The following is a 144,179-nucleotide window of genomic DNA, read 5'->3' as shown; positions in this document are numbered from 1 at the left end:
ATTCGAGGCGATTACAAAATTTACCGTAAATTAAAATAGTTAATTTATTAAAAACCCATTAAATATGCATATTATATGCATTTATGAACAAATATGCAATAACCCTCGAAATATGCAATATGAAACTTGATGTTTTAATTCGGTGTAATATGAACCGTGAACATTTTAAACCTCCATAGACGTGCATACACTTAGTATAAACATACAAACGCATATAAATCCGGGCTCTATTTATAAAGAATATAAATCGTATTGTCTTTGCATTTTAAATGAAAACTCTTTTATTTGCAATGTTAAATTCTTGAATATATTTCCTAAACAAGTTTATGCTCTATTAATGGTGATTACATCTATTTGAATTCTGATAAACGTTTAATATTATAATTATGATATTTTCAAGGTTGGAAAAAAATTTGCTGATGCGGTTGAGTAGTTCATATTTCCATAAATGTACCCACATAATGTACAACCAGCTGTACAGATTTATAGAGGGTCGTGTAACGTTTGCATTCCTTAAAATTTTATTAATAGTGTTCACACCCAACGGTTTCGTCTTGATTTTGAAAATATCGATGATATTTCAATTCCCTGTTCGGAAGTTTGAGAACACCGCAATGATGAAGAAAGGTGGATTTTTTATGGACTTAAAGAACCCTCGATCGTCAACTACAAAGGTCCCTTTTTCGCCAAACTCTAGATCCGCCAGCGCCGCGTGTTCTATTGGTATTCGCCATTCCCACATAATATGTGAACACGAGCACAGCATAATATACGCGCGGTGCGGTGCCTCGTGCACACGTTTGCGCCGAAATGACGATATTAAACGGTACCCTGAATGCCGCCGCTACCCTTGTATTACGCGTATTCCGCTGCTTGGGCGTGGAAAAAGAATAAACCGGCCGAGCGATGGGTGTCGTTCGATCAACAAATCATACAAATGTCACGACTACCAAGCGCGGGAAGTCCGCGAAAGGATTATACCCAATGCCAATAATTATAGGGGTTGTAATATTATTTATTGTATCGATGGACGCGGGCAACATGGTAGGTATCCCTAAAAAGACCGGCCGACTTCACGTGTAATTTTGTGTGCACGTACGTTCATTAGAGGACCATGTGAACCGGATATATTTCGACTGTACTATATATTTTAGCGTGCCTACACGTACTACCACCATGCGGAGGTATTTGAAGAACTGTATGCGTATTATATGTAAGCGATTCCCGATATATATATATATATATATGGATTGATATTAATATATGTGTATAATATACAATGACAATAAACTACCTTTTGTCGTCGTTTCCTTTAAATATATTGTGTATGTGTATTACACTCATTACCCTTATGTGTAGGCACGGTAATGATAGGTTATGGGCAAATATTCGGCGGTGGATGAACGAAATAATTTGTCCCCCCCAAAAATGACCAATTTAATGTCGCATAGATCATCAGGGATAACTGTACTACACTATATGGTACCTATACACACTCGTATTGGGGCTGTGTCCGATACATGTAACATAGGTACCTATTGCGTAATAGAAATTATACTCTGCGATTAGTGATTACCCGCGCACTGTTTATAGCATGGCAAACGAAATACTGTCGTGTGAAAATCGATGTGACAACAAATTAATAACAGTAGTGATAACTGTAATAATACCGTGCTGCGTGTATGCACGCACGTATTACGTCGTAGGACGGCCCTCTTAAAACTAATTTAAATTACAGGTTTCCGAAAAATGGTCTCGGGTCGATAGGTTCGTTTTATTTTTCGTACCTACTCTATCTTGTGTTTAATTTTTGGGGAATACTCGAAACCGCTGTTTTTTCGCTTGCGCGCTGTCGACATTTTACTTATGACAGCCGCATTTTTTACACGAAACAGTACAATGTTTATCGTGTAACATACATTATATTGTATCTACATACGATGTTATGTTTTCTTTTGTGATCATGATGATAAATTAATATAACTTTTTATATTAATAAGATTTGTTTAATTTAAAAGAACAAAAAACACATGCGTACTACCATACATCCAAGTGTGTAACAAGAGTGTGTACAACTACCTACACTATGCAACATTAAAAAATAAAATAACAAAATAATGATTACCAACATAACTATTACACCTTCCTCTTATAAGTTGTATTACTTATGAATAATATAATATAATAAAATAGGAATATTACAATAGTAAAACAGTAAAAAAAAAAAAAAAATATTAACAATATTAATATTATAATAATAACTGTACAAATAATAATTATTACATTTTAAAATCTTTGTATTTTTCAGGATTTTTTTTTATGGATTACCCCTGTAGTCCTCTGGTTCCATTTTGTCTTTCCCAAATTTTTCACAATTAATGTTCTCTATTTCTGGAATTTTATTTAGCAGTCCACTTTTCTCCAATATTCACTTCCTTTATCTAATTTTGCAACATATGACTTCCTATCCTCTATTTTAACTTTTATTACTCCGGGTTCCCAATCTCTGTTTAAAAAAACCTTGTCACCTACTTTTAACTCCTTCAATTCTTTTGAGCCTTTGTCATAATTAATTATCTACTGTTTTTGTCTCTCAACTAATTCATTTATAGTCACCATAAGGTTTTTTTCGATTTATTTTGTTGGATGCTAACTATTAACTCTCTTTCCCTGTGCCGTAAAAACCAGGAGTGCAAAGGGTGCATTGTTTACGGGCCCCAGGCCTCGAAATATTTATTATGGGGCCTCAAAAGGTCAAATATTCAAAAACGTTTGATGATTTGGGGGCTCGCACACAAGCATTAAGTGGTCTAGTTACTACACTGATCCTTCCCATTGGAATCTCTGATGGTGATTGAATATCTCTATCTATGGGTGTATTTCTCAATCCATTTAAGTCTTTCTTATCTTTCTCAGCTTTTTTTAATATGTTGTTTGAATGGACTTTTCTACCATACCATTAGATTTAACATTGATTAGACTAGATTTTATGTGTTTAATTCCCCATTCTTCGATACATTTTTAAATTCCTAAAAGTATATTGTATTCCTCTATCAGTTCTGACAATTTTAAGTATACCATGCCTAGAAAATACACTTGTTTAACATATTTATTGTATTACAAATTGTTATTTTTGGTAACATTATGTTTGGTTTGATTCTACTGTATTATTGCCTGCAGCTTGGTCTATTTTAAATAAAAACAAATTTTACACGAGTGTTGTACAATTTTTATTAATTATTTTAAATAATAAACAATAACTTACTTTTTACAATATATAACAATTATTTACTTATTTATTTATTTTTATTTTAATTATCTAATAGAAAAACATTAACTACTTACCGGCTGAATGAAATAATGCATAAAGAATTAATCTTTGTGCAATTTTGAGCAGACTTGAGAAGTAATTTTTTTTTTATTGAGTTCTTTTTCTGCGCTCCTTATCTTTTTTTCATTTTGTGTGAATTATTCATGATGGAAAAATAAACTGTAAAAATAGGTAAATTGTTGTGCGTCGTCGTGTAGAGAAAAAAATTAAATAAGTAGAGGCGCGTCCAGACGAAGCAGCTTTTGCCGCGCGGCAAATACGTGTCTACGCGGTGCGGAATTTATTTCCCGATTTGTATAAAATCAGTTAGCACCAAAATTTAAATACCTACTTAAAAAATAAATACTAATGCTGCGCGGCTTTGCCGAAAATGCGTCTACACACACGCGGCGTAGACGAGCGGCACAAGTCGCGCGGCTTTCCTTTGATGTAGACTGCCTACTAGGCCGATCGGAAATTATGCTGCGCGGTATCAAAAAAGACGCGGAAAATGTATTCATGTATACACACTCATGCCGCGCGGCAAAAGCTACTCCGTCTGGACGAACCTTAACAATGGATATTATGGAAAACAGCGCTTGTAATGATATAATAATTGTGGTATTCCAACGTTCTTAACTAATCGTGACAACTGATATTCTTATAATGTAAGTACATATTTATAACTTAGGAATATACGATTCAATTCTATAGTTAGAATTTAAAACTGACGCGTTAGATAAGAACAAGCGTAAATCGAACACTCGCTATTCAAGTGTATGAAAAAGTGGAAATACCACACAGGAAAATAATAATTATCAACATTCAATATTTTATTTTCATGTTTTCATAATATCTTATTATCTAATACTCTGATGTTAATTTATTAGTATTAATAAATCATCATACTAATAAATTAATACAATAACATCACGTACTTTAAGATTATAACAAGAAGTTTTATTTGTAATAATGATCATTAAATATTATTTGAAATGTTGAACAATTGATTACCAATTATACTTATATTGTTATTTAAAATTTTTTTTTAATTTTTAATTGTTGTCGCATTCCGGTCCATAAAGTTCCCCGTCATAACCGGCCCATCTGGAAAATTCCAGATTTCCAAATGGGCCACTCCACCTCTGTACTTTAAACAGATCTGACATTTTTATACTGTATCTTCTATATAAGAAGAACATTTCTATGTTATCACTATTCATACCTGGCTATTATAAATATTTTTAATCCTAAATTTGCATTTTTCTACTCCCATATGATTGTAGAGTATTTTGGCTAACATTTCATTCCTTAAAGTCTTTGGCACAATTATCCGATTCACTTCATAAAGTAAACCATCATATTTTGTAATAAGCTCCTTTAAAGTCCAAGTAATTTTTTACTTTATTTTTAAGCAACTCTCTTTTCTCAGGCCATCCATTGTTTACGTGGTCAATTTAATAAACACAATTCTTCCTCTAGCTCAGTTTCTTTTCTAAACTCCATCCATTTACTCTCAGTAATTGGTGTATTCTTGTTGATTTGTTCAATGGATATTTCAATATCTTTTTTTCCCCAACTATCAAATGCTTTATCCTCTTTTCCTTCTAACCTTAAGGTGTCTGCAATAAAAAGTTCTTTACCTAGTTCATTTGATTTCTTTCTGGTTTCTTTTGTGATCGTGGTGATGAATACATTTTAATAATATAAAAAGTTATCCAAATTTATCACCACGATCACAAAAGAAAATATAACACACGACTACATGTTACATAATACTAGTAATTAGTATTGATCGCCATACTTAACAAGCTTAAACATTAAAATAATAAAACGATCTATACCGCGTATAGTATGTAATAATATTTAATATTAGTCTACAAATAAAATATTTTAATAAATACACAAAGGGCACGATGTATCTAAACGTTTTTTGTAGAGCAAATGAAAACCGATCACACTTTTTAAACATGCAGTGCCTTTTGACTTTTATACATTTGATAAAATTATAATCTTTGTTACTGTGGCTATATTTTAGACTCGGAAGTTTATGGTTGACCTAAAACATTAAATAATAACTTAGAAAAAAGTACTAATTATTGGTCTAAAATTAAAATTAAATTCGTACATTTTTGGAACACATGTCTAAGCGTCTAAGATCTATCGAAAAAAAAGTTATCAACTTACGAGTTCTGTAACATTGTATTATGGAATATGAACAGTATATTTTAAACAAATTAAAAAACACCAGTTTGTAAATATATGTATTACACTAGATATTGATATCAAATGAATTTTCTGTTTCAATTTCCTATGCCTATTGTTGAAATGTTTTACCTACACTATTTTGCTAACTTCTATGTATAAGAAGTATATTCACACACTAAATTTTTTGTTTAAGTATAGTATAGTATAATTTTGTTTGTCTATCTGTAAGTATAAAAAAAAATTGATGGTTCTGACGGTTCGGAAGGTCTTAGGCCCTGTAGTCCTCCGGCTGCAGGGCTGATTCATGTCAAAATTTATATTTTTTATAACGATCTAATAGGGGGAACAGTGCGGAGAAGTGTGTAAAAAAATATAATGTATTTAAAGTATATTTTTTATACACAATATCTACATACGACCTATGATACGAGCGGACGAAAAACCCTAAGCGCTGTGGTGATCCACTCATTCACCGGATAATCGCCACCACCGTGTGTTGATTGTCTAAGGATGAGGGAGAAAGGGACGAAAAGATTTTGTTGTTACACATTGCACCTCGAGCAAAATAGTAGAGGGTACCTACTTATATACTTCTAATGCAATATACACCGCAATTACGCCACTGCATTTTTTGACGACGTAATTTTTATTAATAAATAGTAATAATAATAACGCGTTACACAATCGGTGTCGTAGAGTTGAAAAATAATAATCCAGAAGACCTGTTCGATCACGCACACTCTTATTTGTAAACCACGAATCAGGGTATTTTATCGGAGAGGAGATGCGAAGCGCCGCAGATGGCGCGTTGTTGCAGAATGATGATGCTCATTACCGAGTCGAGTACACGAGATAAACCCGTTGAAAAGGTCAGAGTGCTGCATATCATTATATTATTAGTGCATATACGAGTACGATGGACGTAATTTAAAACGGGATTTGAAAAGTCTGTAAAAAAAAAATAGAATTGAAAAAAAATATAATATCCGTGTGTGTTTAAAGTATTGTCACATGTAATCATTGAAGCATTCCATAAATCGCGGCTCATATCACGCGGACACTATGAAAGAATTTTCTGAAATGTTAGAAAACTGATAAAAGCACAGTTATCAGAATTGATATAAAAACAATTTTTTCGATGCGATTCTAATTCAAAAATAAATAATGACGAATAAAAAAGAACACTTGACTTCACGCAAAATTGCATTGTAGATCAAAAATGCATTAAATATTAGGTAAAGTATTGAAATAAAATACCTCACTATAAAATTATATATATCTTAGGACGGTCCTTATTTTATTTATTGAAAAATTTGATGCAAAATACCCAGTGGTGCAACTACATCTTATGGTGCCCTAGTAAAAAATACACTTACAGTTCCCTATTATAAATTATTTTCGTTATATATTTATATTTTAAAGTATAGATTAAAAATATTATACAAATTATATCAAAGGTAAGTAGGTTCTTTAATTCATAAAAAAAATAATTAATACGTGTTAGCAAAACTTAATTTTTCAGTTTTATTTTTTCGATGTCTAAAGTAACAATGTTTGATAGCCGATTTTGACTAATTGAATTTCTTAGGTAATTTTTAATAAGTTTCAGTTTGAAAATGATCTTTCCGCTGATGCAACTGTTATAGGTAATGTGAAATGAATTAGGGTTGCACTTAAAATATCACTGTACAATGTCTATATTTATTTCTTAAAATTTATAATGTTAATTGTTCAATTATTTTGACTTCAGATATATTAATTAATCCTCTTATTGACAGTAACTGCCGGTTTAAATCCAGGGCCACATTTAAGGGGGGTGAGCACTGGCTAGAACTGCCCCGGGAGCCAGTTTTTTGGGGGCGCCAAAATTTTGTAGTCGGACATTTACACAAATGTGAATTATTGAACTTTTAAAATTATTTTGAAATTATTATTTTTTTTGTTTTTAATAACAGTATCATAAATTAATGTTAATATATTTAATTTATTAATATATTTTACTAATGTATTTATAGCAATATAGCTACCAGCGATCTAGAATATTATTAATTTACTTAATATCAGTTCCCAAATTTGTTCTGATAATATCAATAAACATAAGTTATTTATTATAATACAGCGTATTATGTTATCGCATGCGGCGTGCGGTGGTGTGCCTACTACACAAAAATAGCATTGATTTTAAAGTATCTAAAAGTTTCATGAGGATCTATCTCCTAAATTTTCCTTAGATAGGCTCCTTAGAGGGGCACCAATTTTTTTTTTTGCGCTGGGGTTAATTATATCTATTCAGATCTTGATATTTTAATATTTTATGTATGGAATTTATGTTATATTAAAAAGTATACGGACAACACAAACCAAATGATTTCCCCTAAAATGTCAGGTACTCTCGTGCCCTGGTGTAAGTACCACCCAACACCCCCGCTAGTTGAGCCACTGAAAATACTCTTAGTGTCAGGGTTGGTAATATATATATATATAAAACGTTTTATACATTACACGTATAATATATATAAAATGACTAAACCGTTTAATACAGATTGTTTTTGAAATTTACTCTCAAAAACTAAGCATAATTCCTATTTCAGATATTAAGTAAGGTTTTTAATTTTTATACATAGTAAAAATATATTTTACTAGTTTTATATTATACATCTATTAAAATATTATAAGTGTTACAAATATCCCAAGTGCAATAAATTTACTTTGTTTACTGAATTAACTTGTGAGTGCTAAAATTATCGGCCCCAAGGCAAAGCCCCTCACAAACCCCTTACAACAATGGTTCCCAACCTTTTTCATCCTATGCCCCATGGTAAATTTTACAAAATATCATTCCCCCTCCCCCTAAAATTAGAGTTTAGGCGATTTTTTAGTCGTGCTAATCAAACTTTGTACCTGTCAATATTAGATTAAATGTAAAAAGGTCTATCCAATATTATTATAAAATATGATTGTTATCGATGCGGAATAATCTGAAAATATATAGTGATTTCATCTATCATGGGGCATAGGATAAAAAAGGTTGGGAACCACTGATGTAAGGGGTTTGTGGGGGGGGGGTTTTGCATTGAGGTGGATAATTTTAGCACTCACAAGTTTCATACTGAATGTGCGCCTATGCTAATAACCCCTTATTGTAATATAATGAAATTTTTTATTTTATTTACCCTCATAGTTAATAAAATAATTTATCTAACTTCATAAAATACCTAAAAGGTGGACTCATAGCCGTTCCAAGGGGGGGAGGAATGAGGCAAGTGCCCTAGGGCGTATAAAGTATTATGAATTTAAGGGACGTCATAAAAATGAATGATAATAAGAAAAACTAGGTGTTTTTTTTTTAGATAGGTAAGCATTCATTTTTCGTTTATATTAAAATATCACAATTGAGCATCTATCAAATAATACAATATACATATATTACTAAATATGAAATTATGTAAATAATGTGTTACATCTCTACGTGTATAAATATTACCGTAGGATAGAATATTATTGATATATTAATAATATAATATATTAAAAGCATTATATATTTAATAATTTAATATATACAAGGTGTGATCAACAAGACATGAGACTGTTCTTTTTGTCACGCTTGTAGCAACACAGCGAAACTGAAATTTTGAAATTTTGGTCGGTTAATCTCCCATCTTCAGTGCTCGACTTGGCAAAATTAAAGAAGGGGGACTCTATTTACTTTAAAAAAAAGAACGTCCCTAAACCTGACTGAGCGTTATGATTATAGCGTAATAATAGTAGGGGGACGCTATAATTTCTGAAAATTAGTTGGGGTACTCCGTCCCCCCTCAAGTCGAGTACTGCCCATATCTTCTCTATCGATACAAGCGCTCGTGAATTTCGTAAGATCATTAGTACTCCATTTGTGTTATGTTTTCGACAACGTTTTTGAGAGGCGTATCACGAATATGATATTAAACATAATATTGAACAGCGGTACGCGATTAAATTTTACGTTAAACTCGGCGATTCTGTAAACGCACAATAAATTGACGTAAATGTTCGGTGATGAAGCCCTGAGTCATGCTCGGGTGTTTAGATGGCATAAAAAATTTAACAATGGTCGTGAAAACGTTGGAGTCGAACCGCGAAGTGGGAGACCGATTGAACTTCGAACTGACAACAATGTTCAGCGCATGCGCACTCTCGTGCGTCAAGATCGGCGGCTAACTGTTCGAATGTTGGCTGATGAACTTAATTTGAAACGAGAAACCTTCAGAAAAATTTTTACTAATGATTTGTCCATGAAAAAGCTGTGTGCAAAGATGGTACCGAAGAACAAAACAATGCTCCATGCCATCGTGCTTTCAGTGTGTCGCAGTTTTTGACCTATAAAAACATCCCAATGTTGCCACAAGCAGAGCCTAACTTAGGAAATATGGACCCGGGGCAATATAATTTTAGGGGCCTTTAATATTTGTTTAATATAATTTAAAAATTACAGTCAACATTAAAATAACATTATTGCATTAGTGAACAAAAGTTTTATTCACAGATCAAAAATCAATTGTTAATACTTGTATAATATTTAAAAATAATTATTAAGTACCGGTAAAAATAAAAAATATTAATTATTTATTAATGTTTACTAAATTAAATATAAAAATTTAAGTCAATGGTTTCTTTCGAGATTTTAGTTCACTAAACTTCTGAATTAGATTTGAAAAATCCAATGTGTCAGTTATTTCCCTTTCAGCAGATAGACGAACGAGTGAGTTTAATTTTTCTTGGTTTTTTTTTCTTGAAGGGACGTTATTCTGGCGTTTTCAATAAGTTCTAATTTTGAATTTCTTCTTTCTGCTTCACAATTCGAAATTGGCAAAGTTAAATAAATTCGTAAAGAAATGTACATATTTGGAAAGACTTCTTTTAAATTATTTTCATGTACATATAAGTAAATATTTTGAGGAGTAATTATTGGTAAATTTAACTGCATTACATAATTTGAAAAGTGCACAATCTCTTGTTTTATATTAGTTGTATCAATATCATCTTTAAATGTGCTAATGAATATGTGGGCAGAAGTCTCTGATAATAATTCTGAACCAAATTTTGTAATAAACCCAAAAATATTACAAACATTATCATATGCGTTTCATCTTTTATCAAGTTCTGTAACAAAAAGATCAATAATAACGTAAAAAGTATCAATCTCTAACTTTCTTATACCACAATAGTTTGAATTTCCTTTTATTGTACCATCCGAGAATTTTTTTTTTCTCACACTTTTTTCAACACAGGGCAGAATATTTGTTGATAATACTCTTGCTTTATTCTCAGAATATATAAACTTCTCTCTTAATGAACTAACATAAGTTTTTAATCCTTTTAATAAATTTACGGCTATAAATAAATCTATTCCCGGTTTTTGAAGGTATTTACTAACACTGTTAAACTGCGATAAAATTTCACTCCACATAACTGCCATAAAAGCTGTTTTAAATTTTATCATTTTATTTTTCATTGGTTTAGCCTCATGACGATTTTCTTGTTTTTCATTACAATTTTCAAAAATATCTGTTAATGTACATATAATTTGGTCATAATTTAAGATAGTAGCTTTACAAGACTCCGTGTGACACTCCCACCTAGTATTACTTAATGTTTTCAAAACGATTATTTTATTTTTCTCTTCCGATTTTAGACCAGTCAAAAGCAAATTCCATCTATGTGTCGAGGCCGCAAAAAATGCATACAATTTTTGAACAACACCAAAAAAATTGATTGCTTCTAAACAACTTTTCACTGCATGTGACCCTACTAAATTTAGGGAATGAGCAAAACAAGGTGCAAATAAAGCAACACTACATTTTTTTTTTATTTGAGCCTGTAAACCCTCATATATACCAGTCATATTATTAGCATTGTATGATTGTCCTCTACAATATTGCAAATTAATATTATTATTTTTCAAAAAATGTATTACTTCTTCGACCATTGAAATACCAGTATGGCTTAATATATGAATGTATGTTAAGAATCGCTCAACAACTAACCCTTTATAACAGTATCTAACAACAACAGCAAATTGATCTCTATGTGCTCTATCTGGAGTAGAATCTAAAATTAGACCGAAGTATTTAGTTTCTTGTAACTGTTTAGTTATTTCTAATAAAACTTCATTTGCCATTAGGTCAATTATTTCGTTACAAATACGCATCGAAAAATAAGATACATTTCCTGATCCTTTATTAGCGCTTTCATTCATATGTTGTTTTAAAAAGGGATCAAATTCGGAAATAACTTCAAGAATTCCAAGAAAATTTCCATTACTCGGAGAACCCAACCGTGAGTCATTACCTTCAAATGCTAACCCATGAACAGCCAAAAATTTAACAACTGATACTACACGGTGCAACACTTTAACCCAATACTTTTTTTCATTCAACATTTTTTCGGCCATAGTTTTGTCTATACGATGTTTAGTGTTTACACGATCTAACCAAGTTAGCATTGATTTACGATGGTTTGCACTATTTTCATGTTCTTTAACATTTTCATAAGATTTTTTCCAATTGTTAAAACCAGGATTAAGAAAACTTGAATTATTTGATTTATTAAATAGTTTACAAACAAAACAGTAAACGTTGCCAGTTTGTTCAGAAAACATAAGCCATTTACGTGAGTGTATTTCACCATTAGGTAATTTTAATTCGAATAATGAGATATTTAATGAGCGATTATAATTTTTAAATTTTTTTTCGGAAGAATGAAATTTTTTTTGGATCCATATTCTGAAAAAATGCTGGTCCTTTTAAGTAGCATAATTCTATAAAAGTGTTGTTTATCACTAAAGGCCACATTCCCGGATCTTGATACATGTGAACAGTGGTAACAATGTCGACGCGTGTTTAACGCCTCTCATGTGAACATTAACTAAAAAACGCGCGTTTGGTTAACGCGCGCTTAACGCCTCTCATGTGAACTAGCCCTTACTGTTGTATTGACGTAGGAAGCGATATCTTTAAGTCATAGTATAAATTAAATTTCTAATTATATAAATTATTATTTCAATTTAAAGAATTTATGGTTGAATTACCTAGAACAATGATTGTATATTAGTTCTTCGTATAAAAAATCTTAAAAACCCTAAGCCATTTCAGGGGCGGATCCAGACCGAGATAACCGGAGGGGGGTGATTTTTAACGGACAAACATGATATAGGTATTTATATAGATAAAATTAAAAATATTAATTTTGATATAGGTTATTTATTTAAATAAAGTCTTTTTAAAAAAAAAAATTATATACAGTTGAACCCCGATTTACCGTATTTCGATTATCTGTGATCCCGATTAACCGTGCTCAGTCTTTCAAAATTATCGGCGCTCGAAATTGTTCGCTTGAAAATTTTAATTAGGTCGGACGAACATATTTTTATATTATGTACAGATTATTGAAAAACGTAAACGAACTTCTCAGCGATAAAAATATGTCACAGGTAGATATGAGTTATTTCAAATTAATAGTCTAATAGAAGTTCTTCAATAATTATATTTATGTAATCACGTTATAACTAATACATATGGGAAATGTTCAAGTCTGTTGAATTTGTTTCATATAATTTAGTTTGTTTTCAGCATTTGCTATAGCCCTTTCAAAAACAGTCAGAGAAAATAATATCGTACACACTTAATATGGATATAAAATTATAAAGTTTTTCATAATTCGTTTAATAAAAAGTCTCGATTAACCGTGTTTTTCATTTTACTATGTGTTTCTTCCCCACCATTGCCCCAGATAATGGAGGTTCTACTATAGTAGTATTAATAATAATTTTTTTAGTTATTCCAATATGTCTCATAACAATAGAGTTTATAAATTACAAATTTGTTGATTATAAAGGTACCGAACAATTTTTACGTTGGTCGTCATTAGTTATCACTAGGCTTAGAGACTTATAGCTCTAAAAAATACACAAATATGCTTCTAAAATCATCAAAATATGCATTTATATGTATTAAAAAAAAAATGATCACATAGTACACATAATAAAACGTGTCCATCGGATGTAAATGTATCTTTAAACTTCGAAACAAAACTATGTAGTCGGCTACTCGTAGACTGTTGTACTTTCGGCATTACACAATGTTACAAAATACGTACGACGTTTTATGTATGATTCGACGTTGCGTGGTTGTGGGACGCAAAAATAACGACGGATAATAATCGACTGAACTGAACACTAAATAAATAAACTATTATTCTACATCAACTATTATCTTTATCGACATCCGGTCGATATCCAGATATGATAGATACGGGTTTATAGTATTATTTACACCATTGATTATGGATATCTATAATCAATGTTTATACTTACACAAAAATTATAACGAGATCTGTGAGGTAGTTTGCAGATAGTATATTACTGGAAATATTAAGTACTAATTATTAAGTACATTTTTTTTTCGATCGTTTGAAACATGTATATATAGTTATATGTATCTATAGATTTTAATTTTAAATTCAAAAAAAATGTCAAAATATGCAAAATAAGCAAAACAATTTTAAAATATGCACTCTCCTGCAAAATCTATCAATATGCAAAAATATGCACATTCAAATTTTAGATCTGATATCATGGCATCGAGAAACGAATTTATTTCGCACTCTACTAAAATTAACAATAATTAAAAAAAGTATGCAAATGCTAGAAGTTCCTAAGCCTAGTTATCACATTTCGGAAACACCGACAAAAACAAAACTTGGTTACGAATATTTAACATCATGATAATAGTATATAACTATGATATCAGTATATCACCTAATAATAAATATAAGTGATAACATAGTACCAGCATAAGTTTGGTATAAAAAAAAAATAGTATAAGATTTTCCTATTTACCCTTGAAGTAATTACGTCAAAAACTAAAGTCTACTATGGTGAACGGGGGGGGGGGGGTGATCTCCCCATTCGCCCCTGAGCCATTTACATTTCTTTAAAATTATTTAAAATTATTCCATAAATAATTCCATTATTTAAAATGGAAGGGCCAAACCTAGCCTTATCTCTAGAATCCATTCTCGCTAGTTGGTGAAGTTATATTAACGCGGCAAATTATTATTACGAAAACTTAGGAATAATACATGGTATAATTATACAATGGCATCATGCTGGATAGAAACGATGTAGTTTGTACAAAGACTAAATTTAGACATTAGACGCAAAATTACAGCTATTGATTTGCATATACTACAGAGAGTTATGGACAGTATGAAAAAACGGATAGCCGATTGTATACAAAATGAAGGCAAGCCATTTCAGTAATATAATTTTTAAAAATTAAAATTTGTATTTATAACAACTAAATATAATCTGTGTGTTGAATAAAATAAAATTAATTTCATTACTTTTTTTCTAATACTTGACTAATAAACTTCAATTTGTCAGAACCCACTGCCCCACTCTATAAAAGGAAAACATCTCATCGTTCAATGCAATTCATAATATAAATTAAATAAATTGTTTAATAATGAATACATTATACTATTATAAAATAATATTTAAATTATTTTATTTATTAATATTTACTGGAAATGTTTCAGAGTTGAATAAAATATCTGTTTCCCAAATACTTATCACCATATAATATATAAAACTTGTAAAATTAAAAAAAAAAATCTAAAAATGAATTTCTAAAACTAAGTTAAAATAAAAAAAATTTTGTAAAGGAAATTTTAATTTGAATATTTTCCAATTTTAAGTTTTATTTATAGCGCTTATTGTAGTGTTCTTAATGTATAGTAAAACGCTAAAATTTTACTTTATTAGTGCTTTACTATGCATTAAGAACACTACGATAAGTAATATAACCATCTTAAAATCAATTGTATCAAGTATGGCTGTTTTGTGTATTGCCAATGAAGTCAAGTGAAATGTTGATTGAGAGAGCAAAATTATAAACAGCGCTTAAAAATAAAAGAATTTCTCTATGTATTAGTTTTATATAAATAAAAAAAAATGGGTAAGTGTAGGTTCACATACAGAGCAGTGGCGTCATTTGGGGGGGGGGGGGCAATTGCACCAACCTTGATTTTTGTGGGCCGGTCAAATTTTTGGTACGATAGGGGCACAGGGCCGCTGGAATGGTGGCTTCGCTCATAGTAGAGCTATATAAAAATATTTATAGAGCCTTACTCATAGTGGACCACTCGCCCTAAACGCATAATCGTAGAACGCTACATTTTTAAGCAATTTAGAAACATATTTAACACGTTCAATGCCGATACCTATTTGTGGTTGCGATACCGTGTCGCCGAAACGAATTTATGCTCGGTCGACTACGCGTCGACATGGGACATCGGCGCTCTGCTTTATTATTATTTTTATAAATATACGTGTATACCTAATAAAATTTTAGATGTAGAACCTATACAAATATTTTCTTATAATTTATAAACAATTTATTTAGTTAATAACATCTGATAATATTTATTAAACGATGTTATATATATAATTATTATACTATAGTAATGAAAGCCAATTCGTCTCTACATACCGGGAAAAATTGAATTTTATAAATAATATCTTTAATTAAATATGTCAAATAATATTTATTACATTACACGACGATGTGCAATATATGTATGTTAGTATTATACTAAGTATAGTAATAAAAGAAGCTCCGTTTCTACCTTCCGGGAAAAGTTGAAATAACAGATGTATTTATAGACCAAATATAAAATCAAATACATCATTAAATTAGTAATGTAATCACAAATTCTGAAAGCTTATTTAATCAAATTATTAATATAATCTCAGAAAATAATTTAAGTATAAACAAATGTGTTGCACAATGTTACGATGGTGCATCAGTTATGAGCGGAGCGTATACAGGTGTACAAGAACGAATATGCAGTAAAGTGTCACACGCAATATATGTGCACTGCTATGCGCACCGCCTTAATTTATGTTTAATTCAAACTTTGCAAAATATACCATTCGTTGTAAATTTTTTTAATACAGTGCAAGAAACGTATAAGTTTTTATTAAATGGACAAACAAGATATGAGTTATTCATTGAAATTCAAAAAGACCACAATTTACCCGTGTTACATTTAGAACGTTTAGTGGACACTAGGTGGGCTTATTGGTATAGTTCATTAAGGAAAATTAATTCAAGATATACAGAAATAATTTAAGTACTTAGTATACTTGGTGAAGAAGGTGATCAAACGGCTAAGGCAACTGGAATTTTAAATGAAATGTCTAAATTTTCTTTTATTATTATGGCGATTTCGATGGAATCCCTTCTTAAAGTTATACATTGTGCTTCTACAGAACTTCAAAATTCAAGTATTATTTTACCAGAAGCTATTGATCTGATAAAATGTACTAGACAAAGTTTAAATGAAATGCGGAGTGACACATTTTGGGTTGATACAATAAAAAATGCTAAATTAATTGCTACTAAAAATGGAATTCCTACAAATCACAGATCTAGCAGATCACTATGTTTCGATAAAAGGCTCAAAGACTATTTTACTGAATCATCAGTAGGGAATACTTCAAATAACACACTAAATAATTCAGTGAATGAATTAAAAGTATTATTTTATTCAGCAATTGATAGGCAAGTGTTCTGCAGTGTTATTACAGTTTAAATATTTTAAATGAGTTATGATTTGAAAATATGATTAAAATAATTGCTTACCAATGTAACTAAGGATTTATTTTGTTTTTTACTTGGCATTATTACATGTATAATATAAACAAAAGATTAATTTTCAATGCATAACTTAATTCTTCTATACAACGCTTATTATATTTTTTTATACAATATTTATTAGCATGGTTATTATGTAATTACTAATTAATTATTTATGTTATAGATTTATGAATGAACTTGACAAACGTTTTAATGACACTAACAACAATATTATTTTAACCTGTACTATATTTATTTCTTCGGATCCTGATTACTTTAACATCAAAAGTCCTTATCTTCAAGCTTTTTTGGATCACTATAATTACTTCAAAATTAATCCTATATTCCTAGAGTCTGAATTTCTTATTGCCAAAAACCTACTTTCTAAAAACAAAAATAATACCCGTGAAGATGGAGTTCATGATCTTTTTTCCATATCTAAAAAATTGTTGGAAATTCCAAACTCTTTTCCAGAGACCCTAAAAATTATTTCTATTTTAATGACACTACCTGTATCAACTGCTTCTAACGAACGCTTTTTTTCGTCATTAAATCGTATAAAAACATGCTTAAGACTAACAATGACTGATGAGCGCTTGAGCGATTTGCTAGTGATTGCTGTTGAAGGTGATGAGGCTTCAAAAGTTGATCTTCAGGAAGCTATTGATTTATTTGTAGACATGAAATCTCGTAGATATCCTTTAAAAGCTTAAGCTTATATTAATTATTGCTATTTTATTTAAATTTAATTATTATATCATATTAAGAACTAGTATATTATTTTAAGCTGTATTATTTATTTTTCTTCTTGCTTAGTAGATATAGTATTAAAAAAAAGTTAGTTAGTTAAAAAAAATATTTGTTTTATTATTCTTTTTTTCGAGCTTTGCAATATACATATTATTTTAACTAAATAATCAAAGGGCCGGTAAAAATTTTGCTCCACCCTAAGAAAAACTGAAATGACGCCCCTGATACAGAGCATAATTCCATTTGCAACAGTATCAAGGTTTGTATAAAAACTAGGTTAGGCTTAGACTATAATTCCCCTTGGGGAGAAGCCCCATCCCCCCGAAAAGTGACACGCAGTGACACTCGAGTTTCTGAGTGGAGCCGGTAGGCGTAACGAGCGAAGTACTAAAATTTTTAAAATTAAAGTTTCGATTTTTCGAAAAAAAAAAATACAAACAATTTTCATTACGATAAGAGATCAAAACTAGATACAAAATATCGTTCTCTTTTATATTAATATTTTAATAATTAGGTATTGACAAAAATTATAGGTATATCATTATTTTATTATTTTTAATTTATTATATAAATTTTTGTTTTGGTTAAAAAGGGAATCGGCCTATTTTAAATTTGGTCGAAAAGTCAATCGACCTATTTTAAATTTGGTCGAAAAGGGAAAGGTACGTTTTTGGTTGAAAACGGCCATGCCCTATACGACTACCGGCCTACAGGGAACTTTCCCGGTATCCCGGTGGGCCAATCCGCCGCTGAGTGTAGGCCATTCTCAATAACAAATATCCAGTCATTATTTTTTTATAATTAATGAGAACAAATGTCCATCTGATCCTTTTAAAATGATTTTTCAGACATTATATTATTTTTGTGTTAATTATTTGAAATTCAGAGCAAATACAAATTATACATTATTTACACTAGACAAATATAAACAATAAATATATATGTATTTAAATGCTACTAAAATATTATAAATTTTATTAGTACAGATACAAACATTTTTTTAGTCTTTGACATTATCACATAATCACAGCAGTAATTAAATACAACATTTGGTGTATTGAAGCAGATTATTAATACAATTTAAATTACTAATTTAATTTCGTGAAGTATCAGACTATTAGCAAAATAATAAACACATACAACAGACATATACTTTTATCTTAGCTAATAAGACAGTTACATCAAAAATTAAATTAAAATTAAACAATAATAAATAAAGCTTAAAAAGTAAAAGTCTCTCATCTTTATCAAATAAGACCAATCCAAAGATCTAATATGATCATTTAGTAGTACGTCACAAACACTGTTCTACATGAATACCTTAAAGTTCCCACCATCAATTGCTGCCACTTTCTACTAGACCTCATTCAAAAATACAAAGTCATACCAAACCAACTCATATCATAATTTTATATAAAACCACTTCTAGGAACCCAACAAGATGACAATCAGAAATGATTAAGAGATCTCAACATCTTGTAAATTTTTAATTATTTAAAATTACTGTTTAGGTAACTTTAATATGAGCTTTTTTTCCCCCAGTCCCATCACAATCAACTTTCCCCCCAATTTACTCATTGTACACATATATAGATTGTAAAAATTCAATAAAAGTTATTTAAAGAAATTAAAAAATAAAAAATAAATATTGTAGTATATTATATGTATTGGAATTAGTAATAAGATTTTTTCATTTTTAACTAGGTTTGTTTAATTGTGTTGTATTAAATATCACATTAAACATACAAGTGACTTTTAAAATAAAATTTACTATTGTAATTGTTAGTTATTATTTCAGATTTATTACTGATCTGAATTATAATAAGACATAAAATATGTTTTTTATTGGTTCTAATGTATTTTTTCACAATTATCCAAGTTGAATATGCAACAGTATTGTTATTAAAATATTAGTATAGTATTTATAACTATTCTTATAATGTACATTAAATCTTAGATTAAAAGTTTATAAACAAATTTGATTAAACTATTTATTAAACTAAAGGCAGTGTTAATAATGTTGAATAAGAAAATTATATTTTAAATACTTAAAAGAGTAGTTTTTCTACTAGTTCAATATCAACTATTTATTAAGTTTTATTTGCTCACAAGAACTTTAAATTTGATTTTTTAAAAAAAATCACATTTTATTTATAATTAGTGATTTGAATAAATCAACAAGTCAAGTTGCAATAAAATTTTAAATATTTAATTTTAGTGCAATTTAAGAGTATTTGGTAGTGAAAATTAAAATATATAGAATTTTGTTTAATATTTAAAATTAAAATTCATATTAAATAATGTTAATACATAATTTAAGAAAAATATCAAGTCAACAAATACTCTATTAAAAATAACTATATTATTTTGTAATAGTAACAGTAAATTGAATTGATTTTTAATATATTTTTTTCTTGTAATGTAAAAAGTATAAATAAAAAAGTATAAAATTAAGAATAAATAACATTAAAAGTACAACATTAGTGATGGAAATTTTTTTTATCTATGAATGTCTTAAAATTAAAGTAGTTCGCTGCTACTTTAAAATACTCACAATTTTTGTCAATGTTAAATTTAGTAAAGGAAATTAAATTTGAACTGATAGACTATAAAAAAAAAAAAAAATATTGAAAAAGATGCTTAGAACTGTTTGGACATAAACTGAGGTTGGGAAACACATTCGGCACTTACAGATTTCTTGTTCACAACCATAGTCAAAGGAAGGTTAACTCTTAAACTGGGGTACTGGAATTTCTGAAAATAGTTTTAAAAATATTGAAATATATTTTATTACACAAATTAGATTTAGTTATAACGAAAACATACCTGGTTTTTGTATGTTGCATCAATATGAGTCATATAAGGTTCAGGAATAGCCACAGAGTCGCCAATGATTGGTCCTCTGCCTTGAGCTAGATTATAAACTGAGACGACTATACACGACAGTTCTTTATCCACCAGACAAAATGTACTAGTGTATGTCATTTAAAATATTTTATTTAATTCACTGACACATCAATAATATTAATAATATTATTTAGTACTTACTAAGGGACAGGTTCTTGACTATAAACAACACATACTACCCGGCCACAAACTACTTTATTAGCATTTAAACCAATTTCGAGTTTTGATAATGGAATGTGTTCTAACATTACTTGACCTCTTATTGTTTTTATTTTGGTGCTGTATATTCCCAAGCAACTTGTATTTAAAGACTGATCATGAAAAAAAAAATTTAAATTTACTATGAAACTTAATTCACTAAATAATTTTTTAATAAAATAATGTTGAAATAGAAAATACATCTATTGTTTTTTTATTTAAATAATTGAAAAATCAGAAGCTTTTATTCAGTATAATAATTACTGATTTATAGTAGTAGTATATTGAGTTATTATTTAGATTTAATACTGAAAACATTCAAAAATTTTTTTTTTAGTGAAATTTAATTTAGATATCTTTAAATGTATTACATGAATAATAACTAAGAATAGATAGGTATACTTAGTTACTCGCTCATAGGAGTTGTATTATAATTAAAATAAGCATATCATAAATCATAAAATTTAAAATTTCAATGAAGGTTATAATCAGTATTTTAACACAATATAAATTAAATAATACTGTGATTTCATTATACTATTAAATTTAATAAATTCATAATTTATATAAATAATAACAAGTAAAAAAATTGTCCACAAAAAGTCAATTAATATGACATTTTTAAATAGATATATTATACATATAATGTATCATATTAAATTACATCAGTCATTTGTTGTAATCGTCTACTTTTCAATTGACCTTTTCGCTGATATAAAGTTTGTGTTGATGTTATATATTTAATGAGATCTTCCAAAGTTTCTCTGGCTTCAGTCCATTTTGGATCTAATATTGTGGCTTTTTCAAAGCTCAACAATGCATCCGTATACATTTCTCCGTATTTTAAAGCCTAAATAAAGTTATAGATTAAACAATAATTATAGTATTTTTTACAAGAATAACTTACAATTCCTCTATTAAAATGGAGATCAGCATTTTGAGCAGCAACAGAATCATTGAGCTATATAAACATAATAAAATAATAATAAAAATATTTTAACGAAATAATTGACCAAGTATTTTTTCAACTAACAGCTTTCTCAAATGCATTAATAGACTGTCTTAGAAGTTTGTCATCTTGTTTTCTAAAAAATAAGGATAAATAAGCATTGCCTAAAATTGCCCATGATTCACCATCAGTAGAATCTAATTCAACAGCTTCTTTTGCATATTCAATACCAGCATTAAGACTTTCATGGACATTTTCATTAGTCAGCAACTGTGCTTCACGCATAATAATGGATAAATTCCTCAGAATTACTTGACTTTTACCCTAAAAAAAATTGTCTATAGTAATAAAATTTGAATATTCTATCAAAAACAATATTTACATGTTTCAATGAGGCGAGAAAACAATATTTAGCTTCTGAAAATCTTTTTAAATGTACTAAACATTCACCAAGTGAATTCCAAGCATCTAAGTGTGTTGGGTTGAGTTTAACAGCTTTGGATAAAACATTTATACATTCTTGGCTTACTGGTTGAGTAACACTCCATGTTCTGCCCAGTAAAAAATAATATTGTGCTTTGTTTTCAGAAATGGCAGATTCTAAAATACGGTTTTGATACATTTATTATAGATTAAAGCAGTAGCTTATAAAGAGGAAGGTTTTTGGGGTTTGAACCCCCTGAAATTTATGGCTGATATGGCACACATGCAAATTTGTTTAATTTTAATATCTAACTACCATATACAATCCCCCCCTCTAAAAAATAAATTCTATAGACATCACTGAATCAAAGAAATTTCATATAACAACATTTGTCACCTTCATTTTGTTTCATCAACGCAGTCACTTGTTTAATCTTTTCGTTGAGTACCTCTTTATCGTATGACACCTTTTCGGGGTTTCTTTCAAAGGAATTTTTATGGAATGTGTACAGCTCTTCAACGCAAGACTACAAAGCAATATAAATACACAATAAGACACAATGCAAAGCTGAGATAGTCATGTCCATTTATGATACCTGTAAATAATCCAGAGTGGGAGTATCAAATTTATCTTGTTCCTTTAATATAGTATTCTCTCCGTTTAATGTCAAACGACTCAGTTGTTGCATATTGAGATGGTCGTTTTTCTCCGACTTGTCATCGTCCGCCAGCTGAGTGTCACTCATTTTCAATTGATAAAACCGCCAACACAATCCGGGGAAGGTGGTCGCCGTGTATCGTCAAGTCGGTAAATAACGTTCGCAGAGCATCCCTGAAAGAATAAGCAACGTCTACTGCACTCGCACAGTACAAGATGAGCTGTCCATCGTAATAATCGAGTCTCACGGTTTTTTTTTCGACAGTCACAATCGCAAAACGATTTCAAAAGCAGACGCGGGTATGCACGATGAACACAATTTATTGTTATTTTAGTCGATCCGGATTTTTTTATTTCGGCTACAGTGATAACCGGCAGCTATTGATGTTATATTTGTATTATTATTACGATTATCGTGATAATGCGAGAAACCGTAATAATTACCCGACCAAAGTTGAGGAGCTACCGTCGCTCACTTCAGCGACTACTACCCGAAAATGTGATAACGAATTATTTGATGAATATAATAATAATATTGATAGTGCGTGTTTTTTCTTTATTATTACTTTGTATTTTCGGTGTGATGAATTTTTATTTATTTATTTTTGTATATTTCAGTTTTTAACTAATGCAGATTTCCAATGAAATGTTTGCGATTAATCAACGTCGAATTATATAGACTGTGCGTCAAACAATCATGAATTTCATTGCGTTATCGACCAATTGATTTTGATGAACACTAATATACTCACGATTTTGCATATTTTTTATACAGAAAAAGTAAGTGAAAACCATTTCATTTGTGCTTACGATAAGAATATTTTAATAATGCGCAGCACTAATATCCCGTCTAACACACACACTCACACCTACACAGTAATTTTCAATCTCATTATACTTTTGTATACTTATGATACATACTCACACATTATTATATTATTTATTGTGTTTCAAACCTCTTTATTGTCGTTCTCCTTTCTACCAAGACATGTGTTGCTTTTTTTAAAAAAAGCTTTTGGAATTTGCGAACATTTTATTCTTGCAGTTTATTTTATTTTTATTTTATTTCATACTTTAACTGGTATTTAAATAAAATTTATTAGATTCCAATACTCAGATTAATTTTTACTTATGCTTGTATTATATTTCTAGTAATATTTATAAATTAATCAATTTTGTGTTTGAATAAAACAAGTAAATAATATATAATTGATTTAAATATATATAAATATATTTCAACAATTTTTAATTATAAGTTCCTAATTCATTAAGAAATATTTTAAATAAACATGTTGGTAAAACTTTTGGCAGTTTAATTAGAGTTATCTTACATATCTAATATTATACAGCATCTATTTAATTGTTTTGTTTATATTTTGAAATTTTTTATTTAGTTTGGTTGGAAAATAACCAAATATTTGATCACTTTTTTACATTTTGATCTGATGACATTTATTAATGACATTTTTATTGTTGATCTATAAAATCTATGTATCAGTATGGGTTGTAATAGTCTGATTATTGATGAGTGATGAATGTTAATTTTTGTTTGTTTCTTGATAATTTTTAATTATGTAATAATTTAATTCGCATTCATTAAGAAATGTAGAATAGGCTATTTTAAAATACCTCCATAATGTTAAATTTTTAATTTGTCAATAATGCCTAGTTAAATATGAAATTAATTTATAACTGTGTGCTATTAAAAAAAGCAGGTATAACAAATGTATATATGACAAAAATAACGATCAATGTATGCAAATTTAAATTTGAGAATTATAAAATATGTTAGAAATTATTATTATTACAGTATTGTTAATTTTACAAAACAATTATAAGTATTATTGTACATTTTTTATATTATTTAACTTTATAGTCATTATAGTTCTCTATTTAAATTAATAATTCCTTAAAACTATTTCAAACTAGTATATTTAATAAATTACCTAAAAGATGTCAGTATTCACAGCTGTGCTAATATACATAATGATTTTCGCTCTGGGACCTAGTTTTTAATGATATGAAATTTTAGATTACTATTTTATTTTAATTTTATAATATTCTGAGTATTCAAATCAATTAATATATATATATATATTTTAAATTAATTTAAAATTAAGATGTTTTTCGAAATTATAAATTATTTTATATAATATCTGTATTTTAATTATTGATAAGAATATATACTAAAAAAGTAATTTCTCGAAAAAGTTATAAACGATTTTATTGTAGTTTGCAATTATAAGTCTCTCAAAAAATTATAATTTTTTTCAATCTTATATTTTAACTAAATCTTGAACAAAGTTGTAATTTATTATTAAAAGTGTTATATTTTTTATTTTTAATTATAAATGTAATGTTAGTTTTCAAAATTACAATTAAATAGACATTATTATTTTTTGTGTTTTATCTTTTTAATTGGTATTCTCATTAAAATAATAAATATATGTTTAAAGAAGAAATTCATTAAGATCTAGTTTTAATATTAAATACTATAGTACTATAATTTAATTTCTTAATATATTTGTCCATTTAAGTTTGTTGTTATAATTCTAAAATATTTTTTTTTTTTTTTTTTTTTAGTGTATTCTTAGTTGATATTTACAGAATGAAGTCTACAGCTCGACCAGATTGTGATAAAAAGTTTCAAGAAGATCTTGAAAAAGCCCAAGCTTTAAGTTTAGAAACTTTGGCCCTTGAAGAGTTTCGAAATCGAAAGTTGCAATCTGATTCCTCAACGTGTCGCGAAAAAGCTGTAGTATCAACATCTAAATGTCAGACACGGTCTATGTCTCTTTCAGGTTTATACATTTATATTATCTATTATTATTTAATATTAGGTACTATTATTGTTAAAATATTATAAAGATTTATCTATTTAAATAAAATTGTAAAAAAGATTCTTTTTTATTATAATATGGTTTGGAATAATTTACTAATTACAGATTTTTAGCTCTCTTGTTATTACAAAATTAATTAATGTTAGTTAAATGACTAGTTATCAGAGTAATTATAATTTTTATTTTCAATTGAAAATTAATTTTATTATGCTAAAACAGTTAAAAATATAATTAAAAAAAGAAATATTAAATAAAATAAAATATTTTATTCTTACATTAATATTTTTCACCAAACTAAAAAATTCAGACTTGTAAAATAGAATAATTGTAAAAAATATTAATTTGTTTTAATTTTTTAGAAAGAACTGTTTACTGTAACGATTTATCTAGATCACGGCCCAGACCCGGATCATTTAATACAGGTAACATAATTCACTTTGGTACAATTAACTTAAATATATCCAAGTGATGAAAGTGTGAAAAAATGAAAGTATGTTAATTTTAGGTGAACCATTATTACCACGTATTAAACCACCACCTCGACGTAATACTACTGTCATTCCAAAAAGTTGTACTAATGATTCAATCAAAGATTTATTTAGTCTTGATTCACCACCAATTGATGATCTCATGAAAAATGAAGAACCGTTTAATTTTTTAGATGGGTAAATATGATGATTATTTTTCTAGCTAATTTGTATATTTTCTTCTAAGATGATGAATTTGAAATGAAAATTTTTTAGTTCGGTTTGAGATACTACTTAATACTTGCACCTCGCTATTCCATGCTAATAAAAAATAATTTCTGATTACTAATGTTGGCTTTGAACATCCTTTTTTTATTTCTTATGTTTTCAATTACATAAATTATTGTCAATTCATAATTCTTTTGTTCTCAATATAATCTTTTGTGTTCAAACAATACAAAAATGATGAATTACTGGACAGATATTTTAGAATAGCTTGAGGTGTAATAAAATGGTATGAATTTCACCGTTCAAATGCAATAAATATATTCTGATTTAGTGTATAATAAACATTAATGTTATTGTAAATTGTAGCACGCATAAAATAAATCTGTTTTACCAACTAAATCTTTTGTGTTGATAGGAATAAAAAGCCACATACAAGCGACATCAATTCAACATTTCAGAACCTATGTGTTAATATAAACACATCAAATATTATTTCCAATCAAAGTCAGTTTAGTGGGTCACATGATCTTACACAAAATTTAGATGTGTTGTATCAAAGTTATTTTCCCCCAACCAATTTCACTGGATATCCATCTTCTGGTTACCAAACGCCAGTTCCTTCTCAAAATGTTTGGCGAGGACAAAACAACAGCTGTTGCTCTACTACTAATGTTACTCAAACCCAACACTTAACAAGTAGTGCTAATAATTTAGAAACACAAACTTCATTAGTTGGGATGAAACAAGATATTTTTGCTCCAAACATTATAAAAAAACAAAACAACAATAATCTCATTGATTTGAATTTTTTTGATAGTATAGAAAATCCAAAAGAAAATATTGCAACAAATGTTAGAACTAGTGTTCTTGAAGCATTTGATCCACTTCTTTATGGACAAACAAATATAAGTTCTTCTATTAAAGAAGATCAAGGTATGTTTATCTTATTATTTAAAATTCATCATAAAAATATTTAATTTGTTAATTTAGTAGATAAAAATGAATCATTATATGCTACGTATGATCCATTCGATTACATGTATTCTCCTTCAGTCTTATCTCAATCATCAGATCCAATATATGCAGCTGTTATAAAGACGCCTATCAATTCACCTCCTCCATTACCACCAAGAAGTTCTTTGACTCCAAAAGAATCAAAAGTAAACACATCAATATTATTTTGAATTTAAATTAATTAAATTTAATTAATTTTAGGTATGTAAGAGCTTAACTTATGAAAATGTAGGTCTAGTAAAACGTCCTTCTGTGTTATATGACCCTGACATGGTAGCATTTTATAATATGGTTAAACTAGTTAGAAGTATGTACTTTTATTTTATTATTAATCATTTAAATTATAATGTAATAAATATAAAAAAAAAATTATTTTAAGAAAAATTTGTGTACACGGATTTAAGCACAAATGAAGGGATTATTGTTTGTTCAAAATTTGAAAATAACCTTCATCAAAATACCAGTACTAAATTTGTAGTTCACTGTGAACCTATTAGAAAAACACCAATTATTTTTACTTGTGATGGTATATTATTATTTTTTATTTTTTAATCTATTAATTTTATTAACATAAACTGTGGTTAATTATATTTTACTTTTATTAATTAGTTGGAAGTTGTGTTGAACATATCATATCACATGTGATTTGTGAATTAGATTTGGAGGATGCGCATCCAAGTGATTATTTTCTAAAAGTAAAAAACTATTTAGAATATATGTTACCGATGAACACTCCTGTTATTAATTTTGAATGTGTTCATGAGTCCATTAAACTTGATACAGATGTTGAACTCATTCTTATTCATAAGCATGAAGTTATTCGTATTTATGCTAGACAGGTACAATTTTATATCACATAATTTAATATACAGTCAAACTACTATTTAACAAACTCAACAGTTCTTTGAAAAACATTTATTAAGAGTAAATACATAATTTTTCACTTAAAAAACTAAATTTTTTGAAAAAAAATGTATTATATTTAATAATAAAGTATATTATTATTATTATTATAATAATATTTTACAGTAATAAGTAAAAAAAAAAAATAGAATGTTAGTTGGTATATTGTATTTACCATGTAAATGTTTTTCTTATTTTTTGTCAAAGAATTATATAAATATTGGTAATTATTTTATGAATTAATTATCTTAGTTAGTGCATTTTTGGTAAACTTAAATCTATGATGATTAAATCAAAATCAGTTTGATATTCTTGAAACTTTATTTTATGATACTCTATGTAACTGAAATACAAATATTATTTCATCATTATAAAATTAATTTGTTATATGGATATTTTTTTTTGTTAAATAGAAACTTTTTATGAAAATTCCATAAAAAAAATTTTACTTTAGAAAGTTATATTAAATATAAGTTAGTTAAATTAAGATTCAACTGTATATCAATTAATTAAATTATATTAATGAATATTTAGGCACAAGATGATGTTTGTGATAATGAATTGGAGCTAAATGATTTGTGTCCTAATGAGCCATCTCAACCAATTTCACATGATACTATAAAAATTCTTTTGGGTAATAACCATTATACTGAAATAATGCCTAAAAATTGTTTGATAATTTGTTGAATTTTAGATACACTCGATGGTGAAATACTTAAAATTCAAGATCATGCTGTATCTTTATTTAAAAAACGAACCAATACACCTTTGCAACCTACTGGTCTTCAACAAGCAGTGAAAGCATTAATTGCATTCTTAGGCAATATTGAACCAATGGACATTACATTATCATTGAATAATTTTGTTTTGTCTTGCAATGAAATTTCAAATGTTATTCAGGTAATATTATTGAAAAAAGCCAATAATATGTTATTGTTTTAAATCGAATCCATTATATTTAATTATTTGTGCTTTTTAACAGGATGTGTATGGTTCACGTACTGAAGTGATTTCAGATGAGGGTTCTGATTATTCTGTTGTCAGGTTAAAATTCAATGAAACTGAAAAAGTAGATCATATTACTAATGTGTGTTTAAAAATAAAAGAAAATGTATTAACTTTAATTGAAAATTATTGTAAAGCCTTTAAAGTTGATTTTCAGTTAAATTTTAATTCTTCGCAATTGACAGGTATAAAATATACTGAAATTTTGATATTAATGAAAGTTAATTATTAAATTTATAATATTTATGATATATAGGTACTAAACTATCCTCAAAAATTCCTGATAATATTGTGATTTATATAAGCTGTTTGCATCGTTTATTTTCTTCTTGGAGTCATGATGAATACTTAATTGCTGCTCAAATATATCATGGAACAAGACCAATTGGCAATACAGTGCTTTCAAAAGCTGTTACAGCCGAACATTCAATTTACAAACGAGTTGTATTTGATTCATGGTACATTTTACTCTTAGTTTAATGAGTAATGTTATCTATTAATTTTTTTAAATTTGATAACTAGGTTAGAATTTGACAATATGAACATATGTTTGCTACCTAGAGAGAGCCGTTTAGTTTTAGTGGTTTATGGGAGAACATTTAACACAGAAAGCCAAGATACATCAGCTACAATTTCACAAACAGAACTTGGCTGGGCTTCCATACAGTTTTTCAATGTTGATGGGTTAGTTTATAATTCTATTAATTGCAATCAGCATGTAATTGTTGAATATATTTTAGAGAATTCTCTCAAGGCAAACATTTATTATCGCTCTGGCCTTCATGTGCTGATAAACGCCTTGGTCCAGCTCCAGCACCTGGTACACATCCTTATAGTCATTCACATCCAGTTTTAAGTATGTACAGCAATTTATTTTATTAGTAGTTTTGAATTTTCTAACCTATAATTCTTGGATTTTAGGTATTGAAATTCAAGAGTTTGACTCAAGAATAATATTTCCTCCTACATTTCAAGATGATCATATAATTAAAAGTGATAAATTTGATTTCACAAGCTTAGATTTAAATACTCAAGAACAGCTTTTAGATATAATTTATCAAGATACATTTACTAGGTAATGTATAATGATAAAATATAATGTAGAAGTAAATATTTACTATTATGATTGAAGAAAATAAAATACTTATTTCCTTTTGTAGACCATTGTCAGAAGATAGAGAAGTTTTGTGGGAAAAAAGATACTATTTGTTATCAAAACCTAAAGCTTTACCTAAGGTATTATTAGCTGCTCACAGTTGGGATTATGCATGCTTAGCTGATCTCCATTCAATGCTTAAATCTTGGTCACCTATCGAACCTTTAGATGCATTACAATTATTCTTACCATGGTAAATTAATGATTAAAAATAAATGTTGATGGACAAAAATTGAATTTGCTATTTAATCATTTAGCTTTCCAGACAATGAAGTACGTCGTTTGGCTGTTAAGCGAATAAGATTGCTAAGTAATGATCAACTCATTGATTTTCTTCCTGAATTAGTTCAGGCATTAAAACATGAAACATACGATGATTCTCCATTGGCTGAGTTTTTATTAGAGAAGGCTCTATCATCACCTACAATTGCACATAATCTTTATTGGTTTCTTATACAACCACTTCCAGGACAATCACCTCAGGTTTGTACTGTATGAAAAAATATATAATAAAATAATAATTGAATTGTTTCTAAATTTTTAAGTCTTAGATCAAAAAAGTTAAAAATTAAAACACATTATGTAACTAATACTTATGTATTATTGATTTTGTTAATTTAGAACTCTTGTGATGTTCATAGTCCTGATGATAAAACAGTGAGTGAGGCACGGTATTATAGAAGATTGCAGTTACTATTAAGGGCATTGATTGCAACTTGTGGTGAAGCACTTAGAAAATGTTTTTTATCTCAACAACTTTTGATGAAGGTTTGACAAATAATTTATGACTTAATATAATGTTTTAATCATTTTTGTTCTTATAGGAATTATATGATACTGCTGAACATGTTAAAGTGAGTAAAGAATCTCTTAGACTTAAAGTACTGATCCAAGATTTAACCAACATTGATCAAAGTTTACATGATATACCTACATGTCTACCACTAAGTCCAAGTATGCAAGTTTGTGGAATACAAACAAAATCTTGTTATTATTTTCCATCTAATACTTTGCCCTTGAAAATCAATTTTAATTGCTTGGAATCCAATGTTACTATTCCAGCTATTTTTAAGGTGAGAATATATTTTTCACTGTTTTAGTTATTAGTAAAATAATGTTATATAATTTTTACACTATATGTGTATACATAATATACAAAATATACTATGTGGGTATACTGACACCCAAATAAAATTATGTAATACATAGTTTGAATCATGACACAATAAGTATTGTTTTGAAATGATTATAAAGATTGATTATGGTATTCGTGATATGCTTTTGTGAACTTAAAGTATAAACTATAATTATTACAGGATAGTTGTTTTTAATATTTAGTGTTATATTAGTGTTATTATTAATTTATTACTCGCTAAATATTATATTATATTTTGGTATGTATAATATGTCATTTACTTTTCTTTATTTTTTCTTATTGATTGTATTATATTGTTAATATGTTTATATATTTGGTGTTATTCATTTTTGATTATAGGTTGGAGATGATTTACAACAAGATATGTTAACCATTCAGATTATAAGGTTAATGGACAAACTTTGGCTAAAAGAAGGATTAGACTTGAAAATGGTAACATTCACATGTGTTCCAACTGGCGAAAAAAGAGGTATTGTAGTTATTTATATTATGTATTAGTTGTTTGAAAAATATTTATGCTTTATCTAATATTTTTATTTTAACTCTAAAATGATTGAAGGAATGATTGAAATGGTTACAAATGCAGAAACTTTGAGAAAAATCCAAGTCGAATTAGGATTGACTGGATCATTCAAAGACAGACCTATAGCAGAATGGTTGGCCAAACATAATCCATCTGCACTAGAATATGAAAGAGCAGTTGCTAATTTTACAGGTAAATCTTTTATAATATTAATTAAAATAATACTGTTTTTAATTTTGAAATAAAATATTTTATAGCATCATGTGCTGGATACAGTGTTGCTACTTATATACTTGGAATATGTGATCGTCATAATGATAATATAATGATGAAAACTACTGGACATCTATTTCATATCGATTTTGGTAAATTTTTGGGAGATGCACAAACTTTTGGGAACTTTAAAAGGTATATGTATATTTTTATAAATTATGAGCTTTGTGGAATATGAGAATTATTTGTAAATTTATCAGACAATATGAATCAAGTTTTTATATTAATATTATTATTTTATTTGTTTTGTACTTATTAAATTATTAAAATTTCTTGGATTTGATAAATATTTTTTTAGTGCATCGATGTTTGTATTTACAACTAAATATATACATTGTTCATAACATGCATGTATTTTTTAATAATTTTTTACTAATATTTATTTAACATAATATTTTTGTTTCTCAGAGATCGTACTCCTTTTGTTTTGACTTCTGATATGGTGTATGTGATAAATGGTGGTGATAAACCATCAACTAAGTTTCAACATTTTGTTGATACTTGTGTTCAAGCATTCAATATTGTTCGAAAACATGGAAATTTGTTATTGAATTTATTTGGATTGGTAATAAAGTTCAAAACCTTGTATTAAAAATGTTATTTATATTATTAATATAATAAATATATTAATACACAGAAATAAATTTATAATCATTAATACAATAAATTATTAACATTTTATTATTATTGTTTTAAATTTTGTAGATGGCATCTTCTGGGATACCTGGTGTAACAATGGATGCTGTAAATTATGTGCAAAAAGCTCTTCTTCCTGAATTGTCTAATCCAGAAGCAGCGGCTTCTTTTGCTCGTATGATCGAAAATTCAATTAAATCACGTTTTACTCAGTTCAATTTTTTCTTGCATAATTTAGCTCAAATGCGATTTAATAGTGAACAAAATGGTACTGAATTGCTGAGTTTTGTTCCAAAAGTATACACGTAAGTTCTATAAGTTAGACAACATTTGAAAATATATTTAACTCTCACTATAATGTTTTTATGCAATTATATACTACAGAATGGCACAAGAAGGAAAGATTGTTTGTGTAGAAGTATATGGTTGTCAAAAACGATATGATCCTGAAAAGTATTACGTATATATTCTAAAAGTTTTTCGTGAAAATCAAAGGGATCCTTCGTTTCTATTTAGATCATACAAAGAACTATCAGAATTTCAACAAAAACTCTTATTATTATTTCCATTGGCAAAATTTTTAAGGTAGATGTTTTAAATTTACTTTGAATATCTGATATATAATAGAGTATTGATTGTATTTTGTAGCTTATTAAACACTAGTATTCATATGGGGCGATCACATATCAAACAAGTAGCTGAAAAAAGACGGGTGGAAATTCAAAATTTTTTGAATACACTATTTCAAATGGCTCCTGAAGTGAACCAATCGGATTTAGTCTATACATTTTTCCATCCGCTTTTAAGAGATCAACAAGAAGCTAGTATTGAAGATTCAAAATTAAAAGGTGACATTTTTTTAAATTTTATATTTTTAAATTATTTAATTCTACAAGAGTTTACTCTATTGATAGAACCAAAGCAACAAGCATTTGTCAGGGAGAATCGTATTTTAGGTCAATTAAAGTTGACTTTACATTATCAACGTGGAGCATTTATGGTAAGTTGTACAATAATCTATGATTATATAGAGTTGTATATAATATTAAAAATATTATAATAATGTTTTTAATTATTTGTGCTCTATTTTATTTTATATTGCAATTAAATGCAATTATAAGAAAAAGATAATAAAATATATGAAATCATTTTATTAATTAAACAAAAAATAATCAAAAGTGGTATTTCCTTTAGGTTATTGAATTCATTAATATTTAACAGAATATAAACTGAGAAAGTTCAAGTTGTTATTGTATGTGAGCTTTCTACAAAAATAAAGATTTAGGATCTAACCTGCAATTTTGTTGCATATCTCTGAATACATTTTTAAACAATGTATTATAAATACCAGGCCTGGAATGAAATTCTATTAAAAACACAATGTTTAGTAATGGAAGAGTCAATAGACAATGATCATGTATATAAATCTTACTCTTAATGTTACTTAATAGTAAATTGAAATCTATATATTTAATAAATATTAATTTTATATTTAATATATTTATATTTAATATTTAATAACTATTAATAAATATTTTAGAATGTAATTTAATGGTATTTTATTTGAGAGTACAAATAATATTGGTTTTGGTAATATATTTCATTTAAAATTATGAACTCGAATTTCTTAGATAATGGTTCATCATGCCAAAGATTTGCCACGTCTCGCGGGAAATCAGGAACCATCAACATATGTAAAAGTGTATTTGTTACCCGACCATAATAAAGCAACTAAAAGAAAAACAAAAGTTGTCAAAAAAAATTGTTATCCATCATTCATGGAAATGGTAATTAAATTTTATTATCAATTATATTATATATCAGGGATGGCAAATCCATGGTATGCGAAAATTTTTACTATTAAATATTATAGGACCTATATTATAATATAATATAATTAACAAAGTAATATTATTATAATTATTATTATTATTTATTATATATTATTATTATTATGTACCTAAACTACCCTTTTTATACTAATACATTAATTATACAATCAAATTATAATATAACAAAATATAATATTTAATATTTTTTTCATGGCATGCTCTATAAATAAAAAAAAAGTAATTTTGGGCACGCAGTATTCATAAGGTTTTCCATCCCTGATATATATATATATATATATATCATCAATTCTTCATATTTTTCCTAATATTTAATGTTTGTTTGCTGTTTGGCTGAAATAGTTATGACTAAAAATAATTTTTTTTCATTTATTCAGTTGGAATACAGAATGCCACTGGATGTTGTTCAGTATAAAATTTTACAAGCCACTATATGGAGTCATGATTCATTGCAAGAAAATGAATTTTTAGGAGGAATTATCATAGAACTATGTAACATCAATCTGACATCAGAGACTACATCTTGGTACAATTTGTCTAACGTTCATAGATGACATCGAAGTGTTATTATGATCTGTTGAATTTAGCCCATTGTGATTTATATTGTTATTTTTATTTTTATAGCTATTTGTTTTCCAGCCTTAAAACTAACATTTTTTAATGGTTTTCAAAATGAACTTGTTAATGATATTTTTAATTCAATATTTATTATCTGTTTTGTAAATCTTTGGGTTTTCAATTGTGTTTTGGTGATGGGTTTGAGTTCACTTCCTTTTCTAATTTATGTATTGATTAATTTTATTACTTTTATTATTGATTGAGTATTTTTTGCATAAAAATATTGGCATGGAAATTAATACTTAAAATATTTAGTTATATTTTAAAATTTTAAAACATTACTAAAGTTGAATATTTCTTGGTTATTTTATATTATATTCACTGTGAGTTATTAGCTTTATTATATTAGCTTAAATTATCATTGTCGTAGTATGAAAATTCTAGTTATTCTTCCATTAGAACTCATTTAATTTTAATCAATCCTTAACAGCAGACTTTATAGGTTTTAGGTTATTTTTATTTTATTTTTATTCTAATTTGTTCATCTCATATTTATCATGATTTATAATTTTTTAATTGTTTCATTTATTTGTACTATATTTATTTGATATAAAGTAATAAAAAAAAAAAAAAATGTTTTTAGTTTTAAAGAAAGTTTAATTTACTTATTTTTAGATTATTTGATATTATTGAATTCATTGTTTTATGTTTATTTGATTCTGGCAAAATTTAATTTAATTTAATTTTTATTTTTTATTCTATTTTTTTTTTTTTTTTAAATCTATTGTTAATAATCCGAAGAAATAATATCATTATCATACTTTATTAATATTTATAAACTTATCAATTTATTCTTATTGCTAATAATAAAAATGAGGTTATGATTGTTGCAACTAATTATTTTTAATAATATTGATAATAATTGACTTTAACATAAAATTAATTTTATTTTGAAATTCAAATTTTAGTATTTCCTAAATAAATATGATGATTATGATGGTTTATTGGATGGTCATTGTATTAGCTAAGTATTCCGGTTGCTCATCAGTTTGATTTAGTGAGCAATTGTTAAACTTCTTTAAAATATATTATTGATTTATTTCCTTTACATTTTTTGTTTATAAATTTAATCATTTGTTTTATTGTTGTTTTTTTCCGTTAGTTAAAGTTATGAAAACATTTTAGAATTGTTGATTTATTTTTTTTGAATATATTGTTGGTGTGTATTATTTTCTAATCAGTACATATCTTATTTTATCTGGCAGTTCTGTTCGATTGAGTGTTTAATTCGGGGACTTTAAAGCAAAATAAGACTGAAATATAAGTACATTTTTTGTATATTTATAAAGTTGATGCAGAACCAATGTTTTTCTGATTATATAAAATTATGTACGTTTTTATTTGTAAATTGTGGATTATTTTATACTTGATTTTTAACGTTTTACAAGAAATCTCATAAACATTTTATTATTTATTCATATCTACTATACAGGTTTTATTTTATTACAATAAGAGGCTAATAGTAAAATATTTTATTTGGGCGGGTTTCAATTTATTATGTTTGATTTTACAAATAACGGTTGTTAAATTATAAAAATGTTCATGGTATGTTTTTAATATCTTTGTATGAATTATAATATTAAATAATGATTTTTTTTTTTATATTTCATTATTATCATGTATTTAATTATTTTTCATATTATATTTATAAGTTTTTTGTTCAGTAAATATGATATGCTATGTGGAAAATATACATTATAATCGCTTGTAATTATTAGACTTGTTTTCAAGAATAGGTCTTAAATCCAACATGTGTATGCAGTACCGACGCTATGATTTGCGAGGCCCTGTGAAGATTATAAACCCGAGGCCCCGGATCAAAATATACTTGTACTACAAAATAGAAGAGCAAGGTTCAAGAGCCAATCAAAAAGTGCGAGGCCCTGTGCGAGTGTATTTTCTGCACATCTCTCGCACCTGCACTGAGTATATATTACAGACAAAAGCAACATTTGGTAAATCTAAATGCTAGGTTTAAACTTGAATTTTCCATGGTATTTAGGCAAAACATTAAATTTTAACTTTGACCTAGGCAAACTTAATGATGACTAATGTTATTCAAATTAAAAAGTTAGTTTTCTATAGTAATATTATGATCGTTAAAGATATTAGTAGTAGGTATACTTGAAATTTTAAGAATATAAAAAAAAAGTAGATATCACAAATTTAGGGTCCTGCAAAACCATCTTAACCCTTTCGGTCCTGACCTACTCGTATAGGTAGGCAACTTTCGATAAATTGTTTTAAATAAAGTTTTCATCGCAGCAAACCAAATGTTATAAAATAATAATTCTTAATATATGGACATTCATAAAAAATAATAATATTCATCGATATTTCAGTATAATTGTAATATTTTAACTATTTTCTTGAAAAAATAAAAAATAAATATAGTGATGATAAGGTCATTATCATCATAATTGCATTTCCCGCCAAAACTATCTAACATATGATTTTAAAAATCTGGGAGTTTTTAAATCAATAGTTAACATGTTTACATATAAGTAACAACCATAACCAATATGTTATAATCAATAACTCAACAATTTTACCGCCAAATTCTATCAGTCTTATCACCTACTGCTACGAGTATGTCGGGCAACAACGGAGTACAATTTTCACCATGAATAATGTTGTAGGTACTATACATATATTTCTATCAACATTATATTATATTTTAATAAAAAAGTGAAAAGGAATATTGTGATTATTTATTTTGATATATTTATAGTTTGTTAAAAAAAATTATTATTTGATTAAAAAAAAGTTAATGTTGTTTATTTTGTTTTTTATATACTCGTATTAAAAGGTTTTGTTATTATTTTGTTTTGTTTTTTTACCCAACCTACTTGTAGAAGTAGGTAATTTTTTTTTTTTTGACTCCTATACAACCCGACCTACTTGTAGAAGTATGTGATGAAAATTTGCATATAATTTGGTAAGAAATAATTTTTTTTTTCTGAAATTGCGTGAGTAAGTTATTTATGGCTATTTAACCAAGGAAAAAAATTATGGATTTTTTCCTAAAAAAAAAAAAAATCAGGACCGAAAGGGTTAAATACGATTTATCCAAGCCTCCCAGTCTATTAGTCTTAGACTTATAACGAAGCTCCCTAGTTAATTACAAATGAATTTCTTCATAAAACCTTAAATACTCGCCATCAAAAAACTAGCAAAACACATTATAATTGTTTTCATGCTAGATTAATAAGCCACTGTCGCCCTAAAATGCCTTCCCTGTCATTCACGGAAAATATTAATCATTGTCTAAATAATAATTGATCTAGAGATTTTATTGATATCCAAAAGCTAAAATAATAATAATAATAAAAAAGAAATTTTGAGTTGTTAGTTTCAACAAGTTCCTCCACAAATCAATTATGTGCTGTAAAATAAATAATTGTTACCTACATACTTATTGTTTTAAATAGCAGAATGTTGATGTCTTTAATTTTATTAGAAATCGCTCGATTCCAATATTTGTATGTTTATCGACTAGGTTACCAATATGAAAATATTGTATTACCAAGAATTTTTTTCCAGAGGGCGACCAATATTTTTTGAAATGATAACTTCTTTACTTTCTTGGCATTTTTGGTTGGGGGCAATCTTATGAGTTCCCGTCATCGACAAGCTCATGATTAGCAAATTAGATGGTCTATGAATCTTGTGAGTTGCTGAGTGGTCAAGTGGTTTTGACGAAAGGCAAATTGCTCATCTCTTATACTACCGTCTGTGTTTAGTTTAATTTTTGAGAGGATGAATTATTCGATAATTTTTGTGATTGAAGATAGAAGTGAAATTGGTCGGTAACTTTCCAGTAGATTAGAGTTCTTGCCCGATTTTAGAATTGATATGATGAGTGCTTTTTTTTCCATTAGGGTAAGGATTTTGTTCCTGGGCAGAAATTTTAAAGCGGTAAAGTTATTTGGTCTTCACCTGATGCTTTCTTTTTTTGTAGATTTTGATAATGCTGACCATTGTTCCAGGAGTAGTAAAAATGATTGAAAATAATATTGATAATTTTGAGTTCTTGAATTTTACTTTTAACGGATTCATTTGTGGGACCTGAATTGTTTGAGAACTGGAGCTCGATAGAGTCGGCTATTAGTTTACCTTTAGCTGAAAATACGAGTCCATTCTGTCCTTGTATTTAGTGTTTCGTGGGTTGGTGTATTAAGAAAATTTTGTTCAGTTTAAAAATTGAGTTTGGGTTATCGCTGTGTTTAAGTTGGTCTAGATATGTGTCTCAATAGTCTTGTTTTTAAGTATTGAGCATGTTTCTGATCAGTTGGATTTTTAAATTAAGTATTTTCTTAATTTTGGAATCTCAGTTTAGTTGTCATTCTCGACAAATTTTGTTTTGCGGTGTTATTTCTTGGATGAAGTCTGAAATTTTATTTCTGTTTGGGCTATTTTTAGAGTTTGTAATGCTTTTGTCTATGGCTGTGTGTATGCTGTTAGTTAGTATTTTTATTACTGATTCAATTTCTTCTCTATTGTTCGTTAGAGGGTTGATGGTAGTCAAGTCATTTGATAAAATATTCGTGCATTTTTTCCAGTTGATGAAGTGATTGGTGATAATAATGTAATGGCGAGCTTGAGATTTCTAAATTTATTGGTTTATGATCTGATGAAAGTATGTTTAAGTTTGTTACTATCATTTGTAGAGGTACTCTGATCAGAGCGATATCTAGTACGTCTAATCTGAAGTTTGAGTTTGTTGGATACTAAGTAGGGATGTTGGGAACGTAGACGGTATAGTCGTTTTGTAGAAAATGGTTGTGTATTGTATTACCGAAGAGATTATGGAGTTTGCTGTTCCAGAGTGTATGTTTTGCATTGAGGTCACCTGCTGCCAGGATCCATTCAGCACTTTTTGTGAAAATGTCGAAGTCAGTTGCTTTCAATTGTACGTTGGGGGCTTTATAGACTGCTGAGAATAGTAGTTCTTTATTTTCGATTTTTATCAGCAAATTGGTTGATTGGAGAGATGTATTAAGTTTAGTATGTTGATGGATAATATTTTTACATACAAGTATGGCTGTTCCGCCATGTGATGGTGAGCTACGGATTTGTGGTAGATCGCATTTGTAGGTAAAGTAGTTGGGATGTTTAAGTTTAATTTTTGGATTTAAGTGAGTTTAATTTAGTAGGATAATATGTGTGATAAATTTATAGTTTAGAAGTTCTTGGATTTTGTTTCTGATACCGTTGGAGTTCCAGTAGTGAATGACTTTTAGGTTATTCATTGTTTACTTGCTAAGATTTTGAGAAATGAGCTTATTGTAGAAATTAAGTGGGTTTTTGGGTCTTCGTTGGACGTAATAACTTGTAATAGGTCTTTGAGTAGTTAGATAATTTGGTTTGTGTGAGTAGGTTGGTTGTTTTTCAATACTTTTGGGTAGTTATAATTAAGCGTTATTGTCGTATAGGTGGCTGGTATCTTTTCGGACGGATGAGAGGGGTTCTTAGAATGGCTTAATGGTTCTTTGGTCGATAGTTTTTTTATTTCTGATCCGGTGATGTGCTAGTAGTAGCTATAGCCACGGTGTAGTTCGCTGTGTTCCGCAGTTCCTCCTGGTCCATTTTGTATTCCTTCACCGTATGAGGACCAGTACATTGATGTCAGTTGGTAAGCTTCTGATTACCTATGTCTTTTAATGTTCTTTCTTCAAATAGTTTGAATGAATGGAATAGAATGTTGTTGTCTGCAAATATTTTCTGGATAAGATGAAATAGGCTTGGATAATTTGTGTTTAGCTGAATATTGTTAGGATATTGTTTTGCAATAATAAGATCTGTTTTAGTGTTTAGGTTTTGAAATAGAGCTTGGGCGATTTTCCTCTATTTCGAGGATTCTAAAATGATTGGTAGGATTTTGACCACAGAAGAAGAAGTTGATTCAACAATAGTATTTTTTGTCTGATTTATAGCGGATGATTTGATATTGGATTCCAGGTTTAAGGATCAACTGGAGATGGTGTCGTCTGAAGAGAGCATAGATGTGATGTGTGGGAATTTGTTGATAATATACGTTTAGGTGGTTGGAGAGGAGGTGTCTCCCTGAGCTTTTTTTTTGTTCCGCCCCGCTTCCACCAGGGCTCATGGTTTTGGTTGTGTGGCAGGTTGGCTAGACTGGGAATCAGATTGTGATATTTGCGCAATGCAAGACCGATATTATGCTCTCGAACTGAGTGGCACTGACTTGTAATCGTAGTAGCAAAATAGGTATAAAGTTTTACTTACGGATTGCAGGTGTAGTTTTAATCTGAAGTAGATTGTTTTTGCGTGACATTTTGATGCAAGGTTCAGCGGTTGCGCTCTCGGCACAATGAACGAAGCAACACTAAGTGTCGGTTGCGCTCGATATTTATGTATTTTACCGTACCGACTAGCAAACTGCAAACTTGTTATTAGGCCACCGACCATGGTGTTTGCTAACGATACGGTTTTTCTTGTTACTGGGCCATTATTACTTATATTGGGATGGTATATAGTGATTTATGATAAGATATGATATGGTATATAATGATCTCCCTTATGCATAGATACCCTTTTTCTGTCCTTCGTTTCTTTTTGTGACCGTCAATTATTTATTCTTTCAGTTATATAATACGTTGTTGTGGAAAACGTATTCCACGATGTGATTGGTAATCTTGAAAATGGCCTTTTTATGAACGGCCATTGTTCTGTACCGTAACAGACGTGAACATAAAAATATTTCGCTAAACGATAATTTTTATTAAAAAAAATTAAGCCGTCAGTTATACCGGAGACTATTAATAACTTCAAGGACGATACAGCAATAGTACTAGATCGAGCGTCAGTTAATATTTTATAAAAAGTATAGGCAAATTTAAAGTGGATTTGACGTTCGGGGCTAATAAAAATGCAATACCCTTACGTAGGTGGAGGTACGGGATATGTTCATGAATTTTTATATTTTTCATACATTTAAGAGTGTCTTTATACCAACAGCATTTGGAGCAAAAATACCTACTTGCCCTCCCCCCTTAGATTCAGAATTTATTATTTGTATAGAATGCCAGTGGTGTCGAAGTAGTTAAGAAATACTTAGGCAGACTAGGTTATATAATGTTATGCACCACCACCACCCAAAAAAATTGGTCAGGTGGTTGCCCGACCTATACCCCGTGTTTGGCTCTACTGACCAATTGGATTTTAAGGAAGTACTCAAATTATCACAATTGATCATATTTGTATTGTGATATTTTATGTTTATTTGTGTAAATCGAAAAGGTTTAAATCTCCAACTCGGTTGCACTTTTGAAAATATGTAAGTACCATATGCATTTATTACTTAACATATTTTTCGTTTAATACGATGTTCCCTAACTTTTTTAGGGAATGCAAATTACACCCACGAGCTTTTAATTGTCTGTTTTTAAATGTTGTCATTTTTTTTAAATATTAATATCGATAAAAATCTGAATCAAAAAACTAAAATGTATTCTAATATGTAATTACGTACTCGTAGGTATAATGCATAATGAAAATAATTTAAGAAAGTTCCCATATATGTATAGCTATCGGTCGGTATAAAATATTTTTGAGAATTGTTTTATGTATTCAATATTCAATAGTTGATAGTACGGTTATTGATAATGTAATGAGTTGATTTTATAACATTAATAAAGAAAAAAATGTATAAAAGCTACATCGTATAAATATATTTCTCATTCGTTAATATTAATAAAAATATTGTCGTTATACCTACTATAAAGATTAACTTACACCAAATAGAAATACACCCCCTTAGTGGTGATGGTGTCACGCCAAATCATTTAAGTCGGGTTATTCTACGAGAACCGTGCGCGCGTAAACTTATGGGAAAACGGTATCTTCGAATTTGATAAAGTGGAACTTTGTATAATACCGTCTTAATATATCGCATAAAATTATACGTGATTACCGGATTACTACGATATACGAGTGCAAATATTTTATGTGAAAACATCGAGTTTTTACAACGCGTGTATGAACACTGAAAATGAAATGCAGCACGTGTATCCTATATTTCATAGTGGTAAGGCATTAAAACAATTGAATACTTTTTACAACACACATATTGCAAATGTTTTGATGTTAAATATTCGTTTTTTTCGATCGATCAATGGGTTGTTAAAAAAATAGCTAATATAGCCGGGAAGTAAAATAATTTTTCCACCCATAAAGTAGTTACACAGCTGCATTTTTACAACTTGGTTTGTTCGACATTCGAACGGGCTTTAAAGTCAATTATTTATGAATGTGGGTATACATTTTAGACAAGCTGCGAGTGCGCCGTAGGTTATTCCACTCGTCTAAACTTTAAATGTTTGTAAAAAATAATTAACAACCGATGTTCGACTTTTATAAATCAACAGTTTCGGAAAAAATATTTAACTGAAATAATAAAATAAAACAAAATTAGCGAATGGGCACTCGTAAATAATTGTATAAATAAAAAGTTTACGTGAAGAAATAAATAAATAAATAAAATGTGTAGCCTAGAGTGTACGTGAGATATGTTATATGTATGATATTATACGAAAGGTTACGAATTAAAAATTCATCGTCAGGTAAAAGTCAAAACTTTTTCGTACAATACACGAATCCAAACCATCCGGGCTACGCATTCGATTTAATTATTCCTATACATAAACTGTTCGTCTATACTAGGGATGGGCAACTCAAAGTTACTAAAAGGCTAATTTTTAGAAATTTAAAATCTAGCGGACCAAATGTTCCGTACGAACAGCTATGGCTGAAAGCTATACTTATACATACATATGACATTTAAACATTTAACGATGTTTAATACAAAATAACAATTATTATTTCGATAAGTCAAAGTATCGACGATAAACTTTAAAATTGTATGATGTAATTTTAATATATAGTACGGGCCAGATAAAAAAAGGTCATGAGCCGGATGCGGCACACGGGCCGCCAGTTGCCCACCACTGGTCTATAAATTTAAAAATATTCCGTACCGGAAAACGAAATCAAGAATGTACTTTCGTGAAGAAAAGTAAAGAAAAAAAAATATATATTACATTCCGTTGGAAAATGATGGTAAAAAACAAACGAACTGCAAAGTTAAGAAATACATCCGAAGATTTGTATTAAAATTTTCTTTCGAAGTTTGCAAATCGCACGCGTGAATCTATGGGTAAAGTAATTGTTGCCCGGAGGGGAAAAAAAATGTCATCCAATACGAGATCGAACTGAAAGCGAACCAACCGCAACATCGTCTTGGCGCGCGGACGAGAGGCCGTCGCGTCTTCGCCGGGTTATGCGTTATGGGCGCGCGCGATTTTTTTTTTTTCTATTGAGGTGTTCCCCACAACCGGTCCAGTGGTGGTGGCGGTGGTGGTCACTGCAACCGTCAGTCGGCGCATAACGATACGCGCGACGAAACGTGCGAATCTGTTGCTGCGGCCAGTGCGATTTCCCAAGACACGCGAGTGTTCCAAATCCCGATACGACGGCGGCGCTGTTCCGTCACCCCGAACACTTGTCCACGCCCAGGGCTTGGTGTTCGTCACCGGCTTGATGCACGAAACCGTGCCGTGTGACGTCGTTATTCCGGTGTGCAATACGCGTTCGGTGTTGTAAAGAATCAGAGACGGCGACGGATGGGCAGATCGAGAAGAATAGTAGTAAAGACGTGAGTACCAGGTGTTCTTCGTGCGTACGTACGCGTAGAATTTGTTTATTCGAACCGCAATGCGTTGAGCTGTATTTTGCAGCTAGATATCGGTTTTAGAATGAGGGGGATCGACGACGTAGAAGACAAACCTAAGCCTTATAGTGACGTTCGTGGTATGAAAGTTACGCAACAAATAAATCATCAGTACCATTTCCTTTTGGAAACGTATTATTTTAATTGCATAAAAAAGAAGAGCATTTGGAAGTTCCCAGACCTCACGTTCCTTTTTTTATGCATCCATACCTTTTTGGGCCGCCGTCCAATAAAAATTATATTTTATAAATTTAGTTACCGTAAAGAAGTGGACAGCTGCTACCGGATAGCCGGAAGTTCAAGAAGAGGAAAAATAATTCGGCTTATCACATGAATCGAGTTCGTGTACATAAGAAATGTCCAGAAGGGTTTTATGTTCTACGCATTATCAGAATTGCCCGTTTGTCGAGGTTTAGGTTAGATCAAGTCTATACTGTAGGTAAACATTTCATAAAAACTAGTTTAATTCCGTAAAGTTAACATCATCATTTGAAGCTTTCCCCTCCATTGTACATTTATACGTACGATAAGTACAGTTGATATTAATTTTTAGTTTTTTCGTCGCACGTGCATAATAATGAACCTTAACGTGCAAATCGTGATGACAGGATCTTTTGTAAAAATTACATTTTTATCACTCTGTCGAATATAGTATGTAATAACTAGTTCTATAATCACTTTTTTTTACTTTTTTTATGGGTATTTAGTAAAATAGTATGACTCAAAATGATCAAAATGCAACAAATTATCTACTCGTGCCTACAAGTACGTCCGCAAGGAAAAAATCCCACTCAGAGCAAAGTCAAAATTAAAAGGCCAAAGTATAATAAAGATAAGTTAAAAGAAACTTATTTAAAAGTTAAAAGAAACTTTTATAATACCTCTACTTAGTGGCGTATTTTGGGTTTATTTGTGGGGTGGCTCCACAATACTTTTTTCTCCAAAAATATTATCATAGTTTAATCGCAAAGTCATATAATAAGCTTCGTTCTCCCACAATAAGTACCCAAAATATTGTTAAATAATATTTGTTGAAAATTGTTAAAATTTATAATCAACTACCTATTATATAAGAGTAATATTTTATTTGTGAATGGCAACGGTTATAATTCTAAAGTTTTATATGGACTTAACTTAATGATAAAAAACCCTTATTAGTGTTAATTTTCTTGTAAAAAAAATGTAGGATAATCAATTCAATATTTGACTATTTGAAAGTGCTTTAAAAAAAAAAATATTGAAGGGTATATTAATCCTTAGAACATCTCCTATAAATATGCCACTAACTCTATTACTATAGTGCCTCATTAGAATGATAAATACTTGGCTGTTTGATTCTTCCCCTCTTTTAGATGCCCTCGCGTAATTATCATAAAATATGTAACTCACTCCGTGTTCGAGTTAAAGTCTTTCGTTATCAATATAATCTCTATTACAATATTTGAATATTAATTACGATGTCCATTCTTTTCATTTAAAAAAGGCATAAGGTATATGAACTAGTAGTATAAAAGTATCAAATACAGTTTTTATTATAAAGTGATATAACATAGTTGGGTACACAAAGATATGTGGAATTTTGCTGACATGTACCGCTGAGTTAAATGTGTCATAATATAAAGTTCTCTGGTATTTGCGTGATTTTGATATTTTACACGTTTTCAATATTCATTTTTATAATTGCAAAATGATCATATATTTTTTTACCATAATTTTGTTCTGTTAGGTGATACTTTAATGAAATGAACTTTCTAGGCGATATGTGTATTTGGATAATTTTTAGATAATTTTTTAGATAATTTCGTTGAGTAATTTCTAAGTATTTAAGTGAATTAACATCGTAACTATATGATGAATTAGAAAATGTAATTATTAAATTAAAGTAGACCTAGATGTTGATATTATATTAAGAATTTCGAATTTATTAATAGTATAATGTTCAAAGTAATTTACAAAAACTATACTATAATTTTACTGGTCGAAATCTGATGACATCACCTTAGATCGAATTTTCAACATATTATTTTTTTTTTATGTAACGCCAAACAAAATTTTTAACGGTCTGGTCAATAGTCACCCGATTTACAACTTACAACCCATACGCATTATAATAATAAATTACATTTCGTCCTGGTTTTAGTTTTAAAAAACTATGGATTTACTATAGTAATATAATTATCAATGCGTAAGCTGTAAAAAGTATAAACATAATTAAATGCATTCACATACAATTTGAATAAAATAATGTTGGTAATTTTTTATCGTTCTAATAATATTTATTTTATTATACAAATTAAACGTAATTTTACTTCTGAAATAATTTTCCGATAGTATGAATATTTACCAATGTTGTTCACCAGTGTTAAAAGAAAATTAAACGTTTTGCTATTATAGTAGTTTCAGAAGTTACAGGAACAGAAAACAAAAATTAGTCTCGGTAATTTTACATTTTCAAAATACTTTTTGAGTACAGATTTCTTGAGAAAATTATCTCTCATCGCACGAGTCATCAAAAAATGATACCGTAAACAAACAATGTTATCCTTTTATAGATCATTTATTTCGAACAAATTACACTTTTTTCGTATTCATTATATACCATGGTATGTGAATACTATAATATTGTATTTTACGAGTATGTATATTTGTTGTTGATTTACTATATTCTTATGAAAATTATTTAATAAAGCACATTTTTGTGAAAGCAAAATTTTTTTCGTGTGAGTTTCTGTAAATCCTTTTATCAAATCATTAGTGTAAAAAAAAAGAATGTAATAACTCAAACATTATTTAAATGCAAATAATTGTTCTTCTGCATACTTGTATGTTTTAAAATGTCTTAAATCTTAGTTTTTTCACAATTAGTTTACATGGACACATACTACCAAACTGTGATAATTTTTTTAATTTTAACACTATATAGGAAATTAATATCTATATAAATAAATTGAAATCGTATTATTATTTTAATATTAGATTAAAATTATATATATAATTATATAATTTAAATTTAAATATAATTAATTTTATATATATATATTAGCTGAATTACTTGAGTTCCCCGTCTATAATTTTTTTTTTTCATATTTACAATATTATTTTATAATACTATGGGTAATATTGTTGAGTTCAAAATATTTTTGAGAAACAGTCATTTTTTAATCTACTCCTGCCACTTAATATATATATCTGTATGTGGGCTATTATTTTATTTATTGTCAATGTGCCAACAGTAGTATAACAATATCATGTTTATCTGAAAAACATTATTCAATGTTATTTCAATTTATTTCGTTAAACATTTAACTATTTAATGAGATGATAATATTGATATTATTATTTCTTTGAAAATCTTCCCAAGCTTAAATTAATATCTAAATTAGAACCAAAGAATCGTTGTACCGTAACAATTTTATGGCGGCCATTTTAAAATTAACTAAATATTGCATGACTTAATACATTGTAATGTTTAGTACTTCACTTCCAATGTATTTATAACCTTGATCTCTTTGAAATAGGCGCTTTTAACTACTCAATAAATGCTGTAATTATATTTGAATGTACCTAGTAAAATATAAAATCATTAATGTTAAAATTGTTATATATTTACATCTTGTTGTTTAGTAAATTGTTAATAATAATGATACACCTGCAGTTTAGGAATTTGTTTTAATATTATTGATTTACAATTATATGTGTGTGTGTGTTTTAGTTTTAAAAAAAAGTTGAGTTTATTTTTAGAACTCTTATCCTTCTTTTGACGTTCGACAATTCAATTTTAAACAACAATAACAATATTTTGCTCACTGATTCTAAAAATTCAAGCAGATTTTATTCTTAAAACATTATTTTTTAACTTTTATCTTAATATTTTTATGAAATTATAAAATAAATAAATAGTATAAATACCATAATCTAACATATTATTTCTTGAGTAACGCGGTTGACCGATATGAGAAAAATTTTAAATTATACTTATGTTATTAAATCATAACTTTAAAATATTATAAATAATTATCATTTAGTGGTCAATACCTATGGTTAAGTACAAACGTCTTGTGGTCTTAGAAGTCAAGGTTTTCATCCTTACGCATTCATCAAGCTAATCTCTGTATCGTTCTGATTTTAGTATATTATTATTTATTGTGTACTGTCTAAACATGTATTAATCAAGGTGTTCATTTAATCATATTGGTATAAATTAAAAACATCAATTTCTTATGCTGTTTTTTTTTATTGAATCGTTGGTGTGTTTTAAAAATGTACAAATAAAAACGATAAGAAATAAAATCTACGTATTAAAGTTGTTATTTTATTCTATACCACAAATATCTACAACAACCATAATTTGGGTAGACAGCATAATAATAAAGAGAATATCATCGAGTTAGATGCTTATTGTTTAACAATATCATACAATTTGTAAGTTTTTTAAAAAGTTTTAATATTTCAAACTTTTTGCTAACATTAATGTTCTCATTTTAATTGTATTAATTAAACACGCGTTTAACATAGTGTATAGATATTATACGCGGCAATATATTTTTCTGAATTATTCAAATAATTAAATATTTTTCTACATTTTATTTTATTTATTTATTTTTGTTGGATGTAAATAACAACTAAGTTATTATTACTTTGACGGTTTTTCTTAGAAGTCTGAATTTTGTGTTTGAAGAGGCGCTAAGGATCTGAATATTTTCTTGTTGAAATTCAGCGTGTACCTACCTATGACCTATTTTTATTTTTTATTTCGACCAGCTAACTGTAAAGAACGTTAAAAATATATCAAATTTTTATATTTAATTCGTTACAAAATATTGTCTCGTAAAATTTAATAGGGGTCAAAATTCTATTATGTTTTAAATATTTCACTAAACTTAAAATTCAAATTAGGTAATTAACTCAGCTGAGTTGTTGATGTTATAAAAGTAATTATGTAGGTAAGTAGTGATACGGTATAATTGGATTTGGACAAAAGAATATTACTCAAATTAAGTATAGCTGGGGGATAGTTGTTTTTTTATTATTTTAAAGAAATACATTTAAAGTTCTTTTGAAAATCCTAGCCTACTTCCGGATAATCATAAAAAAATTTTTTCACCGAAAAACTATTATTAAAATTATTAATTTTAAAAATGGGTATGTTAAAAATAATATTTTTACTACAAAAACTAATTGAAAACTGTATAACTATTACAATTGAAATATAATATACACAAGAATTCAATTGTCATTTGATTTAAAATCGTAAAATTATTTCATCTGTGCGCATGAATATAAATTTTATCAAAATCATTAAAAATAACTCGTGAATGATTAATATTTAAATTTACACGACAATTTGTTCCGCTATTATTATTTACACAAGACCGTACAGCTTCGTACAAACTTTGATTCGCTCGAATTCTGTTTTATTTACTCGACTTTATTTAAAACGATAAAAAAATATCTATATATACCTATACGTGTGTTATAACATTTAAGTGTAATGAAAGCCAATTATTTGCTTGAACTCATAATTTATGTTTAACTATTATATAATATATATATTTAAATACGAGTATATGCGCGCCAACACACATACATGTATAATTTCATTCCGTACGCGTATATACGTGTATAACTGATACTTAGTCATATAAGCACACACACCCACTCATTCAACTGTCTGTTGACGACGTATGATACAAAAATTATTAACGAGAACCAGATGGAATTGATGTCAATTGGTGTCGACAAGAGGTCGTGCGGTTCAGGTGATTGTTTTTTCGGTTACGATATATTATTACTATACACGGTATGGCTTTATTTAAATGATCTTATTTTATTTTCATATAATTATCATCGTTGTCGTCGTTGTGCCAATTGGTTTTCATTTAACAAAAAATTGCTCACTCGTCGCGTATAATTCGCAAATGCCACTGCCCCTAAGTCTCCGCAGTGGAACGTAAGGTGTTGAAGTCTCGCACGATAATATCGGAAATCTCGATCGACCGACGACTAAGACGACATCGATCGTGATTGACGGTTGGCGGATGTTGTGCGTACAATAAATCGTGTATAGTTATCGTATAGATCGTATAGGTGCATCGCACTTGAACACACGCACACCGGCGTTATTTTGTGCATATATATATATATATATATAGATACAACGAATGTTAAATTATATATTATATCGAATGATACTGTCGTCGTTGTTGTAATTTTAAGCGTGCGATTTCGCAGTATCACGTGTATTTATCTCGCGAACGACCGTAATAACACCATTAACAAAAATCATAATATAGTGTACAAAGATTGACGACGGTGCGATTTTCATTTTCTTCGTTGATCGATTTCCTCATCAGCTCGGTGTGGATCGTGGTAAACTGTTTAATCCATGATCGTACCCCATCGATCGCACGAGGCCCGTGGACACGCGAAAATACATTTTACTTTACTTTTTTTATTCTCATGGTATTTCCACACAGCCACCGGACGACGGACAAGTGAGTTGATTTTTGTTCGTTTTGTTGTTTTCACCCGTACCCGCTCGAGATGAGTCCCACAAGATCACATAATGAGTTTCTGAATGGTGATATACCTGTTCTCTGATTATTTTTATGTATTAGGTACCACAACGCGCAGCTCGTTCCTCCACCATACATTTAACAATCCATACCATTGCCGACCACCGATTACTTAAGTTAATATAATCATTAAAACGAATCGACTCAAACTCCAATCTAGTTCCTTCCTTTTTCGATTTCAATTAAATACCTAGTGTAATCTCATACTAACTATGTGTTTTTATTTTTTTTATTTTAACATATCTTATTCTTAACTTAATACTGTATTGCATGTCGATCTCAATAAATGTTCGCCCACTAATCAGTAGCATTATTTCAGTTTTTTCTAAAGTAGGGCATTCGGAATTCTCTTATCAAATTGTTGATTCGGTGGCTCATTTTATCAAATTATCGATTAACGTTGGAGCAGGTGGCGTAAACCAGTCCAAAAATATGGTTTGTACTTTGTACATAAGTACCCATTTAGTACACGTCTCATTTTACTGATTTGCAACATGTCAATGGTAGTTTATAAAAAACTTATTTATATTTTAATGATGTGCTGACTTTGGATTAACTTAGCTCTAGAATGTGACAAATGCATGAGTTGCTCTTCTCCAAAATTACGCCATCGCCACTAATTAATAAAATAATTAATTAATTGCCACGCATTAATAAATAAAGAAGGTAATTAAGATAAAATAAATTAATACGGAAATTCAATTCTAATTATATGTATTTCATATATTTAGTATAATATGCTTTAGAATGAAGATCTAAAATTTGATTTCGGTATCTAAACTTTTTATTACATTTTTTTTTATATCTATTATTACTAGTATACCATCTTTGTAGTAATTGATGGGTACGTACTGAATTAATGGTTTGACGGATAACGGCAATATTCTTCAAGTATGTAATTTACGTTTTATTTTTGAGATTAATGAAATGTAATTCAACTTTCTGATCTGTATTTAAAAGGGAAATTAATCGTAACGTTGTTAATCGTTTATATTTTTTCTGAAAATCCACAGTTCCCGTTGGAATTCGGATATTCTTTGCAAAATAATATACTGTACGTATGAACACTCTATAACGCGTGTATTGCTCGTAGGTATATATATGTATATATATAAGCATACTTACACTCATACACATATACACATATACAGATATATACGTATATCCGATCAACGCTGCGAGCAGACAATTTTACAGTATGTTGCATTCACACATTGTATAATATATTACATTAAATGGATTTGTGGACTGTTGATAGAAATGCGTCTTTTGAGGCACACGTGTACATTATTAATCACTGAAACCGTGTAAAAATCAAAATAAAAGGCACTTCCTTTAGTAAATATACATGTAAACATGTAATATACAGTTACATGTGTATATTTTTTATAACTGCGAACGAAATGAATCGAAAAAATGATATTATAGGACAAAAGAAGACGCTGATCATTCTATAATTGGCGTAACGAAAATTAGTTAAATTTAAAAGGGAAAATTTTGTTGAGCTAGTTATTATGTACACCCGGTTGTTTCACTTTATGTCTGCACGAGAGAACATCGCTCATCTATTTCGACAGCGGTTTTAACTCGTTAAAAGATGCAATTTGTCTGCCATTGTTTTAAAACTAGACCATGAATTTTTATTCTATCATATATCGAAATATAATTATATATCTGTATAAAACGGTGTATTTATTAGTTTCGATCTTCACTTCGAAAACTAACAACAAGCATTTTACACGCAATACCGTTTTTTTCGTATATATGCCACGTACAGTTTTATTTATTTTATCAATTGCAATTTATAATTTAAATTTCAAGCCTTAATCTGTATTGCGTAATGTAATGAAAAATTTAAATAAATACTTTAAAAAGTTTGCTCCTCCATAGAAAAAATTTTTCATTCCCCACTGTGCTTGTCCATATAATACTTACTAAATACCTAAATTTACACGATATTATTTGAAAACAACTTGTTTTTAGTTCAACTATAATATAAATTATACGATTTGATTCGTGTAATAAAACCATTCGCATGCAGTTTACATGGGAAATGTATTAAGTTATATACATACGTATAGTGTTCGCATATACCGTATTTATTCTTTATTTTTTTAAAAACTTTGTGCATTTTTTTACAATTTAAATTATTTTTAAAAATATTTCTGTATGAATGTTTGAACATAATGACTGCGTAATATACTGATTACTGGAACTTGTAGATATGTTTAATAGATATGCAATACACAATACACGGATAAACTGCATTTAACCAGTACCTCATTTCAATTGAAGTCCAATAATATTAAAAATATTTTATAATTATTTATTTTACACAACACAGTGTTAATAAATACATACCTTCAGTATTATTTGTTCTTAAGAAATTCATAATAATAAATAAAATGCATAAAATAAGGTTTGAGTAAAAATCAATTTTTTTACTGTACTGACAAATGATTATTAATAATTATTATTTTCATACTAAAGTCATTTGTGTAATGTAATTAAATAAAAGAATAAATATTTCTTTAATCATTTAATGTTTTTATTTTTATTAGTAATTAAAAATCTATTGTTTGAATGCGATAATATAATTTAATATTCTTTTTTATTTTGTGCACATAGTTAGTATTGAAATATGTTAGATAAATTAAATTTGTGGTTTTCATTCTTTAGAGATACTTCAATTAACACTGTATGAGGACTTACATCTTTATGTTTATATTTTACCTAAAAATGATGATAACACCACGTCTTAGTGTTACATTCTTGTGCTTTATTATATCGTAATATGTATACGAAACATAGAAACTTTATACCTACTGATTGACAGCTAACAAAAAAAGATAATTTAATACCTTGGATAAATGTAGTAATCGGTTTTTCTTTTGTAAGATTATAGACACTTTTAGATCAATTGTACTCTTTTAAATAGAATATAACTTGCACACAAATCATTATAGATAGGCTATAATATGTTCATAAAAAATGTGTACATTTTTAAAGCGTAGGTATTGATATTTTTGACCTTACCTCCACTCGAAATCAAATATTTTTATACTAATATTAATAGTAGTAAAAGTCAAGTGTGCAAATCAATGGTAAATTAATTAAATGATTTGCATAGCTACGAGCGTTATACCATTACATTGGTTATTGAACAATGAGAATCTTTATATATATATATATATATATATATGATTGTATATTTAGTAATAAAAAATGAAAGTCAAAGCTGTTTGTGTAATATCATGTGTAAATAATAACATTTATATATGCTTTCATTTAAAGAAAAGGTACTTTTGTGTATTATTTTTTATTTGTACATGAAATAATACTTAAAATATTTATACAAATCGGTTGTGAAATAACAATTGATATCTAAGATAAAACGTAAATAAAAAATTTCATTTTCTGTAGTATTCATTTCGTGTAAGGCACGTGTATTTTTTTGATTTGGATTTTTTCTGAAGCTCTTTCAATCGTGTTTTTAACTTGTAGATATGAATTGGACAAACGATTTTGTACATAATCGTGTGGTAAAAAATAATAAATTTAAGAACGTTCTAGATTATAAACGAGTACATACGCATGTATACGAGATATGTAAATAGGAGGTATTTATATATGTATTCAAATGTGTGAGTATAAATATATACATGTATATAGAAAGGTGCAAATTATGTATATAGCAAATGAGAGCCGTGCTCAATCGCATTTAACGGAATTTAATTGAGTAAGAGAAATATATGTATGTATAAAAAATATCAAATAGGCAATATTATATTTATGTATAACCTACAGAAGTATGTATAAGTATACGTTATAATAATGATATAATATAATTGTTGCTAAGTCGAATGTTAGTATGTAAATCAGGTATCATTGAAATTCACACATCGGAACTGGGGACGCGCGCTTGTCATAAAATAATAAACATCGATATAATATAGGTATATTATCATTGTGGGTCATATATACATATACAAGTACTTAGTCCAATGCAGATGTATCGATTATGTAATCGTTTTTTAATGGTAATAATGTACACAACACCACTACAGCAGTCGCAGCGTATATTATTCACCTATGTCTATACTGTACTATAGATATCTGTAATATTATTACATGCGAATTATTTTATACTTGTTATATATATACGTATATGACAGGTTCAACGTTCTCCGCGATCCGTTGTCGGCAAATCGAAAATATAATTTTTTTTTTCTCTTTATTATTCATATACGTGTGTACTATACATACACACATTCATCTCCTTCGTTTTCCATCTTCTCTAAACAATCTCTCTCTCTCTCTCTCTCTTTCTCTCTCTCTCTCTCGTTCTGTTTACTGTATATATACTTATACACATATGGTCGAAGGCCGTATTACCACTCATAAGTCGTTTATGAATGCCTGCGTCTCTCCATGAGTTCTCTGTGTTTAATACGAGTACATTATACTACTAATACACCTGACGCACATGCCAAAAACCGGATTCTTTCGCAAGTTTCAATGCGCGACGGAGGAGGTGACCGACAATATTATTGTGCACGCACCAAATGATTAATTTAATAGACGGATTTTTTTTTCACGTACAACAATTAACATATTTTAACTACTCGAGTACGGACTGTACGAAAAACGTTAAGTTCGGGACGGGCACAGTGCACAGCGGTCGTTTAGAAATTCAACTCATGATCGTCTTGACTCCATCGTCACCCACTTTTCACACATTACATGCAATTCATAATATGTACATATTTTCGTTTAAAATATCCGAATCCAATATTTTTATCGTCCGTAATGTTTTTGATTCAGTTATAATTTATGTATGTATACGCTTTCCGTTCATTTTAATCAAACATTTGATTTTTTTAAAGCTGCATCTACACCTAACAAACGTTAAGAGAAACATGGTTTGTCAAACGTTTGTCGAACATTCGTTAAACATTTGTCGAACGTTCGTCAAACGTTTGTCAAACATTTTATCAGTACAACGAACGTTTGTTCATAATTCAGTTGTTTGCTATATGTTTACCAGCAGTCGTGACCATGTCAAACTTTGAAGAAATTGCATATTGAAGAGGCGCTGCTGGTTTTTTTATAATGCGTAATAAACAACAAAAAAAGATAAAAAAATTAAAAACAAAAACAGGTGGTGGGAAAGACTATTTTTTTCAGCAAAAAAAGACTTACAGTGGTGAGAATTTCATTTTAGATTTACATAATGGTGATTTATTAAGTAATTTTACCAGAATGTCAAGTAGTGGTTTTGAATTTTGAATTAATTTAATTAGCCCACAAGTCACAAAACAGAACACACATTTTCGTGAAAGTATTTCTGTGTCAGTACGTTTATCAATAAATTGACGATTTTTATCTACTGGTGATATAATTCATATCATTCTTTAATGTATACGTATAACTTAAAAATTACTTAACTAAATTTCAAATAATTTCTATAGAGGTACGGTATACAAGTACAAACAAACATTCAAAATGTTCACCTAGTGAGCGAACATTTTTATTTGGATTAATAACAAAAAAATTGATTTGGAAACGCGTCTACATCAAACAAACGTTCGCAAAACATTCGTCGAACGTTTGCTAGATGTTTTTTGGTGTTCGGCGAACGTTTGACAAATGTTTTTGAATTGTTTGTTTGGTGTGGACGCAGCTTTACACGACGTGCGTTGTCTGTCGATAATATACTATTATTATTATTATTATTTAAAGTCGGTCTTTATCAAATTCCGTTCAAGGATGTTCTATTAATTTCAGAACTTATTGTACGTTCTCACAGCGCGATTGATTCGAGTATATTTAGTCCAAGATCACCGCGGATTTATTTTACTCACAGCAGTCGAACGACCAGAGGACAATTCTTATTTATATATGTGTACATAAAGCTTATATTTTTCTAATTTGGTTCTACAATGTATTCGTTTTATATTCACCCAAAGTGCTCCCTTCCTATATTTATTATAAATTTCACCATTAGTTACAACTTCAGCAGTTGTGATGTTAGTGTATTTTTTGTAATATCCGTTTTAATGATCTGTACTTTTTTTTTTTTTTTTGGAAAGATAATGTTTATAAATTTATTATTTTTTGTTTTGTATATAATGACAATCAATCCGAATAATTACAAAAATATTTTTTCAAAGTTTTTTTGACTTACCCCTTACAAACCTTTTAACAATTTTTCAAATTCGTCTTTAAACTGTTTCCTTTATGTTTTGGTACTGGATTCGTCTTAAAATGTTATCGAATAAATTTTTTTATTTGTACATGCTGGAAAATTATCTATTTCTTAACAATTTTTTTTCGTTAAGCCATTTTCATTATAATTATATATATATATATATAGAACTTTCACCGGAATCAATTCGGGTTATTGAATTCGGATGAGTCAGGTTAATGTATTTTTTTGGTTTCGATTTAATGTAAAACTATTTGGGTTTTAAAAAACCTATGTTTCATATCAATGATATTTTAAATGGGAATTTAATATAACAATCTGATTTTATTTTTTAAATAAATATAATGAAAAAAAAAAAATCATTATAAATTAATATTTAACATTAATCTATAATTTTTCTAGTTTTGGGTTAACCCAAAAATTTATTTCGGTTTCGGGTTTTTATTTTTCCAATCGAATGTAAGTATACGGATTTTTGATAATGCCATTTATTCAGGTAAATACCTGTAATTTGGGTTTCAAGTTTTGGGTTAAGTTTGGGTGTAAAAACCTGGTTTATAATTTTGAAGTTTCATGGATCCCGCCAGACCTTTTTAAGTTACGGAAAAATGAATATCGATTCAACCAGTCCAAGTAGTCTAAAAACAATCTATCGATTCTGCCACCGAACCTGGTAAAAAATAATAACTTATTAACTTAACTTTGATAATGTTATGAATTATCGTTTTATTATAGTATAATATCTATGTATATATTTGTGGTCGAAATATGTGATTTACTTGTGTAGTGAGGTTTTAGGTTCAAATACAAAGCAGAATTCCATCCGTAACAATATCAAAGTTTGTACAAAGACTAGGTTAGGCTTAGACTATAATTCCCTTTGAGGCGAAGCCTCATCCTTAAGAAAAGTGCCACGCAGTAGTATTTGAGTTTGCGACTGGAGTCGACAGGCGTAGCGATATGTGTTCTAACATTTTAAAAATTGAAGTTTTGATTTTTTGGAAAAAAAAATACAAACAATTTTAGTTACAATTGGAGATTAAAACTAGGTACCTTGTCGAAATATTATCTATTTAAGCCTGTATATACGATATCAATGAAAATTTGTAATTTTTAAAATTGTATACCTAACACAAATATCCTAATCCCTCCTTGTGTATGTGTATGGATAACGTGCTTAGGTGCTTTTGCTGTTGTAAAGGTTAATATCTCTATGAAGTATTTAAATAATTTTTATAAAAATATTCCGAGTTGTTAAGACTAAATTAATTTGTTACTATTTTTTTTTCTAATTAAAAGATTTTTAAAATTTAAACAAAAACTTATACTTATAAATAGTTTTTATAACGACCTTCACGAATAATACTGCGTATATTTAATTACTTTTTTGATCTGTCGTTCTTCGTGCAGGCTTATTTGAACTTGTTTTTTCAGGAGCTACATGATATTCTTTGATATGATGGGGCTCGGCTTCAAATGATACCGAATACTGGTTTCCTACCTGAATTAATAACATTGATAATATTGTGGGTGGTTAGTTTTTTTTATAAATGTCTTAGACGCCGTTTTGCAAGATTCATTTTTGCTTTTCAAGGGTTATAATCATGTTCTTTATATTAACATTATTTTTAGTCGTATACCCGAAAAAGTAAAATTCGTTCATTCGTACTCCACCAGCACCATGGTTATTGTGACGTTTTTTTTTTTTTTAACTGGATGACCGAGAGTTAAAATCCAATTCTATTAAGACATAATATATATATATGTTTATAATGCACCTCTTTACGTACATATTCGGTTTGAAAAATAAATTGTATTATTACAAGTCGTATAATAATCATAATAAATGTTATAAATTTACATGAACTATTTATGATTAATTTATAATTTTTTTATAAACATATATTTATTTAAACATATTGTACTATTTTTGTTTCCCATTAAATACGAACTTCACTTAAATTATATCTGCATTATATAATTACTACTATGCCTTGTATTTTTGAATGGGAGTTTCAATTTAAAATATAAAATACAATAAAAAAATACATTGAACTTGCAAAAGTATATATATCATAAGGTATTCATATTTTAGACTTAGATTTTAATTTGGTTTCAAGCGTTATAATTATAGCTTGAACAATGACAAGCTATTCTATATGTCCTTGGTTAAATTATCATAATAATATAAAAATAAAAAGGATTTGAAGTATATAAAAATTATTTATTTCCTGATTGTGTAATAGTATATTTTGTTTCCGACAAAAATAAATAATTAATTTTCGGTTATGAAAAATAGTATTATTTATTTAAAAAAAATTAAATATTAAGTACCTATGCCACCCAACTGATGAATTTCCTTATCATAATTGATAATCGTACATATTTTTGCTTCAATAAATCAATCAGCCACAGTCTGAAATTAACATTAGGTAGATCTTTAATTTTTTTTTATGTAGAATCTGTTATTATATTCATTAATGGACTAAAATATGAATAACTATGATATACATACATATGTATTTACTTGAGCATACTCGTGTGCATGATATATTCAAACGTGAGCGCGAATAAGAAAAATATCTAAATCAATCTTGACTTTGATAGAATTAGCTAATACAGCAATAGTTGCAAACTGCTATCATTAAAATGTGTTGTCAATACTCGTAGTAACAAATAATATTATAAAAAGATCACGTGATTATGGTTAATTATAAGATAACGAGAAAAACTATGAACAATTTAAACACATATAAATTAGAAATTGAACACGTTCAAATTTTAAAATCTATTAACAGGTGTTTCGAAAATTATAAGTGTGAATAGTGTAATAATTTTAGTGTAATTATAACTCTTTGTTAATTTTATTTTTAAAATAATAATAAAAAATAATAATAAAATAATAATAGTTATATATGTATATGAACTTTAGCGTAGATGAACACACAAGTAGCATGCATTTCACATTCATCGTATGTTTTTAATTGTGAAATTGGTGTTAATCGCATTTAAATCATAACTTGATCATTGGTTTTACGCTTTATATTTTTGAAAATGATACGCATAAAAATATTTAATATTGTATTATCTCACTAAAATGACCCGAAGGTTAAAGTGGAAGAGAAACAATACAATAAGGATAAGAAAGGATAATACACAAAAACATATGCGTCTTCATTGTACTGTAGAATGACTTGCAAACCGAAAACTTTTTTGTTCTTATAGTATTGTTCTTAAAAATGTACACACACACATATATATATATATATATATATATATATATTACTTCTACGTCCGTGTCAGAGTTGTCGGTTGTTACGTTAAAATAATAATAATAATAATTACAAAACGAAAACAAAATCATAACACATCACATACGTTACACACATACAAACTTAAGCTCATGCACTCGAGGAATATTAATTATCTTATTACAAATTTATGTCATGATAATATTATATAACCGTTTATTTAGACATATTAATTTATATAAAAATGTACTCAGAAAATATTTAGAACCTTTATTAATGAGTTTAAATACTACATAAATTGTAAATAAATTGTAAAATATAAATGGCTGTTTATAGTTATTAAACATTAATAAATTATATGATTCTGTAAATACACAAGTGGATGAAAAATTAAAAAAATAATTTTTTATTTATTTTGTTTACTGTATTTATAATAAAACGTGAGAATATCTCTTTAAAAATTTTAAAAATTTAAAAACTCACATATAACTATATAAATATTTTTCTAGTTCATATTTCAAATTACTTGAATACTATAGCATTCGGTTCAATTCTATGTATACATACATTCACAGGAGGTTATAATATTTAGATACACGAATATTAATCAAACTATTATCTTTGGAAACATATCTTGAACATATCGATACAGTGAAATATTCTGTTAATAGTACCACATTATTATTATTTTCTCGTATTTTAATTGTGATTGTAATAAATACTAATCAAAATAATTCTAATTATATTCACAATTCATTAAAATAATATTTTATTGGTATATAGTTAATAGCATAATTCACATGTATTTTTTTTACATTTAATGGTTTCTTTTATTATAATTTTTTTTATGGAATAAGATATTATATTTATGGGTATTACTATATACTTGACGTGATCAACTAACCTACTGTACTCGTATTGTTATGCAGTTCGCTAAAACATATCTACTAAAGTAAGTTACGTGCTTAGAATTTAAAATGAAAAACTATTCAATGAAATTAATTACGTTACTTTTCTAATGTAGTATAGTAAAATATTTTTATTATACTTTGTAAATTTAAACTGACACCAGTTATGTTCATAAAAGTATGTTTCAGCATATTTTATATTGGTAAATGTATAAAAATACTTATAAATTATCTAAACGTATACAGGGTGAAACGAATGATTTTTAAATACTGTAAAGACCTTAAGTTATTATAGTTTGAAAAAATAATTTTAAGTTACAATCTTAAGTTCTGTATTTTTAATTATATACTATTTATAAATCATGCCACGTTGCAACGTATTGGAACGTAGAACATCGTGTTTGTCAATTAAAAAATGTCATACCAAAACGGTTGTTTTGTGGTTATATTTCATAATTATTTCTTCTTTAAATCATTTTGAGTCTACCGCAGTTTCTATAGCTGGCATAAAAACTCTTGGTTCTTGACGTATGGTATGAGAAATAATGAAAATATCGAGCCTTTATGCGTTTCGTTCATTAGCGTTTGGTGAAAGGACTTGTAACACTCTGCAAACTTTTATTTTATACAATTTGAAGTATAGAAAGACAAATCTGATTCATGAATTTTCAGAGATATATTAGATTCATTTTTTGTCTTAAGTTATTGAACTTATTGAACGCTAAATCGCACATATTTTAACATTTTAATAATATCTAATGAAACTCATTTTCAAAATTAAATAAATAAAACATGTAATATATTGGAATAATTTTAATCTTCTTAGGATTTCCTGATATTCTATTTCATATTTGTCAAGTGATTGGTGTAAAATATCGTCAAAGTATATATTTTTGGAAAATATGATTATGATGCAAATAATTTTATGGAAAATAATAATTTATTAAAATTGTTATTTTTTTTTTATTATTGAGAATTAACTTGTTTATTTACTTACGTGTACATGTATATTTACAACGGTTTCCATTAAAGTATTTAAAGAATATTATATACTATTTAAAAAAGTACTTTTAATTTATTTGAAAAATTAAAATTACTTTTAATAATATATTGAATTGTTAGTACTATTTTCTTGCTTCATGCAAATCTAGTCAATTAATGTCTTTAAAAGTTATTTGTTAGAAAATATTTGCAGCATAATATTGATTCATTCCATTTTATGTTTGAAAATCGTGTTATTTGAGTAAATTAATGATTTCAAATTGTTAACTTTCTAAAATAAATACATTTAAATTTGATACTTTTACATGCACTCATGTTTCATGATGTAACCGTAATGATGTATTTACCACTGATATATAATTGTTCAATCATAAATAAAGAATATACAATATTATATATATATATAACCTAAGCCATATGTATACCTAACAGTTTATTAGAAATCATTTCTCTCATAAATTGATATATTGATAACAGAATTCGTAAACAAACGCGGTTACCTTTCTCTCCGTTGTTCGAAAAAAAAAACCAATGAGTGAAATTGTTTGTAAGCATCAGCCTCTAGCACTTAAATATATATCAACGATCGTTTTAGTAGCGATGGGAAATTTGGCACATATATAGCCTAACCCTGTTCGCTCCAAATATATATATATATAACGCGTTCATCTACGTGTACACACATGCGTGTTTGGGTGGATATACGCTTCCACAAGTATTCTCTTTTTCACTGCCTGTGTTCTTTTACTTGAATTTTTGGCACAGCCAAAACCACATTAGTACAAAAACTTGAGTTTCAATAAAACAGAAGTGTTATGTTATGGATTTGTCATTGATATGTCAAACTCATATCACTGTATTTATTGGTAATGTATATTTTATTTAGATTTTATAAGCAATTGAAAATAATTTAATTAAAATGTATTGAAATATCTAAAAATTGGATACTTTTAACACTACTAGTCAATAAGTCTTCTATATTGATTACTAGTATTGATGAAATTATTATTAAATATTAATAAGTTTTTATTTCTATTAATTTGCATTTTTAGGGTTTGCCATTATAAGATATTCTACTTTTAAGGCTATTGATAATTTAACTTGTAATTTAAATAATATTTCATTAATCTTTCTTTGAATATATAGAAATGGTTCTTTGAAAAGTTAGTTGATACCATGATTGCTTTGTAAAGGCTTTGGTGTCTTCGCGGTGAAGTTATGTTAAACACCCATAATAATGAGATAGTACATTTATTATTTCAATATATTTAGACTTAAAGAAACGCAAATAATGCATATCATAACCACAACGCCTTGTAAAATGATAAATACTTAATCTCCGTCATTTGTATAACGTTTCCGTTTCGACGTGACTCACCATTTATTGCAATCTATTCAACCCTCGACCAACGATTAATTTATTTACGTAATATAAGTAAAAAAAAAAATCACTCAGAAACGTCAATGTGGTATTACTGGATGAATAAATAACATTAATATAACACCAGTATAAACAATGTAATAAGATGGAAACTAAGAGAGAAAACAAATTAACCTAGTATTGATTATAAATAGGCTTAAGGACTTCTAGTAATTGCATACTTTTTTTAATTATTGTTAAATATAGTAGAGTGCGAAATAAATTCGTTTCTTGGTGCCATGATATCAGAACTAAAATTTGAATGTGCATATTTTTGCATATTTGATAGATTTTGCAGGAGAGTACATATTTTAAAATTTTTATACTTATTTTGCATATTTTGACAAATTTTTCAAAATTAAAATTAAAAACTATAGATACATATTTCAACTGATCGAAAAAAAAAATTAGTGAATGAGGACTTAATATTTCTAGTAATATATATATATATAAATAAATAGTATTAATAAATAAATACTATAAACCTGTATCAACCGTATAACCCGCTGGATATCGATCGGATGTCGATAAAGATGATAGTCAATATAGAATAATAGATTTTTTGTTTAGTGTACAGTTCAGTCGATTATTATCCTTCGTTGTTTTCGCGTCTCGTAATCACACAACGTCGAATCATACTTAAAACGTCGTACATTTTATAGCGTATATTTTGTAACATTGTGTAATTCCGAAAGTACAACAGTCTACAAGTAGCCGACTACAAATTTTTGTTTCGGAGTTTAAAGATACATTTACATCCGATGGACACGTTTTATTGTGTGTACTATGAGGTCATTTTTTTTTTTTTTTTTTTAATGCATATAAATGCATATTATAATGCAAATTTGTGTATTTTTTAGAGCTATAAGTCCCTAAACCTTATAATAAATCTTCTTGAAATAAAAATTAAATCATTGTGTTGGATTAGATAGCCCCAAAAAATAACAATGCTATGAGGTCGAGGAGAAACTGGAGTGAGTTGGCAAAATATTTTTAAGAAAATATGAGCAAGGTTATTCTCTATTATCGATATCAATACTAATTACTATAAATGTTGGATTTAAGAATGATGATGATGATTAAAATAAAATTAACAGGGTTAAGGTTCTTTAACATACCAATAGGTTTGTTACGATTTATTAGTATATTAATTTGTGTACTTACATAAAAGGTTGGCCTAAAAACAAATGATTTAAAAACAATGTTTTGGAACAATAAATAAAAATGAAATATTCAAGTTTAGTGAAAATATGCATTAATATATAAAACATTAAATAATATTGTTAAATATTAAAATAATGCTTAAGTATTGTTAACTATGATTATCTAATTTTTAAATAAAAAAATATTTAAATTGCTGCTTACTTTATCTATGGATTTCAGTTTTTAAACATTTTTTGATGTATATAATTTGTACAGTACAATATTGTTTATTGCTAATTAGTCATAATTACAAAAACCATTATAATCAACATACCTATTTCGTATATTATTATTTTAAGTTAGTTATAAGACGGCGTTCTATGCAGGCAATTATGATACAGATCTAAATTCTTTACGTATTAATCGTATCGAGATTTACAGTGGTTAAGAACAAATTATTTTTAGGGACAATCAAAACATATTTATTTTATTCTTATAATGATTATTAAAAATTTATAATTATTACTTTTAATTATTATGATACTTTTTTGTCTTAAGATATAAAGCATATTGCTTTTAAAATAATATATATATATTACTAAACCCTTAGTAAAATAATACTTAATGCAGTAAAATATGTTTAAATATGTATATATATTATTTATAATAAAAGAAAAAAACACTTTACATTTCTTCTGAGTGTTATGAGTATAATATTAATATATGTATATATATACATACAAAAAAATAAATATATTTTTTTTTAAATTTCCCGTATAATAGATATGTACATAAAATATGTTGTAACATTTTGGTAAAATAAACCGTTAATACTAAATGACATAGTAAAGTAGAAAAATCTTTGTTAATTATTATTATTATTAATTATTTCAAAACTATTTTGCTATATCAATAAAAAAATGAAAACAGAAGGGAATTCAACAATCACGGATATTCATGTATGAATACGTAAATCTTGTAAAATATATAGTAAAAATATACTTAAGTGTCGCATTATACTGATTATAGTAAAGCTATTTTCCAATATTGTGTACTAACATCTTAGAAAATTCTTGACAAAAAAAATAATAAATAAAAGTAAAATACTAAACACTGTTTATAAATATTATAGCCGTAATCGCCAAAGAAATCGTTTGTAAAAAAAATATTTTTTTTTAAATATTCATATATTTAAATAAAACTTTTTATTTTTAAAATCACGATAAAGTTAAAAAAAAGACATGCTGAAAATGTAACTATGAAAATATTATCCATCGAATACATTTTATATCATAATCAATTTCGATGATTAGCTTTAAAGTCAGTATATTGCTGTTTGATTCGTTCTATCTGTGAATATGGCTCAATAATATCGTCTCCATACCAATCGGGTCATAAACATAACATTGAAGAAATTCAACACAAGTTTTTACGTTTCCTCTCATTTAAATGTTCCATATTTAGAGAACCCCATTCTTCGTTTATTGACTGTCCTGAGTTTCTAAGTCGTTTCTCTTTCTATGCCCTATATTGTAACTCCCGGTCAAAAAACACTTTTTATCTTAACACAGAAGTAACGAATTACGCAAGCAATACTCCCCATCTTAGAATTATGAAAACTATTAACAAATTAAATATCGATATGTTCATATCACCAAACTTCAACGCATTCAAGTTATATTTTAATTTATTACTTGTTAATTCAGAGCAATAAGTATATTATATTATAATTTATATTGTACATCATTGTTTTTTTTTGTTTCTTCTCTTTCTTTATTCGCTTTTTGTTTAAGACTATTAACGAACAATTGTTATTATTATTAATATTTATGTGATTGGACTTGGCCCGTTTAAAATTTAAATAAATAAATAAAAGTGTACAAATAATCTAACTGTATCACCCGCAATGTAAATGCGAGTTAATTTAATAACTATTTTTTATTTTTTTGAAAATTATTTTAATTCGTATAATATAACAAAATAATATTATACAACATTGAAATTATAATCTTAAAAAGTTGGTTAAGAAAATTAAATTAAAAATTATTTTTATTAAGTACAATTATATTGTACTATATACACAGACTATATGAAATATAATCTGTGCTGTATAGATAATACTATAATAAATTAACTCATACTTATAATTATACATTTATTATTATATTAATTAAAATATAATTTTAGGTGGTTGATAAAAATGGATAAATGCGTTATATTAAAGCAGTATTTTATAGTAAATTGAACTAAATTGTAAAGCAGTTTAATTATTGTTTATTCATAATCTTCTTGATTAAATAATTGTTTGCCGCATAAAATACGAATACATTCATCAAGGTAAAAGATTTAATTATTATTTCAGAGATATGTAATAAATGCATATACTTAAATTACATAACTTTTAACTTTCTATTTTCAGTGAGATTTATTTTTGAAATAAGGATAACTGTAATATTTTTACGTGTCATTTGATTTCATTAAAATACAATTTATCATTTTGACATTGTTTCTGTATTTTTGTAGTTTTGCAAGACTAAGGCTCAGAGAGACAGAACTTTTAATGCAAAAAATACCTTGAACGCAAAAATAAAAAAAAATAAAATAATATAAATTGAAGTGTTAATCAGTTTTCACTTATGTCGAGTCTTCTTGCAGATGATTTGATATTATTTTTTTCATGAAATAAGATGTGATTGAGGTCATTGCAAATGGTCAATTATTTTAACTAAAACATACCTATCTTTTGTCAATCATACCGATCGACAGAATAATGCCATAAGACTTTTGAAAATTGTTTTAAATTCTTTAATAAGTGCATTTGATATTAGATCAGTCTAATTTTTATATGTTTGATTCCTCAAACTTACAAATTTTCTTTGAATATTTTAAAATTTACGAAATTGTAAATGTTGTTTCATCTAAATTAAAATTAAAAAATTTGAAATGTGGTTAGATCGATCTATTATAGAAAAAATATAGCAATACATTTTAGACTACGGTATAATATGCTATTTTAGTTGTACTCAGGGCTCGAAATGGACCGGAACGCACCGGAACACAGTTCTGATTCAAAACAATATTTTTTTTAGCGTTCTAGTTCGTAAAAAAAATACGTTTACCGTTTTGGTTCAAACAAATTTTTACTGAACCTACCATATTTTGGTAAAATTCAAACATTTTGCAGAATTGTTCGTTGTAAAATATTTAATCAACATCAAACGGACCCGATGCATAAGTACAATTATTGCTTATCTATACGATAATCGCCGTCCGCGGATAGTGTAATTCAACTATTTACACAATAAGTATGTGAATTTTAAAAGTTAAAAATAAAGTATTAGGATGTTTGATTTGTAAAAATATAACAAATTTAGGATTATCTGTTATTGACATAACTCTTCGCTTTTCCAAACCTTGTTCTATAATTTCGAATAGAAAGTCAAAAGAAACCTAAATGTCTAGATTGAGAAAAAAAACTTGAATATGAAAAATCTGACGCTCATCTTAAAGCATTAGAATTATATAAACAATCAAAAGAAAAACAAATAGAAAAAAGTTTCGAAATCAAATTATTGATAGTATTGAAATCAAAGTTCACTACTACTGAAAAAGTTTTTAGAACTATTTATAAAATTCTAAATACTCAAAGGTCTTTTGTTGATTTACCGAATGAAATAGTTAATAGATTAACAAGTTTGAAATGGTATGAATAAGGGAAATATTTTACACTCTAATAAAACGTCTGTGGATATAGCACTTCACGTAGCATCAGAGATGACAAAAAATGATTTGCCAAAATATAATTTTAACTAAACCAGTATAAAATAGTAGATAGGTACAACTTATGTATAAAAAGGCTTAGCAATTTAAGAAGGGGAAATTAAAACTTTGGTAGTTTAAAGCCCTTAATTTTATGGCATGTACTAAAAAAAAAAAAGAGTTACGGTTCAGAAATTTTCCATTTCGAGCACTGGTTGTACTATATTGATAGATATTATTTTAACAAAATCAAACGCAATAATAATTTTTGGTGTAATACATAAGAGATAAAGTTATCAGATTTCTACCTAAAATATATGATGCCAGAAATATGAAGTCCTCAATACTTAAAATAAATATAAATTACGTTCTAACTACTTTTTTAAGTTTTATTTTATTTAGTAGTTTATTTCAAATGTATTTTTAAATATTTATTATTATATTAATAATTTTTAAAAACAAGAAGACATTTCATATAATAATAAATACTTAATATTATATAATGTAATTTCCTTGGAGTATTTTTTAGATAGAATAGTCGGATAGTTTCAAGATTTTGGGGTAGTCTTATATCAGCCGCTAATCTATAATGTAAAAATACCCAACAATCACCCGAGACCTAACACAGAGGCCCTACGAGAGGTGAGAAGTTGGTGCTGTAGCCCTGGGGCCCAGTTTCGGCTAAAGCAACCAAGTCTTATATTTTACCCTTGATTCCTTTCCACGACCCTGCTGACATGTAAATGTATTATAATAAATAATGATTAAATATTAACAATAATAATAATAATTAAATTTTACCCTTGATTCCTCTCCACGACCCTGCTGATATGTAAATGTATTATAATCAGGGCTCGGAATTTCTAGCAAATGCATATTTTTCTTGGTTCATCCTAGAAAATCCAAACTAAGATAAAAATATATTTCTCACTACTCGGATATACAAAATTATACTCATACACAAAATTTAATTTTGCTATTTTTTGCATATTTACGGGTTTTATTGCTATTTTGCTAATTTAGGGTTTATAGTGCTATTTTCGGGTATATTTTCACATAATGTAGAAAATAATCAAATTTTGTTGATAATAATTGTATTTACTTGGTTATGTTTTTAAAAATATTTTAATTATTGGAAATAAATAGATTTCATCAAATATTATTTTATATTTTTATTGAAAATGTTATATATTAATAGTTAGTGACGTCATTATTATTCCCTTAATATATCATTGCCTTAGATTATCAAACATTTTAATAATCCAGGATAATTTCCAAGGTAAATATATAAAATAATTTAATAATAAGTACATTTTTACAAATATATTTAAGTAATTTAACATTTTTGTTGACATTTTATAATTCAATCAGTTCAGACTGTGTCTAATGAATGAGCCTAATAATTTGTATAATTACATTTTTTCAAGTTAAATGAATATTTTTTGAATTTTTGTGCTATTTATAGTGCATATTTTAGAGTTTTTAAGTGCATATTAAAGAGCTAAAAAGTAACATTTTTAGTGCTACAACTTCCGATCCCTGATTATAATAAATAATAATTAAATATTAATAATAATAATTAAATTTTATGTACAACTAAATAATAATGGACTAACGCGATTAAAGAGTACAGGTAATAATTTTACATATTTAAACACATTATTTTAAAAATATTTTATTTATAAATAGCATTACAATAACGATGCGAATATGGTCTATAAAAGAGGGAAGGTACAGGTGATGAACCACACTAATGATCATTTACAACGCTCGCATTAATATAACCCCTTAAAAACGGTCCGTTTACAATGCCGTTAAATACGACTGGTTTTACTGACGTATTTTAATATCTTAAAGATTTGAGCAACACAAAATAAAAAAAAATAAAAATTAGAAATAAATGTTTTGTAAAATATATCCATATATATAAATGATACGTGTGAAAAATAAGCAACTCTAATTTTGTACTATTTTCCCAGTAAACATTATTTTTTAAAATCTTGAGATGATATTGCTTGATGTCGTATAAAAGTGAGAAAACTAATTTCAAAACAAACTACATCTACATGATAGCAGTTAGATAGTAGTTATATTTTACATTTTAATTTCAATTACTGTAGCGTGCTGCTCGTAATTAATGCTTAATTTTTTTAATAACCGTCAAAAATGTCATCACATTTTGCGTGTTTTCCGTAACCATTAGGTTGTGTTCAAGAATTTTACAAAAAATGTGTCAAAGGGTAAAACCTATCACATATAGCTACCCAAAGCCGTGATATCCGATTGAACACGGTCGTTATCGGCCTATCTTTTTGACGACCGGATTGAGTACGGTAAAAAAAAAAAATATTGTGAACAAAGTTGTCAGATTTTTACTAGTATGTATTGTATGTATTGTATTGTATGTAGATTACTAATAGGAAACTTAGTCGAAAAAAATTTCGTTGTCGATTGATGGGTACCAACGGAATTTTAAAATAACTTTGATAGATAGGAAACCAGAATTTTATCTACAACGATTGAACTGTTATTGTATGTACCTACGCTGTAAATAATAGTCAGTCTGTTGTCTCGTGTGCTCGTATTGTATTCCTAAATAACGTGTATTTTGCAAATTGAAATGGAAAATAATGAAATAAAAATTATTTTATCCGAGAAAGGCTAAGAGTTAGCTAATGTCGGAGCTTTCAAGTATAGGTTTATTGGGATTAGAAAAAATGGTGAATTATTGAAATATTCTACAAAGCGTACAAAGCGGCAACGTTGCAAACATTTTCGTGCTCAATCATGTAGTTTTTTGATTTTTTTTTGGTTCCTATTGTTTGATTTCAACCGTGCTCAATCAGGTACCAGCCTTACAAATATAGGATATATATATATATATATTTCACATCTGAAATAACTATAATAATGCAGTTTCGATGTGAAAAACGTGTCCGTTGATCTGCCATCTTCTAGTGTGACCTAACGTAATAATTAGAGAACGGATTTATATGTAAATGCATAATTTTATTAAAACGAGATATTTAAGATTCGATAAGAAATGTTTATGATTTAAATCATTCCTATTAAAATGATGATACTTTTATCTTACATATTTTTACATATTTTGGTATAATAACATATTTTTACATATTTCACTAATTTGTAAATATTTTTAAACATATTTTTATCATTTCATCATTCATACGTCTTCTTCGTACGAAAATATAAGAAATTATTTTAAAATTAAATCCAGAAACTTCTATCGCTATTGGAAAAGCTCAAAATATTATGCAAAATGAAACAATGAAAATAATTTAACAAAATTATTAATAATAAATATGTCCCCAAATGATAGTATACAAATTATTGAATCAGCGATTAAAACTCGTAAGCGGACCAATAGATATTGTAAAAAAGAAAATTCATGCTGTTATAGAAAAAAATTCCAGGCTATATTGATTTTTATCATCATATACATATATATGTTATGATACAATATAATATAATGATTGATTTCAATCATCATTTTAAAACAATCAGTGACATAATGAGTGGCAAACGCCGTTCTAAAAATTTGGAATTATTGCTTTCTGATAGTATGCGCTTGAAATATGCTTTTAATACATCGGTTGATGTGAAACGATAATTTAACCGTTTTAAAAATATTTTGATACCTAATAGGCGACATTTAACATTTGATAATTTAAAAGATATTGTAATAATTCAATGCAACAAATTATTTTTACAATTTAATAATAATAATAATTTTTTTTTAAAAAATTTTTTCCCCACTTATTTGGATGTTTTTAGCACATGTTTTATAAATTATACTTACATATATATGTACATATTTCTGTAGTTTTATTACATATAAAACCGTTTCCTAGTAATAATATAATTTGCATTTGCTGTTCGCTAGTAACTCCTGTTCACGCTGCATTACAATCCCGTAAGTTTTCGTTTTCGACGTGATTGTAGTAATTACAAATAATTGTGACCCTGTGTTATAATGCATTCCTAATATAATACTTAAATACTTACTGAGAATGTTATGTTGTATTGAACATAACGTGGATACCGTGTATGAAATTTATAAATTGATATTATTTTACTATTATGTAGGTATGGCATAATATGTATAATACACTTATTATATACATTATAATCTAACTATATACATTTTTACTCACTATTTTTAAAACGTTTCGTAAGTTTCACATTGCTCTCGTGCAATGCCGCAACGAATAAATATTGTGCGATAGTTATCAATGTAGATAACTTTTCATTTGATAATTAGAATTAAAAAAAAAAAAAATTCTTTACCTTCCTTACCTTCTCGACCTTCTGCAATAAACTTTTTGTAAAACAAACATTTTATATAACAAAACAATTTATTACACTGAAGTTATAGTTGATGTCAATAGTCATCAAAATCGAATTAAATTTAAATTATACTCTAAAAACATACATACAAGTCGATTATTACTTCTACATCTGCAATAACATTAAGTTCGGTTTAGAAAAACTTTAGCTGTTTAGTTTTGAATATAGTATTTCAAAAATACACATAAATTTCAAACTGCTCAAATTTAGTAAATATTTAATTGTTGTCATAATATTATTTTACTTTTCAAATAATTCTAAAAACCATAAAAAAAAAAAAATAACAATTTTGTAAATGCCGAAAAACAGCTTAAATTGAATTGCTTTATAGAAGTATAGTAAATGTACGTCATTACTTTATGTTTTTATTCTAACTCGACACACTTGATTCTACATGTAAATGCGTAACAATATCATATATTCATACTTCGCGTAAAAACGTAACCGACAACCGTGACAACGAAAGTCTTCTTCGACCATTATCGTGGTTTTCGCGTGTCAAGGTGTGTACAATTAGACCTTTAAAATATGAAATAAGTTCTGTAAAACGTTTATTTTTACTGTAAGTATTATAAAGTATTTTTAATTGATTTTGAGGGTATCGATTGCATTTTATGTTGTCAAATGTGAAAAATATTGTTAAATTTAGATTCACAAAACGTTGTTGTTGGCTTTATACTTTGATGAAAACAAATTAAATCAAACGAAGAAAAAAAGAAAACCATGTGATTAGAAAATAAATAGAAAATATGTTCGATTTTGAGTCGCGGTCAACTGTTTAAATATTTCTTTGATTTGATTTCGAGTTACTATTTAGTGGGTACCAGAAGACTTGGGGATAACTTAAGTCGTAGGTACTTGGCATCAAAAAATCACCGAATCGACTCAGCACTCTCAAGTGTTCTGTCCGATAAAATAATTGTTTAAAACGCAATGTTTATAATTAATGTACAATGCATGTTACTAAGGTGTAAGAAGTATTCTTAAATTTATTTGTTTTTTTAACGATTTTTTTTATGTTTTAAACTCGATTCTAGTGAAATTTAGGCCACCCTCCCCTCCTTTCAATCGTTTTGACCGGTTATAGTGATGAGCAATAGGTACACATTTATTTGGATTAATTTTAAATTTTTTAGTTTTCCTCAGCCCACAGCAAATACTTTCAGACCCGGTACACTGGGCGACCGACCCACGCGCATAGTATTAGCTATAGTTATAAATACGAAAGGTCTAACACACACATGTCATGCGTAATTGGCTGGGATCCGGTGAAACGCGGGCGTATGCGCCGTACGGGGCATCGTGGACGACGTATCAGATGCGCGAACGCGGAAAAATAATAACGGCGACCGATGAACACGCGGCCCGCAGCTGACGTGACGCACTTCTCACGAGCACAAAACAATGCGCGAATTTCTTGGCGGCCACGTACAAGACGATTGTACCGCGCGTGCACAACGTCGCATCGTAAGGCTGTAGCCGCTGCGTACCGGTCTGATTATGACGAAAAATCAATTTTAAACGCGCGGGCGCGCGTGCCATATTATCACCTGACTCGCGGTTTTTCACAGCGCTTTATTGTATTCCGGTGTGCAATAACCTTAGAATATACATGATAACATACTATGCATATGATATGATATTATATGGCGAAAACACACTAACAACATAATTGTAATTATAATACATTTTTTTAATTTTTTTTTTTTTTTTATTATCTTCCGTCGTCGCGGAGAGCTATACACACGCGTACAATAGCTGCCGCGTATACTTGCGATTTGTATTATACGTATAATAATAATAATATACATTGAATGTTCGTCCGAAGCGTCTTAATTGATAATGACGTGACGTTTCATTCAGACGCAGCAGTACACGTATAATATCAACAATCTATTATTATATCGTTATTGTTGTTGTTGTGTCATTATTATTCATCGTGTTCGCAGATGACCATCTGGTATACCGGAAAACTCCACCATTGACCCAATAGCAACGTATTAGACGCTTTAACGTACTACGATATAGATACAGCTGTTTCGGCTAAGGGGACTATGTCTACGGCGTTCCCGGGAGCGACGGCCACTTCAATGGCTGCGGCGGCAGTGGCCGCGGTCAGCGACAACGGAGGTGACGCCAGCGTGGACCGTCAGCCACCGGACGTGGTGGCCGCGGGCAGTGTCACGGGAAACGTCAGGCACGTGAGCGTACCGCAAATGGACTCACGTCCGCGTCGCCAGGAAATTATGAACAGGCCGTCCAATAAGGATCTGATGTCGTACCAGCAGCGACAGCAGCATGGCCGGTCAAACAGCGTGACCACAGACAGGGGACACCGGACGTCCGATCGTCGGTCTCCTGCGGTCTACAGCGGTGTCGGCAGTGGCGGCGGCAGTGGAAACAGTAGTGGTGTTGGTGGTGGTGGTGGCGGCGGCGGGTTGAAGAGCAAATTGCGTAACTCGTTCAGGTCTACCGCCAAGAGGATCCGGCAGCAGCAGTCGACCATCGATGCGCTGGCCAAGAACAGCCAAATGCTCGGACTACACAGCCTCCAGGAAAACCCCAGAACCATGGCTGCGCAAAGGACCGTCGGTCGGGTAAGAAACCACACCGGTTTAAAACACTAAGATGTAAACCAAGGGTCACCAATTTATATTTTTGGAAGGTCACATAGAGAATATTGGAAATTTAGGAACAAAATTCAAATTAAATATTTTTTATGTATAAATATGCAAAAAATATTTGGCAAATTATGTATATTAAGTCTCATAATGGCATTTAATATTTAAAACATTAAAACGTAGCTATGTATAGTGTAAATCAAACAAACTAACAAAGCCCCTGAGCGATTCCTGTAAATACTCGTAAAACTCGTCTACTCAGGCAATAACTATCTGTTTTCATATTTAATGGATTTTTTAATCCGTAATCATATAAAATCAACAAAAAAAAAAAAAAAAACGAATATGTATTCTCGTAAATTAAATCCAAGTAAGTTATAACAGGAATTAATCAACGCGGGTCGGCGGTAATTGACGAACTGCCGTTGACGTGTAATCGGCACGTTCCGTAAATAATAACGCTCCGTCACTCATTCAAACTTTAAGATATGAGCGATAAGATATATCTGGCAAAAAATATAATATCTGCTCCCTCCCCTAAAAAAAAAAAAACCAATGTATTTTATAATCGATTTTTACTTTTTTCCTTGTCTACGGACCGGATAAAATTTGTCCGCGGGCCGCCATTCGATGACAGCTTATGTAGACTATACTGTGTTGTCAGGGCCGGATTAACCTAGGTGCAAAAGGAGCATTTGCTCCAGGGCGACAAATTTAGTGGGCGGCATAAATAAAATAGCCTCAAAAAAATGATTTAAGATCGTCATTAATACAAAAAAAAATGTCCAATTTATCAATTTTATTTGGATTTAGTTAAGGAAATTAAAGATAAGAACTAACATAAAAACTTGTAACTATTAAATTCATAAAAAAATATAATTAAAAAAAAATAATAATTTATAATATATACATAGTTATATGGTTACAATTTTTTTTTTTAATTGGCGTTAATATTAAAAATTATCTGTATATTTTGAACCAATTATAATGACTCATTATTTTCCATTAGTTTAAAAAAGTTCTTTGCAAAACTATTAAGTAACATTTAACAAATACTTATTTATACTTTTTAGTATAAGTCGATTAATTATTATATTAGGTACCTATATTTTATAATATATATTTATAAGTAGTACTTTATTTTTTAATTTTTACATAGAAACCAGGATTTTTTTTTCTCACTTAAACTTTATTTCTTTGAGGGTGAATTGGGGAGCAAACATTATTTGCTCCAGAGCGGCATCGACCCTTAATCCGGCACTGTGTGTTGTTTAAGATGGCCAAAATTGAAAATTATCGAAATGACGTATCTCACACCATATATTATAATAACAATAATAATAATAATATTTTTATATAAACTCTGATAAAATATTAATTTAGAACATCGAAATATTCCTGTTACGTATACGATTATTTTATTGCTAACTTATTTATTTTCGTATAGTCACCTGCTGTTCAACTGAACACAGTGGCGAAAATCTAAGGCAGTAAAGGAGGTGATTTCCCCCCTAATTTGGTAGGTGGGGGGACAATTGATTGATAATCGCTGGTCAATTTTCAGACATATCAATACGTATACATCAATACACTTATTTTATTTAATTATATATTTTGCGAGCGCAGCGACCTTCCTCCTTCCCCCATAATTACAACTAGTTTTCGTCATTAGCTGTACGATTAGGGTTCGATGACAAAAAAACTATTATATTTTGCTAATTAAAAAATAAGTTATGAATATAAAAGAAAGCCGTTGGTACAATTTCAATAAATTTCAATTGATGTACATGTGTGTTATAAAATTTCAGAATCACCGAGTCCCTGGGATGATCATTAAAACTAAATAAACGAAAATGTATTCTTGTGTAACACGTAGAACATCGATGTTCTAGATTCTAGTAATTGAATAGTGACGTATTTTAGAAGCTGATAAGTGATCGCAGGATTGCTCCTTAATGATTTTGACTTTTTAGTGTACCAAAAAGTTTCATTTTAAAACTATTTTAAATAATATGTCAATTAATTCATGATATAGCGCACTGCATTATATAATGCAATTTATTTTTAAAAATAGCTTCTATCTCTAATTCAAAATTCTAATGAATTCATCTGAAAACACCCTTATAACAATTTATGAGTGTTTATTATTGGAATAAATAATTATTTATTTAAGTACTCCGTACAATATTTCATACAATTTATAATATTTATTTAATTATTCATAAATGTTTAAAAGTTTTAAGTAAAAATTATAGTACATCAATATATACTATACTATATACTCATATTTTAAAATATTTTAGAACCCTAAATAACTGTTGATGGATGCTTAAGTTTAGACAGGCCAATAATTAATCGTTATATTTAACATTAATATAACAATTCATAACCTTACTTATATAATGTACTGTACCACTCTTAAGTTAGGTACCGCATTATGACATCTACAGAGATCGCCAGGAAAGATTACATTTGCCAACATTAAAAGTGTGCCGTCTTGAATCGATTCTTAGTTAGCAATTTTATTTTTATACCTTATACGGGCTGTTCTAGAATATATCCTAAATTATATTTATTTAAACAAATTTTTTTTTCTTTCAAAAAAATTTATATTTTAAAATAATTGCTTTCCACATTTTAAATACTCATATATTATGGCCCAGTGAATACCGGTATATTTTAAAATTCAAATAATAAACAGAAGTGAAAAGTAAATTTTTCATAGTTTGAAATCAATATCACCTATATATTGTCATTATACTCTATAGAGTTGTATACAAATCGGTAAATCGAAAAGTCGATTACCTAAATTTATGTAAGCTCCATTTATATTTCGAATCATCGAAATTCCACTGTGTTTACATTTTTTTTTTTTTTTAATAAACTTCTCGTTTAATTGAGAAGGGACTGTAAAGTGGATAAAACATAGTGTATTTTTGCGACTGTAGGCATTGAATATAAATAACTTTGCGCCAGTTTATACACAGTAGACGGATACCATGTTCCGGAAGTTCTATCCATTTGGCGTTTAATAGTTTCACAAAAGTAATTTTGTTAAACTAACAACGTCGAATAATCTAAACGATTACTATGACGAGAACTTCCTATTTTAAAACCAAACCGCGAATGTAGGTATTTTTGTATTATTATAATATTATTAAAATATAATATCTGAAAAATTTTTGGAAATATTAAATTTCAAAATAATGCATGAAGTGGCTTCTACATATTTAAATATTGTATTGAAGTAAATTTGATTTCAGCGTTTATGTAAATATAAATGCATTTGGTATATTATACATATGTACAAAAATTATGATTTTATCGGTTCGATGTAGTGACATATCCGGGGTTTCTAACGGGTGAGGGGCAATAAAAAATTTTTATACAATTAAATATGTAGGTATTATTTTCACTAAAAAAAAAAAAAAAAAAAAAAAAAAAAAGTAATAATTCATACACTTACCTACTTATTATTTGATCACTTGTAATACTAAATACATCTTGCTGATATAATGATTATAATAATTTATTGATAACATCTTAATAAATATAAGTCAAATATTTTTAATATTAGGTATTATTATGTACAATTAACCTCGGTTAGGTTGATGTAGAATACTCGAGGTCCATCGCTATTGATTGCCAAAGTAAAATACTATCGATATACCTAATCGAATCATGGATAGTGCATACGATAGTAAATATATTATAGACAAACAAAGATGTAAAAATCAACTATACAATATGACATTATTATTTATTATGAAAACAATAAAATTGTATTTTAAAAACTTCTGTAAGAAAATTGTTTCCATAAGGATTGGTTGCAGTATATAAGTTTTGTGTGGAAGTCAGAATAAAAAAAAATTGTGGATCATGTTGTTAATTATATTATTGATTTGTAAACACCTTAATTCGTACACAACATATCATGTATTCATATATATTTATACGTCAGTATATCAAATAAATACAATTCAGAACTCTGTACAATATATAAGCTCAGTTAATTTTTCTTGTTAAATATCATAATACCATTATCGTAATATAACTTAAGCTTGTAGTGCTTTGAGCAAATATGTTGTAAGCACAACTTTTAAAGTTACTCTCGGTCTTATTTATGTCTATATTTTGAAATAATTGAGTGCATAACTGTTATAATAATCTTTTTATTTGATGAACGTTTTTCTTTTATATTCTTAATGGTTATTTATTTTGTAGGTATATAATCATATACTAAAAGTTTATTGTATCCATTTTTTAATTCGTTATTAAATCACTTAAAACCAGTGACGTTGAAAACGTACTCCAAGTAGTTCAATTGAACTGTTTAGAAAATTGCAATATTAAAAAAATAAATAAAAATGTATTTACTTATATATTACTTGGTTAATGTTTTCTATTTAAAATAAGATATTTTTAATTGATGCTTAAAAAACTTTTGGGTATTTGAAAGGGTGGTAAATTTAAAATGGGGGTGGGTAGGTCAATCTAATTATTTGAACTAGGAGTTTCAAGTTAATTTGGCGCCACTGCTTAAAATCTTAAAATATAATCATATTTTTAAATATTTTACTTTTTTATTGGATAAATAACTTAAGTCTAATTTATTTTGTGTAAACAAATATAATTATTGAATAACAGTTATTATAATTTTACATTAAGATGCACATCCAAAACATAATTTTCTTAACTTCAATGTAAAAAAATGTATTATTTCCCACGTTATTCAACAAGGAAGTAATTCTTTATGCACAACAATTTTAATATAACTGCTGAATTAAACGTTTTCATACCAATAAACAAAATACAATTTATTTCAAACATATAAAAAAATTACAATCTACCTACCTCTTTTAACAGAAAAAAAAACACTAATATTAATTTTATTTTAATTATTTAATAAATATTATTTTTGTATACAAAAGATATAAATTGTTAAAGAAAAGTAGATTATTCTTAGAAAAATAAAATATCTTTTTCTTAACTAGAGAATAAAATGTTGTATACATACAATCTAAGACTTATAAATATTAAAATTTTATTAAAACGTTAATTCAATATAAAAAAAAACCTTTTACTTACTTCTAGAATTGAAAAAATAAAAGGAAATAAAATAATTAAAATAAATTAAAATAAAATAGCGTTCCCCTTACGTTCATAATTCGAGTAATAGTTTTATGATTAATTTAAGTATGTAACTTAAACCTTGCAGTGTGTTAAGAATTTAATTTGTTGAATTTAATCCGGTTTGGACACCATAAACACAAAAATATAGGCATTATCTTTTGACATGTCATAAAATGCGTTTTTGATTACCGATTTCCTTGTCTGCAGTAATAAAATATCCAGCAGCCACTTGTTTATTTTCATGACAAATACGTATTTTCATACATTTCCGCGTATATATCTTTACAGCGATATGATGGATACCAGACACCATCAGTTATATATACCGCCTACCTATACCCATGACTATTGAATATTATGCATTGAGTATGGCTCAAATCCAAATTCCTACGCGCGGAAAAAGATGAGCAAAACGTTTCGCCTCATGGAGAACTAGTATTCCGCCATAATATTTGTCGTATTCAAATTTCCGTCGAAATATCGCATATGTTCCATAGCTCACGGCTGAGTTTATTGGCTTATTACACATGTTATACTTGTGGGTTTTATGATTCCGGAAGTCTTGCATATATAAAGCTGTAACGATCCTGTATACGTGTGCCCACCGTGGAACACCTTTATTAACCTAATGACTACGAACGAACATCGGACGCTGTTTATTTTCTTTTTGGATCTTGTAAAGAAAACATGCGGTTTCTTTAATACTATGGTCTTGAATATATAAGTTTTTTTTTTATAAAATCTACCTAATAGATCCTTAAAGATTTGATTTTAAAAATCAAAAATATGCCTGGATCGTTATCTTTGGTAACGTTTATTTTTGATAAATATAATATATTCCTATAGATATCACTTGTTGCTTCATGATTAAAAATATTTAATTTTTCTAATTGGTCAGGAGGTTACTGGTCAGACATCAAAAAGACATCAAAATCAACCGGGTGCGACGGTGTTGTACTCTTCATCGGGAAGCGACAATAGCCTTGGAAGAGAGAGATCGCCGACTATTAGCAGTTATCCAAAAGGATCTCCTACACAATGGGCAAGTGAGTGAAGATATTCATTAAGATATTCATTAAGAATTTTTCACTTTTTGGTACAAAAATCTAATTTTTTTAAGTAATTTTCTTAATGCCATTATTATTAGTTTATCATTAATGATTTGCATTTTTATACTTAATGTCATTCATTTTTCCCATAGTGACAAATCAATTGTTACCATTAATTTATACTTATATAAATATAAAATTATTTCGCTCTATCTCTTCTTCTTCTTCTCTTTTACGGGTTTATATCTATTCCGGATATATCATATTAGCAATGTTGTTCCTATCAAGTGATGCCCGAAATAATTCAACTGATGTTTTATTATATTTTTGCAATTTCACTAAATTTAAATATTTATATATAACATTATAGCAATTATTACAATTATTCTTTTTAAAGATTTAGAATTTAAGTACGGTTTGATTTGTATAATATTATAAGACACCCTTCGAATAATTTTCGTCACACAGTCAGCATGGTTTTAACCTATCTTATCACCATTACAACAAAAAAATAATAAAGTAAAATTCTAAAATTTTCTTCAGACAAAAATTAAATACAGCAATTTACATAAATTTATATATATATATATATCATCACAATATAATAATATTCAATCAAGTCAAAACTTAATGGTTTTTATCATATTTCGAATCATCTCCTGGTCGAGTGCACTCTTCAAAATCGATGAACAGAATGTTTCACCCCACAGGCACTGGCAGCCCATTAGGCGGTTCTCAATTTTCGTTGGCAACGCCAAGCACGTGTTGTTGTCAGCACATGATCAACAATTGCAACAAAATGATGGAAAATAATAATAATATGTGGCAACAAAATTCGTTCAAACATAATATGGTAAGCATATAATTAATTTAATTATTTTTTATACATCTGACACTTAAATATATATATTGGATATATAAAATTTAATAAATTGTATTTTCACAAAAAACATAATTTTCATGCTGTAATATTCATTAGATTTAAGTAATAAATAAAAAATAAAAAAATTTAAAATATATGCTTATGTAAATAAGTAAATAAAGTTGTCTAAGAAAATTATCATCGGAACTCATAACATAATGAAAACAATCTGCTTAATGTAATCTGAAGTATTTTTATCTCCGAAGAAAATCATTATTTTGTTAAAGTAAAATTACTGGAAAAATTACAAAACAGATTTTATCGAGATAAACTTCATGCAAAAAAAAGATGAATCGTTGAACCATTACTCATAAATACTATGAACTCTGTTTTATATATTTTTATTTCTTTACTACAACGTTTCCAATTGTATAACTTGTACAATTCTACACAATTAATTAGAAATAACCTTTTGAAAAAAATGATATTGTTTTTTTTATATTTCAGGGCAATAAATCAGGGCCGAAAAATTCTAATGGAGAGCCATACGAAGACAGTGATGGTCTAACGTGGAGGAGATTGCACATGAGCAGAGCAAAACTCAAAGCTACAGCTACCACGTCTGAATTACTATCTGGATTTGCAATGGTAATATAATGATAAATCATTTTTGTAGTTTTAACAATCTATTCAATTTAAAAAAAAACATTTAAACACTACTTATTGTTTTATAAGTATTATTGAATATATATGTACGAGGGCTATTCAGAAACTAGGGAACGTTTTGTAATAAAACAAAAACTAGGTACAGGAAAAATATTTTATTATATACATCTGAAAGAGTGACTAAAATGCTACTTTTCTACATAGCCACCAAACAAATTAAGGCACTTATCGTAGCGGTGGACAAGCTTCGAAATTCCTTCGTCATAGAAATCCGCCGCCTGCGATCTCAGCCACTGAGTGACGCACGCCCGGAGATCGTCGTCGACATCAAAACGCTGTGTCGCTAGCCAGTTCTTCATCTTCGGGAACAAGTGAAAATCACTCGGTGCTAGGTCGGGACTGTAGGGTCTGATCGTTACTGCCAAACATTGCGCAAGCTTAGAAGAGCAATGCAAAACAAGCGCCGAGGAAAGTTATCGTTAAAAATTTTGTTTTTTCATGACAATGCCCGACCTCACACGGCAAATCGAACTGCAGAACTTCTTGACTCATTCAAATGGGAGATTTTCCCACATCCACCCTACAGTCTCGACCTAGCACCGAGTGATTTTCACTTGTTCCCGAAGATGAAGAACTGGCTAGCGACACAGCGTTTTGATGACGACGACGAGCTCCGGGCGTGCGTCACTCTGTGGCTGAGATCGCAGGTGGTGGATTTCTATGACGAAGGAATTTCGAAGCTTGTCCACCGCTACGATAAGTGCCTTAATTTGTTTGGTGACTATGTAGAAAAGTAGCATTTTAGTCACTCTTTCAGATGTATATAATAAAATATTTTTCCTGTACCTAGTTTTTGTTTTATTACAAAACGTTCCCTAGTTTCTGAATAGCCCTCGTATATATCAGTTAATGTAACATATTTTAACAAAATAAAAATTATCATGCGCACATGTATTATAAAAATATTTTCATGGAATTTGAATATTCAACGATAATACGTATGTACCATATTTGTTTAATATCAGACATTAAAATTTTACGTGGTAATAATTTTACATGAAAAAAACAAAATTCTAAGTGGTAGTATTTATTATTTTTTTTTTTTTTTTTACTAAATACTCATAATCAAAAAATGCCTAATTAATTTCAAGTGGTTGTCGTGTGTTTTTTTTTTATGACGTTTGTACGCTAACGCGTTCGTTAATTTATATTTCATTTAATGATATTTGAATGAAATAATGTAAAACACACTTTGATTGGATTGTTTTAGAAAATACTCATTTGCCTTTGAATGAATAGTTTAATTCAATTTTTTCATAACGAACAAGCAATATATTATATATAAGCTTTCACTTACCTCCTATACACAACTTGCGTTGAATAAACATTTAGTATTTATTATTATCGTTATAAATAAAATTGAAATAAATAATTTATATGTATACTTATAAATTATATGTATACATATAAACGTGTGAATAAATAAAAATTTAAATAGCATATATTTTTAACAAAACTTAATGTCAGTTTTTTATAAATTTGTATGCCATTTCATAATTAAGCTCACCCAAATTTAAATTTTACCATATTTCGTATATTATAGTATATTATTTACTATATTATAATATTTTACTCTTATTCTTAGCAGGTCATATGTATTGAATTCCTAAATATTTTACAATTCACTTACAATCATGAAAGATAATAAAATAATCAATATGACGTCAGTTTATATAACGACTATTCTTTTTCTATGAATAATTACAAAATTATCATAAATCATTTTAAACTATATTATAATCTCTATAAAAAAAAATTTTTATGGTAAAATATATCAAAGTAATATTATCAAGCAAGTAAACGTTATAATACGCAGATAAATAATTTAAATACATAGATTTGGCTGTAAAAAATCATAAATTTATAATGAACAAACACGTTTAACATATGTGTCTATATAATATCTATACCAATAATAAAAAAATCTGTAGATAAATAATATAATTATACTCCTATAATACCTAGTTATAGTTTGAAGTATTATTGCTGTTAATAGCAATAAACTGAATATAAAATTTTAATTTCTGTAATGGTATGTATGAGTATATACTCATATGACTAATCAGTTGAGATTTGACCCCCTTTAAAAGTTTAAAACCAAAAATGGTATTATTTTTTTTTAATAACAGGATACATATGCAAAGAAGAATATTATATACAGATATATTAATATAGAACAATTAACTATTAATTTACATTATCATATATTTACTTGCTCATTCGATCGTATATTCATTGTTTATAATAAATTTAAATTTATTAAATTATATTTCATTATGAATATACAGTGAAATCTCGATAATCCGTACTCTTCCAAAATTATCGTCGTTCGAAATTATTCATCTAAAAATTGTATTAAGCCGCGTTCACACCTAACAAACATTTTACAAACGTTTGGTAAAACGTTCGTCAAACATCCAACATATCCAACCAACATATTTGCTGAATGTTTGTTTGATATAGACGTGTTCCCAAACAATTTTGTTTGTGAATATCCCAAACAAAATTGTTCGTTAATTATTCAAATATTGTGGCACACATTCTGTGAGAAACAAAATTGTTTCATGAATAATTATGAATGCAGCTCCTACACACGTGACTTGCTCTAGAGACGCCATAATCAAAACTGTAGATTAATGAATTGAGCAAACATAAAGCGAACAAATAAAAATGTTTGTTATTTTGGACGAACGTATTTTTATATTACGCACATTATATACATTATCGAAAAACCTAAACGACCTTTTCGATGATAAAAATATAGCCATATATGTCACAGGTAGATAAGCGTTATTTACGATTAATAGAGACTAGATGTTGACTAGATGTTCTTTAACAATCATATTTATCTTATCACGTTATAACTAATACATTTCGAATTTGTTCCATACTATTTAGTGTGTTTTTAGCACTTGCTATAGCCGTTTCGAAAATAGTCATTAAGAAAATAACATTGTACACACATAATATGCATAGATACAACATTATACATTTTTTCATGATTAATTTAAGAAAATGTCTTGATTAACCGTGTTTTTCATTTATCCGTGTTACCCTTCACCGTCATTACCTCAGATGATCAAGGTTCTACTGTACTAATTCAAACTGTGGCGTAACTGGGAAAAAACCTAGGGAGGCAATATAATATATTTATTATTACCAAAACCCTGACACCCCTCCCCCTCACCACTTAAAACATATTTTTATTGTATGTATTTTATACACTATAACTAATTGTTTGATTTTACATAAGTCTTTTAACTCATTTTATAGTTTAGATAAACATAAATTGTAGGTAGCATGTACTAGGTACCAATATTGTTAAATAATATTCATAAGAGTTCATTATTAAAGGTTATAATAAAGGTAATAAGGTGCTATTTGTACTGTTGGATTATCTGGGGGAGGGGGAAAAATTATACCTTTATCTCTCAAAAAATGGTCAGAGGGAGCACTTGCCCCCCTTGCTCCCCCACAATTACGCCACTGAATTCAAAAATCTATTTGGTGGCATATACACACATATATTTTGCTCGTATACAAATAGATTAATGTATGATGACAAGCCATTGTTACAACGTTTCAAGGGACCGCCCGTTTAGTTTTCAATTGAAATAATGGATAGACTAACAAAAATAATCCATCCTCATAGTCCCATACTCCAACGCTGTATTACGTAGTGAAATGCAAAACTTGGCTGTATGTAGATTCAAAGTTTGTAAACGATACATCTAATAAATATATTATGTACATTTTTCGTAAATAACTTATAATTATCATTACCACATAAATGACACCTCAATGACGGTCACTAATTTACTAATACATTTTCAAAATAGTGGTACAAAAATAGTATATATAAATTTAAATTTTACTGCAGCATTAATATATTAATTATTATTAATAATGGCGCATTATAGTACGGTCGTAAAACATACATTTTTCTAATTCTAAATCAATTCTACAGAAAATCCTTCATACACAAACACAACCTTATAATATTTGTTAAAGAACTAATTCGGATGAGTCGTGAGAAAACTCATATCGGTCTGACGAGTTTTAGAATGTCGTATGAAATAATACTTTCCAATTTTATAATACAATACATGATTTTACTTGATACGTTTATATTATTATTATAAACGTATTAAGTAAAAATTACCACGAAATAAACATTGAAACTTATTTTGAAGTAAAAATAATGTTCGAATTCAAATCGTATCAACAATTAATTGAATGTCCATATTTAAGATTTTTACCCCTGAGGGCAACAACATTTTGTTACTTCCCAATAGTCCGTCACATTTACACACAAAGAAGAATTCAAAACTTGGATCTTTGACTAATTATATATATTTATATATATATGTATATATTTCTTTCTTCATTTTTTCCCATTTCAATACACGTTTACACAATATATTTAATATACAAATAAATAAACGTATAGTTTATATTTATAAATTAATTGATTAATAAATGCATAGCCTGTAGTATAATTATATTTGTAAAGTATAACCGGTTTCGGATTAAAAATTAATCATCAAACGGATACAAAGTCAAGAAAATCGTGGCTAAACAATGTATTCATAAAAAATCAATTATAATAGTTTTATAATACCATAACACACGCTATAATAGGCATAGTTTGATAAAAGCAACAACAAAAGATTTATTCGATTCGTTCTACGTACACGTGATCTCGCGATCCGTATAATATTATTGAGTTTATCGCATAGGTGGCGATGGTTGAGCTGCAGATCAACGAGCCGACCATGGTGCCGGAATGGCTGTTCATTATGTTCGCGGTGTGCACAACCGTGCTGGTGGCCGTGCACATATTCGCACTGATGATCAGCACGTACCTGTTGCCGAACGTGGACGCCATCAGCAAGCTGCAGAGCACCAAACTGATCCAGGAGTCGCCACACGAGCGCATGCGTGGCTTCGTCGAACTGGCCTGGGCGTTCTCCACCGTGCTCGGACTGTTCCTTTTCCTGGTCGAGGTAGCCATTCTGTGTTGGGTCAAATTCTGGGACCATTCGTTCCGGGCCGCTATGGCCGCGACCATAATCGTCATACCGGTACTGGTCATTTTCGTGTTCTTCGTGTTCCACTTCTACCGGAACCTGGTCGTGTACAAGTGCAAGTCCACCGTGTCCGACATCAAGGAACTGGAGGCCATGAAGAAGAAACTGGACGCCGCTGGCAAAACGAACGTCGTCTGATCACCACCGCAACCGATGGGTTTCATAATTTATTCGTTTCATCTTTATAATTTTTATAAATCATATTATTATTATCATTGTTGCTATAATTATTATTATTTATTACTATATTATCTCACGCGCATTCCACGCAACGTCACTGTTTACGCATATATACATCTTTATATATTGTATATCACTCCCTGGAAGCGAACAAACACACACCCTTAGATGAGGGTTTTTTTCATCTAGTCAGGAATAGAGAGGTGTTTTCGTGGGGTAATATATGACTGATCACGCACGAAAATCGATCCTGTCCCTTGAACCAAGGTTTTAAAATATTAGTCGATTAGTTAATAGCGATCAAATACAATTCGTCTATTGGCGTAAAATAAAATTACCCTCTCTTTTTCCCTTCCCTTCCCTTTGAAAAAATCCTGAAAACTCTATTGTCAGACAGTCCTTGTGTACTCGTATAATCCGTACGTAAACGTAATCCACTGCGTTTATTTATACTAATGCGCACACAACGTGTGTAATCTACTATTACGAAGACTTCGATATTCGATATAATAGTAAATTGAACTTGAAAAACTTGAAAACTACATATATTACGCCATTCACTTACTATAATATAGTAACCATTCGGACTTGGAAAAACATGTTCGATAATTTCTATTAGATAATTTTTTATATTCTTGGTTCCTTTTTAATTTTAAAATAAACCTAAATAACTTGACCAAAGCGCCCGGAGAAACTATTCCATATCTTTAAATCTCTATCTTAAGATTATATATTAATTTTCTGTCCCAAAAACCATCATTCGTTTCGAAAAAGTTATGTGTATTCATTTGAATATAGTTTTTTTTTAATCATTTTACAACGCACTTGCACGTATAATGCACCTATAACGTAATATTTATAGACTTGAGATTCATTTTCATTGCGTCTTGAATAAGTGGATATCTCGTAAAATCAAACCGCGAGATAAGATATCCTAACAATAGCTCATCGTACTCGTATAGTAACTAGCAGTAATAAGTGTACTAGGTAATTATATTGTGTAGGTGTGTATGTGTGTGTGTGTTGAAATAGACAGATTGGATGAATTGAACAAATTTATTTTTATTAATCTTAAGCTAAGATATAGAAACGAATATATTTGATTAAATATCACAATATATATAGGTTTAGGTATAGGCGTATCTGAGTAGTTTTGGCAGGTCATTATATACTTCATTTTGTTATCAGTTCAGAATCATGTATTAGGCATATTATTAACCAATGTTGTATATCGTTACTAATGAAGGTGTATAGATAGAATTTTTTTCATGCAAAATATTTTGAATATTTCTTATACGATTTAGATTTCAAAAAAATTAGGTTATCATGTCTGTATAATTTTTTTGCTTTATTGAAAAGTAAATTATTTCTGAGCATTTTTTTATTGAAAAATTATTATTGTTATGGAAACTTACAGGAAAATTGACTGAGTATTATTATATTCTAACCTGTCCACGTTGATAAAAAGCGAGCCAGGCAAAAATTACAAAAACCATGTAGATCAACGAAAATCCATTTTAAAAATAAATAATCACAAAACGGTTTACAATTTTCAACATTCAAATAGCTGTTGAGAATTTGAAGGAAAAATCCTCTGTTGATCTGACAAGCCAATGCTTGGGCACAGTGTAGATAACAATTATTGTGGACACACTTATGTGGTTGTAGGTGCATATAATTCACAATGCACATGCGCTTATGCAGTAGATGCGCGAAAAAAGACAAAAACATAGCCACTACTTATCAAAGTACTGATGCGTAACCCAAAATACGTACTAAAATAATATATGTATGTATATATATTATGACTATAGAATATATTATATTGTTCGTTTAATTATTTGTTTTTTTTTTAGATTTATATTCAATAATATAGACTATAATAGTTCAATAATGTAGGATGTGTGGTATATAATAATAATGTATAATCATTTATTTGTTGAAAGCTTTTGTTTTTATTTCACGGTGTAGTCCTTTATTTTGTTTTCTAACGATAAACGTTTTTTTATGGTTTAATTATTTTGCAAAGTTTTAAGTTATTTTTCGATCGGATGAATACATTTTTTTCGCAAATAGCGGACATCACCCCTGATTTTATGTATTTGTGAGCCATATATCGTGCTTATATGAGTTCCGACAATTGTACATATAACACGCGTCATATTATTTACACCCAGATTACACAGGAAAATAATCGTATAAGTTTTAAAATTACTGGCGAAATTCGTCTTACATATGTATCTGTTGATGAGGCACAACAAACATTGCTACGATGACAAATTATCTTCGCATATCCGCCCTAATACGTAACATAATATACACGTGTGGGACCATTAATTTGGAATATAAATTATTTATTTAGCAAAGTGTATCTACAATTTCAAACAACATTCGCCGAGTTTTTACAATATCACGTTTCAAGCTCTACATTTTTTGTCCTCTTTGCACATATTATTATTAAATAGTAAAATATTTAATTAATTTTTATAATATAAACCAAGACACGCGTTAATCGTTTATGCGTGTAGGCCGTATGCTAATTATTTTATTTTTACTTAAACAACGCTTAAAAGTTGAAATACGTATATTCCCAATCAATAATATTCGCGATCGGTGGCAGGTATGATATTTTTCAAATTTACTAATGTAATTCGAATGGGAATAGCATTATTATCAAAATTGCAGCGTAGTTATGGGTCAAGTTAATGCGACACTTCACTATTAAATTACGTAACAGGAAAAATCGATCGATTTACGTTTGCAACCCACCTGTTGCGTTAATATAATGTAATTGTAATAGTTGACCAATTGACCACCCGATGCTATACAAAGGCTTTAAATCCATTTTTTTTTATGGCGGTTACGTTAACTATTAAGTAGAATATCCTTTTACTGTATACGTCATGCTCGTAGTAATGAATATTTCAAAGCCTTTCTGCGATACCTTTGGTGCAGCGGACAAATAAAAAATATTTTTCGCTTTTCTACTGGTCGCCTATTTTTTTTCGATATTTAATGCATTTCAAAAAACACACGGTTCTTTATCCATACATAAAACAGATGTAAAATAGCTCGGGCTCAAATGATTAAATTATAATACTTAACAAAACAAATTTATATACTTATATTTTTTGTTTGTTTAAATTATTGCATGCAAGGCCCCTACATACAATTTCGAGCTCCTACACTAAATGTTTGTCCGAGCCCTTTATAAGACTTCTAAAAATACAATTTACTATTTATATATATATAACAATTTTAGGAATAATATTTGTTTTTTCATTATACCAATTAAAATTTAAGATTCATAAGCATTTCAACATTAATAATGTCTATTTTATTTTTTTATTACAATATTATTTAAATTAAAAAAGAAAAAAACAAGTGTATTTTAATTTATATTTAATATATTATTTTTAAGTTAAAATTTTGTTTTGCGGGCTTTGAGCTCAGCGAACTCAGTAATGATATCATTAAAATTGATTACCGAAGCCAATCCATTCATTTCTAGGTACCTAATCATTGGTTAATCCGCATTTTGAACTATCAAAATAACTAAATATATATAAATATAATATTATCTTACAACATTATTTAATGTAAAATAAGTATTTCTACTAAAATTTCAAAAATTAAAAATAAATTTTAAGGGGCCCCTGTACTCAAGGTCCATTAGCCCCTCCTTGTGGGAGCCCTGATTGCACGATAATTTATTTTTCACATGGTATACAAGTAATTTACACATTAATTACTAATATTAATAACGTACGTATTGACACCATCTATGTATTATATGTACGATTAATAAATATTCATACATGTAAATGTGCATTCTTCATATAATATTTATATATTTATATTTATTTATATAATTCATCGTTTAGCAGAAATCATTATTATAACTATAACAGTTATATAGAAAATAATATAATTTCTAGTTCATATAAGTATAATATTTTTAATTATATACATATAGAAATTATGATATATTATTTCGAATGCTGTACATTGATTTAAATAGTATTGATTATCAAACGTCTATGTTAATAATTCTATAATACTAATGTATGGTATACTATTCGAAGCATATATTATATAATAGTTTCAAATTTTTCAAAGTAATCAAAATTAATTCAATCTTATATAAGTGATAGGGGCGTATTTAGATTACGGGGGAGGGCTAAGGAATTTTTTCTAGGCAAAATTTCACAATACAAAGTTCTTTGGAACAAAGATAAATTGTCATATTCAAAAAACGTCTTTGAAAAGTGAATTTCAAATATATTCTGTGTTATAATTTTAATATCTCATTTTATATTAATTTTCCGGTTTGATTTTCGACTTACAGAAATATGCTTTTTATAACTTTTGTAGGAAATTTATGATTTGAATCCGAAATTTATATTAGTGATTATTCTTGATTTAAGTATTTCAACAGTGATAACAACCAAATATTTTCATGATTCAAGCTTTAAGATTGTTATTTAATTATATTTTCAATTTTTTTTTTAACACATGACAAATAAATACTTATTATTCGTAATGCTTTGTAATTTCTTCAAGCCTGAAAATATCAAATTACTAATTTTAATATATAAAACATCATATTACTGATCTGATTAATACCAATATGTTTTTAAGTTTTTTCAAACATTTCAAATTGATATTAGTAAAAAAATAACGAAAGCGATAAAAGTTATTTATTTCCTGGTAATTTTTAATACTACAAAATCCTAGATTAAATAATTGTATCTTAGAAAAATATTATGATAAAAAAAAATGCAGGATTAAGATAGTCGTCCTTATTTTGAATTAATAATAAAAAAATAAAATAAAATACCTCCACAGTTGAAACAGTTAAACTAAAATGAAGCATAAATAATTGTTACAAAAAACTGAGGAATAAGAGACATTTTTAAATACTACGAAGCACGAGCAAACAAAGAAAATACAACTGTGATTATAAACACACAAAAGTATGAAGAAAAAAATGGATAAAATACATTGTGGGACACGAAGCTTATAAAAAATAATGAATAGTAATCCATTAAATAAAACCGTAAGACTAGTGAACAACGAAATAATGAATGCAGATCCAAAAGAAAGAAAACATATAGCAGTATTACTCCCTATAAAGTTAAAAATATAGGAATTCCTAAGATTCGCAAAGAAGGAATTACATTTCTCAGACCCAGTTACGTATTTAGAAACTTTTTTTTTGGGGGAGAGGGTGTCATACCTAATAGTGAAATAATTTTATAAATTAGTATAAAATGTTTTTTATCAACTTATTGTTAGGTTTTTTATTAAATTATTGAAATCAAACTATTAACAAACTACTATAACAAAATTACAAATTATATTATAAATTCTAGTTTTCGTTTTTTATTTGCCAAATCATCAATAATTTCATTGGTTTGAAAGTCTAAATGTCGATGAATCGATAGCATGGCAAGAACATCGACATAACGACCGATGATTTCCCCACATCAGATTATTTATATACCATGTGTCTGTGAGTGCCGTGCGGTCGATTGTTATTATTATTATCCGATAACAATTTAATTATTAGTGATGATGTATGAATAAACAAACTAAAATTATTTTTTAACTGATATGTTTAAAATTTGACGTTTTCAATTTTTTTTTTTTTTTTTTTTTTTGGGGAGGAAACCTACCAGAATCCCCTCACCATAAATATACTACTGCTCAGACCTATTGTGCGCACACTCACGTCCAACTTACAACTGAGAAAGATACTTAGCATAAATATTGAAACAAAAATTTGGGACAAATTCAAAATAGCCAAGAAGCTCGTAGAAAATAATTAAAGCAAATATATGTGTATCCTTAAATACAATACAAAACAACGTAGGATTGACAATTGGGAATATTATAGAGTCAACAATTACTTTTTTTTTTTATGTGAACCAATGATAAAATCTATTTCTGAAATTCACTCAGCGTTAATAGTAATAAATACTTACCAAGGTGATACTGTTTAATATATTTTACGGTATATATTGTAATCGTGTATATATTAAAATGTGAGGGCAACTGGTACATTTTTAAAATCCCGATAACAGCCGTGGGGACACAAATGGTCAGCACCAGAAAAATCAAATGCATTGAATGTAAAAGTATGACTCACCAAATTTCTGGAATTCAAGATGAATCAATATTGATGAGTCATACTCAAACCAAAGATAAATTTGGTCGGCGAGCCCACCAGAAGATAACAAAGTATGACAAGAATCTGATTAATATAATTACTGATTTAAAATGGGAAAAATCTATTGTTATTTTCTTGACAGTACCGCCATGAGCATACTTCCCATAAAATAGAGCCGGCGATGGACTCGAAACATCTGCGCACACGTGAAGACACGGACGAATTCGGAAAAGGAATTTATACATATGTTGAATCTACGAAAGCTATATACGTACTATAAATTTGTAAAAAATAATACATTAAATAATTGTACTCTTGCATTTATCGTTTGAAAAAAATTATTATTGTCTAATTAAATTAATTTCATACAAAAACGACCGTGTAATTTTTTTAATTAAATAATACTACGATAATAATTTAATAATAATTCACATTTGAACAGAAGAAAATAACCATAAACTAAAAAAACAAATTAATATAAATCAACGGAAACCGAAGGTTGCATACATAATATTGTATTAGTATATAATTCGATAAGCTGGATCCGTTACGTAGTCATAATATTGAATAAAAAGTTTTTGCGGCTGTAAATTAAAAAAAATTATTTAAGGTACTGTGAGTAGTTATATAAATATAGCAATGGTTCAGACATGCAGCATCATGATTAAAAATGATAAGAGGAAAGCAAATTTAGTTTTTAAAGCATAAAAAGTCGTTGAAATGAAAGTCGAGTAAAAAGAGACAAGTATCGTATTATTAGAGTAAAATTATGAAGAGTAGCACTACGAGGTATTTCAGGGATTTAGACCACGAATGAGTTGAGAAAAAATTATGAAATTTAAAATCTGTATTATTGTAGAAAGAAGTATCAAAAACAAATAAAAAATAATGAGGCCAAATTTTTTTTTTCTACTATAGACCATGTCTGAAGCATTACAAATAACTACATACTAAGTGTCTCATGAAAACTTACCGTTTACGACATTTTTGTGTGTTAGTAAACATAATCAAATGCTGTTTAATTATTTACATATCTAAATATTACATTTATTAATTTTAAAAAATAAATAAAATAAAAATGTCCATATATATTTTTTTTTTGTAATTTCAAAACGAGAAAATATCAATTTTTCAAAGTTAATATTCCTGTACATTTTGACAACTCAATTATTTTAATTTATAAACCTAATTATTTTTAATAGATTTTTTTTTAATTACAAAAATATAATATCATTTAATATAAGTTTATTTAAGTTGTTAAGTTGGTAAAAATGTTAATTGCCGAAGTGATTTCTCTATTAATTCTAGCTTATAAAAATATTTCTTCATATAAATGAAAAATATAGGTACCCAAATCATCGAATGTATGAAATTAAGTAGATGTACTGTCACCATTTTCATACAAATAAACTTTACAGACCTTCAAATTGTATAAAAAAAGAAAACTAAAGTAAAAGTAATTTATTTTTTCTATATGTAATTAATATTTGTATTTATTTAAAATGAAAAAAATGAGCACTTAGCAAGGTTTAGTCATGTGAAATTTTAAAAAAATGAATTTGAATACTTTCAACATCAGAACACATGGCAATAGTTATAGTGAACCTTTGTGGAACACTCTGTTATTTTATACCATATGAAATAAATAAGTTTCGAAACCAATTGTTCAGCCTACGTTCGATCATTGTAGACGCGAAAATAACTTTTACGACCGTATAATGCACATGTATATTAGCTATATTTGCTAATAAAACGAACATGCAACATTACTGCTCCAGGCGTCTATTATTCATATATATAAAAAAACAGGCCTTTTTTATGCTCCCATTCTGTGACGACACTATTTAATATTTTTTCAATTTTTTTTCACAAAGTTGTTCCAAATACCTTCCTAAGTGTCACCACGTCTCTCGATTTTTGTTTGAGATGAAGGGGAGAAGGGATTATATTTGAAGATTTTGGTTTTTTAGCTTACCATTTAAATCATTTAACGGGTTTTTTTCACAAAGTTGTACTAAGTACTCCTACGAGTGATTTATTATTCATAATTTTATTTTATTCCCCATTTCAGTTATAATCGTGATGGATTACTTTTCTATCGATAAAGTTGTTGATAACGAAGAATCGGTACATTTTCCTACAGAGTTCTTAAATTCACAAACATTCTGATGTGTCTCCTCATAAAATATCACTGAAGGTGGTGGTTCCAATCATATTATGAGAATTTTGAATTCTTCAAGGTTATGTTATTAGTCTAGGCTCCAGGTCACCTTTTTTACAAAAAATGTAATTAATTAATAATTGAAGCTAAGATTTTGAATGAATATGCTAAGGCAGAAAAAATATTTTTATTGAAATTACCAATATAGGTACCTCAACAATTTTCCAGTTTAGTTTAGAAGAGTTCAGTTTCCAATAAAAATTTATTTTACAATGACAATAAACAAAGCGCAAGGATAGACTTTAATTTATTGTGGTGTAGATATGGAAAATAGCTGTTTCTCAACATGAACAATTTATATTTTTAATTTATCTTTCAAATTTAAATGCGTACTGTACGTTTCCAGCACAAACCTTTGGGCCCTATCATTATATTTTGTCTTAGTGAGGGACATTGGAAATTCATTTTGCCTTTACGGAAGTAGTACATTTAATGATACGACGAACTTGCATATAACAGTACCTGATAAATAATTAATATTGAAATATTAAATACGTAGTTATAAAATAGCTGTTATCAATTTGTACAAAATAGCATAATAAAAAGTATTTTTTTTAATTCACCATATTTTTTAATTTTTTTTTTTTTTTTAATTAATTTAATGTAGTCGTTATAGTTACGTAAGTTATTATAAAAGTTTTCAGTTATATTTATTACCACTGGAAATATCATATAATGAGTAAATCCCCTAGGATACGCTGTATATATAATGTAATGTATATTTTGTTGTACGTATTATATTTATACAAAATTCACGCATATTCCTCTCTTTGCTTATACTACTTTATACTATAATATTAAACAATAATACAATAACATTGTCAACAAATTGTAGAATGTAGAAAATAAATTATATTATACAAAAAAAAGAATGATGTTAAAAATCGTCAGAAATCAACCCTCTCAACATAGGCAATGGACTGACTACGCAATTAAATATTCACTTTTATGGTGACCTCCATTTCTAAAAAGTATACATATGCATCTAGCGTATGATAGAAATTTTCATTTTGGGTTATATCAGAGTATATTCAATTAGTATGCTCAGCAGAGACCAAGATATTTAATATTGCCGCTCACATTTCTTCGGCAGTGTTGCAGTTCGTTGACATTAGTATTGTTTATATTATAATTTAAAAGTTTATAAACAAACAGAAATATTATAAAACCTTTCTCCGGGAAAAAAACATTTCAGACACGTTCGCCGGAGAATACGTTTTGGCAGACACCGTATAAAATCCGTTGGTTTATTAAATTATCATTTGATTTTTGCCATCTAGATAATTAGGTACGCAGTACCTATATACAATATACAATAGAAATAGTGGATAGCTTATATTAACGGAAGGATAATTAATTGGAAACTTGTGTTAATATTCGTAAATCTCTGTTTGTTATTTCGTGTAATAATTTTTACATTTTTTTCTCAATATACATTTTTAGTCGAAAAAAAATTGGGATGTTTTGAGCATACACAATATTAAACTGTTTTTAATTTATTTAAACGTATTTAAACGTAACAATATGTGTTAAAAAATATGGACTAATTGGGTACCACCAGGGTTGAACAGTATCAAAGATACAATATATATTGTATCTTGTATCAAAATATGCATTGTGTCTTGTATCATGATACATTTTATATAAGTATCATGTATCTTTTTTTCCCAAAAGATACAAGATACTATTATTGTAAAAATTTGCACTGAATAGTACCAAGAAATAAAAAATCTTATCTACTCGTATATATTTATTTTTAATCATAAATCCATAACCAATTATACACAAGTATAACTATAATATAATATAAACTAACTATATATAAGTAAAAATGAAGATGCAATTTTTATGTAATTTTGGTGTATTTATGTATTATAGACTATAATTTATAGTGATATATTTTATAATGTGTATTGACTTATTGTAATATTTAATATGTATGAATTTATAAGTACCTACTGTATATAGTACTATAGAGTATGGATTGTATAGTGTATTGTATAAACCTTTTACGTTTCAAAGTTAATAAAATTCAATTGGAAGTATAAAAATATCAATGTATCAATGTATTTTTGATACAAGCATCTTATATCTTATATCTTTTCTACATTCACAGTGTATCTTTATCTTGTATCTAGATACATTAAATACATGTATCATGATACTTCTTTTAAGTATCTTGCCCAACCCTGGATATCACCGAGGTAGATCGGCCTTCTAAAATCTATAATATTAAGCGGCCCTTATCAAAATCATGAGCCTATTATTTTCAAACATTAATAATTATCTTTTATTTATTCACTTACCTCTCCACCAACATTATATGGTATATTTTTATATTATGAAAAAGTTAAAATTCACATAAAAATCTTTTTGCTAATTTTAAGCAATAACTAGTAAAAACCGACAAAAAAATCATACATGATTATACTGAAAAATATATTATTTTATAAATATAAAAATATATTTATATTTTTCCCAAAAGGTAATGTATTTTTATCTACCTATTATAATTGTGATCATGTATATTTAATATTTAATTAAATCTCTAAATATTTGAGACTATTCTAAATTCTTTAAACACTTATTCGTTTAAAAACATTTATGAATATTTATTCTACAACCAATTTAAAGTAGATAAGAAGTACATGTTTAAAAGTAAATTATTTTTATACATAATATTATTTTTAATTTATCTATGTTTTCGTATGAAATATTAAATTAGTTGTATTAATAAGTAATACTCTTATATTACAATTAAAAACTTGTGTTTATAAATCAATTATCTTATACAATATTAATTAATTTATTGTTTCAAAAAATTGGACATTAAAAGATTTTGTCGAGATACAATATAAATTACTGTAACATTATCAAATATACTAGAATATATTTTTCAACAGACATCAATAAGTATATTTTTAATTTTTATTGACCCAAATAATTTCTTAAAAAGTTTAAAATATATTTAAGTTTAGAAAATGTTGTTTTACATCTGACTTGTAAACAAGAATGAACATATTTTTATGCTAAATATAAATTACTGTATGATGACAAGCATAGAAAATATTTCTACAATACTTCATATACGCACAGTATGCAATTTTTACAACTTTTTTCATTTTTACAATCTCTAAGATTTTCTATAAAAATGTCTTTATCTTCTGAATGTAAATCAGTATTTGTGTTATATCCAATAGCAATTAGCTTAATTTTTCTCCATTTCTTTATGAAATCATTTAATTCAGTTTGAATATTTCCAGGATTTATATTTGTATGTTATTTTTTTAATTTTAAAGTTAACTAAATATAACTATCATTTATTATTGGATTTATGAATGACATATCTTGATATAACTTATAATTCTCTTGATTTTTTTTTTTAATATAGTTTCAGTTTTTTTTCAATCATATTTAATGCTTGAATAACATATATATTTTTGGTTTGAAAATGAAAGAAGTTGAAATTATTTGGAAATATTTGATGATATAAACGAGTTATTAAAACAGTACCTTAAATTACACATATTATTTTATTTTTGTTTTTTCTCAATTATTACTTCAAACGTAGTAATAAAAAACTAATAAGTACTTTATTCGGTTTGTCGACTTTTTATACGATTAAATGTGCCTATACAAAAACATCTAAGAAATAACCGTACTCGAATTCAACCGTTTGACTACACGGTATAGTAGTCTACACATATTCTAACTGTACAGTTTAATAATTCAATTTAATTATATGTTATACTGGTGTTTGTTCTATTTTTTTACTATCATTTAAAAAAATAATAGTCAAAACATTCATGACCGGACCATAATTTAAGTGGCCCACCGAGATTTGCACGGTAGCTCACCGGCCAACCAGACCTACTATTATACGACCTATGATCATGCCGATATAGCAAACCTCCACATTTAACTTGGCCGCAAATCTATCAAATTTATTTTAAATCCAGCTACCTTTTAATAAATCATATGAATTGTTTTTAAAAATAATTGCTACAAAGCAAGAGAGAGAGATGATCACTATAAAATCGAAGTAAAACTGGTAAAAAAATATAAATGTTGATTGGTATACAATTATATCAGTCAACAATTTGAACATGTAACTTATTTTTATTCGTTGTACGTATCATTTTTGTAGAGTTCACCGTATTTTTTCACAGAACCATTTGGATTCATTCCAAAAGTCCGAATTAATCGATTGAGTCAAAATGTATTGGTAAACTATATATATGTAAACATATATATGTGTAACGTATAACATTAAAACGCGTATAAATATAATATTAAATGGAATATATAATGTAGTTACACCATGCTGTGGAGGTAGAACACATGCAATATTATAATGCGAAAACGGGCAATTGTCAAATTGTATTAATCGACAAATAACAACGGTTTAATTAGTTTAACTTAATTTAATTAACAACGTGTAATTAATAATAGACACGAATCCGTGCGCGTGTAGACAGCTGATATAATACGTGCACGTACAATATATATTCATGTTAATCATATCTAATGTGATTTCGCGATGTATATAATAAGTGAAACGTCGTACATCCGAATAACGAGAGATTTTCGTGGTCGAAGTCGAATGGTTGTAGTGTTATAGTTGGCACGCACCACACTGTGTGTAAGGATACCATAGTGTATACTATGTATACTATACATCATAATACTCGCGCGGTAATACTCAGATATTCGAATAGTTATGTTTATGTATAAAATTGATTGTTCATATCGACAGTAAAAATATTATTATAACGATAATAATTAAATTATGATTATTTAATATTGTAAGACAATAACAGCGTTTACAATTACAGATATATACATTTTTGTATTATATATTTGTGATTATAGTATAGAAAATTTCTACATTTCTAATTAAATGGTAAAAATAAAACATTTTGTGTCAGGTATTCAAGCTTCCTCCCCCCCCAATGGACCACCTTGGGGTGAACAATTTTAGCATTCCCAAGTTTTAGACTAAATGTGCACCTATAAGAAGGGGACGAGTTAATGAGTAGTTCACGGATAAGAAATTTAAAATAGACTTCAAATATAGTATAGTGTAGGACAGTTGATTTGACCTTTCGACAAGTTGCATAGGAATTTGCAACGTGATATAATCTAGCCCTATATAGCTGTTATATAACATATAAAGGAAAAGTGTTGATGACTACAGTATACAAGGCTGATCTTTTGAAATATAACTAGAATAATTCGGGTATAATGTGATATAAATTCTTCAGAGTATTGTGTATAGCTACAGCTTGAATATACGTAAATCGGAACTTATAATTTACTAAAATGTACCTCACTAGTCTTAGTAATAATCAAACTATAAGTTAAACAGTACGTAATATAATTTACTTGGTAACTGCTATGTATAATTTATCCAATTTCTAACTTAAAATTATACTTGTGTGCATAGTCTTACACACGGGGGTACTGGGTTTGACCGAGCACCTCCCAAAATGTTGTAAATGGGACCCTACAGTTTAAGTTTAAGAGTAAGGGGCTTCTATTTTACCTGATTTTGCTCAAATGAAATGAAATTTATTCTAAAATATTTGGTAAAAAATAAATGATATTTCGCGATTGAAAAAATAAAACTAAATTTTATAAATTTTCATGCAAAAACTTTTTATGATAATATAACAGCTACAACTGACATCAAAATTACAAATCATAAATAATTGAAAAAAATATTAGATTCAAGAAAAACATTTTCATTGGGACTGATATACCACAATATTAAATAAAAAATTAAAGTTATGTTTATTGAATTATTTATACATTATAATTTATTTAATATACCTACATATTTTGTTAAGATAGGGTCCAAAAGTATTGAAGGCACTCCCTGAAATACAGGTATACGCACACCTATGCTTTTGTGTACAATTAATATAAATTCTAAATTTTCAGCCTAGGTAAAAGTTTGTCCAAGCTACTTTTGAGGTAACCATATTTAATCGCTCGTTGGTAGAAAGATATAAATCTCCTATTACCAGAAAATCCCAATGGCAGGTGGTTACGTAGGTACTATTATATTAAATCAATGTACAAAAATACCAAAGATTTGTAACAATTGAATTACATTAAATGTAATGAATGCCTCGAGGGACACATGGTATGGATGTTTGTGAGATATTTTGATTTGTGACACCATATTTATATGCGTCTGTTATTTCCTGTTCTTGACTAAAAAAATAAGATAAATGGTAATCGTCCAAAATATCTCATATTATTAAAAGTAATTATATTGAATAATGCTAGTCCGATTTAATTTCTTAGCGAAAACAGTATAGATATAACAGATAATATTTGAGAGTAATCGGCAAATCATGCTAAAATGTAATCCTATAGAGTATAGGATAATAAAACAGTATTTATATTGAGATATATTCAAACAGTAAAAGGTTCTTGATTCTTGTTTTTACATTTTTGCATATGTATCATGTAACCTGCATATGTTGTTGAGTGACTAGATTATGCATGGCCAACGTGTCGCATAGATACTTGAACATGTTCAACGCTGTGTAAGCATCAAGGCAAATGACCCGTTTAACTTCCTAGTAGGAAGTTAAACGGGTCATTTGTGACCCCCACAAAAAACCGCCCAGTGGCGGCTCGTGAGGTTCACATAAGGTGATGTACAAATAATTTTTAAGATACCTATATAGTTTGGTAAAAAAAATATTAATTTTATTATAGGTATGGATATATATATCGTACTTATCAATATATAATTTTCTCAAGTTCCCTAAACTCTTCATCACAGTAAAATAAAAATAAATTAGAAAAAAATAACTAATTATGTATGAAACATAAGCACAAAATCTTGTTTTCATGATTGACGCGATACAGGGAATGATAAAAATTAGTCCAATACACACATCGATTGTGCTTCAAACAACCATGTATAACTAACCGAAGTGTCTACACATATAGCTAACTTTCATATGGTCACCCGGAGCAAAACAATCATAAATTATTTAATCGCTAACGGACACATTTCTCAACATGAAAAACTGCAAAAACTATTTTTTTTTTAACAAATATTTTTATTAATTACAGACTATGTGTATAAAAGTCGATTATAATTTGCCATAGGAATCTAGTAATTTTTTATATAATTTGTTTGGATGGTTCACGTGCATGAACGAGCAGCTACTGTTTCCTACCCTACTGTTTTCAACTTCAAATATAGGAGAGTAGGTACTAAGAACCCTCATGAAATCACATTTTTGCAATAATTTAAAATGTGCAGCACTTTTTATAAAGTTTATGTTTTTAATTTTTATTTTTTAAACTGCATCTACTATTTTTAATTTTGAACACTGTCACACTATAGGTTTTAAAAATGCTTTTTTGTATATGAATGTGTCCATTTTCAAACAAAAGTTTACTAAATATAAACGTTTAAAGTTTAAATAAGGAGGTGAAGTATAAAAAATGTTCTAATCCCGTTTGTTTTGAACATATAGATAGAAAATGATCACTATTCCATTCCTCTAAACTTGGAAATCTTATATCATAAACTATATCTGTAGAGTATTTAATTTCAACATAATATACCTAACATCAACGTTTTCAAAACAATATTCCGCTGAAAAATTTCATTAAAATTTGATATTTGTTATTAAAAAAAATATATATTGCAAAAATGTTTTATTTATTTTATTTTATTATTTCTGATGTATATACATTTAACAATTTCAATACTATGTTATAATCTATCATTATTTAATTAGTTGAAAACATGTCATCGTATAGCTGTATATTATACTTTACATTTGAATAACATTAATCATCATTATATTTAATGGACATACACATAAATATTTTATATATTTAACCCAACTGAATAGAACAAATGTCATAATTTTACATTACTTTTAACATAATCAAATTTCCCACATATACAAAATCAACAATACGTAAGTTTTGCCAGTGCAAATATTTGAGAATGATATTCTACGATTTACTAAACAAACAAATTTCATTGGACAAGTCATATTAATTACGCACATTGTATGTAGATAGCAAGCAACTTTTTGCCACTGTTATAAACGTCATAAAATGTAAAGTTAAGTTTAGTATTCTAAAAATATTTTTACTTACCATCCCTCTTGATACTCCTCGAATACTTATCTCTGCGTTATTGTATTACATTGACCATCATACACACACACACACACATACACACACATACACACACGAAACGTTCTTCAAATGATAATATTTATTATTACTCATGTACTTATCTACATAAGTATATAAGTATAATCTAATAAGGACTCAGAACTTATTCATCTAATTCGTAAGTTACTACAAAAAAAAAAAAAAATACAAACCATTTTTACACAAAATTTTAATAATTTTTTTCTAGTTGGTAACCGTGTAATGTACCAGATACCGGGTAGTCGGATGATTTCTGGTGTTCATTTATATAAGCTCCGCTGGACTGTACAACAAACCCTTTTAGTTCCACAACGCGATCCGTCAGTGGCTTACTGGATATACGGACAATTGGTCCCCGGACAATATTTTTCCTTAAGACAATGACAATTTTTAGTAATATCTTACTATAATAAGTATTACTTACAAACATATTGTATCATGGTTGAAATATTTCAACTATCTACTCGTTTTCTATCCATTATATCTTAATCCGTAGTTATACAGTACAATATTATATAGCAGGGGTGGGCAACTGGTGGCCCACGGGCGGCATTCGGCACGCGAGCCTTTTTTATCTGGCCCGTGCTATATTTCTAAATTACAACATATAGTTTTAAAGTTTACCATCGTCTATACTCTATCTTATCAATAAAATAATTTTTATCTGGTACATTTGTATATGTATATGTCTAAATGTCATATATATGTATACGTATAACTTTCAAACATGGCTGTTTGCACCGAACTATTTAACTATATCAGTTTCTTCGTATAATTTGTGTCGTGCTGTCGTGTGCGTTGAATTTATTATTTCGATGTTTATAAATGCTAATTAAAATTCATATTTCAAATGACTTTTTTCTCTTATGCTTTGGCCAGATGGATTTTAGATTTCTAAAAATTGGCCCTCTAGTAACTTTCAGTTACTCATCCCTGTTATATAGTATTAAAATACTAACTATTTTTAGCAAACTGTAATGAAATATTCCCTTGATAAATAATAACCTTTTATTGCTGACCATTTTGTTGATTTACTTTCATTTTAACTGTTTACTGAGATGCTGAATAGTAATCGCTGTATATCCGTCTAGTACGTACCTAATGGTTAATAACAATGTTTTGTTTAATAGAATGTTTTAAAACCAGACACAGGAAAATGAAATTGGAATACCAACATTTTTTGTTTGTTTTCCAAAAACCTGTTAAAAATGGTAAACTTTGGGTGTATTTTCATAAAACGTACTTATGGAATAATAGTATTACTAGCGATAATCAATACCACATAATCATGAAACTAATCCGGGTGTTTTAGAAGCGAAACGAACCATTTGCAAAATGAAACAAGACGTTCAAGAAAATTTTAATTTACTATATAGGATTTATGCAAAAAATGTAATGAATTTATCCGAAGGAGGTAGGAAACAAATACCTATTGAAAATAATTTAAAACGATTTTTAAGACGAATTCGTAGTAATATTTACCCAAAATTAAAATCATTAAACGAATTAAACTTGGAAAATTCAAAATGGCCCACTACCGGTGAAAAAGATCCACAGCAATATATTCTTTATGACAACAAAAATAATAAGAAAAGAATTTTAGTTTTTGTTTCCGTGTTATGTTTAAAATATTTATCATCATCAAACACACATATTTATGGATGGTACATTTGCAACCTGTTCACGAGATTTCTATCAAGTTAATATTATACATGCACGAATAAAGAAAAATAATATACCATTAGTATACGTAATACTACAAAAAAATCAAAAGAAACTGCTGATGATGTTAAAAAAATATTGTTCGGTTAAAGTATATTTCGATTGATTTCGAACAAGCTGTGATAAAATCAATAGAAGATGTATTTGAAAATAAAGTAACAATCCAACTATGATATTTTCACTTTAATCAAAATATTTGGAGAAAAATCCAAGAATTAGGATTAGCCATAAAATACAAAGAAAATAAACAAACTGTAAAATTAATTAAAGCTTTGGCATTCTTACCCGTGAATACGATTAAAAAAGGTAATAAAATATAATTTATTATTTTATTATTTTTATTATTTATTATTAATATTTATTTTAGAAATATCTATTTCGTATGATACATTTAATTACGATGGCGACATAGACGACATAGATGACATCCTAAATTATTTTGATGCAATGCACGTCAAAAAAATTATAAAGCAATAACTACGGAATTTGAAATCACGTATCTAAAACGCCAACTACCAATTTTTCCACCACATTTATGGAGTATATATAATGTATCAAAAAAATTTTATGCCCGCACTAATAACATATCTGAAGTATCCAACAATACATTTCAAAATATTATCAGGATCCATTCAAATATTTATATTTTTATTGAATTGATACAAATCTTTGACGAAAATATTTTTTTAAGCCTTCAACTGGTAGAGAAAAAAATATTGTATTTGTTTGTAGTAGTTTTGATATCAAGTTTTCCAAAGACGAATTTAGATCACTATTAAACAGTGATGAACAATTTTTAGACTTACATAAATTGTAATTATTATTCTCGTGACTTGTCAATTATAATATTAAACATTGATTATTTATCATTATTATCATTATTTTATAAATATTATAATATAAGAACGTTATATGCTAAAAAAAATATTTTTTTTAACTTTTAAGCCGGGGACCAATTGTCCGTGTATAAAAATTATGACAAAATTGTCCGAAAACATCGTTTTTTCGAGGGTACCAATAGTCCGGGGATCAATAGTCCTAGATCCGGTTTACTAAGCTACAGTTTTCCCCGTTAGTGCGTAAAATATCGTATCCATACAAATGGACATCATCTCACGGGTACGTAAATATTAAGTTACGATATCTTTAACCTTTGAACTCTTTAATGGCAAATAATGTAGATTCTGTTTTCAATAAAAAAAAATTATGCAAGCTCTTTTTCCTTTTCTGTGAAAGTTATTTCAAATGTTTCTATTTTTTTGGAAGACCCTGTGTATTTTAAGTATACGTATATATTAAATATTTGGGCATGGTGCGGCAGGAGCATACATCAACGATATAATTTACATACGATTTACAATAATAATAAAAATAATAATAGTTATCAACCTGGTGACAACAAGAAGTCCGTGGAAACGAGTCCCCCACGCGTGAGGTTTTTGGCGAGATAAATAATCGTCGCGATGAAATTATTATAATTTTAATGGCATGCCTATACCCAGGGGCGTATACAAGGGGAGGAGGGTCAGATCTCTCATCGGCCTTTTTACAATTGTATAAAATAATATTCTTAATATAAGGAAATTATAAGGAAACAAAAATGTTGATATATACAAATATATATAAATATATCTTTTATTATTTATTATTTAAATGTGCAGGTACTTAGGTTTAGGAATTTTCCTTTCATAATTATTTGTTTGCAACTGATCCCATACAATAGTTATGTATTCGCCACTATCTATACATACACTACCACCACACCAGGCATCATCGCCACTACCACCCCTCAAGGACGTGCATTGTTGTCCGCGATGACGACGGATCCGTATAATACGGACCGTGCAGGTACTCATTAAATGCTGAAAACAACATTAAACGCACGAGAATTACGATGTATTCGAAACGGTTGTTATTATTATTATTCACTCTGCTCAACCGTAAAACCGAGATCGCGTCAACGTCGTACAATCGAAAATCGCTCGCGCGTGACGATGACTACGACGATGTGCGTGCATGTGTGCGTGCGTGTTTCATAATGTACGCGATAATATTCGTCGTAATATATATAAATATTATAATGTAACAGTGTTTACGATCATAACCCGCTCGTAAATCGATACACAATACGTCATGACATACGTGGCTTGTGTTCAGTTCGTCTCCGTAGTTTTTATAAATCTGTTTCCACAAACCCGTAGCTGATATCGCGGTTTACCGACCATATAATACATTAATATAATAATTTTACAATAAAAGCTCGCTGTGCAATAAAATACGCGTTTACGTAGACGCACTCCCCCCCCTCCAAGGACACAATGGTATCTATCGCACGTAATATAGCAATTAAAATTAAAAGTTACATTGCACATATTATTATTATTACATAAGGTAATTTCAATATAATTTGCTATTTTGTTCAACATTTTACGTAGGAAACTGCGTGTAATTCTAGATGTAGTTGTTATATATATTATATACTTATAATATTTAATTTATTTACGTAATAAACATCATCTGCAGTCCGCAGTTATACAGAAAACAATTATATACAATACACGCACATATTGTCAAAAAAAAGCGTGTCTTAAATTATTATTTGTTTAAATGTATAAAATCGTTTAACATTATTAATGTTACCTTTAATGAAGTTCAGGGTATAATGAAATGTTGATTAAATAAAATATTGTGTAAATGTTCAATTATTCGTACACATTTATACACCTTCACCTTTACCATATACACGCGTGGGAGAACTTGTAGAAGTCCCGCTGTACCTCCGGGAAAACAGTATGCGCAAGAGGGCCGACCTCGTCTATAATATAGCACGTATTATACGTATACATATATTTATGTGTATAACAATGTTTACAGTTTCGAACTTGTCGCGTCCAATGTATTATGTTTAATTGTGTATTATTAGGTACCATGTACACAGCAACGTTGTTTCTTGTATTGCAGTGATACCATCGTAAGATTTCTGGAACGTAAGTATGCGCTTATATACAAGTGCGCAAGTTATATTAAGTTTATACTCGATAGTATAGCAGTGGTAATTTCATAACTGGGAGGATCGTCCTGCCTCCTCTTTCAGGATATTTCCTACGTTTCTTGTGCTTGAACAATGCTTGTAATTTTAACACATGTGATTTGTGTACAAATAGTATATGTGTTTATATATTGATAGTAATATTGTTATAGTTTAATTTAGTTATTGAACTATAATGAGTTTTTTTTATTCAGTTGTTTACTATTGTATTATTTGTTTTGAAGATATTTCTTCTCAAAAAAACAGCGTAAAGTTCAATAGCAGAAATATATTATGTCTGTTGATAACCTTACGATATGAAACTTTATCCCGTGCATACATACTTCTATTACTGTTGTGTATTGCATGGATAAAAACAGAAGTATTGAAATTCACCGCTCTCCATAGTATACCTTGAACCAGAGATGGTTTGATCATGAATTTTTTTGTTCACTGAACTACCAAAAAGTTTGGAGTGGGTGTCATTTTAATAGATGGGTACTTGGTCTTGGAAACCGCCAGCAGTAGGTAATTTAATAGAAATGAGGTAAATGTTTGTACCTAATATGACTTTTTGGTAGGTGGGAGGGTATTAACTATACTTGAACCATTAACTGAAAAATGTCAAACCGCCTATGCCTTGGACATAATAGTCAATGCAATGTATATACCTGGTAGATTGCACTAGCTACTGAAGTAAATACTACTGCACCAGTTAATTATAATACATATAAATAGTATATAATTAATTATAATACATATATAAGTATTAGCTATTTTGCGCATAACACGCGGTGGAATAATGCCATAAACAGCTGTATCGTGTACCTATATAGGTTTTAATTCTCTCGTAACCAACTGCAACAGGATGACGCGACGGTGTGTTGTTATGAACTCTGATGTACTTTTCGATGATACAAAACTAGAACAATAAAAAATAAAAATGTACGTATACTTTAGGTATATTATACATATTTATGTACTTTATAAACTTTTCCGTTATACTAACGTCGGTGCGCGTAATGAAAACTGTGTACAATAATTATACACAAAGATCATCACGCGATTATTGTCAATTATTGTCGACGTCAAGTACTATCACAATTCGTAAACGGTTAAGCAAACCGCCAACACTTGCAAAAGGAATCGACAATAACAGTTTGTCTTTTCTTTTTTTCCTCCGCCGTTTCAGTTCTAATTATTTATTATTTCAACGTAATGATAGTTGTGCGTGAAACATCTCACTAGCACCAAGTATAATATATAGCGTGGACGTATATTTCGTTTCTACACGCAACCTTTTGGCTTTTATTAATTACCAATACGGGTATATTCTGAATGTTTATGCACCGTGCAAGAAACCCATTAATTTTTTTCTCGCCGCTGATATTATATTCATACAGTGAATTGCGTTACACCACAAATAAATAATACAACTATGGGGGTTGGCCATCGCGAATGTCTATTCACACCAGTAATATTCTGTCGATATTAATATTAAATAAAAACTATAGATGCATAAAAATAATGTATTATTATCCTTATATCTGTGTTATAGTGGTAACGTTACCATGGTCGATAAAGGATAAAATTATATTCCAGCTATAAGAAATAGTAGTAGATGTTCGTCATATTTCAATAAAAAATGTTACATTCCAAAAATACTTCCACATTAAAGTCGTACTATACGAATATAATAAGAAAGTAAATATATCAATTCAAATTTAACAATCGAAAATATACATATATGTAGTCACTCAACATGTAATAAATATTAAATTGTGGTAAATGTACAAAGTCGTAGATATATAAATGCATATATTATGTGTTTATATATATTCATATACATTTTACACGGGCTAATCCTCAAGTTTTAAGACTACGATGAAAATGTGAAACCCTATATTTATTTATTACAAAATGATACATAATATAGGTATTTGTATGCCCAATTCAAATCTTCTACGCTTTAATTATTCCCTCACCCCCCTATTAATATTTTATGTACATATTCCAAAAAAAAAAACAATACGTACATTATTGCCGACATTTTAATTCAATGCACATAATATGTGTACAATTTTATTTTAAGAATCACATACCTATTTTTAGGGTTAAGTAATGACTGCCCTAAGAAAAATTATTAAAAATGTAATCAAATATTCAATAATTAATATTGTAGGTAAGATAATATGCTAGTTGACGCGCGATCGGGCCACATTCGTACATCAAATGTGTCCATTACTCCGACGCTGCTAGTGTGTCATAAAAAGGGTGTATTTGAGTTGTGGCCATGGGGGGGGGGGCGAAACTAATTTTCTTCAATACAAACTTAAAAATAATTTACAGTTCATTACAGAGGCGTAGCCAATGGGGGGTTTTCGGGTCCGTACCACCATTAAAACTTCTACATACTCAATGATTTAATATAGTATTTTAATTTCCCATTATCTTCAATATACAAAGTTTATAGATTATATAATATACCTATAATGTATGAACCATGTTTATTTATACTGCTTTTTTAATATTATTTATTATTTTTAATTAAATAATGTATTTTTTTATAACATTTTACTACCAAATAAAAATTGATTTCAAATTATAGTATCTACCTATTATAGTAAACCTTTGTGCAGAATATGTGTGATGTATGCAGTGTCGCAACTACAAAATAGGAGGCCCGTGTGCGGTAATTATATTGGGCCCTTTCCCAGGATTTATTTTTGCTCAATTTAAGTATCAATTTTTTTAGGTTTTAAAACACGTTTCACATCAGTTAGTGTGTGATATATGTATATGTTACGGTAAAAGATGAATATTGGTGAATGTCGTCATTCTCCGGTGAATGACGTCTTTTACCAAAATTATCAATTATGTAGGTAAATGATGTAAAAAACCAGATTTTAAATTCAAATGTACATCTTTCACCGGTCATTGATGTTATTTACCAAAACTAGTGGTAAATGATGATAAATCTCAAATAATACACTGGTTTTTTTACTATAGGTATGTACTATTTATAATAATGATTTATTGTTAAAATAAAAAAATAATAAAATACGTGCATATTACAAATTATTTATTTGTACAATTTTGGTTACTATGACATTTTGAACTGCACAACATTTCCGCTGCATTGCAAGCACATTTTTTAGTATCACAACCAGTTTTTCAGTTGCATCGATTAAATCCTTGATGACCAGCTATTCCATGTCCTGCTGCTTCTCTTAATGTTATTTCCCTGTCTTTAATTTTTTTGATGGCTTCATCTAGCTCTAGAAATTTTTCTTTACATGGAGAAATTTGTGCTCGTGTATATTTGTGTTTCAACACCCCATATTCTGTACCTGATTCAAACATTCGGGTATTTATTTTACTTAAATTAAATAAACATTATCAAATTAAAATTGGCTTACATAATTTATACATGTCATCTCCGTATGAAATAATAACAGCAAGTAAATTACGCGGAGAACCTCGTGCTCTATCAACATCTGGTATTGGGACACGAACAGTTATACCGACATGTCGCGACAACAAACTTTGAACATTTTTTTAGGCTTTACATTTATTCTGCATACTTAAATACTAAAACTGAATCTAACTTTTATTATATTTTGTTCACTGGTGACACAAATTTTTACAAATAATATTATAAAACACACATTCGTAGCAAATACAACTCGCTATAATATACCCGTCGACACTAACTAATAAACTAAAAGATTATCTCATATTATTATTCGGGTTATCGACATTATTTCTAGTTGGGATTTTCGTTTATCTATCTACTTCCATCATGATATTTTTAACTAATGAAGCTGATCGTTCACACCGACATAAAAGTATTAAACATCATTCTCCAATTAAACTGGTGATTGACGACAATAACCGGAGAATGTCTGCATTTATAACGTTTACCAAAAAATGATGTCATTTACCGGGGAATGACGTCTTTTACCACGTTTACATAATTCACCATAACATATATATATTAAACTTAATACCTATAACTTTTGTATATTATACTTCACTATAATTTATGTAATAAATGTATTTAAATAGTTCAGGTAGGTATGTTGTATGCCTACTCATATACTCGATGGATTCATGGTAAAATAAATATTATATTATTCTAAAATATTCTAACAAACTTACCTTAATTTTAAAAAAAATTATTCTTATTATTATATTATTGTGTGTTTGTAAAGTGTAATTTATTTCAGGATGGGACTAGGGAGCCCCCCAAATTTATGTAAGCCTTGGGGCCCGTTTATGCGGCACATTCTGCACACCCGGTTTTTGCGGCACTGGATGTATGTATAACTATTGTGACTATTACCATAGTTATTAACAATAATTTGTTGATATTGAATTAAACTATAATTATAATTAGAGAACAGATAAAATAAAAATGTTAGACACCCCCTCTAAAAAATTCCTGGGTACGCCCCTGGTTGATTACCTACAGTTCATGTTCTTCTTACTCATTCAAGTGAATAAATAAAAATACAAGTACCAAATTGAATTAAATATTTATTTAATAAATATATTTAAAACCTACTGCATGTAAAATAAGTATTAATAATAAAAACACAAATAGTTCTAATATTAAAATTGTACCTTCAATCTGAATCCTGTATAAAAAAACTACAAATTATCATAGTAGTAATAGTACCTATTAATTATTTTTTAAAACTTTAAAATTAAGATAGGTAACTGAATTTAACAAATATCTAAGTAGAAAACATAAGGTTGGTAAGTAGTCAAATAACAAATTTCAAATTTCTTTTTTCATTTTGGCAAATTTGTTGATTGTTTCATCAATGGATACAATAATATTTGTATGCACATGCAGCAAAGCCAAACCTGTTAGCCTATGCTGGCCTATTTTTAATCTTAATCATGTTTTCAATTTACAAAAATATATTTTTGGCCAATATTTGCAACGTAAAGAATATGCATAGGCGTGTCTGAAAATTTCGTGCAGGTATGGCCAATAACATTTTTCATTGGAAAAATTGAAATTTTCATTTAGGATACGAAGACAAAGAGTGACTTTTACACAATACACTACCTCGAGAACGTACGTAGTAATTTTAGCTACTACAGTAACTATAGCTAGTAAATAATATACTCACTCTCTTCAAAAAAATAAAAGGTTTATAACATAACATACAACTAGAACTACACGGGTACTCATAGCTATGGATATTAGATAATAAATATTACTGGTTAGTTTTTGTCACAGACATATACATATATAATATTTTATGTGAAAATATTTATTATTTAGTTCTGTTTTAATTATTCTTTTTACTTTTAAGTAATTATTTTTAATGATTTAAGCATAAATTTAAAATGGGGCTGGATTCTGCAGGTCTGGCCATTGCCAGAGTGGCCATAGCCGTAAACACGCTTATGAGAATATGGAAACAAATATTATCATATTATGATTATTATTTGGGTTAGGAACTTCTAATTCTATAAAATACACAAATATGCATGCATTTGTGCACAAAAAAATGACTAAATACCTATGCGCAACATAACCTAACCAGATATGTTGTAAAAAAAAAAAATAGGTGAATAAAATTATTAAGGACTTATATAGCTCTAATAAATACAAAAATATACAATATGTATAATTGCACCAAAAAATGACTAACTAGTAAATATGTGTTAAAAAAATTGTTTCTTTAAATTACTTTATATTATCTGATAAATACCTCAGTTATGGTTGTAAATGTCTACAACCGTGGCAATATCTGTGGAGGATAATACTACTATTCATTCCACAGCCAAAAATGTTATAATATACGAATTGATACCCGTGATCAAATTGACATATTATTGAATTTATTATCATATTATAATGATAGACTAGTAATTTGTATTCTTAATTATTTACACATTACATTTTTTAAATAAATCAATGTATTATATTCAAAAAAAAATACGAGCCATGGGAGCGAATTCCCCCTTCACCCCCTCAAATACCCCCTTGTGTCATAACTGGTTTTATTAGTTTGCTAATAAAAGCCAATAGTATATATCAGTATAATCAGTATAATAATGTATAATGTTTGATTTACGTGGCCAAAAAATAAATTATTAATTAAAAAAAAATCGTAAATTTTATTTAACTATTTATTATGGTGTATTATACCCTATACATCAAAGTCTTCGTAAATATTGACTCACAAACCACAGCCACTCACAACCAGTGCAAGATCTAGGAAATTTAACGCCTGAGGCAAACAAATATGCAGCACCCTTACGTAGGTGAAAGTACAAGGTATGCCGAGTACCTACACAAAACAAAATGTTTAAATACAATTCAAAATGTATAATTTTTATTTACAATTGAATTTCTAAAAAAAAATTAATTTAAAAATATATTTTCAAGCTTTTTTTGTAACGGATCATTGATTATGGTTTCATAATTAATTATTCTTACAATTGTATTTTTATGAATACATTAGACAAGTGGTTAGGTCTTGTTCCCTCTGTACTAAAATAGCCGTCGCCGCTAGTGAAATAGGTATATTTTACGCAATAGTCAATACGATAATGAATAGCAGATATAAATTTCAAATATATTCTGCTAAAGCCAAGTTATTAAGACTTAATAAAAAACGGATTACGGTTATAGGCACAACTAGGAGGCGGCTTATTCCCCTATATATTTTCATAGCCATCCCAAATTAAAAATAAGTTCAAGTTGCACCTATAATTACTGTATGTCAACTACGTGTTAAATAACAAATTACTGTGTAATAATTATTACTTTTTTTTTTTTTTTGGAAATATGTTATAATTTATAAATTGTAAACACCGACACATTTTTAAGTTTTTCGTCTGGTCTTATGCAATGCAATTATAGAGTTCTATGCAAGGTTCAAAGACTTTTTTGGAACAAAAAAACTATTACAATTCTTAAAAACTCCTTATGACATCCTAGACGGAGAATGGATTGAGGACATCGCCCATTTGCGCCAAAAAAAAATGAATTCGTTTTGGGTACAGCCCATTTGCGCCAAAATAAAAAAGGTATGTTTTTTCAGACTGCTAATTTGTGCCAAATTTACCGATGTAAACATTTTAAATTAACGACTTGGTTAATTCTTATATTTTAAAGACGTCGTATCTATAACGTATAGGAAAGTTATTTTTATAAGTCTATAGATTTTAAAGCTTTGTATATTATTGCATTGAAAGATAAACTAACAAATTTTGTATCAGTTTTATTATGATATACGATATTATCGTACTCCGTTATCGAATATATAGGTATCGTTATTCAACAAAGAGCGATTGCAGTGTGATTTCATCAGACATTCGTTACGTTACACTAAATAATATTCTCGAATTTATTAATTATTTGAATTATAAATCGTAAGAATGGAGTTCGCGACAAGTACAAGAAGGAAGAAAATGGTTGTTGAAAATCGCCATAAGTATATTTTAGTGTATACATCTTCTAAAAATATTGAATATGAATATTTAATTGATTATCATTTGAGAAAAAAATATATTACTTTATTATAATTATACCAGATAAATTTGGCGCAAATGGGCTGTCTGAAAAACATAACTATTTTATTTTGGCGCAAATGGGTAACAACCTGGATTGATGTAGCTGAATAATTAATTAATCTTCAAAATCCAAACTTCAAATGGAAATAATCGACCTACAGGAAGATGTTTCCTATAAAATGTACAGAAGTGTGTCAACTGAAGAATTCTGGTCTAAGGATATCATTGACAAGTGTCCAAAATGTAAGCAACTGGTCTACGATGTTTGGTTTGACGTGCAATTGTTGGGCATCATTTTCAAAAATTAATTTTTTGACAAACAAATATCTGACAAAATTAACAGACTCTCACCTTGAAGAAACATTGCGCTTAAAGCTGTTCTCCTCGAGTTTCCAATTTAAAAAAACTGGATAAGAGAAAGAAATGAAATTTTTGGCATTAAATTACTTGATATATTATTATTATTATTATTATATAAAATTATTATTAAACACCTAATATTGTAACTTATTTAATTGAAATTGATTGTAAATCTAGTTTCATACTGCTAATATAGTAATTTTTAATATAAATTAATTGTAATAACTAGATATATTTTTTTATATATATATATACTGCTATTTTTCAAATATAAAAAAATTGTTTTCACTGGATCTTATTGATTTATTATTTTAATCTTAAGGACTCCAATAGATATTACCTGCCGATCTCTGGTATACAATGTTTAGTTAAAATAGTAAAAATTTGCCTATTTCACGTTTATTCAATTATAAATATAAATAGCTGACATAATAATATTTAATTACTATTTAGTACCAGTATGTTTGATCAAATATCTAGGTTTGGGGTTGATATGTCAATATAACTGTACAAATAACTACCTCAAATTATAATTCACGAATAATAATTGTGAAGGAAAGTTAAATGTGATGATCGATTTACATAACATATACACACATTGTAATGACGATAACTCGAAACTCATTGCTTAAGCTAAGTAAAACAAATTCAATTCGTATATAGAATTTAAAATTTTCGTGATTCCACTATGCGACTGTGTATATATAAATTTTGTTTATTTTAATATTAACAATAACTTTACAAAATATTTTAAAAATTTTAAATAAAAAACGTAAACTGTCTTTTGTAAAATGTATGTCAAGAATATTACTGATATTATTAAATTTTATACTTATTAAAATATTAAAGTAGGTATTTTATTCAATTTAGGTTAAGTACTCGCAGATAATATACTTGGTTTATGGGCGTACGGTGTAGATTATTTTGTACGAGATATACATCGAGTATAAAACACCTCTAAAAATTATTTAACACCTCCAAATTTACATAAACAATAACTATAATTTATCACGCATAGCTATCCGTGCCTCACCCCTAAATAATACAAATACCGTAATACCGAGTACCATCTGAAAACTTCATGACTATTTTGTATAATATAGAACGACTTGAATTGAAAATTGGAAATCCATTCATGGGAGCGCCCCATCAACAGGACATTTCTAAAAAAAATAACACTAACCATTTCGAGTTTATACAATTTATGTGCATACTAACAAATTTAAGAATGAAAAAAGATTTTAATGTATTTCTTCTCTCTATCTATCATTTTGAGGTTATTGCGTATAAGAAATAAAGGTATATAAATAAAACACAGTTTTTATTTTATTGCTAGAAGATTAAAGAACAATCAAATCTATTTCAATTTTGTTCGAATTTAAATCTAAAAACGTGCATTTTGCCAATTTTGATTTGCTCTTACTTAAAAAATACCCGGTAATAGGACGCTTTTAAGTCGAGAATGGAGGCAAAGAAAATCTAACTTAGATTCGCACAAAATTGTTATTTATACGGTCGAAGTCCGTAAATTAATGAATAAAATTTTTTTAAATATTTCAATAGAGAAATTCATAAACCATATAGGTTGTATAGTGCGTACTGACCATTAATTTCTCATTGCAACCAAGAAGGGAGTAGTGGTGGATCTAGGATTTTTTTTTTTTTTTTGAGGGATCCAACGTTTTTCAAAACATTTTAAATAACTACATTTTATTAAAAAAACCAAACACGTTATAGAATAAAATATACGATTTTAAATCATTATTGCACTATAATGTGCGAACAAAGGCAAATTAAAAAAAAAAAAAGAATCATAATTGAATATTACAAATGGGATTATTTGACATGATTGATGTTATTATATCAGTCAGTCGGTTTAATACTTTTAATACATTATTACTTTTACTTGTTACTACCACATTACGTAGATTAAATATACAATATATACAATTATATTATATTTAATCTATGTATATTATTACTTACTTGGCGAGAAAATAATCTAGAAACATAATAAATTCGTTTCCAAAATAATTTTATTGAATCGGTCTATTTATAATTTTACATTGCAAAAATCACAATACTATCCGGGATTCAAGCCTAGTCCTAGTACTAACACCCCTTATACCTTATACTGAAGGGGAGGGACTGAAAAAACTTCCTGACTGGACATATTTCGTTTTTCTAACCATTAATTAATTGTTCATTTTTTAATTAATTAATAAATCGTTTTTTACAATATTATTTTCTCTATCAATGTTTAATTTATGTACTGAATTTGCTTTACTAATGGATATAGTTTATAGTATACAGGATATATGAGAATTTTAACCTTTTCTTTAATTTTTTAAATAGGCATTTGCTTAGAATAGACCACCCTCCGCGAAACATATGACAAATTCCCCTCTATGCCACCGTGTCTTATGCTCCACAATTATAAATTAATATTAAATAAACTGTCTCGCCCGACCATGACCAGGATAATGTATCAGTTTTTTCTTTTTTCTTTTGACATTCTCATCCTTTTCGATTAATAAAAATTACTTATAGTTCTTATTACAATCAATTTACCAATGAGTATCAATATTGTTGTCATGACGCATGCGCGGTTTTACGAACTGTGGCGACGACTGTTCGATTTATGTTTTTCATGGATGCCTTTGCACACCGGCAGATGTCGTTGCGCATGGGTCTCAGCGGCGCCGTCATCGAATGGTCGTGCACGCGCCGTGGCCAAGGATGGTAGAAACAGGTCTAGCAATCGATTCGAAGGCCTCCCGCAGCTACGTGTGTTGGACAGTCGGTCTTGTTCTTCTCCGTCGCTTACTCACTCATACTCTCTCGCTCACTCTCTCTCTCTCTCTCACCCTGTCAACTTTTCACTCGCAGTCTCTCTCCATCTAACACACGCGCAGCCGGCTCCCACTCTACTGTACGCCGCTTTTAAACTCCTGGAAATTCACTTATCAGCAGCCGCTGCAGTTTGGCAACATTTGAACGTTTCTATTTATTATTATCGGTCCGCATCACTCGGGTGTCGCATTCGCCACCACCTCTCGCCGTACGCGCCACGCGTAGTGCTACATATTAAATCAAATCACATAAAATATTATCCGGCTCCGCGCACACTTCGCCAAACAATAACACCCCCGGTCGGTGCACGTCGTGTTATTATTATTATAACTATTACTATTCTTACTGCTGTTTTTTTTCTTAATTTTTTTTATCATTGCTCAGATACGCTGAATACATCGGTTACCACGACGCGCGCGGCATTTATTGGTACGCCGCGGCAGCACCAAGAATCGCGTATTCCTCTCTCGTCGCCCCGACCGAACGTGTTTCTCTGTCGTCGTCTTAGTCCGAGGGACGACGCGTACGGGACTGCGGACCTCGTCTCAGTTCCGCTCTCGCCCTTCGCCAACTTGTGGTCGAGACAGTTTACCGAAACAATAACAGTCACGCTGCCAGAAAAATGCTCATCAAAGAGTTGTAAGTTTTGCGAATAAATTAACCCCCTATCCCTACGTTTGACTTACATTCGCATAATATTCACCCATGCCTGTGTGTGTGTACATTTTTTTTTTCCGAGTTTTCACACATTTCGTCAGAAGCGCCACTATGTGCTTTCGTTTGCGTTCACTAAATGGGTCGAATTGTTATTTAAAGCGTTTTTACTCACCTGTGATGACGATGACTATCGCAATAATAATCGATGATCAAATGACTAGTTCCTGGTTGTTTTTGTCGTCATATTATTTTCCATCACTCTTTGAGTTCACGGGGCGTAAAACGACCCGCTTAGTGCACTTACCACTTAGTGGATCATTTCATTGCCGCCCATGTCCTATGTACTTTAGTATCATGAAATCTTGAAAAAATTCATTCTTGTTACAAGGCAACACAATGTATTATCACCATATTCCGTGTTTTTTTTTCGTTTTGATTGGATTCCCATGGATTTAATATTTGTAGAAATACTCCGTAGAATACTTGATAAATTCACTAATCTCCAACATTATCCCCTTTTGTCAGTACATTAAAGTCCTTTGATAAGCTATTTATTATATATTCAGTGTAATGACAAAAGTTTATACTGTTTATGTTAATTCCAATTTTTAAATGAAAAATTAAGTATATTTTTATTGAAAATGAACCAAATTTGTTTTCCTTAAAAGTTGACTAAAATTGCTTATCAATAGGGAATGAATTTAAATTTAGTAAAAAATTAAAAATATTTAAATATATATTTGTTTATTACTTCATAAATATTTATAATATTGAAGTATTGAAATTGAAAATAAGATACAATTCACTATAAATTATAAACAATACATAATTTAAAAATAAAAATGTTTATTCTGAATCATCCAAATATTCTTCATGAGAGAAACAACTAGAAACGACATATAATTTGAGATATTCAAATTTTAAATCATGACGATTCAATCTTAGTATTGCTTTATAACGTCTAAATGACTTCTCCACATTAACGGAAGTGACAGGTACATATTTCATACATGTTAATTCTTTTGGACTATACTCTATTTCTAAATTGTTTTTTGGAGTTTTGTTTAATAGTATTTCTCTATCGACTTTACTATCATAAATCCTGGGGTTTTTCCCAATATGTTTTGTAATTTAGGGTTTGTTAAAACTCCAATTTCTCCAGGAACGCGTTCTAATTGCTTAATGTCATTATCTACTATTTCTAGGCTCTTGGTTAATGCCATTTTAGAAGTTTCTAATTTTGAAATAATATCAACTAAAAATACAAAATTAGCCGAAATAAGTAACAGATTGTTTTGCAAGTTTTTTGAAATTTGAACCTACTTCCTAGATAAGATATTGTACAGACTTAATCATATATTTTCGTCCTTCATAAAATACTAAAATATAATTAACATCAGTTCATTCAAAATGAAATGAAACGTACACATATGTCAATAACTCTCCGATATTAAAACTACATAAACATATTTATTTAAATTAAAATCTGTTCCCTACTTATCAACTTTTTCTTTTATATCACTGATACCTACATAGTTTAAGAATATTACATTGAATGTATTTATAATTTAGAACTATAAATTCTTCTTTTATTACGAGTTTTTGTATCAACATTTTTTTTCTTAGGTATACCTCATAATTTCTAGGGTTTTTACAAAAATAGAATAATAAAATTACATTAGATTATTACAACTACAATTTTAGTACAATTAGAATAGTGCAATACTAATAACAAATGTATATTAAATATTTTTATCCAACACAAAATCAATTACTTATAGTTATTTATTTTTATTTTTAAATACTTTTGTTAATGTTGTGAATATGAATTTTTGTTAATAAAATAAACCGTTGTTTATTAAAATTGTGTATGCTTCATGAAAAATTGATTATTTATTTCATGTTATTTTATAAAAATCATGACTTGAAAAAGTTGCATGGTTTTCTTATTGAGATTTAAAGAATTTTATATATCTTAAATTGAATAATTTGATGCTCATAATTATAAGAAATTCTAATTATATTAAATAATATAATTTTATAAAATCAATTACCATTCAAAAATTAGTAGTAATACATGTCAGCACTGTCAATAACTACTTATCGAGTTCATTTAATATCCAAAGGCTAATATTTCACATTTTCCTGATAATTTATGACTGAAATAAATCATTTGAGTAGAATATTTTTTTTAAATATTTGAAGATAATGTTTTTAGATATTATAAGGTATCTCATAAATATATTATTTTAGTTGTGATATACCTATATACTATTTTCATTTCGTCTTATTTATTCATAAATCATATTATTTCATGACAGTTATTCAGCTCAATCGGGGCAGTATTGCGCAAATACCATATTTGACGTTGCTGATCCTAAACAGGGAAAAAAACAGATTTTGAGTATGACCTATAGTCTTTTTTTTTTTTTTTTTTATTATCCTTTTTTTATATTTTTTTTCGTTATATTTAATCACATATTAAAAATCTATACAATTTTGATTAAATAAACAAATTAGTAATAATGTGTATCATGTGTATTAATTTCATACAATAATAAACAATTTTGTTTTTATTAATAAAAAACAATTTTTTTTTTTTTTTTAGTCGTGTGGTGCTGCCCTTAACTGTCGAAGAGGTTTGTATTTACATGCATATATTTATTTAAATAACTAAGTATATAATACAACTTCAACATACAATATTAAGTTATAACATTGTATCTATATAATGCGGAGTATAATATGTATAAATTACTATTTTATGTTTTTTTATTTAATTAAGTTCCAAATAACTTATTGATATCTTTGATTTTATTAATTTACTATTGTAGAAGGTGTATGGTTATAATAGTTTGTAATTAATAATGATTGTGTTTTACTTTGCTTTTTTTAATGTATTTAATGTTAATATTACAATAATGGATAAACTTTCTTACTTTGCCCATAACATGATTTTATATAAATTATACTTACATTTAAATAATTATATACAAATTAATATATAATTGATCATACTTTTCTAATTTTAATATACCCAGTTAAATTTGAATATTCCTAAAATTATATATATATATATAAATATTTGAATGTTATTGATTTTCTAAATTACTTTTAATCTCATATTATTTTCTTAGTATCAAATCGCCCAGCTGTACTCAGTAGCAGAAGCAAGTAAAAATGAAACTGGTGGTGGTGAAGGCATTGAAGTGTTAAAAAATGAACCATTTACCAATTACCCACTTTTGGGAGGAAAATATTCTGAAGGACAGTATACTTATAAAATTTATCATTTAGCCAGGTAATTTGTAGACATTTATTAATTAACAATTATAATTATTCTATTTACCCCCTTGAGGACTATCATATTTTTTCTTATTTTTACCATTACATAAATATATTGAAAAAATTCGATAATCCACATTCTTAAACAAATTATAAGTTTTATTTACTCTATATTAAAGCATTTAAAGAAATACAAATTTATCTATGTAATATTAACTTAAAACCTTTAAATTAATTAATTAAAATAGTTTATAATTAAAACGCGTTGTATATGTGCAAATAACAAAACTAGGTTTTGAATGTTTTTAAACATTAAACAAGTATTATACAGCTGGTTTATCAGCTTTACATTGAATGCTATTTGACATTGGATGACATGTTTCCGAAGGCTAATAAACTACTTTAGTTTAAACATAAAAATCCATATTTTTATTTATAAAACTATTTTGCATTATTTTAACCTTGGTATAATATTTCAACTTCCTATTGCATCGTTTAAATTTAAGTTTATATTTTTTTACCTATTTTTTAAACAATTAATTTAAAAATTATATTTTATTACTCTGCTGTAAGATGAAATCTAATATGCATTATTTAGTTGATATGAGAGATATGCTATAAATCAAGGAATAATTTTTTACCAAATTATAAAATTTACATTTTGTACTTGTTTATGTTACAAAATATACTCTAAGTGTTAGTTTAAATTTTAAAAATTATTATAATATTATCATCATTACTAATATATATATATATATTAATTAAATTATAAGTTTAAGTCAATTTTCAATTTATAAATAGTATTCTTTCTGAATTAAAAGAAAAATTATTTTAGCCAAAAATAAATATCTTATATATTTTATTATATTTCCGATTTGAGAATTTTCTCAACATTTTTTAAATATTTTTATAATTGTGCAACTAAAATTTCTTTAGACATAGTCACTTATTTATTTACAAACCTAATTATTGAAGATATTTGGCTTTAAAACACTCAAGCAAACTTCTTCATTGTTTATGAAGAACTGTCCATCAGGTATTATTTATTTTTAAAAATAAAACCTATGGAAATTTAAATAATGTAACATTATTAAGTTTTTTAACCATTGAAATTTGATAATTCTGAAGTTAATTGATATTGATCGTCATTTTATGGTATTGTAAATCATTATATTATAATAATCATGTTATCATGTTATATAAATAATTATTCTATAACAACATATTTATTTTATAACAATAACAAATTTATAATTTGTTCTTAATAGTAAAGATAGTAAATAAGTATATCTTCTTGAGAAATATATATTAAATTTCTAATGATAGTATTATATTCTCAGATATAATATATTTAAATATATGATCAAGAATAATAATTATTGACCAAATAAAAATGTATGAAAGTAAATTAATCGAGCAACTAAACATTTACATATCATAGGTCATTTTTATATTATAAAATTATAATATTTTTCCTATTCTCAATATACCTTTATAATCAGTTTTTAATTACTCATTATAGCTTAATTATTATTAATTATAAAGAAGTTTTAATTTAGCACTTTATTGTTTTACTTTGAAATTATATTTATATAACTTCACCATGTATATTTAATGCAGTTATTATCAATTAATAGCATGCTTAACAAGTTTTTAAAGGTCATTTACTACAAATATATATATCGTTTTTCCATAAAAAATTTTTTCATCCTATTTCTTTATTATATTTACATTATTTTAGTTATAAATAATCATATTGACAATAATTAATTATAAGTAAAGGATAACGTTTTTTAAAACCTTGCTTAAGGTTAATTTATAAATATAATTTCTATTAATCAAATTCTTGTAAAAGTTTTGAAAAGTATTTCTTATTTACTACAAAAGCAAATTAATTTAATGATAAATATTTATAAACAATTGATAAATTTTATTAAAACTAAGTATTATAAATCATAAATGAATAAAAATTAGTTGATTACTTAAATAATTTATTTGAATTTTTACATTATAATACACAAATTTATACCAGTTAAAATATATAGACTAAATATCCAATTTTGAACATAAAAGCATGTTTAAATTTGCATATTTTCCTAATTGCTATCAATAAACTTGAAATTAATAACTAAAACTTAAATAAGTGATTCCACTTATTTGTATATATCAGTATACTCAGCAATCTCAATGAATCAATTTTGAATTATTCAAATTCAGTGTAATATATTTTATATATATTTATTTTTATTTTCTTATAAAATAAAATCTGATCATAATCTTATGTTTCAATGATGTTGCATTTATTATACTTATAATTATTAATTTTTATATTTATATATTTTACATAATTTTGAAAGTTTGCAGAATTGTATTAAACTAACTATAATTATTTTATTGCAGCAAAGTACCTGGAATGATAAAACTTCTAGCACCTAAAGGAGCATTAGAAGTTCATGAAGAAGCATGGAATGCGTATCCTTACTGCAGAACCGTGATTACAGTAAGCTATTAGGTTTTTTTAAGTATAATTTACATTCATATAATCTTCATTTAATTTATAAAATTTGAGAGAAAAAAAACAGCATAGGTATTGAAAAATAATATTTTGTTTTCATTTAATCAATGAACAATGAGCCCTTCAGTTTTAATAAAATTATCTAGTTTCCAAATCATCTATTATTACAAAATATTTTAATATGTTGAACTGTTTTTTCCTAGATGTAATTATATTTACTGTTTATACAATCAATATATAATAAGATTAAAGTATAATTAGATGTTCCAATTCAAATGTCAATAGACTATATAATAATAATAATACATTTATTTCACCAATAATAGTAATGATTACAATTTGTAAATAAACAATAACAGTATTGGTCTATTCATTATAGCCGTTGTTATGAGAAGGAGTTATATTTTTAATATTTAACAGGAAAATAATAATATAGGAAAATATGATTAACAAATTAATAATATATACTTGAATAAAAAGTTCATTTAAACTTATAATTGATGTATTTTATGATGAATATTATAACAGTTTAAGTGAGAGATTTTCGATATCTATAGAATTAATGTATTGTTTAAATAATATATAATTATCAAAAGAATGTAAATTAATTTTTAATATTGTACAAATTTTACAAAACACAAATAGAATATAAAACCTGCATATTTTATAAGAAAGTATGTTTTTATCACTTTTTTATGTTCCATGTGATTAATAAGTCTTTTAATAGATAGCAACGACTGTTTTAATTTATTTCTATAATTTTTATAATTACATAACTGTAGATTAATACATTTTTGAATATAAAATTTCTCTTTATAAAAAATATATAGCTTTTAACCATTAATCAGTCCTTATGAACCATCCAATATCAGCATATATTTATTATATTTTAAACATAGTGTTTTATTTTAAAAGTAAAAAATTATTTTTATAGAACCCAAATTATATGAAAGAAAAATTTATGATAACTATAGAATCATTTCATTGTGCTGATCGAGGAATTCAAAACAATGTAAGTGCAAAAGTCCAGGTTTTAAGGATTATAGCTGTAAAGCAAAACAAAGGAATATTTGTGTTATGTGTAAATTGGTGTAGATATAATTTCTTCATGCTTGAAAACATGGGCCAAAATAACTAACTCATATCTATATCCACTTGTGTATATTAATCTAATTTTATATGTGTTTTTTTTATTATATTAAATCAATCATATTGGGAATAAAATTTATTATAATTGCTTTTTGTTTGGTGGTTTTGCTTGTACATACAGAATCCAAATTATATGAAAGAAAATTTCAGTATAGTCATTGAGTCGTATCATATTGCTGATAGAGGTACACAAGAAAACGTAAGTGATGTGGTCCTTACAAATTTTGATACAAAATATGTAGTTCTATGTTTACAATTTCAAAAATCAGCACTGTTATAAAATGCTTAAACACTACATTATTATTTTAATTTGAGTTGGATCTTGTATCGTTATAAATATGATATATTATGTATGTTATTGCTTAATCATTATATATAGCTATATACATATATTTAAGTATATATACAGTAGAACTCCGATTATTCGGTATAATTAATTTCAAGGGTGGTCTGAATTAGCAAATATCAGGATGATTCACATATGGCTTATCAAAAGTTACATAATTGTATGAATATATGGTATGGGGGTATATTATTTATATGTAATATAATTTGAAATTTGTAAAAATAAATTATTTTATTATAATATTAAACTGAAAATGAATAAGCTTTAAATACAATAACATATTTTAAAACAAAAAGCTGACTTAGTACATTCTTTATTTTATTTTGAAAAAAAAATTGATATTTTAGTTTGCTTCATAGTTGACTTTTTCTTTTGAGCAGCTATGTCTCTCAATCTCCTTAACTGCAACAGTTGAGTGATATTAAATTTTTCTTCCCCCTCAAATCATTTAAAAGCCAAATTTAACACATCAAATGCCACAGAATGAGATGGCCATTTTTCACCTTCAATCAAACTGTCAGTTTCATTTTCTTCTTCTTCTTCAGTATCATCTTCATCAAATAAAATATGAATTTTTTCATCATTTAAAAAAATTTGATATCCAGGATCATATTTATGTTCATAAGCAACCATTCATTAATATTCTCTTTGTCACAATCCCTAAATATGTGAACTTGATTTATACATTTCTGTATTTTAGTTATTTCAACATTTAATTCCATATTTTGGGTGTCCTCAGCTTGTTTCAATAACTTATTTCATGATCTTTCAAAAGTGCAAATTTGTACGCATTTCTATGTTTCAACTAACATGTGACAGCAGTGCGATTTATAAGTTATTTATAGAACCGAACTTTTTTTATTTCTTGTCTGGTTATAATTGGATGTCAAGTTGATTGACATTCAGATAATATGAGTTCTACTGTATATAAGATTTTACTTGAATTTATATTATTATAAAATGTTTTTGTATAAGCTATAATTTATATGCATGCTGTGCTTAAATTAACAGAATGTATCATAGCTTCAAAAAAAAAAAAAAAAAAAAAAGATGATAATTTTATGTATGAAATATGAGTTACAATAATTTAAGTTATCATTTACATCTTTCTAAACAAAATTTATATTTTAATATCAAATTTTATTTACTACTTTTTTAAATTCTAATTATTGTGACTTGTCTAGAATTTTCAGTAACATTTTTTAGACAAATACTATGTTCTATTTTGTAGTTGCTTGTTTTTATTTATTTTTGTGATTGTATATATGTTTATTGAAATGATTATTAATATGCTTCTTAGAAATAAATATCCAGTATAAATTACTTTTATTCAATAAATGAATTAAATAATTTTAAAACTCTTAATTATTATTAACATTTAATAAAACAGGTTCATGAATTACCTCCTGAAAAATTAAAACAACGTGAAGTACAAATAATTGATATTGGTAATGATACTATTTCATCTTCAGACTACAAAGAAGATGAAGATCCTAAAAAATTTAAAAGTCATAAGGGTGGACGAGGTCCACTTACTGGAAATTGGATAGAAACAGTATGTTCACTTTCATCAGTATGAAATTATTATGAACTATATTATTTTTAATAGTGTGAAATGTAATAAATGTTATATAATTTATATCATTATGGCTCATTGTTTTAGGCAAATCCAGTTATGACTTGTTATAAATTAGTATCTGCAGACTTCAAATGGTTTGGACTACAGAACCGAGTAGAGAATTTAATTCAAAAGTCAGAACGTCGTCTATTCACAAACTTCCATAGGTTAGTTTTCTTCTCCAGATTGATATGATAGAATAACTGACCAAATCGTAACTCAAACCTAATCTTATATTTATTTAATATTATATTATTCTTTAGCATTAAGTTAATTCTAATTAAAATATATTTACAGACAAGTATTTTGTTGGATGGATCGTTGGTATGGGCTTACGTTACAAGATATTCGTGAAATTGAAGAAAAGACACGAGAAGAATTAGACAGAGTAAGTTTTCTAAAGGTAAATATTGAATTAGATATTTAATTATTTATTTTCGTTTCAGCAAAGAAATGAAGGAACTGTCAGAGGAATGAAAGCCGATGCTGATTAATAAATTTTAAGTTAATTAAACCAATCCAAATGCCTGAAATTATCTTGAAAATTTAAGCCATATTTTATTTTAACATCAACAAATATGAATAAAAACCAATTAAAACCGGATCTAGTAATTTTTCTCACTTAGTCTATTTTTAACTAAAATTTTACAAATTGTATTGAACATTTGGTTCTAAAACAATATTCTTACCATGAATGTAATTTAAAAATGGTTATATTATATCTTAAGAAAATTAGTCCTTTTTAAACTTACAGTTGTTATAATTACCATTATTATTTAATTTTTAAATTGATTTATACTTATTAATCTATAGATAGCCAAGTCATTCCACTTTCTGTTTGTTTTGTTATCCGTTCTTCCTCTTGTGTTTTTACTTAATAATTGGTATATGGATTTGCAGTTTATATGAGTTTTCATGGTGATTGTATACAACTAAACATAGTCAAACGGTTTTTAATTATCATAATAATTATTGTCTTAATAAACACATTTATTAAATAAAAAAATAAAATATTTTTGAGTATAAAATTGAAACTAAGTTTAGTTTATGAATATCATATTTAAAATACATTAAATTATTCACATTTAGGCACAATTTTAATAACCCCGTTGGTTTTAAAGAATTGCAATATTATACTTTATTAAATTCACTACAATATTTAAAATTTGACAATAATGATGCATTAAATGCATAATTTATTAAATAAAAATTGTTGAACATTAGAATAGCATAATAACGCGTAATTAAAGTACAAAATTCAAACTTTGTGTAGAGTTTGTACGGCCTTTGTTGATTGTACAAACTATGGGATTGTGTGTATTTATTATAGATTCATTGGCAATAGTATAATATAGTCTATAATATTTCCTGATAAAAATAAAAGTATTAGTTTTAAAAATGTTAAAAAAAAGTCAATAACTTAAAATCCTTTTTATCATTAATTTTTTTATGGAATTTTTTTTCATCTGAGAATATTTGTAATACATTATTCAACTCATTATTTATTTCACGACAATTACCAAAATGTATTACAAGTAAAGTTCAGTTGTTTATTGTGGTATAACTATTTGTAATAAGTTCTCTATTGTAATATTACCATAAAACTGCATTTATATGTCTTAAACTCACAATTTTAATAGATGTGTAGTTTACATTTAATACTTTTTTTCTTGCAGAGTAACCTAAACTTATAACTGTAAATAGTCTTTAAGATAATATGAGATGCTTATGACATATTCTATTAATAAAATTTGAAAATGAAAATGAATTTACCACTTAATTGTCTCATAGTACTTAGCTTATATGTTATACTAAATACTGTTGTTGTTCATTATAAAGTCTAAATTTGTTCAAATCTCTGTTTAAATCCTTTGTAAATGTTTGATAAAAAATTTTTAAAATTATATTCAAAAATTTTAATTGCAATACATTCATACATCTAATATTATATATTACATTATAACAGTATATTTGGATTTAATATTCTTTATAATATTATTTCTCTATATATATATTATATAAATACATTATGTATACATTGTAGTAATATTTTAATATTATGAAATAAAATTTGATTTGTCTGACATAATATTATAATAATGTATTTTATTTTAACATAGTATACTATAGTATTTGAGCGGTAATGTGTAAATGAGAAAAATGTTTGCTATCGATTACAGTTATAATTTAACTTGCTTTGTATTAATTGAATATTTTATTGAGTAATAAGAATGAACTTTAACTATTATGTTATTGAATACTTTATAATAAGTGCATTTATGTGATGCTATTTGTTATTAGATATCTGATTACAGTATTTTAGGCAATAAATATTGGTTATTTAAATATTTAATCTTTGTGTTTAAAATCATGCCTAATTTTATTTTATTTTTAATTTCATACAATGAAGTACTGGACCCTACTGAGAAGACCTGTGTGAGGAGATCTAGTTTTTACATTAATATATTTCGCTTTTTAATATTCTCAAGTAGGTATTTACAAATGATATTTCAAATATATACATATATCTTTATGGTTATTAGAATTAAATGAATATTTTAAAATGTATTATGGTTATGGTAAATCTTAACATATTATTTGCATATTAAATATCATATGATAACTTTTAAAAAATCTCTTTTTTGCCATGAAGTGTATTTATTATAATAATATATTATTATGATAATCACATAGTTCCCATTTACGGTTACAATGTACTACTTTTTCGTTTAAACCTTTGAAATAATTTCTAGCCGTCAAGTATTTTAGATGCATGTTATTGATTGTTATTGTGTACACTTTATTCATGTTACTGATGTTAAAATGAATAGTGGCCTCATCGATCATCAATAAAATTGTGTTCGATGAAGACCATTTTAGTTTGTGGTCCCATCTTACCGATTGTAATTGTGTTACGTCTTTGAATTTGCTTAATGCCGATTTTTCCTTCCATATGATTTCTACTAGATAATATATATATTCGATGTTAAGAAAAATGTTATATTAGATTTTGTTTGCAATTTTACCTCAGTAGCTCTGATTGTTCTGAATATGTCTTCATAGTGCATTAGATTTATTTGTTTTACTGTAATGCAATACAAATTTCTACAATCTTTACACATCGTGGTATTTGTTAAATCTAATTTCATTTTAAATCTGTTAAGTGATTTTAATTTCCTGTAACTAGCATTTAATAAGATTTGTGGAACTGGGGATTCTTACAATCGCTAAGTTTCTGGTTATCTTATGATGAATTTGAAAGTTATTTCAATACGTTTTCTTAATAATAATAAGTTTCCAGTTGGCTATCATTTAGTTTAAAAATATTTAATAACGTCAGCTCTCTATTTTACAAATTTATAATGATTTATGTCAAATTTATTTCTTCGAAGCATTCTACTGTTTTTTGAGTAGAGGCTTCTCGAGTTTGAAGTGTTTGTATGGCCAATGAAATTTTGTTTTTGTTATCACATAAATCAGCAGATATTTCAGATATCACAGTTTAAACCACTGAGTTCCAATAAATTTTACCAGTTCTTTCGTTGTTGTATCTTATTACATCCTTCGGCATTGTGGTATTGGTGTCATGTACATTTCGGTGATCTTGACGAATCAAATATTGTGTTGAAGTATTATTCAGCACTCTAGGTACATTATTCTCGCTATTCCCATGACATTTAATGTTAATAAACATTTTAATTGGATATTTGTTCCAGTAATATTTCAGCATTGCATGGTCGTTCACTTCGAATTGTTGATATTCATTGTCGAACATGAAACATCTTATTTGTGTATTATCGATTTTTGGTTATAAGACGGATATAAATGTAATGTCTTACTTCCAAAATAGTGTATCCCATAATGTGAAATTCGCTGATAAAATGATTTTTTGGTAGTTTATGGCGAATTTATTAACGAATTTTTAATATTTGCGCAGTCTAAAAACAATGATACGGCCACATAATATTATGTTACATGTTGATCTTTGCATTTTGGACAAGCTGGAAAAGCTTTCAAACTATTAAAGGATTTTTTTCTGGAAGAATTTAGAATTGAATAATAAATGTAAAAATGGTATTTAACCAATTATTGTTTTCTCTTCTGGTTTTGATTTTGTCTGCGATTTGTTCAATATTATAATAAATGATATTGAAATATCTCGGGGGAAAGTGAAATTTCTTGAAGGATGTGAATTGCTGCAGCTGCCGCCTACGTGCACCCCGTTTCGCGTTAGTTGTAAATACATTTTGATAGAAAGTTAAAACTCACCGCGCACGAAGGAGAAAATATACCGTCTTATACTGACTATTTGTAGGTGCGTACTACATTTCCACCCATTTACAAGATAAACAGATCGTTAACCGCAAGTGACGTGATAATATAAGCTGTAAGTTTACTGCTATTTTATACACGCTTGCCGTTTTGTGATATATATTAGTATTATATATCTAATCATTGTTTGCAACTAATAAAATATATCTACGTGTAGATGATAAACAGATCAAAACCTCAGAAACGTCTGTAATAGATAAAAAGCGAAAATAGGGTGAGTTCGGGGAGGAGGCTAAGCCTTCCTAGTGCAAAATTATTCCCTCTCTTCTGGTAGAAATGAAGAGCAACCTTCTAATCTAGCAGTTTAGTATATAGTGGAATCTTTATTGTACAAAACTTTCATAATATCTCTAGGTAGCAATTTTTTTTTCTTCGGAAACTAGAGATTTTCATTCAAATTTTTAATTTATTTAATAAAATTAATTTATCCTGTTTTTGTAACCATGGAAAACGCCTTGTTTTGATGTGTATTACGTGTGAATACGATTTCATTCACGTCAGAGCAAATAGAGATAATAGATGATGATGGTGATGAGTAGATCAAAACTGAATCTAATCCCACCGTTCGATTTTATTAATTTGACAGTCCATCGTGTGAATATTGCTCTTGAATTTCGGTAATTTAATTAATCCATGAACGACAATTAAAGTAAATACACGTGGGGATCCGGAGATGTTGTGACACCCTCCATCGAGCTCTGTTTTGTTGGAATAGAGTTCACACGTGGTGAAAATGTTATCGGTATGCCATTATCACGTTTCCTGTGGACCCGTCGTGATTTATTCAAAATCTTCATAATTTTATGCAGAAACATAGCGAGTGTGTTGATAACTGGTTTTCGTAAAATTATTGCAGAAAAAAAATTTTAGTTGTTCATAGTAGTAGGACCCGACTGTGTTGCAGAATATTTACTCATAAAATAATTAATCGTTCGTGTACGCGGTCGATTAACGCACGTTGGTTGTTGTCCATAAATGTACAACATATCTATTGAATTATATAAGTGGAAAGCGGTCCTGAATGGCTAAAATTATATTATGGATAGTGAGTAATACATTATGTATAATATATTATATTATAATAATTTATGAATTCAGTAAATAAATCTACAACTTTCGAAAAATGAACGTTCTACTCCCGGTTTTTCTCTCCGTCCCATTGTATAGGATTGGGTATTATCTGATAATGGTCAAAATATTTCGACTGATATTATAATATTCTTAATAATGTTACAATATATTTCATCGTCGTGTATAATAAGAACAGAAAATAAGTTTTTAATTTACCATGTCCCCACGGTTTAAAGTTTCTAGTAATCACAATCTCTACACATATTTGTGAATTTGTACAGTACAAATAAAACGAATTATTTACTAAAAACACAGAATAGACGAAATAGATTTCATATAGTTTTTGTAAATATAAATGTATAATATATGATGCAAATTTATCGAATACTAAATAAAATGTTATTTTTATTGATTTTCTGAAACAATAAGGACTTGTCTCTATCCAACTCAAAAACTTCATTCTACCAATATTTCTGTGCCGTATCATGCATTGAAATTATAACTATTGTTCGTTAAATTTGATATAGCGAATAAAGTACGTTATGAAATGTTGACAATAAAAAATTCGGAAGAATTTACGATTCAGTGATTTTGATCTTAACACATATATTCTCATGCACTATATGGCTGCTGGTGCTTCCCAAGGTAGTAATACCCGACCTTTACTATATCTATACCGCTGATATCCCTCAAACTCTTTACACATTATTAGTCACTTTTGCGATGACACAACTGTATCTTCACATAATGATACCACTACAGTTGTCCAAGACTTGCAATACCACGCAGACCTCATTGAAACTTGGTGCAAAAACTGGTCGATAAGAATTAATGAGAGCAAGTTAACCAATAAACTTTTTCTCTTTGTCGGGATTTATGTTCTTCAATTAAATTCAGTAACAAAACCATTCCTGTCTCCAATAAAACAAAATATCTAGGCATTATATTAGATAAACAGCTTGCTTAGGGTTGCCACCTCAAAAACAAAAGAAAAAATGGCTAATACAGTGGTCGTGAAAACTCGAGCCTCGATAACTCGAAAAACTTGACAACTCGATTTTTTTCTTATTCCCCTAGAAATTCTCATAGCACTCAAGATATTATAAGTAGTGCTAGGATTTATATGCATTGACATGTTTTTTTCCTCAAGTCCAAATTGATTGGTTTTCAGTATGTCCTCGATTTGACTTATTGTCAATTAAATAGAACCATTTTTATTTTGCATATTTTCGCATATTTTAAACATAATGCATATAATTGCATATTTATAGATTTTTGAGAATATTGTTAATTTTGTTAATTTTTAAACTTAAAATTACAAGTTTATTTAATTATTTTTAAGTTATTGTTAATTTTAAATGATATTTACCTAATGAACGTTTATTTTTTTGAACCTTCATAAATATATTAAATACATAATCTTATCTTGGTCGGACGACCGATATAATTATCCGCATATTATTTTAAGACGTATACTCAAATAAGTATACTTATTAGAGGTCTGCGTGGCCTAACGAAGGTGCATATGGGGTTTTTCGATCGGCACGAATGAACTTAAACAATGTAAATTAAAAAACGCCACGTATAAATGTTCGGCTGTGAAACGCGGTGCAACACGATTGCGTAATTTTTCCCTTTTTTGATCCGGCTAATTACATCATGATTACACAAAAAATAATTGCAACACGATTGCGCCCCGATCCTTTTTTACCTGATAAAATCACAACACCATTGTGCACCAAATTATATGTGTATATACTATGTAAAATAATTTTTGTACAATATAAAATAATATATACAATACATGCTTTCTATAGGTTGCATATACATGCACTGAAACTATTAATTCACAAAATGCACATTTCAAAATCGAAATGAAAATTTGATTGAACTAATGATAGTTATAATAAAAATTTCGACTAATGACTATCAATCAGTATAGAAAAAAAAAAAATTTTAATAAAAAAATTCCGACTATATTGACCATGTCAGTATATAAATTTAGCATACATGTAATTTAGAAAAAAAAAATTTTTAACCAAGCCAACAATGATAATTTGTTAACAGTCCTGAGTTTGTAATAATTGGGAAGGAAATTGTGAATTAATAGGTAAGTAATAAGTTTGAGTTCATGCAAGGCCGTACCTAGAAATTTTTTTCAGGAGGGGTCCAAAACATGTATATTGTAATTTTATTAAATTTAGTTTTTAACTTTTGATATTTGGTTAAAAATAAGACCGAAAAAGATTTAATCTTATTTTATTAAAATTAATATCATATTTTCATATGATATGATATAAAATTAAAAGTAGCCAATGATTAATTGGAGCTTAAGTCATTTTTGACTGAAAATATTTATGTTGGTATTAAAAATAAATAAGTATTTTAAAGATTTGTAAAATATTGAAGACATTTTGGGGGGGGTCTAGATACCCTGGATCCCCCCAGATACGGCCTAGAGTGCATGTACATATGTATATAAAAATTTTATGTCTCCGATCATATAAATCTTTCTATAAATATATGTATATTAAGTAAATTTTAAATTTTTTGTTGTGGTTGAAATGTCGTTAAGATGGATAAAAGAAAGGGTAGGTACTTTTTATATATTTTTGGTCCTCACCAAAAATGAGTTCAATATACCACACGGACCCACAAATATGCGAAATCAAACTTCCTTTGGACATCATCTATACTATTTGAATTACAATCAAGATAGAACACAAGGAGTACCACACATATATGTGCGTCGAGGTTATTACTTCGACGCAGCTCTCGGGTCCTACTATCAGCAAAATATAGATCTAATTAAGTTCTTCATAAAAACCAATATACTCGTATATAACCAAATAAAAATTATACAATTCATAAAATATTAACAAATAATTATATTTAAAAACATATTGTAAAATACGTATTTCTCCAAATAGCTTGTAAGTAAATATAATATAATTATATATATATATATAAACATAATGAAAAAAAAAAATGATTTATTTTAAAAATTTTTGCATTGTGCCGTATGCGCCGCAGAATATAGATAAGGCACTTATTTATTTTTCTAAATTTTATGGATATGATTGTTGTCTGTTGCATATTTTCAAATTGTTTGTATGAGGGGAGGGGTTTAATATTTTTCTAAAAAAGAAGTGATTTTATAGTATTATAAAAATTACATATAAAGTATGATTTAATAATTATATTGTTATACAAATATTTGTATACAAACATAACAAACACATGATATAAATTAATGTTCTCTTTCCCTATTCCTTCGTAGCAAGTCATTTATTTCTTCTGATCCTTTTTTATTTTTCTGGGAGAGGTCGAGACCTAGGAACTCCCCTTCCCTTGAATACGCTACTGATTGTTATTGTTTTCAGTATACAGACAGTTTTTATTGAACGACGTGTACGCTTTATTACGTATTCTCCACACTCGAGCACCTTCAACATTGAAGACCGATTTGCGATGACTGTATGTACACAATATGACGAACCAATTAATTGAATTTTCGATTGAGTTCATCGTCAATCGCGGGGCACTACTAGTAGTTGTCTACTACATGTTATTTATTTATTATGATCAATTAAACGGGCGAGCCTAATTACAATAATTATGTGGAAACATAAAATAACAATATACTGTAGGTATAGTTATAGTGAGAGGTATACAATATAGATTTAAGTGATCAAATTACTAGAATATAAATTAAAAAAAATAATAGAGTTATATACATAAATATTAATATTGAAATTATTTAGAGATGTTAGTTCTAATTAAAAGATAGTTTTTGTCCACATAATGTACGCTGGAAATGGTAATGGCACATAAAAAGTGTTAGCTTGTCTAGCCGTATGAACAGGAACTAAAAAAAGTTAATTGTGACGACAGGTCTGGACAGTAAATATAGCCATTCAATAACATGTACACAAAAAATATATTCTGTCTTATCCTTCTAATTTGTAATGTCAAATTTTAAACATAATAATAGGGGTATATATAATGAATGAGACGGACGTTAATATTACATATTATCTATGTATAAATACATACACGTGCCTGTTACTTATTAATGAAGTACTGTGACTCCTAAGCACAGCACTTGTACGCAGTAGGGTGGTGAAAATTTATGAATCATGATGTACAACATATATTTCAGTATCTACCCATCCACCTTTTTCTCTAGCACGCCATCCTTGACATTTTTTCAAAAACATAAATCGAATAAAACTGAAAATATAAAATTTTGAAGTAGGTACCTATCTACCAATATTTTACCAACTCAAACTTAGAATTAGCAAATTCTAACAGGGTTTTTCCTCTTTTATGTTATAATTGCGTAATTAACTAAAAATTCGGGATGTTAATCTTATTGTCATGCTATATTATCGAGTACCGTGTATTCCGGTGTATTCGTGGCAGGATTTTTAAACTTAGAAATGTTTTATGTGTGTATTCATCCATAATATTTACGCATCTAAATCCAACCACACACCCAACAACCCATATAAATTTCACCATGACGTCTGGGTTTCATAAAAACCCCTTCGTCGCGGCACTGCTTGTAGACTTTTCACGGTCAGGGCCGTCCCGAAGATGAAAATCAAGGGGGTGAATAATATGAAAAATGCCGACTACAATTTTTTTACTCAATGTATGTAATATAATTAACTATATGTAGTTGTATTTTTACTTTTTGACATGTATATATGTGTCAGTGTCGCACGTTATTAAAATTGACACTTTAATTATATACATTTATTAATATTTTATATTGTATAATAAGTAGTTATATAAATTTTATTCGTGTAATACACTGTATTACGAAATATGTAATATTTGTTTTCCGTAAGTAAAATTAGGTCTTTCTAGGGCCTAGAATCTAGGATATAATAAAACAAGTCCGATTGCTGACTGGTGTTTTTGTTGGGGGGTGAGACCCCCACAGACCCTCCTTCAGGACGGCCCTGTTCACGGTATTATTAAATACAACAACAATATTTGCGACTGATGAACGAGTGTGGTAAGTGTGGTTATTGTTTAGTATAAGCATATAAAAGTACACACTTGAATAACAATCAGAAAATCCAATTTTGATTTAGATTCTAAAGAGTTTTATTATTTATTATCTAGTTTTGACTACAATCTTGTTGTTTAATATTTTTAGGAAAATGTGGATGATTATTTTCTTTAGATACGTAATTTACTACAGTTTTACCGTAGTAAACCTTTGATGTATGTAACATTACGTACACGGTTGATGTGTTCAATCTCTTGGGGTCAATTGTCCGTCCGTTAGGACTTTTGTTGCCACAACTTCAATAATGGTTATATATACACGTATGTAAGGTGAGCATTGCGGTGCGGGTAAATGCGGTGCAGTGTATCGCGTATTATGATAGTCTATATGAGCGTTTCTCAACTCGTCATCTTGTGAGGAAGGGGGTGGGAAGCGAAAAAGAAAAAAAGAATGTGTAGGATTTGATGATTCTTTTGGAGAATAGTCAATAAATGTTATTGAAAATTTAACTAAAAATATATACCGGAATTTCTACGAATTCGACTTGAACCTTTAAATTTTATCTTCTGCTGATCTAGGATCTGATAAATTTAGTGAAATCTTACAACCTCAAGATTCACATTAATTTTTGTAATAATTACGTATTCGATTTTTTTTTTCATTGCTGTTTCATGTATATTACTTTACAATTCAAATAAATTATTATAATATATTTTTTCTCATGAATTATGTCACTGGTGAGCACGGTATTATGTTAAAAAGGTAAAAAAAAAGTAAAAGAAAGGTAATGAATAGGTCTCAGAAGTTATAGGAGTTAAAAAAGGCAAAATATGCACGGAAAAATTGTAAAATATGCATGAAAAAATGTTAAATATGCAAAAAAAATGTATTTAATATGTAAAAAAAATGTTTATTAGATATGAAAAAAAAATTTGGCAAATATACAAAACAATTTTTTAAACAATTAATTCAATTAACATATAGATTATTGTAACTGTCATACCCGTAACAGTATTCCATCAAACAATCAGAACTTCCTTTATATTTTCCATATCAAACGGACGAATATTTTCTGAAAGTATATTTTTGTAGCGCGAAAAACTTTTTTCAACATCCGATGATGTTATGGTTAATGTATAATTGTATATAATATTAGTATTAATTATACACTTACCATATTGTTATTAGATTAACGATAACGTCGATAATATTATATATAACACTATAGTGTTCACCTTAGCGCTATAAAGATAAATACATTCCGTTAAATTAAATTGATATAACGACGGTAAAATAAAAATAAAAGAAAATAAAATAAAAGAAAACTTCAAATTGTTTAGAAAATATTATACAGGTATAAAAATCTCATGAAAATTAAGAAGTATGTAGTTTTTTCTAAAATTGCCAAAATATGCGAAAAAAATGTTTGTATTTAAACTTATTTTTGTATAGAACAGATTTCTATCTTGGTGTGCTATAAATTGATAGTATACAGAAAAATATTCAACTTCTACAACTTCTGAGCTCTAGTTATAAAATTTTTAGAGGAGGGGGAAGCATTGATGAGAGGTCAATAGGTGCGTGAACAAAAAAAGGTTGAGAAACGCTGGTTTACATACAAATAACATAATAACGTATTCACTTTTCAAACGCAAAATATTACGTATTGCGTATACATTTAGATAGGTACAGACTTGGGGAAGAAAACGTGACTGTACACCGTCCGTCTGTAATATATTGTATATGATCGGGATTATTCTTATCGTCTGTCATCATGGTTGACATGACACAGGTTAGGTTAGGTGCACAGGTGTAAGTGAATCCACGTCTAGGGACCTAAGACATTGAACCACACAAGTCTCTCCTGTGGTGCGGGTTCGAGATTATTTTTCCCTTATCGTTTGTTAAACATAATATTTTGTGCAACGAAATAATATTTATACATGTATTAAATCGCAAGACATTTCTGTACTGCACTTATATGTTCAAAACTCTGATTCATTAAAATTGGAAGTTACACAAAACGCGTTATTACATTATACACTACTGTCGTACTTGTATACCTGAGTATAAGGAAAGCTTTTCGGAGCTGATGTATTGTATAATATTTAAGCTATCTTCGCGTGGCTCGCCTTAAATACTCCATCTTTCACTTTCTCCTCATAAGCGTATGTACGGACTATATCGATTTGTACTCCACGAGCTTGCAAGCTCGCAGCACCAAACGCAATGTAAGTAGATCGGAGTTACTAACAATAGAAAACACGTGCCGATTATTTTTTAAACT

General features: G+C 27.9%; 5 protein-coding genes across 8 annotated transcripts; 3 read left to right on the top strand and 2 right to left on the bottom strand.

The window, feature by feature from the left end:
* Positions 1–4,762: 4,762 nt before the first annotated feature.
* LOC112694616 lies at positions 4,763–15,651 on the bottom strand. The gene is made up of 4 exons (XM_025570149.1): positions 15,578–15,651; positions 11,472–12,084; positions 11,144–11,372; positions 4,763–4,932 (listed from the first exon to the last, which is right to left on the bottom strand). The coding sequence occupies exons 1-4, from the start codon at positions 15,649–15,651 to the stop codon at positions 4,763–4,765; spliced, it is 1,086 nt and encodes a 361-aa protein (XP_025425934.1).
* A 4,755-nt stretch (positions 15,652–20,406) lies between these two features.
* LOC112694587 (tetratricopeptide repeat protein 5-like) lies at positions 20,407–23,466 on the bottom strand. Its single transcript, XM_025570105.1, has 10 exons — positions 23,330–23,466; positions 23,020–23,255; positions 22,821–22,950; positions 22,383–22,600; positions 22,085–22,324; positions 21,959–22,012; positions 21,716–21,901; positions 20,995–21,164; positions 20,773–20,917; positions 20,407–20,700 (listed from the first exon to the last, which is right to left on the bottom strand). Exons 2-10 carry the CDS (start codon positions 23,167–23,169, stop codon positions 20,587–20,589), a joined length of 1,407 nt encoding a protein of 468 aa, XP_025425890.1. The 5' UTR covers positions 23,170–23,255; positions 23,330–23,466; the 3' UTR covers positions 20,407–20,586.
* Positions 23,467–23,634: 168 nt separating this feature from the next.
* On the top strand, positions 23,635–35,981 carry LOC112694586 (phosphatidylinositol 4-phosphate 3-kinase C2 domain-containing subunit beta). Of its 2 annotated transcripts, none has more exons than XM_025570104.1 (30): positions 23,635–23,861; positions 25,665–25,882; positions 26,281–26,343; positions 26,427–26,586; positions 27,032–27,549; positions 27,610–27,776; positions 27,832–27,937; positions 28,010–28,156; positions 28,240–28,469; positions 29,068–29,167; positions 29,228–29,433; positions 29,516–29,723; positions 29,795–29,996; positions 30,061–30,222; positions 30,279–30,394; positions 30,460–30,613; positions 30,699–30,887; positions 30,952–31,177; positions 31,316–31,462; positions 31,519–31,767; positions 32,190–32,319; positions 32,410–32,565; positions 32,631–32,781; positions 33,055–33,211; positions 33,352–33,587; positions 33,667–33,867; positions 33,931–34,130; positions 34,197–34,282; positions 34,914–35,069; positions 35,510–35,981. In XM_025570104.1, exons 2-30 carry the CDS (start codon positions 25,690–25,692, stop codon positions 35,684–35,686), a joined length of 5,193 nt encoding a protein of 1,730 aa, XP_025425889.1. In that variant the 5' UTR covers positions 23,635–23,861; positions 25,665–25,689; the 3' UTR covers positions 35,687–35,981. The 2 variants fall into 2 exon arrangements, with proteins under 2 accessions (XP_025425889.1, XP_025425888.1); XM_025570103.1 differs by having other exon boundaries at positions 27,607–27,776.
* Positions 35,982–45,136: 9,155 nt separating this feature from the next.
* Positions 45,137–89,843, top strand: LOC112694607. 2 transcript variants are annotated; one of them, XM_025570137.1, is made up of 6 exons: positions 45,137–45,426; positions 76,085–76,732; positions 82,788–82,935; positions 83,649–83,791; positions 84,308–84,448; positions 89,266–89,843. In XM_025570137.1, the coding sequence occupies exons 2-6, from the start codon at positions 76,190–76,192 to the stop codon at positions 89,752–89,754; spliced, it is 1,464 nt and encodes a 487-aa protein (XP_025425922.1). In that variant the 5' UTR covers positions 45,137–45,426; positions 76,085–76,189; the 3' UTR covers positions 89,755–89,843. The 2 variants fall into 2 exon arrangements, with proteins under 2 accessions (XP_025425922.1, XP_025425921.1); XM_025570136.1 differs by lacking the exon at positions 45,137–45,426 and adding an exon at positions 51,401–51,995 and having other exon boundaries at positions 89,266–89,754.
* A 31,958-nt stretch (positions 89,844–121,801) lies between these two features.
* LOC112694605 (phosphatidylinositol transfer protein alpha isoform) lies at positions 121,802–132,074 on the top strand. 2 transcript variants are annotated; one of them, XM_025570133.1, is made up of 10 exons: positions 121,802–122,195; positions 122,281–122,535; positions 125,162–125,192; positions 125,691–125,854; positions 128,239–128,338; positions 129,624–129,701; positions 131,239–131,403; positions 131,512–131,633; positions 131,764–131,854; positions 131,913–132,074. In XM_025570133.1, the coding sequence occupies exons 2-10, from the start codon at positions 122,519–122,521 to the stop codon at positions 131,958–131,960; spliced, it is 816 nt and encodes a 271-aa protein (XP_025425918.1). In that variant the 5' UTR covers positions 121,802–122,195; positions 122,281–122,518; the 3' UTR covers positions 131,961–132,074. The 2 variants fall into 2 exon arrangements, with proteins under 2 accessions (XP_025425918.1, XP_025425917.1); XM_025570132.1 differs by lacking the exon at positions 129,624–129,701 and adding an exon at positions 129,288–129,365.
* The last annotated feature ends 12,105 nt before the right edge of the window (positions 132,075–144,179 follow it).

Source organism: Sipha flava, unplaced genomic scaffold (assembly GCF_003268045.1).
Source record: "Sipha flava isolate LNK unplaced genomic scaffold, YSA_version1 131_pilon_pilon, whole genome shotgun sequence".
NCBI classification, from domain to species: domain Eukaryota; kingdom Metazoa; phylum Arthropoda; class Insecta; order Hemiptera; family Aphididae; genus Sipha; species Sipha flava.
The sequence above is the reverse complement of the archived record's forward strand: the minus strand, read 5'-3'. Positions and strand labels throughout refer to the sequence as shown.

Bases quoted from the DNA above. Each gene is read 5' to 3' on its own strand.
- LOC112694586 (XM_025570103.1), top strand. From the start codon at position 25,690: ATGAAGTCTACAGCTCGACCAGATTGTGATAAAAAGTTTCAAGAAGAT. The intron at 27,550-27,606 runs GTATGTTTATCT...TTGTTAATTTAG, and splicing joins TTCTATTAAAGAAGATCAAG to TAGATAAAAATGAATCATTA. The intron at 32,566-32,630 runs GTAAATCTTTTA...AATATTTTATAG, and splicing joins AGCAGTTGCTAATTTTACAG to CATCATGTGCTGGATACAGT.
- LOC112694605 (XM_025570133.1), top strand. The intron at 128,339-129,623 runs GTAAGCTATTAG...TTGTACATACAG, and splicing joins ACTGCAGAACCGTGATTACA to AATCCAAATTATATGAAAGA. The intron at 131,855-131,912 runs GTAAGTTTTCTA...TTTTCGTTTCAG, and splicing joins CACGAGAAGAATTAGACAGA to CAAAGAAATGAAGGAACTGT.
- LOC112694607 (XM_025570137.1), top strand. From the start codon at position 76,190: ATGTCTACGGCGTTCCCGGGAGCGACGGCCACTTCAATGGCTGCGGCG. The intron at 76,733-82,787 runs GTAAGAAACCAC...CTAATTGGTCAG, and splicing joins CGCAAAGGACCGTCGGTCGG to GAGGTTACTGGTCAGACATC. The intron at 83,792-84,307 runs GTAAGCATATAA...TTTATATTTCAG, and splicing joins ATTCGTTCAAACATAATATG to GGCAATAAATCAGGGCCGAA.
- LOC112694587 (XM_025570105.1), bottom strand. From the start codon at position 23,169: ATGAGTGACACTCAGCTGGCGGACGATGACAAGTCGGAGAAAAACGAC. The intron at 22,601-22,820 runs GTGACAAATGTT...ACCGTATTTTAG, and splicing joins GTTGATGAAACAAAATGAAG to AATCTGCCATTTCTGAAAAC. The intron at 22,013-22,084 runs GTTAGTTGAAAA...ATGTTTATATAG, and splicing joins TTAATGCATTTGAGAAAGCT to CTCAATGATTCTGTTGCTGC.
- LOC112694616 (XM_025570149.1), bottom strand. From the start codon at position 15,651: ATGAGCGAAGCCACCATTCCAGCGGCCCTGTGCCCCTATCGTACCAAA. The intron at 11,373-11,471 runs GTAATACATTTT...GAGGGTTTACAG, and splicing joins GTATTTCAATGGTCGAAGAA to GCTCAAATAAAAAAAAAATG. The intron at 4,933-11,143 runs GTAATACTAGGT...TTTTTATTGCAG, and splicing joins AATCGTTTTGAAAACATTAA to ACACCTTAAGGTTAGAAGGA.